The sequence below is a fragment of the Anolis sagrei genome, chromosome Y (genome assembly GCF_037176765.1).
Source record: "Anolis sagrei isolate rAnoSag1 chromosome Y, rAnoSag1.mat, whole genome shotgun sequence".
NCBI classification, from domain to species: Eukaryota; Metazoa; Chordata; class Lepidosauria; order Squamata; family Dactyloidae; genus Anolis; species Anolis sagrei.
Window position 1 is genome coordinate 80,910,286 of NC_090035.1, and position 144,179 is coordinate 81,054,464.

General features: G+C 43.6%; 2 protein-coding genes across 3 annotated transcripts in view; one reads left to right on the forward strand and one right to left on the reverse strand.

Moving 5' to 3' along the window:
- Nucleotides 1-7,359: 7,359 nt before the first annotated feature.
- Nucleotides 7,360-108,435, reverse strand: LOC132780761 (MAP/microtubule affinity-regulating kinase 4). 2 transcript variants are annotated; one of them, XM_067461307.1, is made up of 18 exons: nt 107,761-108,435; nt 72,285-72,584; nt 69,891-69,944; nt 66,532-66,580; nt 63,093-63,158; nt 61,326-61,396; nt 60,970-61,026; nt 53,418-53,654; nt 45,727-45,846; nt 40,855-40,954; nt 38,366-38,475; nt 33,567-33,738; nt 33,264-33,481; nt 29,370-29,473; nt 24,381-24,656; nt 21,312-21,391; nt 16,125-16,169; nt 13,031-13,193 (listed from the first exon to the last, which is right to left on the reverse strand). In XM_067461307.1, the coding sequence occupies exons 1-18, from the start codon at nt 107,809-107,811 to the stop codon at nt 13,129-13,131; spliced, it is 2,175 nt and encodes a 724-aa protein (XP_067317408.1). In that variant the 5' UTR covers nt 107,812-108,435; the 3' UTR covers nt 13,031-13,128. The 2 variants fall into 2 exon arrangements, with proteins under 2 accessions (XP_067317407.1, XP_067317408.1); XM_067461306.1 differs by lacking the exon at nt 21,312-21,391 and having other exon boundaries at nt 7,360-13,193.
- Nucleotides 108,436-132,553: 24,118 nt separating this feature from the next.
- The window catches only part of LOC132780742 (tumor necrosis factor alpha-induced protein 2), a 57,507-nt gene continuing 45,881 nt past the window's right edge, over nt 132,554-144,179 (forward strand). Inside the window, exon 1 of the mRNA XM_067462207.1 lies at nt 132,554-132,675. The gene's annotated coding sequence lies outside the window, so the exon portion shown is untranslated. The remainder of the gene's footprint in view (nt 132,676-144,179) is intronic.

A 144,179-nucleotide genomic window follows, 5' to 3' on the forward strand; every position in this document is an offset into this window, starting at 1 on the left:
TCACGTCGCTCCATCTCCATTTCTAAGCTGAAGTGCTAGTGTTGTCCTTAGACACCTCCAAGGTCATGTGGCCGGCATGACTGCATGGAGTGCCCTTACCTTCCCAGGTATCTATTGATCTACTCTCCTTTGCATGTTTTCGAACTGCTAGGTTGGCAGAAGCCGGGGCTGACAGTGGAAGCTCACTCCGCTCCCCGGATTCGAACCTGCAACCTTTCGGTCAGCGAGTTCAGCAGCTCACAGAAGGTCATTTAATTGTGTGCCTTCATTTCATGGGTCTTAGGAAGCTTTGTCCAAAATGAGATTCTGCTCCTTCCTTCTTTCTGAGGCTGAGAGAGTGTGACTCACCCAATGCGTTTCCATGTCCGAGCGGGGATTCGAACCTGGGTCTCCAACATTCAAACCACAACATCAAGAATGTAAATACAACACTAATACACAAAATGTTATAATGGGATGCTGGATAGATACCTCATTTAGAAACTGAAAGGGTAGCATCTTCCTCTCCAAATTCTTAATACTGACCTTGGGGTGTGTGTGTGTGTGTGTGTGTGTGTGTGTGTGTGTGTGTTTGTGTATGTGTGTTGGTGAGTGTGATATTTAGCTTTCCTGGCTAGTGACTCAAAATTATCACTTTTTCCAGAACCCTAATAATAATAATAATAATAATAATACCAACAACAACAATAACAACAACAACAACAATAGGTATTACTATATAATAATAATAATAATAATATATAACAATAAATGATGATATAATAATTATAATTATAATAGATAATAATATTATATATAATAAATGATATAAGAATAATAGATATTACTATATAATAAATAATAATAAATAATAAGTAATAATATATATAATAATAATAAATGATGATATAATAATAATTATAATATATAATAATATTATATATAATAAATGATATAATAAATTATAATAATATTATATATAATAAATGATGATATAATTATAATTATAATATATAATATTATATATATAATAAATGATACAAGAAATTATAATAATAATATTATATATAATAAATGATGATATTATAATTATAATATATAACATATATAATTAATGATTATATAATTATAATTATAAAATATGATAATATAATATATATAATAAATGATATAATAACAATAGATATTACAATATAATAATATATAGTAATATAATATATATAATAATAAATAAGTGTCCGTAAGGAGAGAAAAAGCGTGACATAAATACAAATTATTATTATTATTATTATTATTAATGCCCCTGGAGCATGTGCAGAGTGCAGGGTGAAGGACCTTCAAGAAGTGATTCCAGATCCAGTCTCAAGTCTCTGAATGGAAAGAAAAAGTGGGACATAAACACACACAATAATAATAATAATAATAATAATAATAATAATAATAAAATAGTTATTATTCACGTCCCTGGAGCATGTGCAGAGCACAGGGAGAAGGACCTTCAAGAAGTGATTCCAGATCCATTCTTGAGCCTCCAAATTGATAGAAAAAGTGGGACATAAATACAAATTATTATTATTATTATTATTATTATTATTATTATTATTATTATTATTATTCACGCCCCTGGAGCATGTGCGGAGCGCAAGGAGAAGGACTTCAAAAAGTGGTTCCAGATAGAATCATAGAATCCTAGAGTTGGAAGAGACCTCCTGGGCAATCATCCAGTCCAACCCCATTCTGCCAAGAAGCAGGAATATTGCATTCAAAGTACTCCCGACAGATAGCCATCCAGCCTCTGTTTCAAAGCCTCCAAAGAAGGAGCCTCCACCACACTCCGAGGCAGAGAGTTCCACTGCTGAACAGCTCTCCTTTCTCAAGTGTCCGTAAGGAGAGAAAAAGCAGGATATAAATAAACATAATAATAAACATAATAATAAACATAATAATAATAATAATAATAATAATAATAATAATATCCCATCCCTGGAGCATGTGCAGAGTGCAAGGAGAAGAACCTTCAAAAAGTGGTTCCAGATAGAATCATAGATTTGGAAGAGACCTCATGGGCCACCCAGTCCAACCCCATTCTGCCAAGAAGCAGGAAAATCTCATTCCAAGCACCCCCGACAGATGGCCATCCAGCTTCTGTTTCAAAGCCTCCACCACACTCCAGGGCAGAGAGTTCCACTGCTGAACAGCTCTTAGTCATAGAATCCTAGAATCCTAGAGTTGGAAGAGACCAGTTCAACCCCATTCTGCCAAGAAGCAGGAAAATTGCATTCAAAGCACCCCCAACAGATGGCCACCCAGCCTCTGCTTCAAAGCCTCCAAAGAAGGAGCCTCCACCACACTACGGGGCAGAGAGTTCCACTGCTGAACAGCTCTCAGTCATAGAATCCTAGAATCTTAGAGTTGGAAGAGACCTGGTGGGCCATCATCCAGTCCAACCCCATTCTGCCAAGAAGCAGGAAAATTGCATTCAAAGCACCCCCGACAGATGGCCATCCAGCTTCTGTTTCAAAACCTCCACCACACCCCAGGGCAGAGTGTTCCACTGCTGAACGGCTCTCAGTCATAGAATCCTAGAATCTGAGAGTTGGAAGAGACTGGGTGGGCCATCATCCAATTCAACCCCATTCTGCCAAGAAGCAGGAAAATCCCATTCCAAGCACCCCTGACAGATGTCCATCCAGCCTCTGTTTCAAAGCCTCCAAAGAAGGAGCCTCCACCACACTCCGGGGCAGAAAGTTCCACTGCTGAACAGCTCTCAGTCATAGAATCCTAGAGTTGGAAGAGACCAGTTCAACCCCATTCTGCCAAGAAGCAGGAAAATCCCATTCAAAGCACCCCCGACAGATGGCCACCCAGCTTCTGTTTCAAAGCCTCCACCACACTCCAGGGCAGAGAGTTCCACTGCTGAACAGCTCTTAGTCATAGAATCCTAGAATCCTAGAGTTGGAAGAGACCAGTTCAACCCCATTCTGCCAAGAAGCAGGAAAATTGCATTCAAAGCACCCCCAACAGATGGCCACCCAGCCTCTGCTTCAAAGCCTCCAAAGAAGGAGCCTCCACCACACTCCGGGGCAGAGAGTTCCACTGCTGAACAGCTCTCAGTCATAGAATCCTAGAATCTTAGAGTTGGAAGAGACCTGGTGGGCCATCATCCAGTCCAACCCCATTCTGCCAAGAAGCAGGAAAATTGCATTCAAAGCACCCCCGACAGATGGCCATCCAGCTTCTGTTTCAAAACCTCCACCACACCCCAGGGCAGAGTGTTCCACTGCTGAACGGCTCTCAGTCATAGAATCCTAGAATCTGAGAGTTGGAAGAGACTGGGTGGGCCATCATCCAATTCAACCCCATTCTGCCAAGAAGCAGGAAAATCCCATTCCAAGCACCCCTGACAGATGTCCATCCAGCCTCTGTTTCAAAGCCTCCAAAGAAGGAGCCTCCACCACACTCCGGGGCAGAAAGTTCCACTGCTGAACAGCTCTCAGTCATAGAATCCTAGAGTTGGAAGAGACCAGTTCAACCCCATTCTGCCAAGAAGCAGGAAAATCCCATTCAAAGCACCCCCGACAGATGGCCACCCAGCTTCTGTTTCAAAGCCTCCACCACACTCCAGGGCAGAGAGTTCCACTGCTGAACAGCTCTTAGTCATAGAATCCTAGAATCCTAGAGTTGGAAGAGACCAGTTCAACCCCATTCTGCCAAGAAGCAGGAAAATTGCATTCAAAGCACCCCCAACAGATGGCCACCCAGCCTCTGCTTCAAAGCCTCCAAAGAAGGAGCCTCCACCACACTCCGGGGCAGAGAGTTCCACTGCTGAACAGCTCTCAGTCATAGAATCCTAGAATCTTAGAGTTGGAAGAGACCTGGTGGGCCATCATCCAGTCCAACCCCATTCTGCCAAGAAGCAGGAAAATTGCATTCAAAGCACCCCCGACAGATGGCCATCCAGCTTCTGTTTCAAAACCTCCACCACACCCCAGGGCAGAGTGTTCCACTGCTGAACGGCTCTCAGTCATAGAATCCTAGAATCTGAGAGTTGGAAGAGACTGGGTGGGCCATCATCCAATTCAACCCCATTCTGCCAAGAAGCAGGAAAATCCCATTCCAAGCACCCCTGACAGATGTCCATCCAGCCTCTGTTTCAAAGCCTCCAAAGAAGGAGCCTCCACCACACTCCGGGGCAGAAAGTTCCACTGCTGAACAGCTCTCAGTCATAGAATCCTAGAGTTGGAAGAGACCAGTTCAACCCCATTCTGCCAAGAAGCAGGAAAATCCCATTCAAAGCACCCCCGACAGATGGCCACCCAGCTTCTGTTTCAAAGCCTCCACCACACTCCAGGGCAGAGAGTTCCACTGCTGAACAGCTCTTAGTCATAGAATCCTAGAATCCTAGAGTTGGAAGAGACCAGTTCAACCCCATTCTGCCAAGAAGCAGGAAAATTGCATTCAAAGCACCCCCAACAGATGGCCACCCAGCCTCTGCTTCAAAGCCTCCAAAGAAGGAGCCTCCACCACACTCCGGGGCAGAGAGTTCCACTGCTGAACAGCTCTCAGTCATAGAATCCTAGAATCTTAGAGTTGGAAGAGACCTGGTGGGCCATCATCCAGTCCAACCCCATTCTGCCAAGAAGCAGGAAAATTGCATTCAAAGCACCCCCGACAGATGGCCATCCAGCTTCTGTTTCAAAACCTCCACCACACCCCAGGGCAGAGTGTTCCACTGCTGAACGGCTCTCAGTCATAGAATCCTAGAATCTGAGAGTTGGAAGAGACTGGGTGGGCCATCATCCAATTCAACCCCATTCTGCCAAGAAGCAGGAAAATCCCATTCCAAGCACCCCTGACAGATGTCCATCCAGCCTCTGTTTCAAAGCCTCCAAAGAAGGAGCCTCCACCACACTCCGGGGCAGAAAGTTCCACTGCTGAACAGCTCTCAGTCATAGAATCCTAGAGTTGGAAGAGACCAGTTCAACCCCATTCTGCCAAGAAGCAGGAAAATCCCATTCAAAGCACCCCCGACAGATGGCCACCCAGCCTCTGTTTCAAAGCCTCCAACACACTTCAGGGCAGAGAGTTCCACTGCTGAACACTTCTTCTTTCTCAGATGTCCGTAAGGAGAGAAAAAGCAGGATATACTTAAACAGAATAGTAGTAATAATCACAATAATGGCATGTCCCTGGAGCATGTGCAGAGAGCACCAGGAGAAGGACGAGGCAAGAGACCCAGGAGGAGGCTTTCTACGTTTATTAAGGGTTTCGGTACAGACCGTTTGCTCCGGGGCCGGAATAACTTACAATCGTCCCAAGGCTACTGGGCTGGCTCAGGAATATCTCTACCCAAGGATACAGGGGGGTAAAGGGGACTCGTATTTACAGGGGAGGGGTCTGTACAGGTGGGGAGGGGGCAAGGTGGTGGGGAGAGGGGGGGGAGGCGGGAGAGACCAGTGTATAGAATAGGGGAAGGGAAACCAGGGGGGAACCCACTTATATTTGTCCCCGCGAAAGAGCTGCCAAACACCCGCGTCCCCCGCAATGAAGAGGACCCCCATGCGCCCCCCAAACAAGGACCGAGACCCCTCCCCTCCTGCCCTCTCACTCACTCCACTGACCAGCCCATCGTCCAGACCTATCCTCAGCCCCCCAGTGCTTCCAAAGGGTCAAGCGGCCCAGTCCGTTGCGTCCATTCGCGTCTGGCTCCGGCGGAGAGATGTCCAGTTGCTTTGGGGCGAATGGTCTGAGCGAGCCCTTGACCCGGCCCTTGCGAAGGCCAGCCTCCGCCAGAGAGCGAGCGGTCAGTCACAGCACCGGTGGTTTCGTTGGGGATGATTGTTCTTCCCTTTTGTTAAAAAAAGAAAAGTCCAGCAATATAGGGGGTCTCGAAGTGACCACAACGAGGGGAGCTGCCCAGAATCGGCGTTGACTTGTGCAGCTTTGGCTTTGACCATTATGGACACCAGATGACCACCAGAATGACACCACCCATCTATCATCATCCCAATAAGCCAACCCATTCCCATGCCAAGTTATCTCTCTTTCTTGCAATGCAAAGCTGTCCGGAGTCAACATTGAGTGCCTTATGCCTTGACCATTATGGATGCCAGATGACCACTGGAACTACATTGCCCATCTTTCATCCCAATGACCCATCCCATTTTCCATGCCAATATCTCTTTCTTGCAATGCAAAGCTGCCTGGAATCACTGTCAACATCGAGTGGCTTTCGCCTTGACCATTATGGACGCTGGATGACCACTGGAACTATATCGCCCATATACAGGGTTAGTCAAAATGCATAGGCCAAACATACATACAATTGTATGTATGTTTGGCCTATGCATTTTGACTAACCCTGTATATCATCCCAATGACCCATCCCATTCCCATACCAAGTATCTCTTTCTTGCAATGCAAAGCTGCCTGGATTCACCGTCAACATCGAGTGGCTTTTGACTTGACCATTATGGACACCAGATGACCACTGGAACTTCATGGCCCATATATATCATCTGAATGACCCATCCCATTTTCCATGCCAAGTATTTCTTTCTTGCAATGCAAAGCTGCCTGGAGTCACTGTCAACATTGAGTGGCTTTCACCTTGACCATTATGGATGCCGGATGACCACTGGAACTACATTGCCCATATATCATCCCAATGACCCATCCAATTTCCATGCTAAGTTGTCCAGAACCCATTCCATCCATTTCAATGCCAAATATCTCTTTCTTGTCTAGGATTGCAATGGAAAGCTGACCAGAGTGACCATAATGCCAAGGGGTGCTTTAGCCCTGACCGCTACGGACATCAGATGACCACCACAACCATAGAAATAGGATATCAATGCCAAAGTCTGTCCCATTTCCATCTCTTTCCTGCCTTGAGTTTGCAATAGAAAGCTGCCCAGAGTGACCACAACATCAAGCCTCCCATCTTGACTGCTACGGACACCAGATGACCACTGCTATCACAAAGCAGGGCCAGCAGGCCAATATGAATCAATTCAATCTCCGTGCCAATTAATCTCCTTCTTATTCGCAATTGCAAGGGAATAGAAGTCAAAAAGAGAATCCATAATATTATATTTTGAGCCTCCCATCTTGACCACTACGGCTACTAGATGACCACTAGGAACACAGAAGTAGAATAACAGCCCAATGACCCATTCTGTTTCCATGCCAGGGATCTCTTTCTTGCTGGAATTGCAATGGATATTTTCCAGAGCTGACTTTAGCCTCCCATCTTGACCACTATGGCCAGTAGATGACCACTGGGAACACAAAAGTAGGATAATGACCCATTCTGTTTCCATGCCAGGGATCTCTTTCTTGCTGGAACCGCAATGGACATTTGCCAAAGCCAACTTTATCCTCCCATCTTGACCACTACAGCCACCAGATGACCACTGGGAACACAGAAGTAGGATAGCAGTCCAACGACTCATTCTGTCTCCATGCCAAGGACGTCTTTCTTGCTGGAACTGCAATGGACATTTGCCAGAGCTGACTTTATCCTCCCATCTTGACCACTATGGCTACTAGATGACCACTGGATAGCAACCCAATGACCCATTTTGTGTTCATGCCAAGGATCTCTTTCTCACTGGAACTGCAATGGACATTTGCCAGAGCTGGCTTTATCCTCCCATCTTGACCACTACGGCCACCAGATGACCACTAGTAACACACAAGTAGGATAACAGCCCAATGACTCATTCTATTTCCATGCCAAGGAACTCTTTCTCGCTGGAACTGCAATGGACATTTGCCACCAGAGCTGACTTTAGCCTCCCAGCTTGACCACTAGTTGACTTGTAACCCAATGACCCTTTTTGTTTTCATGCCAAGGATCTCTTTCTCTCTGGAACTGCAATGGACATTTGCCAAAGCTGACTTTAGCCTCCCATCTTGACCACTACAGCCACCAGATGATCACTGGGAACACAGAATTAGGATAGCAGCCCAATGACCCATTCTGTTTCCATGCTAAGGATCTCTTTCTTGCTGGAACTGCAATGGACATTTGCCAGAGCTGACTTTATCCTCCCATCTTGACCACTATAGCCACCAGATGACCACGAGAAACACAGAAGTACAATAGCAGCCCAATGACTCATTCTATTTTCATGCCAAGGATCTCTTTCTTGCTGGAACTGCAATTGACACTTTCCAGAGTCAACTTTAGCCTCCCATCTTGACCACTACGGCTACTAGATGACCACTGGGAACACAAGTATGAGGATAGCAGCCCTGTTTCCATTGCCAGATATCTCTTTCCGACCTCCAAACTTCTCCATACTTTCCCCATGAACCAAAGAACTTCCCTTTGGAATAATGTTGCTTCCGACTTGGAAATTCCCCATTCACCAATTACAAAAAGTGCAAGGTGACCTCATCCCAGAGCAGTGTCTTGATGCATCAGACCCTGAAATGCAGGAACCATCCAGGAATTGCAGATCTTGTCCCTCCTTCCTAGGATATTTTCCACCCAGAAGAATCCTCATGGTGTTCCCCCTCTTTTGCACCTCAAAATCCACATCAAACACCCCCAAATCCCCTCAGAAGTGCATGGTGACCCCTTCCCTAGAGCAGCTCTGTGATGCATCAGTCCTGAAATATTGGAACCATACAGGGATCTTGTCTGCAGCCTGTTATCCCTCCTTCTTTTGGATATTTCTCCCCTGAAGGAGTCCTTATGGCATTCCTACCTTTTGCACCCCAAAATCCACATCAAACACCCCCAAATCCCCCTAAGTGCAAGGTGACCCCAATCCCAGAGCAGCTCCTTGATGCATCAGATTCTGGAATGCTGGAACCATCCAGGGATTGCAGATCTCGTCCCTCCTTCTTTAGGATATTTTCCACCCAGAAGAGTCCACATGGTGTTCCCCCTCTTTTGCACCTCAAAATCCACATCAAACACCCCCAAATCCCCTCAGAAGTGCATGGTGACCCCTTCCCTAGAGCAGCTCTGTGATGCATCAGTCCTGAAATATTGGAACCATACAGGCATCTTGTCTGCAGCCTGTTATCCCTCCTTTTGGATATTTCTCCCCTGAAAGAGTCCTTATGGTATTCCCACCTTTTGCACCCCAAAATCCACATCAAACAGCCCCCAAATCCCCCTAAGTGCAAGGTGACCCCAACCTCAGTGCAGCTCCTTGATGCATCAGATTCTGGAATGCTGGAACCATCCAGGGATTGCAGATCTTGTCCCTCCTTTCTTAGGATATTTTCCACCCAGAAGAGTCCTCATGGTGTTCCCCCTCTTTTGCACCACAAAATCCGCATCAAATGCCCCCCAAAATTGCACGGTTTACCCTTCCTAGAGCTGCTACTTGATGCATAAGACCCTGAAACATTAGAACCATACAGGGACCTTGTCTGCTGCCTGCTATCCCTAATTCCTTGGGAAATATTTTTTGCCTGGTGCTAATAGTATCCCCACTAAATGCTCCCAAATCCCCCAATTGCAAGGTTCAACTTCTTCAATGCATCACAATATTGGCTCAGACCCATCCCTGAAACTTTGGGGTTGAGGATCTCGTCTGCAACCTGTTCTTATCCTTCCTTCCTTCCTTCCTTCCTTCCTTGGGATTTTTTTTGCTCAGAAGAGTCCTAATGGCATCCCCCTTATTTTGCACTCTGGAATCCAGATCAAATGCCGCCCCCTCCCCCAAATCCCCTAATTGCAAGGTTTAACTTCCTCAGTACACCACAGTACTAGATCAGACACATTCTTGAAGCTATGGGGTTGAGGATCTTGTCTGCAGCCTATTATCTCTCTTTTGCACCCCCAAAATACCCCAAGTGCAAGGCAACCCCATCCCCAGAGCAACTCCTCGATGCATCACTTCCTGAAACATTGGTGTCTGCAACCTGTTATCCCTCCTTCCTTGGGTTATTAGGACTCTTTTTGCCCAGAAGAGTCCTAATAGCATCCCCACCAAATGCCTCAAAATCCCCCAATTGCAAGGTTCAACTGCCTCAATGCACCACAATACTGGATCAGACCCATCCCTGAAGCTATGGGGTTGAGGATCTCATCTGCAGCCTGTTCTTATCCCCCACTCTTTCCACTCTTTGATGCACCAGACACTGAAACATTGGAACTGTCCGGGGATCTTATCTGCAACCTGTTCTTATCCCTCCTTCCTTAGGATACTTTTCATCCAGAAGTCCTATATGGCATCCCCACCTTTTGCAACCCCAAAATCTGCATCAAATGGTTCTAAATCTCCCCACAAGTGCAAGGCAATTCTTATTCCCTCCTTGATGCATCAGACTCTGAAACCTTGGAACCATCTAGGGATCTTGCCTGCAGCCTGTTATCCCTCCTTCCTTCAGGTATTTTTTGCCCAGAAGAGTCCTAACGGCATCCCCACCTTTTGCACCCCCAAATCCACCTCAAACGCCCCCAAATCCCCCTACAAGTGCAAGGCAACCCCTCTCCAGAGCAGCTCCTCAATGCATCCCTAAAGCTATGGGGTTGAGGATCTCGTCTGCAGCCTTGTATACCTCCTTACTTTGGATACTTTTGGTCCTAACAGCATCACCACCTTTTGCACCCCAAAATCCACATCAAACACCCCCAAATCCCCCCATAAGTGCAAGGCAACCACATCCCCAGAGCAGCTCCTTGATGCATCAAACCCTGAAATGCTGGAAGCATACAGGGATTGCGGATCTTGTACCTCCTTCCTTAGGCCATTTTCCATCCATGGTGTTCCCCCTCTTTTGCACCACAAAATCCGCATCAAATGCCCCCCAAAATTGCAAGGTTTAACCTCTCTAGAGTTGCTACTTGATGCATCACACCCTGAAACATTGGAACCATACAGGGATCTTGTCTACAGCCTGCTATCCTTCCTTCCTTGGGATATTTTTTGCCTGGAAGAGTCCTAATGGCATCCCCACCAAATGCCCCCAAATGCCCCAATTGCAAGGTTCAACTTCTTCAATGCATCACAATATTGGCTCAGACCCATCCCTGAAACTTTGGGGTTGAGGATCTTGTCTGCAGCCTGTTCTTATCCTTCCTTCCTTGGGATATTTTCCCCCTGGAAGAGTCCAAATAGCATTTTCCCACTTTTACACCCCAAAATCCGCATCAAATGCCCCCAAATCCCCCAATTGCAAGGCTCAGCCTCCTCAATGCACCACTGGATCAGACCCATTCCTGAAGCTTTGGGGTTGAGGATCCTGTCTACAGCCTATTATTTCTCTTTTGCACCCCCAAATCCTCCAATTGCAAGGCTCAGCCTCCTCAATGCACCACAGTACTGGATCAGACCCATTCCTGAAGCTTTGGGGTTGAGGATCCTGTCTACAGCCTATTATTTCTCTTTTGCACCCCCAAATCCTCCAATTGCAAGGTTCAGCCTTCTCAATGCACCACAGTAATGGATCAGACCCATTCCTGAAGCTTTGGGGTTGAGACTCTTGTCTGTAGCCTATTATCTCTCTTTTGCACCCCCAAATCCCCCAAGTGCAAGGCAACCTCATCCCCAGAGCAGCTCCTCGATGCATCCATCCCTAAAACGTTGGTGTCTGCAGCCTGTTATCCCTCCTTCCTTGGAATATTTTTCACCCAAAGGAGTGCTAACGGCACTCCACCTTTTGCACCCCAAAATCTGTATCCAACACCCCCGAATCCCCCCACAAGTGCAAGGTGACCCCATCCCCAGAGCAGCTCCTCAATGCATCTGTCCCTGAAACGTTGGTGTCTGCAGCCTGTTATCCCTCCTTCCCTGGGATATTTTTCACCCAAAGGAGTGCTAATTGCACTCCACCTTTTGCACCCCAAAATCTGTATCCAATGCCCAAGAATCCCCCCACAAGTGCAAGGCGACCCCATCCCCAGAGCAGCTCCTCAATGCAACCATCCCTGAAATGTTTGGTATCTGCAGCCTGCTATCCCTCTTTCCTTTGGATACTTTTCATCCAGAAGAGTCCTAATGGCATTCCCACCTTTTGCACCCCAAAATCTGTATCCAACACCCCCGAATCCCCCCACAAGTGCAAGGCAACCCTGTCCCAGAGCAGCTCCTCGATGCATCCATCCCTGAAATGTTGGTGTCTGCAGCCTGCTATCCCTCCTTCCTTTGGATATTTCTCACCCAGAAGAGTCCTAATGGCATTCCCATCTTTTGCACCCCCAAATCAGCATCAAATGCCCCCAAAATCCCCCCAAAGCAGCTCCTCAATGCACCCCAGTACTGGATCAGACCCATCCCTGAAACTTTGGAGGTTGAGGATCTTGCCTGCAGCCTGTTATCCCTCCTTCCTTCGGATACTTTTCCCCCCAGAAGAGTCCTAATGGCATCCCCACCTTTTGCACCCCAGAATCCACACCAAACGCCCCCGAATCCCCCCACAAGTGCAAGGCAACCTCTCCCCCAGAGCAGCTCCTCGATGCAGCGTAATGCAGGATCAGACCCATCCCTGAAACTATGGGGTTGAGGATTTTGTCTGCAGCCTGTGATCGTCCAGAAGAGTCCTAACGGCATCCCCACCTTTTGCACCCCAGAATCCACACCAAACGCCCCCGAATCCCCCCACAAGTGCAAGGCAACCCTTCCCCCAGAGCAGCTCCTTGATGCAATGCAATGCAGGATCAGACCCATCCCTGAAACTATGGGGTTGAGGATTTTGTCTCCAGCCTGTGATCGTCCAGAAGAGTCCTAATGGCATCGCCACCTTTTGCACCCCAAATCTGCACCCGACGCCCCCACAATTGCAAGGCAGCCTCGTCCCCAGAGCGGCTCCTCTGTGCACCGGAAATGTTGGGAGCGTGGAGGGCTGCACCGGGTGTGTTTCTAGGGCGGGGGTCTCCCAAGAGGGTCCCCTGGGCTGGCCGCCCGCCCGGCTAGAGCTGCAGCTGGTCGGAGATCTTTCCCACCAGGCTGCGGAAGGCGAGGGAGGTGCCGGCCTGTCTCCGGAAGAGCACCCCGTGGAGGCCGCCCAGGCGCTGGAGCCGGCAGACCTCCACCTCGAAGGCGCAGAAAAGCTCGCTGGGGGCCTTCTCGAAGGAGCAGGAGAGGACAAAGGGCTCCGTCTGGCGGCAGAAGCAGTGGGCAGAGTCCGTGGCCTGGCGGAGGGCGGCCAGCAGAGCCTCGGCCGAGCGGGGGCTGGTCAGCTTCACATTCCAGGTAAATCGGAGCAGCCGGGGTTCTGCTTCCTTTTGATGCCAAGGTAGATTGCCACTGCAAGGGGAGAAAAAGAAAACCCAACTCACATACATATATATGTCATCTCTAGGAATTTTCTAGGTCCTCCAAGGCAACTCTGTGGTGTGCTTCCGCCGGAAGTGACCATCAAGATGCACTGTGAAATTCCTAGAGAGGATACCTAGGAACTATCAGAGCCCAGACACTACCTGGATACAGTTTCAGCTACCTGCATCCCAATTCTTTTTAGAAGTCCCCTCTAGGAATTTTCTAGGTCCTCCAAGGCAACTCTGTGGTGTGCTTCCACTGGAAGTGACCATCAAGACACACTGGGAAATTCCTAGAGGGGATACCTAGGAGTGATCAGACCCCAGACACTACCTGGATACAGTTTCAGCTACCTGCATCCCAATTTTTAAAGTCCCCTCTAGGAATTTTCTAGGTCCTCCAAGGCAACTCTGTGGTGTGCGTCCACCAGAAATGACCATCAAGACGCACTGGGAAATTCCTAGAGAGGATACCTAGGAACCATCAAACCCCAGACACTACCTAGATACAGTTTCAGCTACCTGCATCCCAATTTTTAGCGTCCCATCTAGGAATTTTCTAGGTCCTCCAGGACAACTCTATGGTGTGTTTCCACCGGAAGTGGCCATCAAGATGCACTGGGTAATTCCTAGAGAGGATACCTAGGAACTATCAGACCCCAGGCACCACCTGGATACTGTATTCCAATTTGTTAAAAGTCCCCTCTAGGAATTTTCTAGGTCCTCCAGGACAACTCTGTGGTGTGCTTTCAAGATGCACTGTGAAATTCCTAGAGAGGATACCTAGGAACTATCAGACCCCAGACACTACCTGGATACAGTTTCAGCTACCTGCATCCTAATTCTTTTTAGAAGTCCCCTCTAGGAATTTTCTAGGTCCTCCAAGGTAACTCTGTGGTGTGCTTCCACCGGAAGTGACCATCACGTTGCACTGGGAAATTCCTAGAGAGATACCTAGGAACGATCAGACCCCAGACACCACCTGGATACTGTATTCCAATTTGTTAAAAGTGCCCTCTAGGAATTTTCTAGGTCCTCCAGGACAACTCTGTGGTGTGCTTCCACCAGAAATGACCATCAAGTTGCACTGGGAAGTTCCTAAAGAGGATACCTAGGAACTAGGCTTGGGCGGTTTCATTCGTTAATTTCGTAATTCGTTATTAATTCGTATTTAAATTAGCTTACGATCCAGTATTGAGCCATGCAGGAATAGTGTGAGGAGTAAATTAGATTCGAAACAATTTTTCCAATTATTTCGTAATTATTTCGTAATTATTTTCGCATGTCTGGTGCAAGTTTTATAGTTGTTGTTTGTTTTATCACACCAACAGTCAACAACAAAGGGAGAGGGAAGCTTCAGAAGTTCCCCCTGTCCCATTTGGAGGGTTTTTTAGCATATTGCGCAATCGCGCCCGCCATTAATGAATCGATTCATAATTTTATGAAATCTCTTATATTTCGAAATTTTTAAAAGGAAAATTTCGGAATTATTAAAAAAAACGAAACGCAAGGGCCCCCTAAAAACAAAACGAGTTTAGAACCAAATTTTTCCGTGGTTACCCAAGCCTAATATTTATACATGGCTATCATATCTCCTCTCAGCCTTCTCTTCTTCAGGCTAAACATGCCCAGCTCCTTAAGCCGCTCCTCATAGGGCTTGTTCTCCAGAACCCTTGATCATTTTAGTCACCCTCCTCTGGACACATTCCAGCTTGTCAATATCTTTCTTCAATTGTGGTGCCCAGAATTGGACACAATATTCCAGGTAAAGTGGTCTAACCAAAGCAGAATAGAGCATGGGGAGCATGACTTCCCTAGATCTAGACACTATGCTCCTCTTGATGCAGGCCAAAATCCCATTGGCTTTTTTTGCCGCCACATTACATTCCTGGCTCATGTTTAACTTGTTGTCCACGAGGACTCCAAGATCTTTTTCACACGTACTGCTCTCGAGCCAGGCGTTCCCCATTCTATGCCAACTCACGTCTCAGCCAGGTAGGCGTCCACCATACCTTACCATCCAGTGGCAATCGGGGAATCCTTTGACAGGATCCCCGCCCAACACAGAACACTACATCTAGATAGCACTCCCATAAAGACAAAGTTTGTGCAGTTTCATAAACTTCCCCCATATATCCAAAAATATATATGTCATCTCTAGGAATTTTCTAGATCCTCCAAGGCAACTCTATGGTGTGCTTCCACCAGAAGTGACCATCAAGAAGCACTGGGAAGTTCCTAGAGAGGATACCTAGGAACTCTATGGTGTGCTTCCACCAGAAGTGACCATCAAGACGCACTGGGAAATTCCTAGAGAGGATACCTAGGAACTATCAGACCCCAGACACTACCTGGATACTGCATCGCAATTTGTTAAAAGTCCCCTCTAGGATTTTTTTAGGTCCTCCAAGGCAACTATATGGTGTGCTTCCACCGGAAGTGAACATCAAATTTTTCTAGGTCCTCCAAGGTAACTCTGTGGTGTGCTTCCACCGGAAGTGACCATCAAGATGCACTAGGAAATTCCTAGAGAGGATACCTAGGAACTATCAGACCCCAGACACCACCTGGATATTGCATCCCAATTTTTTTTTTAAAGTCCCCTCTAGGAATTTTCTAGGTCCTCCAGGACAACTCTGTGGTGTGCTTCCACCGGAAGTGACCATCAAGACGCACTGGGAAATTCCTAGAGAGGATACCTAGGAACTATCAGACCCCAGACACCACCTGGATATTGCATCCCAATTTTTTTTTAAAGTCCCCTCTAGGAATTTTCTAGGTCCTCCAAGGCAACTCTATGGTGTGACCATCAATTGGCAGTGGGATCCCCGCCCAATTGCGCAATGCTACCTAGATATTATTCCGCCTCCCCGCATCCGACACAATGCACCCTGGCCGAAGACCGGGTCCAGAAACGTACCTTGTGAGCGTAGGTCCCCTGATTCTCTCAGGTTCGTCTGCGACCCTAAACAGAAGGAAAGAGAAAAGCAACGGTCAAGTCCAAGCAATGGCTAAGAGGTCAAGGTAGCGGGCAAAGGGGAAAGGCCAGCGTCCGGCCACCCAAGGAACCTCACCGGACCCCGTTGGACATTGACATTGGTGGGTGAAACTTGTGCAGGTGCCATTAATATATATTATCCCCAACGGGAAGCTCTATAGGAAGTATGGGCAAACTTTTGAGGCCACCCTCCAGGTGTTTTGGACTCCAACTCCCACAATTCCATGCTTGAAATGGCAAGGAATTTGGGTTTCGTAAAACACAGGCAGAGAGTGCCTCTGAGAATGTGCAGAGTGCCTTTCTACAAATGAAACATAATTAATACTAACAAAAACAACAACAGTGCCTGAGATGACAAGGATTATGTTTTGTCCCCAATCTATACATTAAGCCTGGCTCTTATGGGTCTTCTACACTTATGCGTGGAAAGTCGCCATAGGGCTTAAAAACTCAGGCGGAGTGTGCCTCTGAGCATGTGCAGAGTGCCTTTCTGCAAATAATAATAATAATAATAACAACAATAATAATAATAATAAACAAATAACAACAACAACAACTGTGGCTGAGATGGCAAGGAGTGGGCATGATAAAACTCAGGTGGAGAGTGTCTGTGAGCATAATAATAAACATAAACATAATAATAATCATGCTTGAGCATGTGCAGAGAGCCTTTCTACAAATAATAATAATAATAACAAACATAAACATAAACATAAACATAAACATAATAATAATAATAATAATAATAATAATAACTGTGCCTGTTCTGGTTATGATGGGTTTTGTACACTTATGGGCTGGGGTGGCCATAGGGCATAAAATTCAGATTTCCTCTGAGCATGTGCAAAGTGCCTCTCTGCAAATAAATACAACAACAACAATAATAATAATAACTGTGCCTGAGATGGCAAGGAATGGGTTTCACTCCCAACCTATACTGGTTCTAATGGGTTTTGTTCACGTATGGGCTGGGAAGTGGCCATAGGGCTTAAAACTCAGAGTGCCTCTGAGCATGGGCAGAGTGCCTTTCTGCAAATGAATATTATAACAACAACAACAACAACAACAACAACAATGCTTGAGATGGCAAGGAGTGGGTATCATAAAACTCAGGTGGAGAGTGTCTGTGAGCATAATAATAAACATAATAATAATAATAATAATAATAATAATAATAATAATAACTATGCCTGAGATGGCAAGGAATGGGTTTCGCCCCCAACCTATACTGGTTCTGATGGGTTTTGTGCACTTATGGCCATAGGGCTTGAAACTCAGAGTGCCTCTGAGCATGGGCAGAGTGCCTTCCTGCAAATAAATATAACAACAACAACAACAACAACAACAACAACAACAAATGTGTCTGAGATGGCAAGGAGTGGGTATCATAAAACTCAGGTGGAGAGTGTCTGTGAGCATAATCCTGAACATAAAAAAATAAACATGAACATGAACATGAACATGAACGTAAACATAAACATAATAATAATAATAATAATAATAATAATAATAATAACCGTGCCTGAGATGGCAAGGAATGGTTTTCACTCCCAACCTATACTGGTTCTGATGGGTTTTGTACACTTATGGGCTGGGAAGTGGCCATAGGGCTTAAAACTCAGAGCATGTGCAGAGTGCCTTTCTGCAAATAACAACAACAACAACAATAACAACAACAACAACTGTGCCTGAGATGGCAAGGAGTGGGTATCATAAAACTCAGGTGGAGAGTGTCTGTGAGCATAATGATAAACAAACATAAACATAACAACAACAACAACAACAACAACAACAACAACAACCGTGCCTGAGATGGCAAGGAATGGGTTTCACCCCCAACCTATACTGGTTCTGATGTGTTTTGTACGCTTATGGGCTGGGAAGTGGTCCTAGGGCTTAAAACTCAGAGTGCCTCTGAGCATGTACAAAGTGCCTTTCTGCAAATAAATATAACAACAACAACAGTAAATGTGTCTGAGATGGCAAGGAGTGGGCATCATAAAACTCAGGTGGAGAGTGTCTGTGAGCATGTGCAGAGTGCCTTTCTGCAAATCAACATAATAATAATAATAATAATAATAATAATAATAATAATAATTGTAATAATAATAATAATAATAATAATAATAATAATACCCGTGTCTGAGATGGCAAGGAATGGGTTTCACCCCCAACCTATACTGGTTCTGATGTGTTTTGTACACTTATGGGCTGGAAAGTGGCCATAGGGCTTAAAACTCAGAGTGCCTCTGAGCATCTGCAGAGTGCCTTTCTGCAAATAAATACAACAACAACAACAACAGCAAATGTGTCTGAGATGGCAAGGAGTGGATATCATAAAACTCAGGTGGAGAATGTCTGTGAGCATAATAATAAACATAAACATAATAATAACTGTGCCTGAGCATGTGCAGAGTGCCTTTCTGCAAATAAATACAACAACAACAACAACAGCAAATGTGTCCGAGATGGCAAGGAGTGGATATCATAAAACTCAGGTGGAGAATGTCTGTGAGCATAATAATAAACATAAACATAATAATAACTGTGCCTGAGCATCTGCAGAGTGCCTTTCTGCAAATAAATACAACAACAACAACAACAGCAAATGTGTCTGAGATGGCAAGGAGTGGGTATCAAAAAACTCAGGTGGAGAGTGTCTGTGAGCATAATCCTAAACATAAAAAATAAACATGAACATGAACATGTACATGAACATAAACATAAACATCATAATAATAATAATAATAATAATAATAATAATAATAATAACCGTGCCTGAGATGGCAAGGAATGGTTTTCACTCCCAACCTATACTGGTTCTAATGGGTTTTGTACACTTATGGGCTAGGAATGGGCCATAGGGCTTAAAACTCAGAGTGCCTCTGAGCATGTGCAGAGTGCCTTTCTGCAAATAAATACAACAACAACAACAACAGCAAATGTGTCCGAGATGGCAAGGAGTGGGTATCATAAAACTCAGGTGGAGAATGTCTGTGAGCATAATAATAAACATAAACATAATAATAACTGTGCCTGAGCATCTGCAGAGTGCCTTTCTGCAAATAAATACAACAACAACAACAACAGCAAATGTGTCTGAGATGGCAAGGAGTGGGTATCAAAAAACTCAGGTGGAGAGTGTCTGTGAGCATAATCCTAAACATAAACATAATAATAACTGTGCCTGAGCATCTGCAGAGTGCCTTTCTGCAAATAAATATAACAACAACAACAACAACAACTGTGCCTGAGATGGCAAGGAGTGGGTATCAAAAAACTCAGGTGGAGAGTGTCTGTGAGCATAATAATAAACATAAACATAATAATAACTGTGCCTGAGCATCTGCAGAGTGCCTTTCTGCAAATAAATATAACAACAACAACAACAACAACTGTGCCTGAGATGGCAAGGAGTGGGTATCAAAAAACTCAGGTGGAGAGTGTCTGTGAGCATAATCCTAAACATAAAAAATAAACATGAACATGAACATGTACATGAACATAAACATAAACATCATAATAATAATAATAATAATAATAATAATAATAATAATAATAACCGTGCCTGAGATGGCAAGGAATGGTTTTCACTCCCAACCTATACTGGTTCTAATGGGTTTTGTACACTTATGGGCTAGGAATGGGCCATAGGGCTTAAAACTCAGAGTGCCTCTGAGCATGTGCAGAGTGCCTTTCTGCAAATAAATACAACAACAACAACAACAGCAAATGTGTCCGAGATGGCAAGGAGTGGGTATCATAAAACTCAGGTGGAGAATGTCTGTGAGCATAATAATAAACATAAACATAATAATAACTGTGCCTGAGCATCTGCAGAGTGCCTTTCTGCAAATAAATATAACAACAACAACAACAACAACTGTGCCTGAGATGGCAAGGAGTGGGTATCAAAAAACTCAGGTGGAGAGTGTCTGTGAGCATAATCCTAAACATAAAAAATAAACATGAACATGAACATGAACATGAACGTAAACATAAACATAAACATAAACATAAACATAAACATAATAATAATAATAATAATAATAATAATAATAACAGTGCCTAAGATGGCAAGGAGTGGGTTTCACTCCCAACCTATACTGGTTCTAATGGGTTTTGTACACTTATGGGCTAGGAATGGGCCATAGGGCTTAAAACTCAGAGTGCCTCTGAGCATGTGCAGAGTGCCTTTCTGCAAATAAATACAACAACAACAACAACAGCAAATGTGTCCGAGATGGCAAGGAGTGGGTATCATAAAACTCAGGTGGAGAATGTCTGTGAGCATAATAATAAACATAAACATAATAATAACTGTGCCTGAGCATCTGCAGAGTGCCTTTCTGCAAATAAATATAACAACAACAACAACAACAACTGTGCCTGAGATGGCAAGGAGTGGGTATCAAAAAACTCAGGTGGAGAGTGTCTGTGAGCATAATCCTAAACATAAAAAATAAACATGAACATGAACATGAACATGAACGTAAACATAAACATAAACATAAACATAAACATAAACATAAACATAATAATAATAATAATAATAATAATAATAATAACAGTGCCTAAGATGGCAAGGAGTGGGTTTCACTCCCAACCTATACTGGTTCTAATGGGTTTTGTACACGTATGGGCTGGGAAGTGGCCATAGGGCTTAAAACTCAGAGTGCCTCTGAGCATGTGCAGAGTGCCTTTCTGCAAATGAAACATAATACTACTACTATTACTACTAATAACGATAACAACAACCATGTCTGAGATGGCAAGGAATGAGTTTTGCCCAACGTATATGCTAAGCCTGGCTCTTGTGGGTCTTGTGCACTTATGGCTGGGAAGAGTAGCCTTAGGGCATGAAACTTGGGGGACAAGAGTGCTTCTGAGCATGTTCAGAGTGCCCAAGATGTGCTTCCAAGGTGATGTGGCTCCTTGATAGGCTCCCCTCCCTGGGGGTGGGGGGTGGGTAAGGGGTCCCCCTCTTTTTCTAGCCAAGGAGGGCGGAAAGGGGAGAAAGACAAGGGCGGGGAGAGGAAGGGCGCAGCCGGAAGGGGAAGGCAGCCGCCGGGTGAGCAAAACAAGGGAAGGAAAAGCAGCCAGACTTACTGATTTTAGATCCTTGAGGCATGGAAGCGCCCGAGACGCACCTGTTAGAATTCTGCCGCTTAGAGGGGTCAAGAGTGACCCTGAAAACAGAGAAAAGCCAGAGTGAAACAGGCGCGGGGAGGAGGAGGAGGTGGAGGAGGAAGGAAGGAAGGAAGCCGAGGGGGTTAGTGCGCAAGGAAGCCGAGAGGGGCAAAGGGGACCCCAAGGTGACCACAAGGAGACCCCCCAGGAGACGGCGGAGGGCCCCCTTCCCCTTTTGCCAAATGGAAATAAGGCCCCCAAATCACCCCAATAAAGACAACGTTCACTTTTGGGGTGTGCTTTTTAGGTCTGCCGCTGCAATGCATGGATGAAAGGAATTGGGGTACCCAAATTGGTAATGCATGGTTCAGACAATGCTCACTTTTGGGGTGCACTTTTTAAGTCACCTGCTGCAATGCATGGATGAAAGGAATTGGGGTGCCCAAATTGGTAACGCAAGGTTCAGACAATGCTCACTTTTGGGGTGCAACTTTAGACACATAAGACCCTCATATCAGTACAGCAAGACAAGGCACACTTTTGGGGTGCACTCAAGGGATACGGCACCCTCATATCAGTAGAAAAAGAGCAATGCCCCAATAAATGCAATGCTCACTTTTGGGGTGCGCTTTTTAGGTCACCTGCTGCAATGCATGATTGAAAGGAATTGGGGTGCCCAAATTGGTAACGCAAGGTTCAGACAATGCTCACTTTTGGGGTGCAATCTAGACACATGAGACCCTTATATCAGTACAAGACAAGTCACACTTTTGGGGCGCACTCTAGGGATATGGCACCCTCATATCAGTAGAGCAAGAGCAATGCCCCAATAAATGCAACGCTCACTTTTTGGGGTGTGGTTTTTAGGTCACCTGCTGCAATACATGGACAAAAGGAATTGGGGTGCCCAAATCGGTAACGCAAGGGTAGTACCCCAGTTCAGACAATGCTCACTTTTGGGGTGCAATCTAGGGATATGGGACCCTCATATCAGTAGAGCAAGAGCAATGCCCCAATAAATGCAATGCTCACTTTTGGGGTGCACTATTTAGGTCACCTGCTGCAATGCATGGACGAAAAGAATTGGGGTGCCCAATTCAGTAATGCAAGGGTAGTATCCCAGTTCAGACAATGCTCACTTTTGGGGTGCCATCTAGACACACGAGACCCTCATATCAGTATAACAAGACAAGTCACACTTTTGGGGTGCACTCAAGGGATATAGGACCCTCATATCAGTAGAAAAAGAGCAATGCCCCAATAAATGCAATGCTCACTTTCGGGGTGCACTTTTTAGGTCAGCCACTGCAACGGATGGACGAAAGGAATTGGGGTGCCCAAATCAACGAAGCGAAAGGCAATGCCCCTGTAAAGACTATGCTCTCTTTTAGGGCGCAATCTAGGGATGTCGGACCCCCATATCAGTAAAGTAAGAGCAGTGCCCCAATAAAGACATAGCTCACTTTTGGGGTGCACTTTTGAGGTCAAACACTGCAACGGATGAACGAAAGGAATTGGGAGGAAAGTGCCCAACCGATATGGGGTGCCCATATACGTAAACCAAGGGTAATGCTCACTTTTGGGGTGCAATCAAAAGATGTGGGATCACCATATCAGCAAAGCAAGAGCAATCCCCCAATAGAGGCAATGCTCACTTTTGGGGTGCTTTTTCAAGTTCAAACTCTGTAACGGATGGACCAAAGGAACTGGGGTGCCCAGACTGGTAACGCAAGAATAATGCCCCAGTTCAGGCAATGCTCGCTTTTGGGGTGCAATCTAGATACATGGGATCCCCATATCAGTAAAGCAAGAGTGATGTCCTAGTTCAGACAAAGTTCGCTTTTGGGGTGCAATGTAAGGACATGGTATCCCCCATATCAGGAAAGCAAGAGCGATGCCCCAATAAATACGTGGCTCGCTTTTGGGGTGCAATGTACAGACATGGGATCCCCATATCAGTAAAGCATGAGCAATGCCCCAATAAATATAAAGTAAGAGTAATGCCTCAATAAAGACAAGGCTCACTTTTGGGGTGCTCATTTTGAGGTCCAACTCTGCAACTGATGGTTGAAAGGAATTCGAGTACCCAGCTTGGTAACAAGGCTCACTTTTGGGGTGCTTTTTCAAGTTCAGACTATGCAACGGATGGACCGAAGGAACTGGGGTGCCCAGATTGGTAACGCAAGGATAATGTCCCAGTTCAGGCAATGCTCACTTTTGGGGTGCAATGTAAGGACATGGGATCCCCATATCAGTAAAGCAAGAGTGATGCCGTAGTTAAGACAAGGCTCGCTTTTGGGGTGCAATGTACGGACATGGGATCCCCATATCAGTAAAGCAAGAGCAATGCCCCAATAAAGACAAGGTTCACTTTTGGGGTGCTCTTTTGAGGTCCAACTCTGCAACAGATAGTTGTAAGAAATTCAGGCACCCAACTTGGTAACAAGGCTCACTTTTGGGGTGCTTTTTCAAGGTCGAACTCTGCAACGGATGGACCAAAGGAACTGGGGTGCCCTGATTGGTAATGCAAGGATAATGGCCCAGTTCAGGCAATGCTCACTTTTAGGGTGCAATCTAGATACATGGGATCTCCATATCAGTAAAGCAAGAGCAATGCCTCAATAAATACAAGGCTCACTTTTGGGGTGCTCTTTTGAGGTCCAACTCTGCAATGGATGGTCAAAAGAAATTTGGGCACCCAACTCGCTAACAAGGCTCACTTTTGGGGTGCACTTTTAAGGTCAACCGTTGCAATGGATGGATGAAAGGGACTGGGGTGCCCAAATCAATTAATCAAGGGTAATGCCGCCCCAATAAAGGCAATGCTCACTTTTGGGGTGAACTTTCAAGGTCAACTGTTGCAACGGATGGATAAAAGGAACTGGGGAAAATTCCCTACAGGTAAGTTTGCAATATTGATTCGTATGCATGAATCTAATCAATTTGATAATTTTGCACACCCCTAGTCAACGCACATGGAGATCTTGCGTGCGCATAGATGATACCCATGCGCGCCCATTGGCGCCCTCCTCCCTGGGGCTCGCTCACCTTCGTGTGAGTTTGGAGGTGAGCTTGCTGAAGAGGTTGGAGGTGGCGCGGCTGCGGCTCTGGGGCAGGGGGCTGGCCTCGTGGGAGAGCGTGGGCGAGGTGGGCGGCCCGTTCTGCACGCCGGTCCCACGCCGGTCCCGCACTTGCCCCCCGTGGAAGGTGCTGCGGATGTTGGTGCCGCGAGAGAGGCGGGTGCGCTCCGAGGAGGAGGAGGAGGAGCTGGCCGCAATGCTGTGGCTGGAGGGCGAGGCCGGGGGCACGCGGCTGGACACAGAGCTGCCAGGCAGAAGGAAGGGGAGAAAGAGCAGAGAGACAGGTCACACACCTTAGACCCGGAAGGGACCCCCAAAGGACATCCAGTCCAACCCCCTTGGGCCAGGCACGAAGGCGGCCTCCAATGATCTATCTATTAGATGTATCCTAGAATCAGAAGGAAACCCCAAAGGCCATCCAGTCCAACCCCCTTCAGTGAGGACAGGAAGGCACCATCCAATCACTCCTGACAGATGGCCATTCAGCCATAAATAGACGGCTATAGAAAGGTCACACACCTTAGACTCGGACGGGACCCCCAAAGGACATCCAGTCCAAGCCCTTGGGCCAGGCAGGAAGGTGGCCCCCAATAATCTATCTATTAGATATATCCTAGAATCAGAAGGAACCCCCAAAGGGCATCCAGTCCAACCCCCTTCAGCGAGGACAGGAAGGCACCATCCAATCACTCCTGACAGATGGCCATTCAGCCATAAATAGACGGCTATAGAAAGGTCACACACCTTAGACTCGGACGGGGCCCCCAAAGGACATCCAATCCAACCCCCTTGGGCCAGGCAGGAAGGCAGCCTCTAATAATCTATCAATCTATCTATTAGATGTATCCTAGAGTCAGAAGGAATCCCCAAAGGGCATCCAGTCCAACCCCCTTCAGTGAGGACAGGAAGGCACCATCCAATCACTCCTGACAGATGGCCATCCAGCCATAAATAGACAGCTATAGAAAGGTCACACACCTTAGACTCGGACGGGACCCCCAAAGGACATCCAGTCCAACCCCCTTGGGCCAGGCAGGAAGGCACCATCCAATAATCTATTAGATGTATCCTAGAATCAGAAGGAACCCCCAAAGGCCATCCAGTTCAACCCCCTTCAGCCAGCAGAGGAAGGCACCACACAATCGCTCCTGACAGATGGCCATCCAGACATAAATAGACCTTATATATGTTTGAGAGAGAGAGATGTTCTATAGATCGATAGATTAGATATATCACAGAATCCCATAATTGAAAGGCCATCCAGTCCAACCCCCTTCATCCAAGAGAGTAAGGCACCACCCAATCGCTCCTGACAGATGGCCATCCAGACATAAATAGACCTTATATATGTTTGAGAGAGAGAGATGTTCTATAGATCGATAGATTAGATATATCACAGAATCCCATAATTGAAAGGCCATCCAGTCCAACCCCCTTCATCCAAGAGAGTAAGGCACCACCCAATCGCTCCTGACAGATGGCCATCCAGACATAAATAGACCTTACATGTGTTTGAGAGAGAGAGATGTTCTATAGATCGATAGATTAGATATATCACAGAATCCCATAATTGAAAGGCCATCCAGTCCAACCCCCTTCATCCAAGAGAGTAAGGCACCACCCAATCGCTCCTGACAGATGGCCATCCAGACATAAATAGACCTTACATGTGTTTGAGAGAGAGAGATGTTCTATAGATCGATAGATTAGATATATCACAGAATCCCATAATTGAAAGGCCATCCAGTCCAACCCCCTTCATCCAAGAGAGTAAGGCACCACCCAATCGCTCCTGACAGATGGCCATCCAGACATAAATAGACCTTACATGTGTTTGAGAGAGGGAGAGATGTTCTAGTCCAGCCCCCTTTGGCCAGGTAGGAATGCATCATCCAATTGCTCCAGCCATAGATAAATGACCATAGATATGATTGAAAGAGAGAGAGATGATTTAGCTATAATATCAATCAATCAATCAATCAATCATAGAATCCTAGTCGGAAGGGACCCCCAAAGACCATCTAGTCCAGCCTCCTTTGTCCAGACAGGAATGCAGCATCCAATTTCCCCAGCCATAAATAGATGGCCATCAATATGATTGAAAAAGAGAGAGATGATCTATCTATAATATCAATCAATCAATCAATCAAACATAGAATCCTAGTCGGAAGGGACCCCCAAAGACCATCTAGTCTAGTCCCTGTTGGTCAGATAGGAAGGCAGCATCCAATCGCTCCAGCCATAGATAGATGGCCATAGATATGATTGAAAGAGAGAGAGAGATTATCTATCTTTAACATCAATCAATCAATCACAGAATCCCAGTCGGAAGGGACCCCCAAAGACCATCTAGTCCAGCCCCATTTGGCCAGGCAGGAAAACAACATCCAATTTCTCCAGCCATAGATATGATTGAAAGAGAGAGAGAGATGATTTATCTATAATATCAATCAATCAATCAATCAATCATAGAATCCTAGTCTTAAGGGACCCCCAAAGACCATCTAGTCCAGCCCCATTTGGCCAGGCAGGAAGACAACATCCAATTTCTCCAGCCATAGATATGATTGAAAGAGAGAGAGAGATGATCTATCTATAATCAATCAATCAATCAATCATAGAATCCTAGTTTTAAGGGATCCCCAAAGGACATCTAGTCCAGCCCCTTTTGGCCAGGTAGGAAGACAACATCCAATTGCTTCAGCCAGAGAGAGAAGATCTATAATATCTATCTATTTATTTATCTATCTATCTATTAGATATATTGGCTATATCATAGAATCCTAGCGTAGGAAGGGACCCCCAAAGGCCATCTAGACTCACATCATGTAACAATATTTCCTGTTCCTGGTTTGAAAGTATTATTTCCTATTTAATTCTACAGTCCGTACTTTGATGGTAGAACCAATTAGGGAATGACATTGACGACCCAGGAACAAAAGTCGTGTTGCATAGAGTGTTTTGGGGGGGGGGGGGGGTAGGTTCTGCCTGTGTTTGTGTCCCTAGGCCTGTCCTTGATTCTCTTCTGGGGAGTCACATGGACGGCCAGGATGCCGGCTCCTCCCTGGGGCCAAGGCCAGCCAGTGGAAAGCGGGCAGGCGGCCAAAGCGGAGGCCGGAACACATGCCGCTCCGGGAAATCGAACGAAGGCAGGCCGTCCGTCTCCTAGAGAGGGCGCCGCTCCAGGAAACACACAAGACTGGCTGTCCCCAAGTTACAAACAATCCTGTAGGGGTGTACTTAAGTTGAATCTATATATCAGTTGGAACAGGGACATTTTAAAAGTCTAACTCCAGCCAAAACATAGGATATCGTAGGAAGAGGGTGGACACCCCTGTGGCGTTTGGTTTGCAGGTCATATATAGAATCATAGAATCAAAGAGTTGGAAGAGAACTTATGGGCCATCCAGTCCAACCCCATTCTGCCAAGAAGCAGGAATATTGCATTCAAATCACCCCTGACAGATGGCCATCCAGCCTCTGTTTCAAAGCTTCCAAAGAAGGAGCCTCCACCACACTCCGGGGCAGAGAGTTCCACTGATGAACAGCTCTCACAGTCAGGAAGTTCTTCCTCAGGTTCAGATGGAATCTCCTCTCTTGTAGTTTGAAGCCATTGTTCCCTTGCGTCCTAGTCTCCAGGGAAGCAGAAAACAAGCTTGCTCCCTCCTCCTCCCTGTGGCTTCCTCTCACATATTTATACATGGCTATTATGTCTCCTCTCAGCCTTCTCTTCTTCAGGCTAAACATGCCCAGCTCCTTAAGCCGCTCCTCATAGGGCTTGTCCTCCAGACCCCTGATCTGCTCCCTCCTCCCTGTGGTTTCCTCTCACATATTGATACATGGCTATTATATCCCCTTCTCAGCCTTCTCTTCTTCAGGCTAAACATGCCCAGCTCCTTAAGCCGCTCCTCATAGGGCTTGTCCTCCAGACCCCTGATCTGCTCCCTCCTCCCTGTGGTTTCCTCTCACATATTGATACATGGCTATCATATCTCCTCTCAGCCTTCTCTTCTTCAGGCTAAACATGCCCAGCTCCTTAAGCCGCTCCTCATAGGGCTTGTTCTCCAGACCCCTCATCTGCTCCCTCCTCCCTGTGGCTTCCTCTCACATATTGATACATGGCTATCATATCTCCTCTCAGCCTTCTCTTCTTCAGGCTAAACATGCCCAGCTCCTTAAGCCGCTCCTCATAGGGCTTGTTCTCCAGACCTTTTATCATTTTAGTCTCTCTCCTCTGGACACATTCCAGCTTGTCAATATCTCTCTTGAATTGTGGTGCCCAGAATTGGACACAATATTCCAGATGTGAATATATATGTATGTGTGTGAGAGAGATTGAAATAGTATCTATCTCATATATATGTGTGTGTGTGAGAGAGAGAGAGAGAGATAGTATTTTGTTATTGTTTATTCGTTCCGTCACATCCGACTATTTGTGACATCATGGACCAAAGGTCATCCTGTCCAGCCCCCTTCGTCCTGCCTGGCAGGATGGCACCATGTGATCCCTCCCAACAGAGGCCCATCCAGCCATAGATATTATTACAGGCAGTCCCCAAGTTATGAACAAGAGAGCTTCTGTAGGTCTGTTCTTAAGTTGAATTTGTATGTAAGTTGGAACAGGGTCATTTTAAAGCGAAATGTCCAGCCTATTCTCTATTTCTCTCTCTCTCTAGCTTCGGATACCATAGCGAAGGGTTAAGACCCTTCCCTATGCTATCCGTGCCCGTTCGGAAGATTTCGCTTCCCTTTCTGTCCCTGTGAGAACTGGATTTTGGAAAATGCAGCTGGTGTTGGACGGAGACCCTCTTTCCCCCCTGATAATAACCCTTCCAGGAGTGGATTTCCTTTCCAAAGGGAAGGTTCCTCTCCCTTCCTCTTGTCTCAGCCCCGTTCTTAACTGTGAGACGTTTGTAAGTCGGATGTTTGCAACCCGGGGATGGCCGCTTGCTGGTACCTGTTCTCCTTGCCGTTCTGGAGCAAGGAGTGGCGTTCCCCGCCTGGCCGGTCCGTGCAGACGTAGGTGTTCCTCCGGGTCATCATGCTAGAGGGAATGTTATTCTGCAAGGAGAGAGAAAGGACAAGGCATGGAATCAAGGTCCCGTGCAAACATTTTACCAGCCTGCCTTGCTTTGACCCAGGTATGTGCAAACTAGGGTTTTCCAGGTGTTTTGGACTCCAACTCCCACCATTCCTAACAGCCTCAGACCCCTTCCTTTTGCCCCTCAGCCGCTTAAGCTGCATAAGGCACAAGACTATGGATGGGCAATGGCTACATACAGAGGGCTATAGTCTATGGCCACACACATCACACAACGGCTGCACAAAACAGAAAGCTACAGATGGGCTATGACTGCATGAACCACAGGGCTACGTATTGGCAATGGCTGCATACACTGGAGGGCTATGGCTGCATAAACCAGAAAACTACAGATGGGCTATGGCTGCATAAGCCAGAGGGCTATGGCTTCATAAACCAGAAAGCTACAGATGGGCTATGGCTGCATAAACCAGAGAGCTTCAGATGGGCTATGACTGCACGAACCACGGAGCTATGGATGGGCAATGGCTGCATACACTGGAGGGCAATGGCTGCATAAACCAGAAAGCTACAGATGGGCTATGACTGCATGAATCACAGGGCTATGGATGGGCAATGGCTGCATACACTGGAGGGATGTGAATAGCAATGGCCATATAAACTGCTGGCTAGGGATGGGCAATGGCTGCATACATTGGAGGGCTATGGCTGCTTAAACCAGAGAGCTACAGATGGGCTATGGCTGAACAAATCACAGGACTCTTATTGGACAATGGCTGCACAAACTGGGGGGCTATGGCTGCATAAACCAGAGATCTTCAGATGGGCCATGACTGCATGAGCCACAGGGCTATGGATGGGCAATGGCTGCATACACTAGAGGGCTATGGCTGCATAAACCAGAAAGCTACAGATGGGCTATGACCGCACGAAACACAATGCTATGGATGGGCAATGGCTGCATATACTTGAGGGCTATGGCTGCATAAACCAGAGAGCTACAGATGGGCTATGACCGCACGAAACACAATGCTATGGATGGGCAATGGCTGCATACACTTGAGGGCTATGGCTACATAAACCAGAGAGCTACAAATGGGCTATAACTGCACGGACCACAGGGCTATGGATGGACAATGGCTGCATACACTAGAAGGCTGTGGATAGCAATGGCTATATAAACTGCTGGCTATGGATGGGCAATGGCTGCATACACTGGAGGGCTATGGCTGCACAAAACAGAAAGCTACAGATGGGCTATGACTGCATGAACCACAGGGCTATGGATGGGCAATGGCTGCATACACTGGATGGCTATGGCTGCATAAACCAGAGAGCTTCAGATGGGCTATGACTGCACAAACCACGGGACTATGGATGGGAAATGGCTGCATACACTGGAGGGCTATGGCTGCATAAACCAGAAAGCTACAGATGGGCTATGGCTGCATAAGCCAGAGCACTATGGATGGGCAATGGCTGCATACACTGGACGGGTGTGAATAGCAATGGCCATATAAACTGCTGGTTAGGGATGGGCAATGGCTGCATACATTGGAGGGCTATGGCTGCATAAACCAGACAGCTTCAAATGGGCTATGACTGCCTGAACCACAGGGCTATGGATAGGCAATGGCTGCATACACTGGAGGGCTATGGCTGCATAAACCAGAAAGCTACAGATGGGTTATGGCTGCATAAGCCAGAGGACTATGGATGGGCAATGGCTGCATAAATCAGAGAGCTTCAGATGGGCTATGACTGCACGAACCACGGGGCTATGGATGGGCAATGGCTGCATAAACCAGAAAGCTACAGATGGGCTATAGCTGCATAAGCTACAGGGCTATGGCTGCATCAAACAGAGAGCTACAGATGGGCTATGACTGCATGAACCATGGGGCTATGGATGGGCAATGGCTGCATGCACTGGTGGGCTATGGCCGCATAAACCAGAGGACTATGGATGGGCAATGGCTGCATACATTGGAGGGCTGTGAATAGCAATGGCTGTATAAAATGCTGGCTATGGATGGGCAATGGCTGAATACATTGGAGGGCTATGGCTGCATAAACCAGAGAGCTACAGATGGGCTATGGCTGCATAAGCCAGAGGGCTATGGCTGCATAAACCAGAGAGCTACAGGTGGGCTGTGACTGCATGAATCACAGGGCTCTTGCTGGACAATGGCTGCACAAACTGGAGGGTATAGATGGGCAATGGCTGCTTAAACCAGAGAGCTACCGATGGGCAGTGACTGCACAAAACACAGGTCTATGGATGGGCAATGGCTGCATAAACTGGGGGGCTGAAGATAGCCAAGGCTGCATAAACTGCTGGCTATAGATAGGCAATGGCTGCATACGTTGGAGGGCTATGGCTGCATAAACCAGAGAGCTACAGATGGGCTACGACTGCATGAACCACAGGGCTATGGATGGGCAATGGCTGCACAAACTGGGGGGCTATGGCTGCATAAACCAGAGAGCTACAGATGGGCAGTGACTGCATGAATCACAGGGCTCTTGCTGGACAAAGGCTGCATACTCTGGAGGGCTGTGGCTGTATAAATCAGAAAGCTACGGGTGGGCTATGGCTGCACAGACCACAGGGCTATGGATGGGCAATGGCTGCACAAACTGGGGGGCTGTGGCTGCATAAACCAGAGAGCTACAGATGGGCTACGACTGCATAAACCACAGGACTATGGATGGGCAATGGATGCCTACACTTGAGGGCTGTGGCTGCATAAACCAGAGAGCTACAGATGGGCTACGACTGCATGAACCACAGGACTATGGATGGGCAATGGATGCATACACTTGAGGGCTGTGGCTGCATAAACCAGAGAGCTACAGATGGGCTATGGCTGCACAGACCACAGGGCTATGGATGGGCAATGGCTGCATACACTGGAGGGCTACGGCTGCATAAACCTGAGAGCTACAGATGGGCTACGACTGCATGAACCACAGGACTATGGATGGGCAATGGATGCCTACACTTGAGGGCTGTGGCTGCATAAACCAGAGAGCTACAGATGGGCTACGACTGCATAAACCACAGGACTATGGATGGGCAATGGATGCCTACACTTGAGGGCTGTGGCTGCATAAACCAGAAAACTACAGATGGGCTATGGCTGCATAAGCTACAGGGCTATGGCTGCATAAACCAGAGGGCTAAAGATGGGTTAAGACTACACGAACCACAGGGCTATGGATGGGCAATGGCTGCATACACTGGAGGGCTATGGCTGCATAAACCAGAGAGCTACAGATGGGCTATGGCTGCATAAGTCAGAAAGCTACATATGGGCTATGGCTGCATAAGCCAGAGAGCTATGGCTGCATAAACCAGAGAGCTACAGATGGGCTACGACTGCATAAACCACAGGACTATGGATGGGCAATGGATGCCTACACTTGAGGGCTGTGGCTGCATAAACCAGAGAGCTACAGATGGGCTATGACTGCACAAAGCACAGGGCTATGGATGGGCAATGGCTGCATACACTGGAGGGCTATGGCTGCATAAACCAGAAAACTAGATGGGCTTTGACCGCACGAAGCACAGGGCTATGGATGGGCAGTGGCTGCATACGCTGGACGGCTATGGCTGCATAAACTAGAAAGCTACAGATGGGCTATGACTGCACGAACCACGGGACTATGGATGGGCAATGGCTGCATAAACCAGAAAGCTACAGATGGGCTATGACCGCACAAAAACAAGGCTATGGATGGGCAATGGCTGCACACACTGGAGGGCTATGGCTGCATAAACCAACAAGATCTGCTCCTGCTCACCGTGTTGACGGCACTGTCCTTGCGCCGGTCAGGGATCTCTGACTTGTTGGGGTTGTTGGCGCTGCTGACCATGGGGCTGGAGGGGGGGATGCCGCGGCCACTGCCCACCACACTGCAGCTGGCCTTGCGCGAGGGCATGCGCGGCTCCTCCTTCAGCTCGCCATCCCCGGTGCTGGTGGGGCTGCGCTTCGGGTGCATGGGCACCGGGGAGGGTCCGCCTGGAAACGAGAGGCAGAGAATGGGGGTGCGTCCCTACGCCACAAATAGGGGGGTGGGTTCAAACATGGGGGGCAAGGGGCTTACAGAAGTCGCTGTGCCGCCGCTGCCGATGGTAAGTGGAGGACCCCCTTTGGCTCTTGGAGTGCGAGGAGGAGGAAGAGGAGGACTTGGTGGTCCCGTTGGAGGCCTCACTGGGCGCCCGCACCCGCGCCAAGGATAGGCTGCTGCCCGTGCGGGACTCGCCCCCTTCCACCTGCTGCCAGGGACGGGAAGGACATTAGAGACAGTATACAGAAATATAGTCTCGTATGGGTACCCACAAGGGCATCTAGACGGTCCCCACATCTGGGTGGGGGGTCTATATATGGATGACTCCCATATATAGACCCCCAACTGGTGCCTACCTTTCAAATAGACATATATAGGGCATCTAGATGGTCCCCACACCTGGATGGGGGGGGGGTCTATATATGGAGGACTCCCATATGTAGACCCCCACCTGGTGCCCACCTTTCAAATAGACATATGTAGTCTCATATGGGAACCCACAACGGCATCTAGATGGTCCCCACATCTGGGTGGAGGGTCTTTATATGGATGACTCCTATATGTAGACCCCCACCTGGTGCCCACCCTTTCAAATAGACATATATAGTCTCGTATGGAAACCCACAATGGCATCTAGACAATCCCCATATCTGGGTGGGGGGTCTATATATGGATGACTCCCATAGGTAGACCCCCACCTAGTGCCCACCTTTCATATATACATATGGGTACGCACAAGGGCATCTAGACAATCCCCACATCTGGGTAGGGGGTCTATATATGGATGACTCCCATATGTAGGTGCCCACCCTTTTAAATAGACATATATAGTCTCGTATGGGAACCCACAACGGCATGTAGACAATCCCCATATCTGGGTGGGGGGTCTATATATGGATGACTCCCATATGTAGACCCCCACCTAGTGCCTACGTTTCAAATAGACATATATAGTCTCGTATGGGTACCCACAAGGGCATCTAGATGGTCCCCACATCTGGGTGGAGGGTCTTTATATGGATGACTCCCATATGTAGACCCCCATCTAGTGCCCACCGTTTCAAATATAGTCTCATATGGGTACCCAGAAGGGCATCTAGACGGTCCCCACATCTGGGTGGGGGGTCTATATATGGATGACTCCCATATGTAGACCCCCACCTGGTGTCCAACCTTTCAAATAGACATTATAGTCTCATATGGGAACCCACAAGGGCATCTAGACGGTCCCCACATCTGGGTGGGGGGTCTATATATGGAGGACTCCCATATGTAGACCCCCACCTAGTGCCCACCGTTTCAAATATAGTCTCGTAAGGGTACCCAGAAGGGCATCTAGACAATCCCCATATCTGGGTGGGGGGTCTATATATGGATGACTCCCACATGTAGACCCCCACCTGGTGCCCACCCTTTCAAATAGACATATATCGTCTCGTATGGGAACCCACAACGGCATGTAGACAATCCCCATATCAGGGTGGGGGGTCTATATATGGATGACTCCCATATGTAGACCCCCACCTAGTGCCCACTCTTTCAAATATAGTCTCATATGGTTACCCAGAAGGGCATCTAGACGGTCCCCACATCTGGGTGGGGGGTCTATATATGGAGGACTCCCATACGTAGACCCCCACCTGGTGCCCACCCTTTCAAATAGGCATATATTTGGTATATGGTCTCGTATGGGTACCCACAAAGGCATCTAGACGGTCCCCACATCTGGGTAGGGGGGGTCTATATATGGATGACTCCCATATGTAGGTGCCCACCCTTTCAAATAGACATATATAGTCTCGTATGGGGACCAACAAGGGCATCTAGACAGTCCCCACATCTGGGTGGAGGGGTCTATATACAGATGACTCCCATATGTAGACCCCCACCTGGTGCCCATCCTTTCAAATAGATGTATATAGTCTCGTATGGATACCCACAAGGGCATCTAGACAGTCCCCACATCTGGGTGGGGGGTCTATATATGGATGACTCCCATATGTAGACCCCCCACCTCGTGCCCACCCCTTCATATATACATATATATATAGTCTCATATGGGTTCCCACAAGGGCATCTAGACAGTCCCCACATCTGAGTGGGGGGTCTATATATGGATGACTCCCATATATAGACCCCCACCTGGTGCCCAACCTTACAAATAGACATATATAGTCTCATATGGGGACCCACAAAGGCATCTAGACGGTCCCCATATCTGGGTGGGGGGTCTATATATGGATGACTCCCATATATAGACCCCCAACTGGTGCCTACCTTTCAAATAGACATATATAGGGCATCTAGATGGTCCCCACACCTGGATGGGGGGGGGGTCTATATATGGAGGACTCCCATATGTAGACCCCCACCTGGTGCCCACCTTTCAAATAGACATATGTAGTCTCATATGGGAACCCACAACGGCATCTAGATGGTCCCCACATCTGGGTGGAGGGTCTTTATATGGATGACTCCTATATGTAGACCCCCACCTGGTGCCCACCCTTTCAAATAGACATATATAGTCTCGTATGGAAACCCACAATGGCATCTAGACAATCCCCATATCTGGGTGGGGGGTCTATATATGGATGACTCCCATAGGTAGACCCCCACCTAGTGCCCACCTTTCATATATACATATGGGTACGCACAAGGGCATCTAGACAATCCCCACATCTGGGTAGGGGGTCTATATATGGATGACTCCCATATGTAGGTGCCCACCCTTTTAAATAGACATATATAGTCTCGTATGGGAACCCACAACGGCATGTAGACAATCCCCATATCTGGGTGGGGGGTCTATATATGGATGACTCCCATATGTAGACCCCCACCTAGTGCCTACGTTTCAAATAGACATATATAGTCTCGTATGGGTACCCACAAGGGCATCTAGATGGTCCCCACATCTGGGTGGAGGGTCTTTATATGGATGACTCCCATATGTAGACCCCCATCTAGTGCCCACCGTTTCAAATATAGTCTCATATGGGTACCCAGAAGGGCATCTAGACGGTCCCCACATCTGGGTGGGGGGTCTATATATGGATGACTCCCATATGTAGACCCCCACCTGGTGTCCAACCTTTCAAATAGACATTATAGTCTCATATGGGAACCCACAAGGGCATCTAGACGGTCCCCACATCTGGGTGGGGGGTCTATATATGGAGGACTCCCATATGTAGACCCCCACCTAGTGCCCACCGTTTCAAATATAGTCTCGTAAGGGTACCCAGAAGGGCATCTAGACAATCCCCATATCTGGGTGGGGGGTCTATATATGGATGACTCCCACATGTAGACCCCCACCTGGTGCCCACCCTTTCAAATAGACATATATCGTCTCGTATGGGAACCCACAACGGCATGTAGACAATCCCCATATCAGGGTGGGGGGTCTATATATGGATGACTCCCATATGTAGACCCCCACCTAGTGCCCACTCTTTCAAATATAGTCTCATATGGTTACCCAGAAGGGCATCTAGACGGTCCCCACATCTGGGTGGGGGGTCTATATATGGAGGACTCCCATACGTAGACCCCCACCTGGTGCCCACCCTTTCAAATAGGCATATATTTGGTATATGGTCTCGTATGGGTACCCACAAAGGCATCTAGACGGTCCCCACATCTGGGTAGGGGGGGTCTATATATGGATGACTCCCATATGTAGGTGCCCACCCTTTCAAATAGACATATATAGTCTCGTATGGGGACCAACAAGGGCATCTAGACAGTCCCCACATCTGGGTGGAGGGGTCTATATACAGATGACTCCCATATGTAGACCCCCACCTGGTGCCCATCCTTTCAAATAGATGTATATAGTCTCGTATGGATACCCACAAGGGCATCTAGACAGTCCCCACATCTGGGTGGGGGGTCTATATATGGATGACTCCCATATGTAGACCCCCCACCTCGTGCCCACCCCTTCATATATACATATATATATAGTCTCATATGGGTTCCCACAAGGGCATCTAGACAGTCCCCACATCTGAGTGGGGGGTCTATATATGGATGACTCCCATATATAGACCCCCACCTGGTGCCCAACCTTACAAATAGACATATATAGTCTCATATGGGGACCCACAAAGGCATCTAGACGGTCCCCATATCTGGGTGGGGGGTCTATATATGGATAACTTCCATATGTAGGTGCCCACCCTTTCAAATAGACATTTATAGTCTCATATGGAAACCCACAATGGCATCTAGACAATCCCCATATCTGGGTGGGGGGATGACTCCCATATGTAGGTGCCCACCCTTTCAAATAGACATATATAGTCTCATATGGGTACCTACAAGGGCATCTAGACGGTCCCCACATCTGGGTGGGGGGTCTATATACGGATGACTCCCATATATAGGTGCCCACCCTTTCCAATAGACATATACAGTCTCGTATGGGAACCCACAACAGCATCTAGACAATCCCCACATCTGGTTGGGGGGTCTATATATCGATGACTCCCATATATAGACCCCTACCTGGTGCCCAACCTTACAAATAGACATATATAGTCTCGTATGGGGATCTACAAGGGCATCTAGACGGTCCCCACATCTGGGTGGGGGGTCTATATACGGATGACTTCCATATGTAGGTGCCCACCTTTCAAATAGACATATATAGTCTCATATGGGTACCTACAAGGGCATCTAGACGGTCCCCACATCTGGGTGGGGGGTCTATATACGGATGACTCCCATATGTAGGTGCCCACCCTTTCCAATAGACATATATAGTCTCGTATGGACACCCACAAGGGCATCCAGACGGTCCCCACCTTTTCCTTGGGCCTCCTTACCTCGGTTTTCCTGCCCAGCAGGAGGTATGTGGCTGTGACTTCGTTGTATTTTTGGTTGGTCAAGGCCTCCTTGATCTCTTCCCTTGTGTAGCCCATGCCCACCATCACCTCTGCAGAAAGAAAGACCCCCCCCAAGACCATTATTCCCGATGTCCGCACTCCGCCTTTGCAAGATTCAATTATGATTACATTAAATTAATATTAAAATAAACTGTTACTATTAAATTACTTAATCCAGGATGGGACCCAAGGCAACTCACAATGTAAGTCAAAAGAAAATGCCAAAGCTGTTGACATAAACAGTCCAACCCCATTCTGCAAAGAAGCAGGAATATTGCATTCAAATCACCCCTGACAGATGGCCATCCAGCCTCTGTTTAAAACCTTCCAAAGAAGGAGCCTCCACCACACTCCCTCCAGGGCAGAGAGTTCCACTGCTGAACGGCTCTCACAGTCAGGAAGTTCTTCCTAATGTTCAGATGGAATCTCCTCTCTTGTAGTTTGAAGCCATTGTTCCATTGCGTCCTAGTCTCCAAGGAAGCAGAAAGGAAGCTTGCTCCCTCCTCCCTGTGGCTTCCTCTCACATATTTATACATGGCTATCATGTCTCCTCTCAGCCTTCTCTTCTTCAGGTTAAACACGCCCAGCTCTTTAAGCCGCTCCTCATAGGGCTTGTTCTTCAGACCCTTGATCCTTTGAGTCACCCTCCTCTGGACACATTCCAGCTTGTCAATATATTCCAGCTTGTCAACATATAGGCCAATATTAAATGGAATTAAAATAATGGCTCATATAAAAAGCAAAAAAAGGCTATTAATTAAATAAGTGGCCACATAGAATCACAAAAGGGTCGAATGGAAAAGGGACCCCTAAAGGCCATCTAGCCCAACCCCATTCTGCCAGACAGGAAACTACAATAGATAGATCAATATTAAATTGAGTGGAAATAATAGATCACATAAAAGGTAAAAGTCCATTAAATAAGCAGCCACACACAAAAATAAAAGGGTCCAATTCGAAAGGGACCCCCAAGGGTCATCTAGTCCAACCCAATTCTGTCAGGCAGGAAACTACAATCTATATAAATAAAAATGTAATGTTCATTTGTGGGATTAACTCAAAAACCACTGGACGAATTGACACCAAATTTGGACACAAGACATCTAACAACCCAATGTATGTCCTTCACTCAAAAAAATTTTATTTTGTCATTTGGGAGTTGTAGTTGCTGGGATTTATAGGTCACCTACAACCAAAGAGCATTCTGAACTCCACCAACGATGGAATTGAACTAAACTTGGCACACAGAACTCCCATGACCAACAGAAAATACTGGAAGGGTTTGGTGGGCATTGACCTTGAGTTTGGGAGTTGTAGTTCACCGACATCCAGAAAGCACTGTGGACTCAAACAATGATCGATCTGGACCAAACTTGGCACAAGCACTCAATACGCCCAAATGTGAACAGTGGTGGAGTTTGAGGAAAAAAGATTCTTGACATTTGGGAGTTGTAGTTGCTGGGATTTATAGTTCACCTACAATCACAGACCATTCTGAACCCCACCAACGATAGAATTGGGCCAAACCTCCCACACAGAACCCCCATGTGGGCCACAGCAACGCGTGGCAAGGGACTGCTAGTATATAAATATTAAAATGAGTGAAAATAATGGCTCATATAAAAGGACATAAAAGGCTATTGAGTAAGCAGCCGCATAGGGTCACAAAAAGGGTCAAGTGGGAAAGGGACCCCTAAAGGTCATCTAGTCCAACTCCATTCTGTCGAGCAGGAAAATACAAAGCTGGTGAACATATAGGTCAACAATAAATGGAGTGAAATAATGTCTCATATAAAATGCAAAAAGGCAATTAAATAAACAGCCACATAGAGAATAGAATGGTAGAGTTGGAAGGGGACCCCAAGGGTCATCTAGTCCAACCCCATTCTGCCAGGCAGGAAAATATAAAGCTGCTCAACATATAGATCAATAATAAATGGAGTTAAAATAATGGCTCATATAAAAGGCAAAAAGGCTATTAAATAAGTAGCCACATAGAATCACAGAAGGGTCAAGTGGGAAAGGGACCCCTAAAGGTCATCTGGCCCAACCCCATTGTGCCAGATAGGAAACGACAATATCTAGATCAATATTAAATTGAGTGAAAATAATGGTTCATATAAAAGGACATAAAAGGCTATTAAATAAGCAGCCACATAGAATCACAAAAGGGTCGGGTTGGAAAGGGACCCCTAAAGGGCATCTAGTCCAACCCCATTCTGCCAGACAGGAAAGTTTAATATATAGGTCATCTAGTCCAACCCCATTCTGCCTGGCAGGAAAATACAACTGTGGCAACCATCCAGCATTGCTTTGAAATAGTTCAGACATAAGAAAAATGATAGCAATACATCATGGTTGGTTCGTACTCCTGGATAAAGGGGAAAGTAACTAGTTACAAGTAACTACACCACACTTGGTTCTCTTACCGATCCGTTTGGCATCTGCAAAGTCCTCTTCGGGCTCCTTGTAGGGCTTCAGTTCATCCCCTTCGTAGCCAATGTTGATCCATTTGTCCTTCATGATTTGCTGCAGGGAATGGGGAAAAAACGAGGTCCATAAAATGGGAATGTCGCTCAAGCCCTTCGGATATGCTCAGAGGCACTCTTGGGATGAAAACGCGGACTCCCTTGAGCATTGTTTAGGAAGGGAGAACAACGACAATGATGGTGCAGCTGCAAGCCACCCTCTTCCCCTTGCAACATATAATTATCCTTGAGTCGATTAGGCTAATTACAGCCATAGATTGGGGAGGAGGGCAAGGCGGTGGGAAGAGCCCCGTCCCACCAAGACAGCCGCTAATTAAAGCCTGACACTTTCTGCAAAGGGGAAAATAACAAAAACAACACATACACACACACATGCAGGATAGATATAGCATAGACTCCTAAAGCTGGAAGAAACTCCCTGCTGGGCAAAAAGGCACCATTTAATCACTCCCAGCAGATGACCATCCAGCCATAGGCTACAGCAGTAGGAACCTAGTGCCTATCATGCATGTGTGTGCATGTGTTTATGTGTATATATATGGGTGTGTGTGTGTGCATATATGATCTCTCTCAATTATATCTATGGCTATCTATTGATATCCAGACGGTCATCTGTCAGGAGGGATCTGTGGTGTCTTTCTGCCCAGCAGAAAGTATCTTCCGACTCTATGATTCTATATCTTTCACGTATGTGCATATATGTGTGTATGTGTATGTGTGTATATATTTGAATACATGTGTGTGTATATATATGTGTGTGTGCATATGTGTGTGCATATCTGTGTGCATATGTGTATGTGTGTGTAGGTGTGTATGTAGGTGTGTGTGTGTGTATATATATTTTCTGGAAATGGAAAAATAACAATGGGATTCTAGGCTGCAGCAGTAGGAACTTAGTGCCTATCATACATGTGTGTGTGTGTGTGTGTGTGTATATATATACACACACACATATATATCTACACACATAGCCTATCTCTCTCAATTATATCTATGGCTATCTATTGATGACCAGATGGTCATCTGTCAGGAGGGATCGGTGGTGTCTTTCTGCCCAGCAGAAAGTATCTTCCGATTCTATGATTCTATATCGATCATGTATGTGTGTATATCTATGTATATGTGTATATATATGAATGCATGCATGTGTGTATCACACACACACAAATATATGTGTGTGTATATTTATGTGTGTGTATGTATGTGTGTATATATATATATATATATATATATATATATATATATATATACTAGCTGTGCCCTGCCACGCGTTGCTGTGGCCTATAGTAAAACTTATCAAAGTTGAGGTAGATATCTGGACTGTTATGAAAGAGAGCTCCCTACCTATTCATTCCCCCTTTTCCTCCTCCTTTCTCTCCTTTCTTCCTTCTCTCCCTCTTTCTTTCTTTCCTTCTTTCACTACTTGGTTTCATCCTTCTCTCTTTCCTTCATTCCCTCCCCCTTTCTTCCTTTGCCTTTCTTCCCTCCCTGTGTGCTTCCTTCTTTCACTTTTTATTTCCTTTTATTTTACCACCATCATAACAATAATGCAATGCATTGCCTATGGGAACTGACACCTCTCCCATTCCCCCTAAAAGGGTCTCAGAGGAACAATAGCATAATAATAATAATAATAATAATAATAATAATAATAATAATAGAAATAACAACCTTTACCCGCCACGTGTTGCTGTGGCCAATCTTCCCTCTTTCTCTCCTTCTTTCCCTCCTTCCTTCCTTCCTTCCCTCCCATCTTTCCTTCTCCTCTTCTTTCTCTATCTCTTTCCTTCCTTCCCCCTTTTCCTTTCTTTTCTGCTGTCTCTCTTTCCTTTCCTTCCATCTTTCCTTTTCTTCTTCCTTCTTCCTCTAACTTTCCTTCCTTCCCCCTTTTTCTTTACCTCCCTTTCTCTTTCTTCCTTCTTTCCTTCCTTCCTGTCTTTCCTAGATTTTGACAGGGCGGGAAGCGGCGGGGTGGGGTTTGGAGGGGGCGTGAAGTAAAAGGAGGTAAGATTGGGGTGGGGGAGTGATGGAGCATGGGGTTGCGTGTGTGTGTGCAGCGGCGGGGGGAGTGATGGAGCGTGGGGTTGCGTGTGTGTGTGCAGCAGCGGGGGGAGTGATGGAGCGTGGGGTTGCGTGTGTGTGTGCGGCGGCGGGGGGGAGTGATGGAGCGTGGGGTTATGTATGTGTGTGCGGCGGCGAGGGGAGTGGGGTTGCATGTGTGCGTGCGGCGGCGGGGGGAGTGGGGTTGCGTGTGTGCGTGCGGCAGCAGGGAGAGTGATGGAGCGTGGGGTTGCGTGTGTGTGCGGCGGCGGGGGGGAGTGATGGAGCGTGGGGTTGTGTATGTGTGTGCGGCGGCGGGGGGAGTGGGGTTGCATGTGTGTGTGCGGCGGCGAGGGGAGAGATGGAGTGTGGGGTTGTGTGTGTGTGTGCGGCAGGGGTGTGTGTGTGTGTGCGGGAAGCGGCGCGGTGGGGCTTGGAGTGGGCATGGTTTCCGCAGAGGGAACGTTGGCCGGAAGGGCATGTGCGTGCGCCAGGGAACTTGCGGCTGGGCGCCAATGCGCATGCTCAGTTGTTTTGCCGTTTTGTGAGTGTGTTGTTGTGTTGTTTTTCATTTTGAGTAGATATTTTGTACCTTGTGGGTTGTGTTATGGGCATGGGAATTTTGGTTAAGTTTCGTTGGGGGATTTTTGAGTTTTGTTGTTTTGCCGTTTTGTGAGTGTGTTGTTGTGTTGTTTTTCATTTTGAGTAGATATGTTTGTACCTTGTGGGTTGTGTTATGGGCACGGGGATTTTAGTTAAGTTTCGTTGGGGGATTTTCGAGTTTTGTTGTTTTGCCGTTTTGAGTGTGTTGTTGTGTTGTTTTTCATTTTGAGTAGATATGTTTGTACCTTGTGGGTTGTGTTATGGGCATGGGAATTTTGGTTAAGTTTCGTTGGGGGATTTTTGAGTTTTGTTGTTTTGTTGTTTTGTGAGTGTGTTGTTGTGTTGTTTTTCATTTTGAGTAGATATGTTTGTACCTTGTGGGTTGTGTTATGGGCATGGGAATTTTGGTTAAGTTTCGTTGGGGGATTTTTGAGTTTTGTTGTTTTGCCGTTTTGTGAGTGTGTTGTTGTGTTGTTTTTCATTTTGAGTAGATATGTTTGTACCTTGTGGGTTGTGTTATGGGCATGGGAATTTTGGTTAAGTTTCGTTGGGGGGTTTTTGAGTTTTGTTTCCTCGTTGGATGCCCCTAACAAATTTATATATATAGATATATATGTATGTATGTATATGTGTGTGTATATGTATATGTATGTGTCACACAACCTCTCTCAATTTTTTTAAACTTTTGGTCGTGTCAGGAGAAACTTGAGAAACTGCAAGTCGCTTCTGGTGAGAGAATTGGCCGTCTGCAAGGATATTGCCCAGGGGACATTGCCCAGATGTTCTGATGTTTTATCATCCTTGTGTGTGGGAGGCTTCTCTCATGTCCCCGCATGGGGAGCTGGAGCTGATAGAGGGTGCTCATTCGCGCTCTCCCCAGATTCGAACCTGTGACCTGTTGGTGTGTGTGTGTGTGTATGTATATGTGTGTGTGTGTGTGTGTATGTATGTATGTGTGTATATATGTATATATGTGTGTGTGTATATATATATATATGCATTTGTCTCTCACAATAGATTTGTGGCTTTCTATCTGTGGCTTTCTATCTATGGCTGGATGGTTGTCTATTGGGAGTGATTGGATGGTGTCTTTCTGCCTGGCAGAAGGGGATTGGAATATAGGCCATTAGGCTGCATGTATGTATGTGTATGTATATATGTATATGTGTGTGTGTGTGTGTGTGTGTGTGTATGCCTTTGTCGTTCTCAATTACATCTGTGGTTTTCTATCTATGGCTGGATGGTTGTCTATCGGGAGTGATTGGATGGTGTCTTTCTGCCCAGCAGAAGGGGATTGGAATATAGGCCATTAGGCTGCATGTATGTATGTGTATGTATATATGTATATGTGTGTGTGTGTGTGTATGCCTTTGTCATTCTCAATTACATCTGTGGTTTTCTATCTATGGCTGGATGGTTGTCTATCGGGAGTGATTGGATGGTGTCTTTCTGCCCAGCAGAAGGGGATTGGAATATAGGCCATTAGGCTGCATGTATGTATGTGTATGTATATATGTATATGTGTGTGTGTGTGTGTGTGTATGCCTTTGTCGTTCTCAATTACATCTGTGGTTTTCTATCTATGGCTGGATGGTTGTCTATCGGGAGTGATTGGATGGTGTCTTTCTGCCCAGCAGAAGGGGATTGGAATATAGGCCATTAGGCTGCATGTATGTATGTGTATGTATATATGTATATGTGTGTGTGTGTGTGTATGCCTTTGTCATTCTCAATTACATCTGTGGTTTTCTATGTATGGCTGGATGGTTGTCTATCGGGAGTGATTGGATGGTGTCTTTCTGCCTGGCAGAAGGGGGTTGGAATATAGGGCTATTAGGCTGCATATATATATATGTATATGTATATGTACATGTATATGTATATATACACACACATACACTCACACACACACCTTTGTCTCTCTCAATTATATCTGGCTTTCTACCTATGGCTGGATGGTTGTCTATTGGGAGTGATTGGATGGTGTCTTTCTGCCTGGTAGAAGGGGATTGGAATACAGGGCCATTAGGCTACGTTCCAACTGCAGGATTCTAAGGAAGGGGGTTGGATTGGATGGCCTTTGGGGGTCCCTTCCGATTTTGTGAGGAAAGGAAAGGAGGAATGTAAGAGCAGCATTTCATTTTTCATGTTTCCGCCCAGGGATCTCACCTCCAAGGTGCAGCGCTTGGCCGGGTTGAGCACCAAGAAGCGCCGGAGGATGTTTTCGCAGTCGGTGGACATGTAGAAGGGGACACGGTACTTGCCCCGCAGCACACGCTCCCGCAGCTCCTAGAAGAGAGCAAGAAGAAGGGGACGTGGTTGTCATCATGCCAATCCCCCGACTCCACAATGCAAGGCCCTTCCCCATTCCCTACGAGGCAGCCCATCATCCCCACTTCCCACTCATGGGTCTTATTTATCTTCTATTTCTTTAATAAGTAGAGGCCAAATGGGCATCTGTTGAGAGGGTTTGGATGGTGCTCTTCCAGCAGTCACTGCCATTCCCTCTCCAATGCCAGAAATACAGCTTAGAAAAGGTTGACCATTTCGGCTCCCTTGGCAGCCACCTCTCCACAAAAGTCAACATTGACACTGAAATGCATCACCGCCTGAGCTCTGCAAGTGCAGCATTCTTCCAATGAAGCAGAGTGTTTGAGGATCAGGACATTCGTAGGGAGACCAAGGGGCTTTATAAAGCTATTGGCCTTCCAACCCTCCTATACGCTTGCGAGACGTGGACTGTCTACAGATGTCAACATTGACACTGAAATACAACACTGCCTGAGCTCTGTGAGTGCAGCATCCTTTCAATAAAGCAGAGAGTGTTTGAGGTCCGGGACATCCGTAGGGAGACCAAGGGACTTGTTTATAAAGCCATTGTCCTCCCAACCCTGTTATATGCTTGCGAGATGTGGACTGTCTACAGATGTCAACATTGACGCTGAAATACAACACCGCCTGAGGTCTGTGAGTGCAGCATCCTTTCAATAAAGCAGAGAGTGTTTGAGGTCCGGGACATCCGTAGGGAGACCAAGGGACTTGTTTATAAAGCCATTGTCCTCCCAACCCTGCTATATGCTTGCGAGATGTGGACTGTCTACAGATGTCAACATTGACCCTGAAATACAACACCGCCTGAGGTCTGTGAGTGCAGCATCCTTTCAATAAAGCAGAGAGTGTTTGAGGTCCGGGACATCCGTAGGGAGACCAAGGGACTTGTTTATAAAGCCATTGTCCTCCCAACCCTGCTATATGCTTGCGAGATGTGGACTGTCTACAGATGTCAACATTGACCCTGAAATACAACACCGCCTGAGGTCTGTGAGTGCAGCATCCTTTCAATAAAGCAGAGAGTGTTTGAGGTCCGGGACATCCGTAGGGAGACCAAGGGACTTGTTTATAAAGCCATTGTCCTCCCAACCCTGTTATATGCTTGCGAGATGTGGACTGTCTACAGATGTCAACATTGACGCTGAAATACAACACCGCCTGAGGTCTGTGAGTGCAGCATCCTTTCAATAAAGCAGAGAGTGTTTGAGGTCCGGGACATCCGTAGGGAGACCAAGGGACTTGTTTATAAAGCCATTGTCCTCCCAACCCTGCTATATGCTTGCGAGATGTGGACTGTCTACAGATGTCAACATTGAAACTGAAATACAACACCGCCTAAACTCTGCGTGTGCAGCATTCTTCCAATGAAGCAGAGAGTGTTTGAGAATCGGGACATCCGTAGGGAGACCAAGGGACTTGTTTATGACGCTATTGTCCTCCCAACCCTGCTATACGCTTGCGAGACGTGGACTGTCTACAGATGTCAACATTGACACTGAAATACAACACTGCCAGAGCTCTGCAAGTGCAACATTCTTCCAAATGAAGCAGAGAGTGTTTTGAAGACCAGGACATCCATAAGGTGACCAAGGGGCTTCTTTATAAAGCTATTGTCCTCCCAACCCTGCTATACGCTTGCGAGACGTGGACTGTCCACAGATGTCAACATTGACACTGAAATACAACACCACCTGAGCTCTGCGAGTGCAGCATTTTTTCTGCTATATAAAGACCTCTAGAGAAGGAGACTCCATTGGGCTCCCAGACAGTCTATATTCCACTATAATTGGAAGGGACCTCCATAGGCCATCCAGTCCGCCCCCTTTGGCCATACAAGCCTTCCTGACAGATGTCCATCCAGCCTCTACTTATAGACATCCAGTGAATGAGACTCCATTGTACTCCCAGTTTGTATTCTGCCTGCTTCTTGACAGGGGGTTGGACAGGATGGCCCATGAGGTCTCTTCCAACTCATTGATTCTATGATTCTATGACCAGAAGTGGTGGACTGGATGGCCTTTGGGGATCCCTTCCAAGTCTGTATTTCTATGATCCCATGGCAGTGAAAGTAGGATGGTGACTTCTTATATGGCCAAGAAGGTTGGACTGGATGGCCTTTGGGGGTCCCTTTCCATCTCTAGTGGAATATAGACTGGGAGTTCATGTAGTCTCCTTCACTACAGGTCTTTCAGTAGAGGCTGGATGGCCATCCGTCAAGAAGGCTTGTATGGCCAAAGGGGGTGGACTGGATGGCCTTTGAGGGATCCTTCCACTTCTAGTGGAATGTAGACTGAAGTCAATGGAGTCTCCTTCACAGGAGGTCTTCAAATAGAGGCTAAATGGTCATCTATCGGGAAGGGGGGGGAACTTGCATGGCAAAAGGGGATGGATTAGATGGCCTTTCGGGTCCTGATTCGAGTGGAATGTAGACTGGGATTCCAATGGAGTCTCGTTCACTGGAGACCTTTAAATAGAGGCTGGATAGTCATTTGTCGGGAGGGCTTGCATGACCAAATGGGTGGCCTGGATGGCCTTTGGGGGTCCTTCCAAGTCTGTATTTCTATGATCCCATGGCAGTGAAAGTAGGATGGTGACTTCTTATATGGCCAAGGAGGTTGGACTGGATGGCCTTTGGGGGTCCCTTCCACCTCTAGTGGAATGTGGATTGGGAGTCCATGGAGTCTCTTTCACAGGAGGTCTTTAAAAAGAGGCTACATGGCTATCTGTCAGGAGGGTTTGGATGGACAAATGGGTTGGACTGGATGGCCTTTGGGGGTCCCTTCCACCTCTAGTGGAATGTGGATTGGGAGTCCATGGAGTCTCCTTCACAGGAGGTCTTTAAAAAGAGGCTACATGGCTAGTCAGGAGGGTTTGGATGAACAAATGGGTTGGACTGGATGGCCTTTGGGGGTCCCTTCCACCTCTAGTGGAATGTGGATTGGGAGTCCATGGAGTCTCCTTCACAGGAGGTCTTTAAAAAGAGGCTACATGGCTATCTGTCAGGAGGGTTTGGATGAACAAATGGGTTGGACTGGATGGCCTTTGGGGGTCCCTTCCACCTCTAGTGGAATGTGGATTGGGAGTCCATGGAGTCTCTTTCACAGGAGGTCTTTAAAAAGAGGCTGAATGGCTATCTGTCAGGAGGGTTTGGATGGACAAATGGGTTGGACTAGATGGCCTTTGGGGGTCCCTTCCACCTCTAGTGGAATGTGGATTGGGAGTCCATGGAGTCTCTTTCACAGGAGGTCTTTAAAAAGAGGCTACATGGCTAGTCAGGAGGGTTTGGATGAACAAATGGGTTGGACTGGATGGCCTTTGGGGGTCCCTTCCACCTCTAGTGGAATGTGGATTGGGAGTCCATGGAGTCTCTTTCACAGGAGGTCTTTAAAAAGAGGCTACATGGCTAGTCAGGAGGGTTTGGATGGACAAATGGGTTGGACTAGATGGCCTTTGGGGGTCCCTTCCACCTCTAGTGGAATGTGGATTGGGAGTCCATGGAGTCTCTTTCACAGGAGGTCTTTAAAAAGAGGCTACATGGCTAGTCAGGAGGGTTTGGATGAACAAATGGGTTGGACTGGATGGCCTTTGGGGGTCCCTTCCACCTCTAGTGGAATGTGGATTGGGAGTCCATGGAGTCTCTTTCACAGGAGGTCTTTAAAAAGAGGCTACATGGCTAGTCAGGAGGGTTTGGATGGACAAATGGGTTGGACTAGATGGCCTTTGGGGGTCCCTTCCACCTCTAGTGGAATGTGGATTGGGAGTCCATGGAGTCTCTTTCACAGGAGGTCTTTAAAAAGAGGCTACATGGCTATCTGTCAGGAGGGTTTGGATGAACAAATGGGTTGGACTGGATGGCCTTTGGGGGTCCCTTCCACCTCTAGTGGAATGTGGATTGGGAGTCCATGGAGTCTCCTTCACAGGAGGTCTTTAAAAAAAGGCTAAATGGCTATCTGTAGGGAGAGTTTGGATGGACAAATGGGTTGGACTAGATGGCCTTTGGGGGTCCCTTCCACCTCTAGTGGAATGTGGATTGGGAGTCCATGGAGTCTCTTTCACAGGAGGTCTTTAAAAAGAGGCTACATGGCTAGTCAGGAGGGTTTGGATGAACAAATGGGTTGGACTAGATGGCCTTTGGGGGTCCCTTCCACCTCTAGTGGAATGTGGATTGGGAGTCCACGGAGTCTCTTTCACAGGAGGTCTTTAAAAAGAGGCTGAATGGCTATCTGTCAGGAGGGTTTGGATGGACAAATGGGTTGGACTAGATGGCCTTTGGGGGTCCCTTCCACCTCTAGTGGAATGTGGATTGGGAGTCCATGGAGTCTCTTTCACAGGAGGTCTTTAAAAAGAGGCTACATGGCTAGTCAGGAGGGTTTGGATGGACAAATGGGTTGGACTAGATGGCCTTTGGGGGTCCCTTCCACCTCTAGTGGAATGTGGATTGGGAGTCCATGGAGTCTCTTTCACAGGAGGTCTTTAAAAAGAGGCTACATGGCTAGTCAGGAGGGTTTGGATGAACAAATGGGTTGGACTGGATGGCCTTTGGGGGTCCCTTCCACCTCTAGTGGAATGTGGATTGGGAGTCCATGGAGTCTCCTTCACAGGAGGTCTTTAAAAAGAGGCTACATGGCTAGTCAGGAGGGTTTGGATGGACAAATGGGTTGGACTAGATGGCCTTTGGGGGTCCCTTCCACCTCTAGTGGAATGTGGATTGGGAGTCCACGGAGTCTCTTTCACAGGAGGTCTTTAAAAAGAGGCTGAATGGCTATCTGTCAGGAGGGTTTGGATGGACAAATGGGTTGGACTAGATGGCCTTTGGGGGTCCCTTCCACCTCTAGTGGAATGTGGATTGGGAGTCCATGGAGTCTCTTTCACAGGAGGTCTTTAAAAAGAGGCTACATGGCTATCTGTCAGGAGGGTTTGGATGGACAAATGGGTTGGACTAGATGGCCTTTGGGGGTCCCCTCCACCTCTAGTGGAATGTGGATTGGGAGTCCATGGAGTCTCTTTCACAGGAGGTCTTTAAAAAGAGGCTACATGGCTAGTCAGGAGGGTTTGGATGGACAAATGGGTTGGACTAGATGGCCTTTGGGGGTCCCTTCCACCTCTAGTGGAATGTGGATTGGGAGTCCATGGAGTCTCTTTCACAGGAGGTCTTTAAAAAGAGGCTACATGGCTATCTGTCAGGAGGGTTTGGATGAACAAATGGGTTGGACTGGATGGCCTTTGGGGGTCCCTTCCACCTCTAGTGGAATGTGGATTGGGAGTCCATGGAGTCTCCTTCACAGGAGGTCTTTAAAAAAAGGCTAAATGGCTATCTGTAGGGAGAGTTTGGATGGACAAATGGGTTGGACTAGATGGCCTTTGGGGGTCCCTTCCACCTCTAGTGGAATGTGGATTGGGAGTCCATGGAGTCTCTTTCACAGGAGGTCTTTAAAAAGAGGCTACATGGCTAGTCAGGAGGGTTTGGATGAACAAATGGGTTGGACTAGATGGCCTTTGGGGGTCCCTTCCACCTCTAGTGGAATGTGGATTGGGAGTCCATGGAGTCTCTTTCACAGGAGGTCTTTAAAAAGAGGCTGAATGGCTATCTGTCAGGAGGGTTTGGATGGACAAATGGGTTGGACTAGATGGCCTTTGGGGGTCCCTTCCACCTCTAGTGGAATGTGGATTGGGAGTCCATGGAGTCTCTTTCACAGGAGGTCTTTAAAAAGAGGCTACATGGCTAGTCAGGAGGGTTTGGATGAACAAATGGGTTGGACTAGATGGCCTTTGGGGGTCCCTTCCACCTCTAGTGGAATGTGGATTGGGAGTCCACGGAGTCTCTTTCACAGGAGGTCTTTAAAAAGAGGCTGAATGGCTATCTGTCAGGAGGGTTTGGATGGACAAATGGGTTGGACTAGATGGCCTTTGGGGGTCCCTTCCACCTCTAGTGGAATGTGGATTGGGAGTCCACGGAGTCTCTTTCACAGGAGGTCTTTAAAAAGAGGCTACATGGCTATCTGTCAGGAGGGTTTGGATGGACAAATGGGTTGGACTAGATGGCCTTTGGGGGTCCCTTCCACCTCTAGTGGAATGTGGATTGGGAGTCCATGGAGTCTCTTTCACAGGAGGTCTTTAAAAAGAGGCTACATGGCTAGTCAGGAGGGTTTGGATGAACAAATGGGTTGGACTAGATGGCCTTTGGGGGTCCCTTCCACCTCTAGTGGAATGTGGATTGGGAGTCCACGGAGTCTCTTTCACAGGAGGTCTTTAAAAAGAGGCTAAATGGCTATCTGTCAGGAGGGTTTGGATGGACAAATGGGTTGGACTAGATGGCCTTTGGGGGTCCCTTCCACCTCTAGTGGAATGTGGATTGGGAGTCCACGGAGTCTCTTTCACAGGAGGTCTTTAAAAAGAGGCTAAATGGCTATCTGTCAGGAGGGTTTGGATGAACAAATGGGTTGGACTGGATGGCCTTTGGGGGTCCCTTCCACCTCTAGTGGAATGTGGATTGGGAGTCCACGGAGTCTCTTTCACAGGAGGTCTTTAAAAAGAGGCTACATGGCTATCTGTAGGGAGAGTTTGGATGGACAAATGGGTTGGACTAGATGGCCTTTGGGGGTCCCTTCCACCTCTAGTGGAATGTGGATTGGGAGTCCATGGAGTCTCTTTCACAGGAGGTCTTTAAAAAGAGGCTGAATGGCTATCTGTCAGGAGGGTTTGGATGGACAAATGGGTTGGACTAGATGGCCTTTGGGGGTCCCTTCCACCTCTAGTGGAATGTGGATTGGGAGTCCATGGAGTCTCTTTCACAGGAGGTCTTTAAAAAGAGGCTACATGGCTAGTCAGGAGGGTTTGGATGAACAAATGGGTTGGACTAGATGGCCTTTGGGGGTCCCTTCCACCTCTAGTGGAATGTGGATTGGGAGTCCATGGAGTCTCTTTCACAGGAGGTCTTTAAAAAGAGGCTACATGGCTAGTCAGGAGGGTTTGGATGAACAAATGGGTTGGACTAGATGGCCTTTGGGGGTCCCTTCCACCTCTAGTGGAATGTGGATTGGGAGTCCATGGAGTCTCCTTCACAGGAGGTCTTTAAAAAGAGGCTACATGGCTATCTGTCAGGAGGGTTTGGATGAACAAATGGGTTGGACTAGATGGCCTTTGGGGGTCCCTTCCACCTCTAGTGGAATGTGGATTGGGAGTCCATGGAGTCTCTTTCACAGGAGGTCTTTAAAAAGAGGCTACATGGCTAGTCAGGAGGGTTTGGATGAACAAATGGGTTGGACTAGATGGCCTTTGGGGGTCCCTTCCACCTCTAGTGGAATGTGGATTGGGAGTCCATGGAGTCTCCTTCACAGGAGGTCTTTAAAAAGAGGCTACATGGCTATCTGTCAGGAGGGTTTGGATGAACAAATGGGTTGGACTAGATGGCCTTTGGGGGTCCCTTCCAAGCCTGTATTTCTCTGATCCCATGGCAGTGAAAGTGGGGTTGAACCGCCTTCCTTTGGCAGTGCAAATGCACCGCTGGTCATCCTGCTCTCCGGCCTCACCTTGAGGTTCTGCCCGTCGAAGGGCAGTGAGCCGCTGACCAGGGTATAGAGGATGACCCCCAGGCTCCAGATGTCCACTTCCGGCCCGTCGTACTTCTTGCCCTGGAAGAGCTCCGGGGCGGCGTAAGGAGGACTTCCGCAGAAGGTGTCCAGCTTGGAGCCCAGCGTGAACTCGTTGCTGAAACCAAAGTCCGCGATCTTGATGTTGGCGTCGGCGTCCAGCAAGAGGTTCTCGGCCTGGACGGAGACAATCGACAATACAATATAAACACAAACTGGGAAAGAACGTTCTGTTCCTGGTTGGAAACTATTCCTATGACGGCTACATTTAGATTGTGAAGCCTGAGAACGTGGACAGGATCCTTGGAGAGGTGAGAGCTACCACATCTGATCCAGATCCTGGCTGATCCAACAGGCCAGAGAGGAACTGGGTGAAGGTGGTGGTGGTCAATGCCTCCTTGGAACAAGGCAAAGTGCCAAGGAGGCAGTTGTGAGACCTGTTAACCAGTGTCCAATCTCCCCTTTCTGGAGTGTGTGGTGGCTTTCCCAACTCCAGGGATTTCTGGATGATGCAGATGATCTAGATCAGTGGTTCTCAACCTTCTCTATGCATCGGCCCCTTAATACAGTTCCTCAGGTTGTGGTGACCCTCAACCATAACATTGTTTTCATTGCTACTTCTAAACTGTCATTTGATACTATTATGGACCATAATGTAAATATCTGATATGCAGGATGTATTTTCATTCACTGGACCACATTTGGCACAAATACCCAATGTACCCAAATTGGGGTTGGGGGGATTGATTTTGTTATTTAGTTGTAGTTGCTGGGATTTATAGTTCACCTACAATCAAAGAGCATTCTGAACTCCACCAACGATAGAACTGAACCAAACTTGGCACACAGAACACCCATGACCAACAGAAAATAATGGAAGGGTTTGGTGGGCATTGACCTTGAGTTTGGGAGTCGTAGTTCACCTACACCCAGAGAGCACTGTGGACTCAAGCAATGATGGATCTGGGACAAACGTGGCATGAATACTCAGTATGTCCAAATGTGAACACTGGTGGAGTTTGGGGGAAATAAACCTTTGGGAGTTGTAGTTGCTGGGATGTATAGTTCACCTACAACCAAAGAGCATTCTGAACTCCACCACGGGTGGAATTGGACCAATCTTGGCACACATGACCAACAGAAAATACTGGAAGGATTTGGTGGGCATTGACCTTGAGTTTGGAAGTTGTAGTTCACCTACATCCAGAAAGCATTGTGGACTCAGGCAATGTTGTATCTGGACCAATCTTGGCATGAATACACAATATGCCCAAATGTGAACACTGGTGGAGTTTGGGGAAAATAAACCTTTGGGAGTTGTAGTTGCTGGGATGTATAGTTCACCTACAATCAAAGAGTATTCTGAACCCCACCAAGGGTGGAATTGGACCAATCTTGGCACACATGACCAACAGAAAATACTGGAAGGATTTGGTGGGCATTGACCTTGAGTTTGGAAGTTGTAGTTCACCTACATCCAGAAAGCATTGTGGACTCAGGCAATGTTGTATCTGGACCAATCTTGGCATGAATACACAATATGCCCAAATGTGAACACTGGTGGAGTTTGGGGAAAATAAACCTTTGGGAGTTGTAGTTGCTGGGATGTATAGTTCACCTACAATCAAAGAGCATTCTGAACTCCACCAATGGTAGGATTGATTCAAATTTCCCACGCAGAACCCCCATGACCAAGAGAAAATACTGTGCTTTCTGATGGTTTTTGGGGACCCCTGACACCCCTTGGGACCCCCCCTTAGGGGTCTCAACCCCCACGTTGAGAAATGCTAATCTAAATCCATATCAATCTGGTTTCAGGCCTGGCTATGGAACAGAGACAGCTTTGGTCACCTTGGTGGATGATCTCCGCAGAGAGCTAGGCCGGGGGAGTGTGTCCTTGTTGCTTCTCCTGGATCTCTTAGCGGCTTTCAATATCATTGACCATGGTCTCCTTCTGGGTTGTACCCAGAAAGTGGTGCTGGGGGACCCCTGTTTGAACCCCCACCCATCGACCTATGGGGTTCCTCAGGGTTCCATTCTGTCCCCCATGCTGTTCAAGATATATATGAAACTGCTGGGAAACGCCATCCGGAGATTTGGAGTGTCGTCTGCATATATGTATCATATATGCAGACGACACCCGGCTCTACTACTCCTTCCCACCTAAAGCCAAGGAAGCTGTCCTGATTCTAAACCAGTGCCTGTGTCATCAGTAAGAGACTGGACGAGGGGAAACAAGATGAAACTAAATCCTTTATGTTTTTATGGGATTTGTTTTTTTGTCTAATGTTCTGTACTATCTATTTCAATTGTTTAGTTTATTATTGTATTTTACAGCATTGAATGCATTCCTTTTATGTGGTGAGCCGCCCTGGCTCCATATAAACGATGCAAAGGTTTTGATGTTTTGCAGCGATACAAAAACTATACTGTTTTGCAACAATGCAAAGGTTTTAATGTTTTGCAGTAATACAAAAAGTATAATGTTTTGCAACAATGCAAAGGTTTTAATGTTTTGCAGTAATACAAAAAGTATAATGTTTTGCAACAATGCAAAGGTTTTAATGTTTTGAAGTGATACAAAAAGTATAATGTATTGTCGAAGGCTTTCATGGCCGGAATCACTGGGTTGTTGTGGGTTTTTTTCGGGCTTGTTTTGCAACAATGCAAAGGTTTAATGTTTTGAAGTGATACAAAAAGTATAATGTTTTGCAACAATGCAAAGATTTTAATGTTTTGCAGCAATACAAAAAGTATGTTCTGCAACAATGCAAAGGTTTTAATGTTTTGCAGCGATACAGAAAATATGTTTTGCAACAATGCAAAGGTTTAATGTTTTGCAGCGACACAAAAAGTATGTTCTGAAACAATGCAAAGGTTTTAATATTTTGCAGCAATGAAAAGGTTTTAATGCTTTGCGGCGATACAAAAAGTATAATGTTTTGCAACAATGCAAAGATTGTAATGTTTTGCAGTGATACAAAAAGTATAATTTTTGCAACAATGCAAAGATTGTAATGTTTTGCAGTGATACAAAAAGTATAATTTTTGCAACAATGCAAAGATTGTAATGTTATGCAGTGATACAAAAAGTATAATTTTTGCAACAATGCAAAGATTGTAATGTTTTGCAGTGATGCAAAGGTTTTAATGTTTTGTAGCGATACAAAAAGTAGGTTTTGCAATAATGCAAAGGTTTTAATGCTTTGCAGTGATGCAAAGGATTTAATGTTTTGCAGCGATGCAAACGTTTTAATGCTTTGCAGCGATGCAAAGGTCTTAATGTTTTGTAACAATGTTTTGCAGCGATGCAAAGATTTTAATATTTTGCAAAATGACACCTAACCTGTCTGTGGTCAATGCGTCCTAGTGACTGAGATGGCTGCATGTTGGGTTTGCAAATAAATAGACCCTTCTTCTCTTTCTCCTTTGGCTCATCTTAACTGCCAGTCCCCAAAAGGGACTTTTCTCGGGACAGTCGTGATTCCATATAAGCATGCAATGATCCTGTTTTGCAAATTGACACCCAACCCATGCCCAACAGGGATTGCTGTGTGTTGAGTTTGCAAAGCTGGGATGCCATGTTCCTAATTAAGAAAGGAAAACCTGTTGAGAGAGGATACTTCTGATGATCCACACAGAGCAGCAAGAGAAGAAACTACACAAGAATCAAGTCTTTTATATGTGTTTAAAAGGAAAAATGTCCAAACCTCATTTATACAGTAAGAGTCGTATAAAACTTATGTATACTATGTAACAAAATTTGAAAAAAAAATGTTCTGTTCCTGGTTTGAAAGTCTCATTTCCTGTTTAATTGTCCGTCCCTTACTCTGAAAGTAGTCGTTCCGCTCCAGAAATTTTGTTTTCGTGCCACAAACTCTGTTGAATGGGCTGAGACTCGATGAGCGATTCTTTGAAACACTATTGCAAAATGTGCTGCACAACATCTCGCTCGTAAAAACAAAGTTTGGGCACTTTTAATCAACTTTCCCCATGTTTTTATGGTAGAATCAATTAGGAAATGACATTTGTAACCCAGGAATAAAAACAGTTTTGCATAGTGTATAATAATGATGATGATGATGATGATGATCATGATGATCATGATAAATCATGATTATCTCCCTTTCGTTTCGGTTCGAGACGGGATACAAACGGCAGGAGAAGCCTTCCCACAAAAGGAAGTGTTAAGGGATAGGAAAGGGGGCAATGACTGGAAAAAGAGGACAACAACTCCCAGAATCCCCTGCCAGCAAACATCATGGGAATTGTGGTCCAAAATAGTCACGTTTCCAACTCAATGCAAGATGTATATGGGTAGAAAGGATGGCAACTTGCATTGCCACCATGCTAATAAAAGTGATGGGAGTTGTAGTCCGCAATAGTCACATTTCCAACTTGATGCAAGAGGCATATATGGGCAGAAAGGATGGCATCTTGCATAACCACCATGCTAGTTCAAAACCACCATGTAGGTCAAAATAGTCATGTTTCCAACTCAATGCAAGATGTATATGGGTAGAAAGCATGGCAACTTGCATAACCACCATGCTAAAAAAGCAATGGGAGTTGTAGTCCAAAATAGTCAAATTTCCAACTCAATGCAAGATGTATATGGGTAGAAACTAGAAAGGATGGCAAGTTGCATTGCCACCATGCCAATAAAAGCGATGGGAATTGTAGTCCAAAATACTCACATTTCCAACTCAATGCAAGATAGATATGGGTAGAAAGGATGGCAAGTTGCATTGCCACCATGCTAATAAAAGCAATGGGAGTTGTAGTCCAAAATAGTCACGTTTCCAACTCAATGCAGCATGCATATGGGTAGAAAGGATGGCAAGTTGCATAACCACCATGCTAATAAAAGCAATGGGAGTTGTAGTCCAAAATAGTCACATTTCCAACTCAATGCAGGATGTATATGGATGGAAAGGATGGCAACTTGCATTGCCACCATGCTAATAAAGGTGATGGGAGTTGTAGTCCAAAATAGTCACATTTCCAACTCAATGCAAGATGTATACAGTAGAAAGGATGGCAAGTTGCATAACCACCATGCTAATAAAAGCGATGGGAGTTGTAGTCCAAAATAGTCACATTTCCAACTCAATGCAAGATGTATACGGGTAGAAAGGATGGCAAGTTGTATAGCCACCATGCTAATAAAAGCAATGGAAGTTGTAGTCCAAAATAGTCACATTTCCAACTCAATGCAAGATGTATATGGGTAGAAAGGATGGCAAGTTGCATAGCCACCATACTAATAAAAGCGATGGGATTTGTAGTCCAAAATAGTCACATTTCCAACTCAATGCAAAATGTTTATGGGTAGAAAGGATGGCAAGTTGTATTGCCACCATGCCAATAAAAGCGATGGGAGTTGTAGTCCAAAATAGTCACATTTCCAACTCAATGCAAGATGTATATGGGTAGAAAAGATGGCAAGTTGCATTGACACCATGCTAATAAAAGCGATGGGAGTTGTAGTCCAAAATAGTCACTTTTCCAACAAAATGCAAGATGTATACGGGTAGAAAGGATGGCAAGTTGCATTGCCACCATGCTAATAAAAGCGATGGGAGTTGTAGTCCAAAATAGTCACTTTTCCAACAAAATGCAAGATGAATATGGGTAGAAAGGATGGCAAGTTGCATTGCCACCATGCTAATAAAAGCAATGGGAGTTGTAGTCCAAAATAGTCACATTTCCAATTCCTGTAAAGGACAGGTCTTGCTAAGAATAATGGAGTATTTTATTATTATTATTATTAATAATATGCTTATTTGAACCCCACTTTTTCTCTCCACAAAGGAGACTCAAATGTGAAATAGAAGCATTCTGCAATTTTCAAAATTATATAATTATAATAATGATTTATTTGGGGTAGGGAAAACTAGGGGTGTCATCGACATTATAGGATTAATGACTCACTTGCACTGCCATGGCTCAATACTATGGGATTTGTAGTTTGGTGAGGCACCAGCACCCACTGGCAGAGAAGGCTGCAGGCCCTTGTCAAACTACAACTCCCAATGATTCCACAATTTGCAATTGCAAACCGTGCCAACAAAGAGAAAAAATAGGACAAGTGCAAAGAAGCCAGAATGGATGACCAAAGAACTTCTAACTGTGCTAAGACACAAAAGAGACATGCACAAGAAGTGGAAAAAGGGAGAAATCACCAAAGAAGAATTCAAACAAATAGCCAACACCTGTAGGGAAAAGGTCCGCAAGGCCAAAGCACAAAACGAGCTCAAGTTTGCCAGGGACATTAAAAACAATAAAAAGGGCTTCTTTTCTTATGTCAGTAGAAAAAAGAAAAACAAGGAGGCGATAAGGCCTCTTCGAGGAGAAGATGGGGCAATGCTGTCAGGGGATGATAAGGAAAAGGCAAAACTACTTAATGCCTTCTTTGCCTTGGTCTTCTCACAAAAAGAAAGTCCCTGGATGGCCCATGAGGTGTCTTCTGTTGGGGTTCAGCCTGCGTGTGAACCTGAACCTGATTCTCTGATTATATTTCCTGATGCAACTGAACAGGCTACTGAACATGAATTTGTCCCTGATGGTTTGGAAACTGTTGAAACTGTTGATTCTGAGGTCAGTGGCTTGGAAAGTGAAACTACGCATCCTGATGGGAATGTTTCTGAATCAAGCGGTGATAGTTCTCCAGAGGAGCTAGCACCTGCCTTTTTTAAATGAGGATAGAAAAGGACAGATTTGGAAAAACAGGAGTGAATCGCAGAGTCTGCGAAGGTCAAGCAGATTAACCTTGAAGCACAGGCTTCAAAGCCTGGAGGCGTGTCCCGAAACAGTTTCTTTAGTTTTAAGTTTCTCTCCCTGGGCTCTCTCATTAGATCAAGCATCGTTTAGACTGAGGCATTACCTTGGCAGATTTCCTGGTTTCCATGGCCTGCATTCCCAGAGGCTTCTAGTTTCCAAGTACGGTTAGTGAGATGCTAACAGGTTCCAGGTTTTTCTAGTGTTGCTTTTGGAATTTTGATCTAGTTCATAGACATTCCTGACTGCTGAATTTTACTGTGGCTTTTTGGACTTTGTATTTTCCTCTATTTTGTAACCATTTTTTATCAATAAAAAAGGATTGTTTTTTCCTACAGTCAAGTGTGGTGGATTAATATCTTATGGTCTTGTTTCCTGGTCTGGGTTGCAACATCTCCCAACTCTTTGATTCTATGATTCTAAGTCTTCTTTCCTGCTTAATTGTGCAGTCCTTACTCTGAAAGTAGTTGTGCTTCATTTTTGTAGCACAAACTATGTTAAATTTGTTGAGACTCCAGGAGATATTTATTGGAAAACTATTGCAAAATGTGCTGTACGATGTTCCTCCCGTAAAAAACCAAAGTTTTGGCAGTTTGATAAAGTTTTCCCATGTCTTTAGAAGAAGACCAATTAGAAAATGGCATGGATAATCCGGGAACATAAGTGTTATCATAAGGAAACGAGGAAAGCCACCCAATGGGTGCGTTATTACCTTGAGATCCCTATGGACGATGTTCTTTTGGTGACAATAGTGCACAGCGGAGACAATCTAGAAAGGGAAAAGCATGGAATTAATGCACATGTGCAGAGCTCCCCATGCGCAGCTCCTTCCTGCCGAGAAGTGACGTCTTTCCCACCCTTTTAAAGAGAACGACGATCAATATTTCGGCCCTGAAGCCGGAATGGAGGGATCGATAGCCAGCCATGTGAGCAGCCCGCACGGTCTCCATGACAAAGCCTAGTCAACTCGTATGGCTCCTTTGCAAAGCCCAGACTCCATTGCAATGAGTTTGGAGTCTGGGAAGAGAACAAAACCCCAAATGCAGTATATATCCCATGCTTCCCTACCTGTCTGAACTTGGCCCGGGCTTCTTTCTCCTTCATCCGGCCGTGAGAGACTAAGTAATCGAAGACTTCGCCTGCAAAATAAAAGGGGAAAGGGATGTATTTGGTAAGGGTTTTGCAGCCCAAGGAAAAGGGTTCAATGCATTTCCATCCCAATGAATATCCTGGATGGACATTAAATCCAAATCCCATATATTATAAATCCCATAATAATGATGATGACGACAACCATCATCATCATCTAATGATAATGATGATGACGACGACAACCATCATCATCATCATAGAATCATAGAATCAAAGAGTTGGAAGAGACCTCGTGGGCCATCCAGTCCAACCCCATTCTGCCAAGAAGCAGGAATATTGCATTCAAATCACCCCTGACAGATGGCCATCCAGCCTCTGCTTAAAAGCTTCCAAAGAAGGAGCCTCCACCACACTCCGGGGCAGAGAGTTCCACTGCTGAACGGCTCTCACAGTCAGGAAGTTCTTCCTAATGTTCAGATGGAATCTCCTCTCTTGTAGTTTGAAGCCATTGTTCCATTGCGTCCTAGTCTCCAAGGAAGCAGAAAACAAGCTTGCTCCCTCCTCCTCCCTGTGGCTTCCTCTCACATATTTATACATGGCTATCATGTCTCCTCTCAGCCTTCTCTTCTTCAGGCTAAACATGCCCAGTTCCCCAAGCCGCTCCTCATAGGGCTTGTTCTCCAGACCCTTGATCATTTTAGTGGCCCTCTTCTGGACACATTCCAGCTTGTCAATATCTCTCTTGAATTGTGGTGCCCAGAATTGGACACAATATTCCAGGTAAAGTGGTCTAACCAAAGCAGAATAGAGGGGTAGCATGACTTCCTTAGATCTAGACACTATGCTCCTCTTGATGCAGGCCAAAATCCCATTGGCTTTTTTTGCCGCCACATCACATTCCTGGCTCATGTTTAACTTGTTGACCACGAGGACTCCAAGATCTTTTTCACACGTACTGCTCTCGAGCCAGGCATTGTCCCCCATTCTGTATCTTTGCATTTCATTTTTTCTGCCAAAGTGGAGTATCTTGCATTTGTCATTGTTGAACTTCATTTTGTTAGTTTTGGCCCATCTCTCTAATCTGTCAAGATCGTTTTGAATTCTGCTCCTGTCCTCTGGACTATTGGCTATCCCTCCCAATTTGGTGTCATCTGCAAACTTGATGATCCTGCCTTCTAGCCCTTCATCTAAGTCATTAATAAAGATGTTGAACAGGACCGGGCCCAGGACGGAACCCTGCTTTGGGCACTCCACTTGTCACTTCTTTCCAAGATGAAGAGGAAGCATTAGTGAGCACTCTCTGTGTTCGTCCACTTAACCAATTACAGATCCACCTCACCGTAGTTTTGCCTAGCCCACATTGGACTAGTTTTCTTATCTAATGATAATGATGATGACGACAACCATCATCATCATCATCATCATCATCCTCTAATGATAATAATGATGATGTTGATGACGACGACAACCATCATCATCATCATCATCACCATCATCATATAATTATAATAATAACGATGATGACGACAACAACAACAGCAACATTTATGACCCGCCTCTCCTTATGGCTCGATCTTGGGGAGGCACTACAACTCCCGGGACTTGTTGTACTATAATTTCCAAGGAGTGGAAGCGATGGGAGACATAGCACCATCCCAAGAGGAATGTGAGGAGCTGGGCATCGCTATATGGCACCAAATGATGGCAAATGGCAGTATAGGATGGGGGTCCCACGGCACTTACCAGCGCTGGCGTATTCCATCACTAAGTAGAGGGTCTTTTCCGTCTCTATGACTTCGAAAAGTTTCACTGAAAGGGAAAGATGTTGTTGAGATGATATATTCAAACCCTGGACAACACGAGAAGCACAATCGACATCAACTTGCCCAGATGGCATGGATTGCACCGTTGGCAAAAAGCTTACACCGCATTAAGTGACTTTTCTTGGTCCTTTAGGGTAATGGATATCTTTGGTATGACAACTCCCATCATCCACTACCCTACAGCCGCATGCATTAGACCAGAGCAAATTATATCACAACAACAATAACCAGAATTGGTGCAAGTATACCCTTTATTCCTAAATCTGGTGTCTTTCAGGTGTATGGAATACAAATCCCATCATCCACTAAACTAATTCTGCATTCACTGTACGACAGTATGGAATACAAACTCCATTATCCACCAACCTAATACTACATCCACTGGATGACAGTATGGAATACAACTCCCACCATCCACCAACCTAATTCTGCATTCATTAGATGACAGTATAGAATAAAAATCCCATCATCCACCAACTTAATTCTGCATTCACTGGACGACAGTATAGAATACAAATCCCATCATCCACCAACTTAATTCTGCATTAACTGGATGACAGTATAGAATACAAATCCCATTATCCACCAACTTAATTCTTCATCCACTGGGTGACAGTATGGAATACAAATCCCATCATCCACCAACTTAATTCTACATTCACTGGACAAAAGTATAGAATACAAATCCCATCATCCACCAACTTAATTCTGCATTAACTGGATGACAGTATAGAATACAAATCCCATTATCCACCAACTTAATTCTTCATCCACTGGGTGACAGTATGGAATACAAATCCCATCATCCACCAACTTAATTCTACATTCACTGGACAAAAGTATAGAATACAAATCCCATCATCCACCAACTTAATTCTGCATCCATTGGATGACAGTATGAAATACAAATCCCATCATCCACCAACCTAATTATAAACTGATTGGACTACAGTAAATTATATAACAACGGCAATAACCAGAACTGGTGAATATATACTCTTTATTCCTAAATCTGGTGCCTTTCAGGTGTATGGAATACAAATCCCACCATCCACCAACCAAATTCTGCATTCATTGGGCCACAGTATGGAATACAACCCCCATCATCCACCAACCTAATTCTAAACGGATTGGACTACAGTAAGTTATATCATAATGACAATACCCAGAATTGGTGCAAATATACTTTTTATTCCTAAATCTGGTGCCTTTCAGGAGTATGGAATACAAATCCCATCATCCACTAACCTACATTTACTGGATGAGATATGGAATACAGCTCCCATCATCCACCAACCTAATACTACATCCACTGGACAACCATATGGAATACAGCTCCCATCATCCACCAACCTAATTCTGCATTCATTGGGCTACAATATGGAACACAACTCCCACCATCCACCAACCTAATTCTGCATTCATTAGATGACAGTATAGAATAAAAATCCCATCATCCACCAACTTAATTCTGCATTCACTGGACGACAGTATAGAATACAAATCCCATCATCCACCAACTTAATTCTGCATTAACTGGATGACAGTATAGAATACAAATCCCATTATCCACCAACTTAATTCTTCATCCACTGGGTGACAGTATGGAATACAAATCCCATCATCCACCAACTTAATTCTACATTCACTGGACAAAAGTATAGAATACAAATCCCATCATCCACCAACTTAATTCTGCATTAACTGGATGACAGTATAGAATACAAATCCCATTATCCACCAACTTAATTCTTCATCCACTGGGTGACAGTATGGAATACAAATCCCATCATCCACCAACTTAATTCTACATTCACTGGACAAAAGTATAGAATACAAATCCCATCATCCACCAACTTAATTCTGCATCCATTGGATGACAGTATGAAATACAAATCCCATCATCCACCAACCTAATTATAAACTGATTGGACTACAGTAAATTATATAACAACGGCAATAACCAGAACTGGTGAATATATACTCTTTATTCCTAAATCTGGTGCCTTTCAGGTGTATGGAATACAAATCCCACCATCCACCAACCAAATTCTGCATTCATTGGGCCACAGTATGGAATACAACCCCCATCATCCACCAACCTAATTCTAAACGGATTGGACTACAGTAAGTTATATCATAATGACAATACCCAGAATTGGTGCAAATATACTTTTTATTCCTAAATCTGGTGCCTTTCAGGAGTATGGAATACAAATCCCATCATCCACTAACCTACATTTACTGGATGAGATATGGAATACAGCTCCCATCATCCACCAACCTAATACTACATCCACTGGACAACCATATGGAATACAGCTCCCATCATCCACCAACCTAATTCTGCATTCATTGGGCTACAATATGGAACACAACTCCCATCATCCACCAACCTAATTCTGCATTCACTGGACCACAGTATGGAATACAACTCCCATCATCCACCAACCTAATTCTGCATTCATTGGGCCACAGTATGGAATAGAACTCCCATCATCCACCAACCTAATTCTGCATTCATTGGGCCACAATATGGAACACAACTCCCATCATCCACCAACCTAATACTACATCCACTGGAACAATATGGAATATAACTCCCACCATCCACCAACTTAATTCTGCATTCACTGGATGACAGCATAGAATACAAATCCCATCATCCACCAACCTAATACTACATCCACTGGACCACAGTATGGAATACAACTCCCATCATCCACCAACCTAATTCTGCATTCATTGGGCCACAATATGGAACACAACTCCCATCATCCACCAACCTAATTCTGCATTCACTGGACCACAGTATGGAATACAACTCCCATCATCCACCAACCTAATTCTTCATTCATTGGGCCACAGTATGGAATACAACTCCCATTATCCACCAACCTAATACTACATCCACTGGAACAATATGGAATATAACTCCCATCATCCACCAACCTAATTCTGCATTCACTGGACGACAGTATGGAATACAAATCCTATCACCCACCAACCTAATACTATATCCACTGGATGACAGTATGGAATATAACTCCCACCATCCACCAACTGAATTCTGCATTCATTGGGTCACAGTAAATTATATCACGATGACAATAACCAGAATTTCTCATTAGTGTAAATATACCTTTCTTTCGCAAATCTGGTCCCTTTCCAGGTGCATGGACTACAACTCCCATCATCCACCAGCCCAAAGCTGCGTTCGTCAGAACACAGAATACTATACTACAATTGATTTGTGAGTTTTGGGTGTTCTCTGGAGTGTCTCGTTGGTGCAATTACAGCTTTTGTCACTCTTCGAGATGATTTGCACAACAACTCCCATCATCCACGAGCCAACTTACCAATATTGGGGTGGTTGAGGCCCTTCATGATCCTGACTTCGCGGAAAAGCTGCAAAGAAAGCAAGATGTAAGCCTACGATCAGCCACGGAAGGGGAGATGGGGCAGCCAAACAAACGAGCCATCCTTCGTTAATTTTCCACCCCCTTAAGTTCGTTTGCTGGTAATTAGCAAAAATGCCATGGCAACCAACAAAGAGTCTGGGAATTGCTAATTAAGGACCGGCATAGCTTTCCTAGTTAAATTAGCCTCACGCAACATATATAGGCAGATACACAGAGGCTGTTTAACATTCCAGCTTTTTCATGAGGGTATTCTGGCCACCAGGGGGAGCTGTCACTTCACCGTCCATTTGTGACGCTGGTGAAGTACTTCCTCATTCTTTGCATGCTTGCTGGAGATTTTTATGGCATCGTAAATTAGTTAAATTAGCCTCACGCAACATATATAGGGAGAGAACACAGAGGCTATTTAACATTCCAGCTTTTTCATCAGGGTATTCTGGCCACCGGGGGAGCTGTCGCTTCACGGTCAATTTGTGACGCTGATGAAGTACTTCCTCATTCTTTGCATGCTTGCTGGAGATTTTTATGGCGTCGTAAATTAGTTAAATTAGCCTCATGCAACATATATAGGGAGATACACAGAGGCTATTTAACATTCCAGCTTTTTCATGAGGGTATTCTGGCCACCAGGGGAGCTGTCACTTCACTGTCCATTTGTGACGCTGATGAAGTACTTCCTCATTCTTTGCATGCTTGCTGGAGATTTTTATGGCGTCATAAATTAGTTAAACTAACCTCACGCAACATATATAGGCAGATACACAGAGGCTATTTAACATTCCAGCTTTTTCATGAGGGTATTCTGGCCACCAGGGGAGCTGTTGCTTCACTGTCCATTTGTGACGCTGATGAAGTACTTCCTCATTCTTTGTATGCTTGCTGGAGATTTTTATGGCGTCGTAAATTAGTTAAATTAGCCCTTTGCAACATATATAGGCAGATACACAGAGGCTATTTAACATTCCAGCTTTTTCATGAGGGTATTCTGGCCACCAGGGGAGCTGTCGCCTCACTGTCCATTTGTGACGCTGATGAAGTACTTCCTCATTCTTTGCATGCTTGCTGGAGATTTTTATGGCGTCGTAAATTAGTTAAATTAACCTCACGCAACACATAGAGACAGACACACAGAGGCTATTTAACATTCCAGCTTTTTCATGAGGGTATTCTGGCCACCAGGGGAGCTGTCACTTGACCGTGAATTTGTGACGCTGATGAAGTACTTCCTCATTCTTTGCATGCTTGTTGGAGATTTTTATGGCATCGTAAATTAGTTAAATTAGCCTCACGCAACATATATAGGCAGACACACAGAGGCTATTTAGCATTCCAGCTTTTTCATGAGGGTATTCTGGCCACCAGGGGAGCTGTCACTTGACCGTGAATTTGTGACGCTGATGAAGTACTTCCTCATTCTTTGCATGCTTCCTGGAGATTTTTATGGCATCGTAAATTAGTTAAATTAGCCTCACGCAACATATATAGGTAGATACACAGAGGCTATTTAGCATTCCAGGTTCACGAGGGTATTCTGGCCACCGGGGGAGCTGTCGCTTGACCGTGAATTTGTGACGCTGATGAAGTACTTCCTCATTCTTTGCATGCTTGCTGGAGATTTTTATGGCGTCGTAAATTAGTTAAATTAGCCCTTCGCAACATATATAGGCAGATACACAGAGGCTATTTAACATTCCAGCTTTTTCATAAGGGTATTCTGGCCACCAGGGGGAGCTGTCACTTCACCGTTGATTTGTGACACTGATTAAGTACTTCCTCATTCTTTGCATGCTTGCTGGAGATTTTTATGGCGTCGTAAATTAGTTAAATTAGCCTCACGCAACACATATAGGCAGATACACAGAGGCTATTTAGCATTCCAGCTTTTTCATGAGGATATTCTGGCCACCAGGGGAGCTGTCGCTTCACCGTCCATTTGTGACACTGATGAAGTACTTCCTCATTCTTTGCATGCTTCCTGGAGATTTTTATGGCATCGTAAATTAGTTAAATTAGCCTCACGCAACATATATAGACGGACACACAGAGGCTATTTAGCATTCCAGGTTCACGAGGGTATTCTGGCCACCGGGGGAGCTGTCGCTTCACCGTCCATTTGTGATGCTGATGAAGCACTTCCTGATTCTTTGCATGCTTGCTGGAGATTTTTATGGCATCGTAAATTAGTTAAATTAGCCTCACACAACATATATAGGCAGACACACAGAGGCTATTTAACATTCCAGCTTTTTCATAAGGGTATTCTGGCCACCAGGGGGAGCTGTCACTTCACCGTTGATTTGTGACACTGATTAAGTACTTCCTCATTCTTTGCATGCTTGCTGGAGATTTTTATGGCGTCGTAAATTAGTTAAATTAGCCTCACGCAACACATATAGGCAGATACACAGAGGCTATTTAGCATTCCAGCTTTTTCATGAGGATATTCTGGCCACCAGGGGAGCTGTCGCTTCACCGTCCATTTGTGACACTGATGAAGTACTTCCTCATTCTTTGCATGCTTCCTGGAGATTTTTATGGCATCGTAAATTAGTTAAATTAGCCTCACGCAACATATATAGACGGACACACAGAGGCTATTTAGCATTCCAGGTTCACGAGGGTATTCTGGCCACCGGGGGAGCTGTCGCTTCACCGTCCATTTGTGATGCTGATGAAGCACTTCCTGATTCTTTGCATGCTTGCTGGAGATTTTTATGGCATCGTAAATTAGTTAAATTAGCCTCACACAACATATATAGGCAGACACACAGAGGCTATTTAACATTCCAGCTTTTTCATGAGGATATTCTGGCCACCAGGGAGCTGTCGCTTCACCGTCCATTTGTGACGCTAATGAAGTACTTCCTCATTCTTTGCATGCTTGCTGGAGATTTTTATGGCGTCGTAAATTAGTTAAATTACCCTCACGCAACATATATAGGCAGATACACAGAGGCTATTTAGCATTCCAGGTTCACGAGGGTATTCTGGTCACCAGGGGAGCTGTCACTTCACCGTCCATTTGTGACGCTGATGAAGTACTTCCTCATTCTTTGCATGCTTGCTGGAGATTTTTATGGCATCGTAAATTAGTTACATTAGGCACCCTAAATTTCCTAATTGACAGATGCAACTGTCTTTCAGGCTGCAAAGGTCAACAGCAAGCTACACAAATTGGTCGGAAGCTCACTCCAACCAGGCTAGCTTCAAACTCATGACCCTTTGGTCAGTAGTGATCTTAATGCAGCTGACTCCCAGCCAGCTGCGCCACAGTCCCAGTTTCACCAGTTTCTCACCTTTTGGAGGCTTGTTGGGTTCAGCTGGGTTTTGTCGATTATTTTGATCGCCACCTAGAGAAAGTAAACAATTCCGGAAAATATAAATATATATATATATATTTTAAAAAGTTATGAACTATACATCTTAGTGTGCGTAATACTAATAATAATAATAATAATAATAATAATAATAATAGCATCAATGTCCTAAACTTACTCCTGTATCTACTCCTGTATTACCATCAGGGAGGGTGCCTCCAGGCAACAACAGCCAGGTGACCTCTATGCAGAGATACCCTCACTGATTGACTTTGCAGCTCCATGGCTATTCTATGCTACTCAAGCTTGCTCGTTGCAACATTCATACTCGCTTCCAACAGAGAAGAGTTCCTCCCCCTTCCTAGGGCATTATTCCACAGGGATATATACTCTCCACTTGATTCACTCTCTCTATGCAGAGATACCCTCACTGATTGACTTTGCAGCTCCATGGCTATTCTATGCTACTCAAGCTTGCTCGTTGCAACATTCATACTCGCTTCCAACAGAGAAGAGTTCTTCCCCCTTCCTGGGGCATTATTCCACAGGGATATATACACTCCACTTCCTTCACTGCAAACAGAACCTCTGAAGATTCGATTAGCCACAAATGCAGGCCAAACGTCAGGAGAGAATGCTTTTGGGAAATGGCCAGACACTCCAAAAATGCACAACTTAATAATAATCAAGCTTGCTAACTGGAACATTCACACTTGCTTCAAACAGAAATGGGTTCCTTCTCCCACCCTGGACATTATTCCTCCGGTATATAAACACTCCTCTTGCTTCACTATTTGTATGCAGATACCCCCACTGATTGACTTTGCAGCTTCATGGTTACTCATCCTATTCATGCTCGCTAAATGCAACATCCACACTTGCTTTACACAGACAAGGTTGCTTTTTCCCACTCTGGATGTTATTCCACAGGTGTATATAAACACTCCACTTGCTTCGCTACTTGTATACAGATACCCTCACTGGTTGACTTTGCGGCTTCAGGGCTACTTCATGGCTAATCAATGTTAATCATCAAGCTTGCTAATTGCAATCCTCACACTTGCTTCAAATAGACAAGGGTTCTTGCTCCTACCCTGGACATGATTCCACAAGGATATATACACTCCACATGCTTCACTCCTTCTATGTAAATACCCTCACTGGTTGACTTTGCAGCTTCATGGCTACTTCATGGCTACTCAATGCTAATCAGGCTAGCTAACTACAACATTCACACTTGCTTCAAACAGACAAGGGATATATACACTCCACATGATTCACTCCTATGCAAATACTCTCACTGATTGACTTGGCAGCTTCATGGCTACTCATACTATTCATGCTTGCTAATTGCAACATCCACACTTCATTTACACAGACAAGGTTTCTTTCTCCCACTCTGGATGTTATTCCACAGGGATATATATACACGCAACATGCTTCACTCCTTCTATGAAAATACCCTCACTGGTTGACTTTGCAGCTTCATGGCTACTTCATGGCTACTCAATATTAATCACACTAGGTAACTGCAACATTCACACTTGCTTCAAACAGACAAGGGATATATACATGTCATATGCTTCACTCCTTCTATGCAGATACCCTCACTGATTGACTTGGCAGCTTTGTGGCTACTCATACTATTCATGCTTGATGATTGCAACATCCACACTTGCTTTACACAGACAAGGTTGCTTTTTCCCACTCTGGATGTTATTCCACAGGTGTATATAAACACTCCACTTGCTTCACTACTTGTATACAGATACCCTCACTGGTTGACTTTGCGGCTTCATGGCTACTTCATGGCTAATCAATGTTAATCAAGCTTGCTAATTGCAACCCTCACACTTGCTTCAAACAGACAAGGGATATATATACACTCAACATGCTTCACTCCTTCTATGCAAATACCCTCACTGGTTGACTTGGCAGCTTCGTGGTTACTCATAATATTCATGCTTGCTAACTGCAACATTCACACCTGCTTCAAACAGACAAGGTTTCTTCCTCCCACCCTGGACATTATTCCACAGAGATATATACACTCTACATGCTTCACTCCTTCTATTCAAATACTCTTACTGATTGACTTTGCAGCTGCAAGGCTACTCAATTATGTCATATATATATATATTATATATATATATATATATATATGACATAATTGAGTAGCCTTGCAGCTGCAAATATATATATTCCACTTGCCTCACTCCCAACAGATGCTCTGAAGATGCCATGAGCCACAGATGCAGGCAAAATGTCAGGAGAGAATGCTACTGGGATATAGTCAGACAGCCCAGAACACTCACAGCAACCCAATAATAATGAAGTGTCCCCCTGCCCACCGCTTTGGTCCCCCGTGCTGACCTCTCTGCCGGTGAGGATGTGCCTGGCCAGCTTGACTTTGGCGAAGTTGCCCTTCCCGATGGTCTTGAGCAGGCGGTAGTTCCCGATGTGCGGCTGCTCGTCGGCACAGGAGGCGATGGAGTTGCGGCAGCGGGCGCCCAGCGAGCGGCTGGACCAGGACGAGGAGGAGCCCTTCTCCGAGCGGCTGCCGGACAGCGCCGGGCCCGAGGAGGGCGGCTGCGGGGACAGCGGCGGTGGCGGAGGAGGGGTGGTCGGGAGCGGAGCCGTGTCCAGCGTCACCACCGGACAGCGCGGGTGCGCCTGTGCGGGGGAAAAGCAAGACCAGTTAGAAGGAAGACCAGTTAGAAGGAAGCATGAGCAAGACCAAAACAGTTCTGGTGGAGTTTGTGGGAAATAGACCTTGACCTTTGGGAGTTGTAGTTGCTGGGATTTATAGTTCACCTACAATCAAAGAGCATTCTGAACCCCACCAATGATGGACTTGAACCAAACTTGGCACACAGAACTCCCAATGACCAACAGAAAATACTGGAAGGGTTTGGTGGGCATTGACCTTAAGTTTGGGAGTTGTAGTTCACCTACATCCAGAGAGCAGTGTGGACTCAAACAGTGATGGATCTGGACTCAACTTGGTATGAATACTCAAATATGTCCAAATGTGAACACTGGTGGAGTTTGAGGAAATAGACCTTGACCTTTGGGAATTATAGTTGCTGGGATTTATAGTTCTCCTACAATCAAAGAGCATTCTGAACCCCACCAATGATGGAATTGAACCAAACTTGGCACACAGAACTCCCATGACCAACAGAAAACACTAGAAGGGTTTGGTGGGCATTGAACTTGAGTTTTGGAGTTGTAGTTCACCTACATCCAGAAAGCACTGTGAACTCAAAACAATGATGAATCTGGACCAAACTTGGCATGAATACTCAATATGCCCAAATGTAAACACTGATAGAGTATGCAGAAATAGACCTTGACCTTTAGGAGTTGTAGTTGCTGGGATTTATAGTTCATCTACAATCAAAGAGCACTCTGAACTCCACCAGCGATGGAATTGAACCAAACTTGGCACACAGAACTCCCCTGACCAACAGAAAATACTGGAAGGGTTTGGTGGGCATTGACCTTGAGTTTGGGTGTTGTAGTTCACCAAATCCAGAGAGCACTGTGGACTCAAAACAATGATGGATCTGGACCAAACTTGTGATTGACTATTTCATTGTGCAGCCCTTACTTGGAAAAGAGTTAAATGATTTTGTCATTTGGGAGTTGTGGTTGCTGGGATTTATAGTTCTCCTACAATCAAAGAACATTCTGAACCCCACCAATTATGGAATTGAACCAAACTTGGCACACAGAACTCCCATGACCAACAGAAAACACTAGAAGGGTTTGGTGGGCATTGAACTTGAGTTTTGGAGTTGTAGTTCACCTACATCCAGAGAGCACTGTGGACTCAAACAATGATGGATCTGGGACAAACTTGGCATGAATATTCAATATGCCCAAATATTTATTTATTTATTTGCTATATTTATATACCGCCGTTTCTCAGCCTAGCCGGCGACTCAACGCGGTTTACAACATAATATAACAATCAACAGTATACAGTATACAGTAAATATGAACACTGGTGCAGTTTGAGGAAAATAGACCTTGACCTTTGGGAGTTGTAGTTGCTGGGATTTATAGTTCTCCCACAATCAAAGAACATTCTGAACCCCACCAATGATGGAATTGAACCAAACTTGGCACACAGAACTCCCATGTCCAACAGAAAACACTAGAAGGGTTTGGTGGGCATTGAACTTGAGTTTTGGAGTTGTAGTTCATCTACATCCAGAGAGCACTGTGGACTCAAAACAATGATGGATCTGGACCAAGCTTGTGACTGACTATTTCATTGTGCGGCCTTTACTTGGAAAAGACTTAAATGATTTTGTCCTTTGGGAGTTGTGGTTGCTGGGATTTATAGTTCACCTACAATCAAAGAGCATTCTGAACCCCACCAATGATGGAATTGAACCAAACTTGACACACAGAACTCCCATGACCAACAGAAAATATTGGAAGGGTTTGGTGGGCATTGACGTTGAGTTTGGGAGTTGTAGTTCACCTACATCCAGAGAGTAGTGTTGACTCAAACAATGATGGATCTGGACCAAACTTGACATGAATATTCAATATTCCTGGATCCCATAACCTTGAGCCAAGTGATGTCTGAACTGCACTGATTCTGAGATGTAGATGCACCCTAAGATGTAGATGCACCCTAAGAGTAAAAGGGAGGAGAAAGAGTAGGTTGGGCATGAAAACCAACCTGAAAGTCCACTTGATTCTATGATAGGTTGGGCCTCCCTGATGCAAATCCCTTGGAATTTGGGGAATCCTTGCATCTGCAGAACGGGATAGCTTAGCGACAGGACCCATACGTCACAACAGGAAATGTACCTATTTCAAATGCAACTTAATACATATGTACACTGAAATGTGTCACTATCATGTGGACAATAGGGGAGGATTAGGGGATTTCAGGTGTTTTTCAGTCCATCTGCCCAATCCATCAAATAATCTATAAGTAGAAAAAATGGGACCAAAGTCAGAAACAATAAAAAGTATTATTATTATTATTATTATTATTATTATTATTATTATTTAGTAGTAGTATTTATTTATTTATTTTATTTCATCTACTTATACCCCGCCCTTCTCACCCCGGGGGGGACTCAGGGCGGCTTACAAAGGAGGCACAATTAGATGCCCAAATCACACAACAAACAATACAAAATATAACAGTTCAACAATTAAAATGAAACATCAATACCTATTAAAATCATAAAAACTATCTCATGTCAGAGTCCATATATCAGAGTCCGTATATCCATTCCATTCCATTGTCCTTGTCTATCGATAGGTCCTTTAATCAGTTGTCAGCATGGCCAAAAGCTTGGTCCCACATCCAGGTCTTTAGTTTTTTCCTAAACGCTAGAAGGGAAGTCGTCGATCTGATCTCCCCGGGGAGTGAGTTCCACAGGTGGGGGGCCACCACTGAGAAGGCCCTGCTCCTCGTCCCCGCCAGTCTCACTTGTGCCACTGGCGGGGTCGAGAGCAGGGCCTCCCCAGAAGATCTTAAACTTCGAGGTGGGATGTAGAGGGAGATCCGTTCGGACAAATACACTGGGCCGAATACACTAGTAGTAGTAGTAGTAGTGTGCCTTGGTTGTTGTAGTAATAATAATAATAATAATAATAATAATATACCATGGTAGTTCTAGTAGTAGTAATATTACTAATACTAATAATAATAATATGATAGTAGTAGTAATATGCCATGGTAGTAGTAGTAGTAATTTAATACTATTAGTAGTATGCCATAGTTGTAATAGTAATGATGATGGCAACAATTACTATTGTTATTTAATAGTAGTAATAGTATTAGTAGTATGCCATTGTAGTAGTAGTAGTAGTAATTTAATACTGGTAGTACTATGCCATGGTGGTAGTAGTAATTTAATACTATTAGTAGTATTCCATTGTAATAATAATAATAATAATAATAATTTAATACTGGTAGTAGTATGCCATTGTAGTAGTAGTAATTAACACTATTAGTAGTATGCCATGGTTGTAATAGTAATGATGACAACAATTACTACTACTATTATTTAATAGTAGTAATAGTATTAGTAGTATGCCATTGTAGTAGTAGTAATAATAATAATAATTTAATACTGGTAGTAGTATGCCATGGTTGTAATAGTAATGATGATGATAACAATTGCTATTACTATTTAATAGTAGTAATAGTATTAGTAGTATGCCATTGTAGTAGTAGGAGTAATAATAATAATAATTTAATACTGGTAGTAGTATGCCATTGCTGTAATAGTAATGATGATGACAACAATTACTATTATTATTTAATAGTAGTAATAGTATTAGTAGTATGCCACTGTAGTAGTAGTAGTAATAATAATAATTTAATACTATTAGCAGTATGCCATGGTTGTAATAGTAATGATGATGATAACAATTGCTATTACTATTTAATAGTAATAATAGTATTAGTAGTATGCCACTGCAGTAGTAGTAGTAGTAGTAATAATAATAATAATAATAATTTAACACTGGTAGTAGTATACCATGGCTGTAATAGTAATGATGACAACAATTACTATTATTTAATAGTAGTAATAGTATTAGTAGTATGCCATTGAAGTAGTAGTAGTAATAATAATAATTTAATACTGGTAGTAGTATGTAATGGTTGTAATAGTAATGGTGATGATAACAATTACTATTACTATTTAATAGTAGTATTAGTATTAGTAGTATGCCATTGAAGTAGTAGAAGTAATAATAATAATTTAATACTGGTAGTAGTATGCCATTGCTGTAATCGTAATGATGATGATAACAATTGCTATTAGTATTTAATAGTAGTAATAGTATTAGTAGTATGCCATTGTAGTAGTAGTAGTAGTAATAATAATAATAATAATAATTTAATACTACTAGTAGTATGTCATTGTAGTAGTAGTAGTAATAATAATAATAATAATGTAATACTAGTAGTAGTATGCCATGGTTGTAATAGTAATGATGATGATGATAACAATTACTATTACTATGTAATAGTAGTAATAGCATTAGTAGTATGCCATTGTAATAATAATAAGAATGCCATGGTTGTAATAGTAATGATATTATACTATTATTATTTAATAGTAGTAATAGTAATAGTAGTATGCCATTGTAGTAGTAATAATAATTTAATACTACTAGTAGTATGTCATGGTTATAATAATAATGATAATGATAACAATTACTATTACTATTTAATACTATTTAATAGTAGTAATAGTATTAGTAGTATGCCACTGTAGTAGTAGTAGTAGTAATAGTAGTAGTAGTAGTAGTAATAATAATAATAATAATAATAATAATAATAATAATTTAGTACTAGTAGTAGTATGTCATGGTTGTAATAGTAATGATGATGATAACAATTACTATTACTATTAAATTTTATATTATTATTATTATTATTATTATTATTATTATTATTATTATTATTAAAGCCCTGGCTGCTCCTGTTCCAACTCAGAAATGCGCAATGCTTCCCTGGGCATTGGAGAGGCTTTTGTCACTCAATCTCTGCCACAAAAGGACCTTTTTCTGCCCCATTTCTTTGCTTTGCCAAAGCCGGGAGGGGCATTTTTCTGCCTCAGAAGCCGCTTTCTCCTTGCGCAGCGAAGATTTGCAAAGGCAAAAGAATGGCCAGAGGGAACATGCATTGTGCATTGCCATTCAAGCACCGTTTTTTGGGAATATATATGTTTCGTTCCTGGGTTATCAATGTCATTTCCTTATTGGTTCTATCATCAAAACATAGGGAAAGTTGATGAAACTTGCAAAACTTTGCCTTTGCAAGAGGAACGCCGCGCAGCATATTTTGCAATTGTTTTGCCATTGAGTCTCAACCCATTCAACCTCGTTTGTGCCACGAAAACAAAGTTTCTGGAGCAGAACAACTCCTTTCAAAGCGAGGACCGCACAATTGAGCAGGAAATAACACTTTCAAACAATGTGATGTGGCGGCAAAAAAAGCCAATGGGATTTTGGCCTGCATCAATAGGAGCATAGTGTCTAGATCTAGGGAAGTCATGCTACCCCTCTATTCTGCTTTGGTTAGACCACACCTGGAATATTGTGTCCAATTCTGGGCACCACAATTCAAGAGAGATATTGACTCTAAGCTGGAATGTGTCCAGAGGAGGGCGACTAAAATGATCCAGGGTCTGGAGAACAAGCCCTATGAGGAGCGGCTTAGGGAACTGGGCATGTTTAGCCTGAAGAAGAGAAGGCTGAGAGGAGATATGATAGCCATGTATAAATATGTGAGAGGAAGCCACAGGGAGGAGGGAGCAAGCTTGTTTTCTGCTTCCCTGGAGACGAGGACGCAAGAGAGCAATGGCTTCAAACTACAAGAGGGGAGATTCCATCTGAACATTAGGAAGAACTTCCTGACTGTGAGAGCCGTTCAGCAGTGGAACTCTCTGCCCCAGAGGGAGTGTGGTGGAGGCTCCTTCTTTGGAAGCTTTTAAGCAGAGGCTGGGTGGCCATCTGTCAGGGGTGATTTGAATGCAATATTCCTGCTTCTTGGGAGAATGGGGTTGGACTGGATGGCCAGGAGGTCTCTTCCAACTCTTTGATTCTATGATTCTATGATTAAACCAGGAACGGAACATTTTTCAAATTCTGAAACATAGTATAATACATATAAGTTTCATATGATCTTTGCTGTATAAATGGAGTTTGGACATTCTCCCCTTTGCATTTCTCATATATATATTTTTCTTTCCTGAATTAGAAACCCATTTTAGTGGTAACGATGGCAACTCAATCCACAAATTCTGCAAATTATTTAAGTTATTGCAGGACCTATAGTCAAACTGCACCAGCATGCCACTGGCCATCTGTTGGGAAGGCTTTGACTGTGCCTTCCTGCCTGGCTGATGGAGGTTGGACTGAATGGCCTTTGGGGGTCCCTTCCAACTCTAGGATTCTCTATCTATCTATCTGTGTATTTCTAGGGGTTGGACTGGATGACCTTTGGGGGTACCTTCCAACTCTATTCAATTCTATCTCTATCTATATATGAATTTTGATGGAGGTTAGACTAGATGACCTTTGGGGGTCCCTTCCAACTCTAGGATTCTACATCTATTTATATAGGAATGTTGATGGAGGTTAGACTAGATGACCTTTGGAGGTCCCTTCCAACTCTAGGATTCTCTATCTATCTATCTGTGTATTTCTGGGGGTTGGATTAGATGACCTTTGAGGTCCCTTCCAACTCTAGGATTCTACATCTATCTATATATGAATTCTGATGGAGGTTGGACTAGATGAGCTTTGGGGGTCCCTTCCAACTCTAGGATTCTATATCTATCTATATATGAATTTTGTTGGAGGTAAGACTAGATGACCTTTGGGGTCCCTTCCAACTCTAGGATTCTCTATCTATCTATCTATTTATCTATCTGTGTATTTCTAGGGGTTGGACTGGATTACCTTTGAGGTTCCCTTCCAACCCTGGGATTCTATATCTATCTATATATGTATTATTGAGGGTTGACCTCTAGGGTCCCTTTCAAATCTAGAATTATCTATCTATCTATCTATCTATCTATCTATCTATCAGTATTTTTCAGGGGTTGGACTGGATGCCCTTTAGGGGTCCCTTCCAATTCCAGGATTATCTATCTCTCTATATATTTATTTCTGGGGTTGGACAGGATGCCCTCTGGGGGTCCCTTCCAATTCCAGGATTATCTATCTATCTATCTATCTATCTATCTATCTATCTATCTATCTGTATTGTGTAAGGCTTTCATGGCTGGAATCACTGGGTTGTTGTAGGTTTTTCGGGCTATATGGTCATGGTCTAGAGGCATTCTCTCCTGACGTTTCACCTGCATCTACGGCATCCTCAAAGGAAGTGAGGTCTCTTGGGTTTGGACTGGATGCCCTTTGGGGGGTCCCTTCCAACTCTAGGATTCTGTATCTATCTATCTATCTATCTATCTATCGATTGATCGATCTATTGATCTATCTATCAGTATTTTTCAAGGATTGGATTAGATGCCCTTTAGGGATCCCTTCCAATTCCAGGAATCTTTCTCTCTATATATATATGTATTTTTGGGGTTGGACTGGATGCCCTTTGGGGGTCCTTTCCAACTCTAGGAGTCTATATGGATCTCTATTTATGTATCTGTCTATCTAATCTATGTATTTCTATCTATATCTATATCCATCCATCCATCCATCTATTTCTTGGGGGTTGGACTGGATGACCTTTGGGGATCCCTTCCAATGCTCAGATCCTCTATCTATATCTATCTATTATTTCCCAGTGTTTGAACAGGACAGCTTTTGGGGGTCTCTTCCAATTCTAGGATTATCTAGCCAGCCATCCATCCGTCCATTTCTTGGGGGTTGGATTGGATGACCTTTGGGGATCCCTTCCAACTAGGATTATCTATCTATCCTATCTATCTATCTATCTATCTATCTATATCTAAGGGGATCCCTTCCAACTCTATATGGATATCTATCTATCTATCTATCTATCTATCTATCATCTATCTTATCTATGCATTTCTTGGGGGTTGGGCTAGATGCCCTTTGGGGGTCCCTTCCAACTCTAGGAGTCTATATGGATCTATATCTATCTATCTATCTATCTATTTATTGGGGATATGGATATCTATCTATCGATTGATCTAATCTATGTATTTCTTGGGGGTTGGACTGGATGGCCTCTGGGGATCCCTTCCAACTGGATATCTATCTATCTGGATATCTATCTATCTATCTATCTATCTATCTTTCTATCTGGATATCTGTCTGTCTGTCTGTCTGTCTATCTATCTGGATATCTATCTTTCTTTCTATCTATCTATCTATCATCTATCTTACCTATGCATTTCTTGGGGGTTGGACTGGATGCCCTTTGGGGATCCCTTCTAACTCTATATGGATATCTATCTATCTATCTATCTATCTATCTATCTATTCAATCTATGTATTGATTGGGGATATGGATATCTATCTATCGATTGATCTAATCTATGTATTTCTTGGGGGTTGGACTGGATGACCTCTGGGGGGCCCCTTCCAACTCTTGGATTGTCTAACTGTCTTTGGCCTTAAGAGAGTGGACAGGAGGGAGGTTCAAAGGGTGAAGGTTGCTCCGGCCAGACCTTCCCTTACTTGTTTCCAAAGAGAAGAGTGCCCAAAGGGCCTCCAAGGGACTCATTGTTTGCTGGACATTGGGCTCAATCGGAGGAGACGGTCAGCAGGAGGAATGTCCGATAAGATGGCAACTTTTCTGCAGAAGCCGCCCTCGCTGTGCCTTTGGAAATCAGATTCGCCCTGACCCTGGGTTTGGTCCTTTGGGGGACTATCGCTTTCAGCTGCAACCACAATCTCTCACATGCTGAACTGGACGAGCTGTTTACGTTCTGGAACAGAGCTGCATCCGAATGATAAGCAAAGGAGGGACTTCTCCCAACCGTAAGAGCAGAATAGATTGCTCTCCTCTTTTTTTGGGAGGTCTTTGAACAGATGGGCATCTTTCGGGAGTGCTTTAGCTGTGCACTCCTGCCTGGCAGGACAGAGGTCAGTCTAGATGACCTTTGGGGGTCCCCTTCCAACTCTAGTGGAATTTGGACTCCGTTATTTACCTGTTCAGGGGTTTGTTTATTTACTTTAATTTACTTTATTCTCCTTTATTTATTTTATTTACTTTCATGTATTTTATTTACTTACTATACATATTTATAAACCTTTATTTAGTTACTTGCACTACTTTTATTTACTTGCTCTCTATATGGATACATATATTATGCATATATATGCATGCATATATATAGAGGGAGATCAATTGATCGGCAGATCTATTGAAACTTTATAATGCCAATCAATTAATCTCTCTCTCTCTATAGATATATGCATACATATATTAATCTCTCTCCTTATATGTATGCATACATATATCAATCAGTCTGTGTGTATATATATATATATATATATATATATATATGCGCTTACATATATTAATTAATCTCTCTCTATATATATATATGCATACATATATTAATCCATTTCTCTCTATATTTATGTATACATATATTAACCAGTCTCTCTCTCTCTCTCTATATATATATATATCCATACATATATTAATCAATCTCTCTATATATATACACATGCATACATATATAAAGAGAGGGAGAGATCAATTGATTGGCAGATCTATTGAAACTTTAGAATGCCAATCAACTAATCTTTCTCTCCCTATAGATATATGCATACATATATTAATCTCTCTCCTTATATGTATGCATACATATATCAATCAGTGTGTGTGTGTGTGTGTGTGTATGCGCATACATATATTAATCAATCTCTCTATATATGCACATATACATATATATAGAGAGAGAGATCACTTGATCTGCAGATCAATTGAAACTTTATTAGGCCAATCAATTAACCTTTCTCTCTATATGCATACATATATTAATCACTCTCGATATATATGCATACATATATTAATCAGTCTCTGTATATATGCACAAACATACACACACACATATATATAGAGAGAGAGAGATCACTTGATTGGCAGATCTACTGAAGCTTTATTACGCCCATCAATTAATCTTTCTCTCTATATGCATACATATATTAATCAATCTCTCTATACATGCACACATACAGAGAGAGAGAGAGAGATCAATTGGTAGGATGATCTATTGAAACTTTATAATGCCAATCAATTAATCCCTCTATATGAATACATATATTAATCAATCTCTCTATACATGCAGACATACATATATATCGAGAGAGAGATCACTTGATCAGCAGATCTATTGAAACATTATTACACCCATCAATTAGTCTCTCTCTATAGATATATACATATATTAATCTCTCTATATATCTATATATCTATATATATGCATAGATATATTAATCAACCTTATATACATTTATGCATACATAGACTAATCAATCTCTCTATATACACACACATACATACATAGAGAGAGAGAGAGAGAGATCTATTGATTGGCAGGTCTATTGAAACTTTATAACGCCAATCAACTAATCTCTCTCTATAGATGTATACATATAATTGATCTCTCTCTATATATCTATATCTATCTATATATACATAGATATATTAATCAACCTTATAAACATTTATGCATACATATACTAATCAATATCTCTATATATGCACACATACATAGAGAGAGATCAACTGATTGGCAGGTCTATCGAAACTTTATAATGCACAGAGCAAGCCTGATATAAAATGCATACATATATTGATTGATTGATTGATTGATTGGCAGATCTACTGAAACATCAAATCAACCTTATATACATTTATGCATACATATACTAATCAATCTCTCTATATACGCACACATACATACATAGAGAGAGAAAGATCAACCAATTGGCAGGTCTATTGAAACTTTACAATGCACAGAACAAGCCTGATATAAAATGCATACATATATAGATTAATTGATTGGCAGATCTATTAATTGATCTATTAATTGATTGGCAGATTGATTAATTGATTGGCAGAATCATCATCATTAGACAGTGGAGCAAGTCCTGAGACATCTCACTCCTTTCTCCATGGTTATTACTATTGTTATGATTGGAGAGTGGAGAAAGTCATGCCATACAAATGTGCAGCACACCAGCGGCGCATATACATACATATATAGATTAATTGATTGGCAGATCTATTGAAACATCATCATTAGACAGTGGAGCAAGTCCTGAGACATCTCACTCCTTCCTCCAGGATTATTACTACTGTTATGATTGGAGAGTGGAGAAAGTCATGCCATACAAATGTGCAGCACACCAGTGGCGCATATGCATACATATATAGATTAATTGATTGGCAGATCTATTGAAACATCCTCATTAGACAGTGGAGCAAGTCCTGAGACATCTCACTCCTTTCTCCAGGATTATTACTACTGTTATGATTGGAGAGTGGAGAAAGTCATGCCATACAAATGTGCAGCACACCAGCGGCGCATCACCAGCCCTGCTTGCTCTCCAGGGCATTATTGATGGGCTTTGGAGAGACGGAGAGAGCGCATAAAAGGAAGGGAGGGGAGGCTGTGCATGGCGCAATGCCCTTCCTCCCTTGCATCCCCCCCATCATGCGCCAGTCTGACAGCCGGCGCACTCCCACAATGCACCGAGGGAGGCATTCCTCAACCGCCTCCCCTGGAAACATAAAAGGCAAAGGCCAGGCCTGGATCCCCAACCAGCGCATTGCAATGCAAAGACGGCGCATGGAAATCCACCAAGGCCAGGCTTTTGTTTCCCTTCCAGGGTTAAGAGCCATACAATCCTATGGCTGGAAGGGACCCCCAAAGGCCATCCAGTCCAACCCTCTTCCAGGCAAGAAGGCACTATCCGAACACTCCCGACAGATGGCCATCCAGCCTTGTCTTAGGAGTTGGAATTGGTCATCCTAGGCATCTTAGGAGTTGTAGTATCGCAAGGCGAAAAACGATGCGATACTACAACTCCTAGGATGCCTAGGATGATCAATTCCAACCCCTAAGACAAGGCTGGATGGCCATCTGTCGGGAGGGTTCAGATGGTGCCTTCTTGCCTGGAAGAGGGTTGGACTACAAGGTGCCTCCACAAACTACAACTCCCAGGATTTCCACAGCACTAAGCCATGGCAGTTCAAACAATGGTGCCATACTATAGCAACAACAACAACATTTTATTTAGGTTGCTGTGAGTTTTCCAGGCTGTCTGGCCCTGTTCCAGCAGCATTCTCTCCTGACGTTTCTCCTGCATCTGTTTCTAATGGCATCTGCAGACCAGAATCAATACAGTAAATAAAGAATGCCACTCAGAAACAGTGGAAGTCCAGGCAGCAAACAGTGAAGTGCCCATTAAGACCTTCCAAACAGAGGATGCCTCCAGGCAACAACAGCCAGGCTACCTCTATGCAGATACCCTCACTGGTTGACTCTGCAACGTCATGCAGACAAGGGTTCTTTCTCCCACCTTGGACATTATTCCACAGGGTATAGACAAGGGACAGTTGACACCTCTCAAACAGAGGGTGCCTCCAGGCTGCAAGAGCCAGGCTACCTCTATGCAGATACCCTCACTGATTGACTTTGCAACATCATGCAGACAAGGGTTCTTTCTCCCACCCTGGACATTATTCCACAGGGTATAGTTGAGGGACAGTCAACACCTCTCAAACAGAGGGTGCCTCCAGGCTGCAAGAGCCAGGCTACCTCTATGCAGATACTCTCACTGATTGACTTTGTAACATCATGCAGACATGGGTTCTTTCTCCCACCTTGGACATTATTCCACAGGGTATAGTCGAGGGACAAACAGAGGGTGCCTCCAGGCTGCAAGAGCTAGCTTACCTCTATGTAGATACCCTCGCTGATTGACTTTGCAGCTTCATGGCTACTCAATGCTAATTCAAGCTTGCTAATTAAACCATTCATACTTGCTTGAAACAGACAAGTTCTTTCCCCACCCTGGACATTATTCCGCAGGTATATAAACACTCCACTTGCTACCTTTATGCAGATACCCTCACTGATTGACTTTGCAAATCCATGGCTACTGGAAGCTTGCTAAATGCAACATCTACACTTGCTTGAAAGAGACAAGGGATTCTTTCTCCCACCCAGGACATTCCATAGCGTTTGATCAAGGGCCAGTAAACATCTCCCAAACAGAGGGTGCCTCCAGGCTGCGACAGCCAGGCTACGTCTATGCAGATACCCTCACTGATTGACTTTGCAACTCCATGGCTACTCAAGCTCGCTAAATGCAACATCCACACTTGCTTGAAACAGACAAGGGTTCTTTCTCCACCTTGGACATTATTCTGCAGGTATATAAACATTCCACTTGCTACCTGTATGCAGATGCCCTCACTGATTTACTTTGCAACTCCATGGCCACTCAAGCTTGCTAAATGCAACATCTACACTTGCTGGAAACAGACAAGGGTTCTTTCTCCCACCCTGGACATTATTCCACAGTGTATAAACATGTGGCAGGTAACATCTCTCAAACAGAGGGTGCCTCCAGGCTGCAACAGCCAGACTACCTCTATGCAGATACCCTCACTGATTGATTTTGCAACTTCATAGCTATTAAATGCTAATTCAAGCTTGCTAATTAAACCATTCACACTTGTTTTAAACAGACAAGGGTTCTTTCTCCACCCTGGACATTATTCAGCTGGTATATAAACACTCCACTTGCTACTTGTTTGCAGATACCCTCACTGATTGACTTTGCAACTCCATGGCTACTCAAGCTCGCTAAATGCAACATCCACACTTGCTTGAAACAGACAAGGGTTCTTTCTCCACCTTGGACATTATTCTGCAGGTATATAAACATTCCACTTGCTACCTGTATGCAGATGCCCTCACTGATTTACTTTGCAACTCATGGCTACTCAAGCTTGCTAAATGCAACATCTACACTTGCTGGAAACAGAGAAGGGTTCTTTCTCCACCCTGGACATTATTCCACACATATATAAACACTCCACTTGCTACCTGTATGCAGATACCCTCACTGATTGACTTTGCAACTTCATAGCTATTAAATGCTAATTCAAGCTTGCTAATTAAACCATTCACACTTGTTTTAAACAGACAAGGGTTCTTTCTCCACCCTGGACATTATTCAGCAGGTATATAAACACTCCACTTGTTACCTGTATGAAGACACCCTCACTGATTGACTTTGCAACTCCATGGCTACTCAAGCTAGCTAAATGCAACATCCACACGTGCTTCATACAGACATGGGTTTTTTCTCCCACCCTGGAATTTATTCAGCTGGTATATAAACACTCCACTTTCTACCTGTATGCAGATACCCTTACTGATTGACTTTGCATACCCATACAGATCCTTTTTGCCCCCTTTGATGGAAACCTGGATTTCCTTTTTTTCAGCCCCCAAAAGTGATAAAAATATCCGCTGCAAAGTGGAAATGGAAATGCATCAAGAAAAGCCAACGCTTCCCCAAAAAACACGCCGGAATTAGGGAGGAAAATGGATTTGCAAGCCAATTCTAGGCACATGTGGCATTTCACTCCACACTTCACGAACATCACCTTTATTATTTTCCATTTCCTAATGCAAAATAAAAAAAGTGGGGGGGCAACCCTGTTATTAAGTTTTGCAATTGGGAAAAGGTTTGACCCGGAGGATGAATGAATGAATGGAAGCAGTTGGAACATCCTGGTTCGACTCCCACATTCCTGGCTGACTCCGAATAGCAGTTTGCGATGTTCCGACCCGCTTTGGAGACAGAAATAATCCCCGCTCTCTATTTCGGGATTTTGCCAAGACAACCCTTTTCCTCCTAAATGCAAAGGAAAAATCTTTTGAACGAAAGGTTTCCTAGGGTCCCTTCTAAGGGCGAACGGCGTATTCCAGGGAGGATGCATCCCCAAATGACACAAAGCCGTGAACCCGATTGAAACGAAGGACATCCTGCACAAAAATGCCATCGGGTAGCATTGGAGGACATAGAACAGGCATGGGCAAACTTGGGTCCTCTGGGTGTTTTGGACTCCAACTCCCACCATTCCTAAAAGCCTCCTTTTCCTTTCCTTTTTGCATTGGAGAACCTAGAACAGGCCATAGGGTCGCATTGGAGGACCTAGTACAGGCACGGGCAAACTTGGGTCCTCTGGGTGTTTTGTACTCCAACTCCCTCCATTCCTAACAGCCTCAGGCCCCTTCCTTTTACTTTCCTTTTTGCATTGTGGAACCTAGAACAGGCCATAGGGTCACATTGGAGGACCTAGAACAGGCATGGGCCCTCTGGGTGTTTTGGACTCCAACTCCCACCATTCCTAACAGCCTCAGGCCCCTTCTTTTTCTTTTTGCATTGGAGGACCTAGAACAGGCCATAGGGTTGCCTTGGGGGACCTAGAACGGGCACGGGCAAACTTAGGTCCTCTGGGTGTTTTGGACTCCAACTCCCAACATTCCTAACAGCCTCAGGTCCCTTCTTTTTCCTCGTCGCATCAGAGGACCTAGAACAGGCCATAGGGTCGCATTGGGGGACCTAGAACAGGCATGGGCAAACTTAGGTCCTCTGGGTGTTTTGGATTCCAACTCCCACCATTCCTAACAGCCTCAGGCCCCTTCCTTTTCCTTTCCTTTTCGCATTGGAGGACCTAGAACAGGCCATAAGGTCACATTGGAGGACCTAGAACAGGATTGGGCAAACTTGGGTCCTCTGGGTGTTTTGGACTCCAACTCCCACCATTCCTAACAGCCTCAGGTCCCTTCCTTTTCCTTTCCTTTTTGCATGTGAGGACCTAGAACAGGCCATAGGGTCGCATTGGGGGACCTACAACAGGCATGGGCAAACTTAGGTCCTCCAGGTGTTTTGGATTCCAACTCCCACCATTCCTAACAGCCTCAGGCCCCTTCTTTAAGCGGCTGAGGGGGGAAAGGAAGGGGGCTGAGGCTGTTAAGAATGGTGGGAGTTGGAGTCCAAAACACACAGAAGGACCCAAGTTTGCCTATGTCTGATCTAGAACATGCATACTTTCCCAGACATAGAGAAACCCATCCATGGAAAACTGGAAAACCCTATTGAAATGAAGGCTCTCTGACACAAGAGTGTTGGAGGAGCTAGGAAATGGGTTGCTGTGTGTGTTCCAGGCTGCCTGTCCAATATGTTCTAGTAGCATTCTCTCCTGACATTTCGCCTGCATCTGAGAATAGCATTGAGTAGCTAGGAAGTTTGCAAAGTCAATCAGTGAGGGTATCTACATAGTGGTAGCCTGGCTGTTGTTGCCTGGAGGTTAGGAATTATGGGAGTTGAAGTCCAAAACCCCTGGAGGGCCAAAGTTGGCCCGTGTCTGCTATAGAGTCATGCTGGATGACGTAGACATGATGTCGCAACTGGCCGCTTTCCACCCCAAAAAAGCATCGGCTCCCATTTCAAGGGAAACCGGTCAAGCGGGCCAGTCACTCGGTAAGAAGACGCGGGAGGGACGCCACACGCCCAAACAAGGCCTCTTTGTGCTCCAGGGAGGTGTTGCGCACACAGGTGTGCGGATCGGTTACCTTCCGTAGAATGAAAGCAGCTTGGAGACCTGGGAGATGCAGTTCTACAAGGTCTCATAGCCCTCCATGCAACAGAGTTCTGGGAGTTGTAGTTCCACAAGGTCTTAAGATCCCTTGAATTGCCCTTGCTCCATGGGGTGGAAGTCTCTCAAAGTGGCATGGCTACGTGCTATGGAGTCTTGGGAGTTATAGTTCTCCATGTGACAGGAGCCCTGGGAGATGAAGTTCTACAAGGTCTCATAGCCCTCCATGCAACAGTTTTGGGAGTTGTAGTTCCATAAGGTCTTAAGATCCCTTGAACTGCCCTTGCTCCATGGGGTGGAAGTCTCTCAAAGTGGCATGGCTACGTGCTATGGAGTCTTGGGAGTTATAGTTCTCCATGTGACAGGAGCCCTGGGAGATGCAGTTCTACAAGGTCTCATAGCCCTCCATGCAACAGTTCTGGGAGTTGTAGTTCCACAAGGTCTTAAGATCCCTTGAACTGCCCTTGCTCCATGGGATGGAGGTCTCTCAAAGTGGCATGGCTACGTGCTATGGAGTCTTGGGAGTTATAGTTCTCCATGTGACAGGAGCCCTGGGAGATGAAGTTCTATAAGGTCTTGAGATCCCTTGAACAGCCCTTACACCATGTGACGGAGTCCAGGGAGTTGTAGTTCCACAAAGTCTTAAGATCCCTTGAACTGCCCTTGCTCCATGGGATGGGGTCCTGGAAGTTGTAGTTCTACAGCATCTTGAGGTCTCTCAAAGTGGAATGGCTACGTGCTATGGAGTTTTGGGAGTTATAGTTCTCCGTGTGACAGGAGTCCTAGGAGATGCAGTTCTACAAGGTCTCATAGCCCTCCATGCAACAGTTTTGGGAGTTGTAGTTCCATAAGGTCTTAAGATCCCTTGAACTGCCCTTGCTCAATGGGATGGGGACCTGGGAGTTGTAGTTATACAGGGTCTTGAGGTCTCTTGAAGTGGCATGGCTCCATTCTATGGAGTCTTGGGAGTTGTAGTTCTCCATGTAACAGGAGTCCTGGGAGATGTAGTTCCATAAGGTCTTGCGGTCTCTTGAAGTGGCATGGTTCCATTCTACGGAGACTTGAGATTTGTAGTTCTCCATGTGGCAGGAGTCCAAGGAGATGTAGTTCTATAAGGTCTTGAGATCCCTTGAACTTCCATGGCTCTGTGCTATGGAGTCTTGGGAGTTATAGTTCTCCATATGACATGAGTCCTGGGAGATGTAGTTCTATAAGGTCTTGATTTCCCTTGAAATGCCCTGGCTCCGTGTCATTGAGTCCTGGGAGTCGTAGTTCTATAAGGTCTTGAAATCCCTTGAAATGTCCTTGCTCCATGGGATGGAGTCCTGGGAGTTGTAGATCTTTTAGGTCTCTAAACCCTCTGAACTGCCCAGGCTCCATGTGATGGAAGTTGAAGTTCTAATAAGGACTTGAGATCACTTGAAATGTCCTTGCTCCATATGATTAAGACCTGGGAGTTGTAGTTCTATGATATCTCCAAGCCCTCTGAAATTCCCAGTCTCCATGTGATAGGAAATGTAGTTCTATAAGGTCTTGAGATCCCTCGAAGTGCCATGGCTCCGTGCTAGGGAGTCTTGGGAGATGTAGTTCTCCACGTGATGGGAGACCCGGGTTGTCGTTTTTCCAAGGTGTTGAAACCCTTTGAACTGCAATGGCTCTATATGACAGAAGTCCTGGGACTTGTAGTTCTAAAAAGTATTGAGAACTGACAGTGCTCATTCTATGCTCAGAGGCACCCTCTCAACACAACTTTGCGCCTGGCATTGAGGCCTCACTTCCATGGGAACCAATGCTGTGGTTGGAAACACAAAACCACTCCCAAAGAAGACGTGTCATTCCGTGACAACAGTTGACAACAGCCCCAGAAACAACAACAACAACAACAACAATGGGTTGGGCCCCTGATCTGGAAATGGGCAACGCCAACAGCCGGAGCGTGGGTTTATGCTGGTTAGACTGGAAACAACAAGTCTCACCTGCTGGGGTGAATGCCATGCTGAAAGCATAGGATGCTAGAGTTGGAAAGGACCTCAAACGTCATCCAGAACATCCCCTTCTTCCATAAAGGAAGACACCATTCGATCCCTCCCAACAGATGGACATCTAGCCACTGTTTGAACATTTCCATAGGATGCTAGAGTTGGAAGAGACCCCCAAAGGCCATCCAGAACACTCCCTTCTGCCATAAAGGAAGACACCATTCGATCCCTCCCAACAGATGGACATCTAGCCACTGTTTGAACATTTCCATAGGATGCTAGAGTTGGAAGAGAATCCCAAAGGCCATACAGAACATCCCCTTCTTCCATAAAGGAAGACACCATTTGATCCCTTCCAACAGATGGCCATCCTGCCTCTGCTTGAAGATTTCCATAGGATGCCAGAGTTGGAAGAGACCCCCAAAGGCCATCCAGACCATTCCCTTCTTCCATAAAGGAAGACACCATTTGATCCCTCCCAACAGATGGACATCTAGCCACTGTTTGAACATTTCCATAGGATGCTAGAGTTGGAAGAGAACCTCAAAGGCCATCCAGACCATCCCCTTCTGACATAAAGAAAGACACCACTTGATCCCTCCCAACAGATGGCCATCCAGCCTCTGTTTGAACATTTCCATAGGATGCTAGAGTTGGAAGGGACCCCAAAGACCATCCAGACCATCCCCTTCTGCCATAAAGGAAGACACTATTTGAGTGGTTATTTAATATTGTCATATAGATCCTACAGTATGACACACTTTGACTGCCCTATTATTATTATTATTACTACTACTACTACTACTATTATTACTATTACTATTATTATTAGCATGAAATGGAATATATCCATTTCAAAGCAAAAACGGCTTATGAGTGGTTATTTAATATTGTTATATAGATCCTACAGACACACTTTGACTGCCCTATTATTATTATTATTATTATTATTATTATTATTATTTATACTCACAGAGTTGGAAGGGAATCCCAAAGGTCATCCAGTCCAACCCCTTTCTGCCATAAAGGAAGACACCATCTGATCCCTCCCAACAGATGGCCATCCAGCCTCTGCTTGAAGATTTCCATAGAATGCTAGAGTTGGAAGAGACCTCCAAAGGCCATCTAGTCCAACCCCCTTTGGCCGGGCAGGAAGACAGAATGACTACTATATTCGTATTCATTATTATCGATGATCAATTATTATCTATTATTATTATTATTTATATTCAGAGTTGGAAGGGAATCCCAAAGGTCATCCAGACCATTCCCTTCTGCCATAAAGGAAGACACCATCTGATCCATCCCAACAGATGGCCATCCAGCCTCTGCTTGAAGATTTCCATAGAATGCTAGAGTTGGAAGAGACCCCTAAAGACCATCCAGTTCAACACCCTTCGGCCAGGCAGGAAGATAGAATTACTACCATATTGATATTAATTATTATCAATTATCAATTATTATCAATTATTATTATTATTATTATTATTATTATTATTATTATTATTATTCACAGAGTTGGAAGGGAATCCCAAAAGTCATCCAGACCATTCCCTTCTGACATGAAAGAAGACACCATTTGATCCCTCCCAACAGATAGCCATCCAACCTCTGCTTGAAGATTTCCATAGGATGGTAGAGTTAGAAGAGACCCCAAAAGGCCATCTAGTCCAACCCCCTTTGAACTAATTATTATCTATTATTATTATTATTATTATTATTATTATTATTATTACCTATATAAATAAAAAGTGTAATGTTCGTTTGTGGGATTAACAGAACTCAAAAACCACTGGACGAATTGACACCAAATTTGGACACAAGACACTTAACAACCCAATGGATGTCCTTCACTAAAAAAAAGGATTTTGTCATTTGGGAGTTGTAGTTGCTGGGATTTATAGTTCACCTACAATCAAAGAGCATTCTGAACCCCACCAATGATGGAATTGAACCAAACTTGACACACAGTTCTCCCATGAGCAACAGAAAACACTGGAAGGGTTTTGGAGTTGTAGTTCACCTACATCCAGAGATCACTGTGGACTCAAACAATGATGGATCTGGATCAAACTCTACACGAAAACTCAATATGCTCAAATGTGAATACTGGTGGAGTTTGGGGAAAATAGAATCTTGACATTTGGGAGTTGTAGTTGCTGGGATTTATAGTTCACCTACAATTAGAGAGCATTCTGAACCCCACCAATGATGGAAATGAACCAGACTTGGCACACAGTTCACCCATGACCGACATAAAATACTGGAAAGGTTTGGTGGGCAGTGTCCTTTGGTTTTGGAGTTGTAGTTCACCTACATCCAGAGATCACTGTGGACTCAAACAATGATAGATCTGGACCAAATTCTACATGAATACTCAATATGCCCAAATGTAAACACTGGTGGAGTTTGGGGAAAATAGAATCTTGACATTTGGGAGTTGTAGTTCCTGGGATTTATAGTTCACCTACAATTAGAGAGCATTCCGAACCCCGCCCGCAATAGAATTGGGGCAAGCCTCCCACACAGAACCCCCACGTGGGCCACAGCAACGCATGGCAGGGGACGGTTAGTTATTTATATTCAGAGAGTTGGAAAGGAATCCCAAAGGTCATCCAGTCCAACCCCCTTCTGCCATTAAGACACCATCCGATCCCTCCCAACAGATGATCATCCAGTCTCTGCTTCAAAACATCTAGAGAAGGGGATTTAGAAAACTAGGCCTGACCAAAGCGGAATAGAATGGGACTATGCCTTTCCTCTTTCTAAACACTAGATTCCTGCTGATGCAATCTAGAAAAGCTTAAATGCACTCTCATGAGGACTAGCACCTCAATGTATTTGTTTAACAGTAATCCCCTTGAACCAGAACCGACATTTGTATCCACAAAGAATGTCTTCCTAAACAAATAGAAAGCATGTAACTGTTGCTGAAGATACAGTATTTCGCTTCCAGTTTGCCACATTCTACAATGCCTGATTCTGAGCTTGGAAAGGTTGGCTTTATTGGACTACATCTCCCAGAATCCCCCAGCCTGCCTTGGGGGGCTGTTGCCACCAATAGCCATGTGATGGACACTTCACCATCTCGCAAAACAGAGGCTAATTGTAATATGGACACAGTTGGTTTGGGAAATATTTCTTGTGCCCATTGGGAAACTGAGCAATAATAGCCCAAAAGACTCCTAGAAAAAGAAATAATAATAATAATAATAATCATCATCATCATCATGGGTTGAGTCTCCCTTATTAGAAATGCTGAGACCAGAAGAATTTTAGATTTTGGAGTACTGGGCCCATTAGGAAACTGAGCAATAATAGCCAAATACACCCCTAGAAAAAGAAATTAAAGTAATGGTAATGACAACAACAATAATAATGGGTTGAGTCTCCCTTGTTAGAAATGCTGGGACCAAACATCCCTATAATAATGATGATGATGATGATAGAATCATAGAATCAAAGAGTTGGAAGAGACCTCATGGGCCATCCAGTCCAACCCCATTCTGCCAAGAAGCAGGAATATTGCATTCAAAGCACCCCTGACAGATGGCCATCCAGCCTCTGCTTAAAAGCTTCCAAAGAAGGAGCCTCCACCACACTCCGGGGCAGAGTTCCACTGCTGAACGGCTCTCACAGTCAGGAAGTTCTTCCTAATGTTCAGATGGAATCTCCTCTCTTGTAGTTTGAAGCCATTGTTCCCTTGCGTCCTAGTCTCCAAGGAAGCAGAAAACAAGCTTGCTCCCTCCTCCTCCCTGTGGCTTCCTCTCACATATTTATACATGGCTGTCATATCTCCTCTCAGCCTTCTCTTCTTCAGGCTAAACATGCCCAGTTCCCTAAGCCGCTCCTCATAGGGCTTGTTGATGATGATGATGATGATGGGTTGAATCTCCCTTATTAGAAATGCTAAGACCGGAAGCATTTTGCATTTTGGAGCATTGTGCCCATTTGGACACTGAGTAATAATAACCCAAAACACCCCTAGAAAAAGTAATAATAATAACAGTAATAATAATGATAATAATGATTATGATGATACTAGTAATACTGGGTTGAGTCTCCCTTGTTAGAAATGCTGAGACCAGAAGCATTTTGGTGCATTGTGCCCATTTGGATACTGAGCATTCATACCCCAAAACAACACCTAGCAAAAGAAATAATAATAAATGATGATGATGATGATAATCATAGGTTGTATCTCTCTTATTAGAAATGCTAAGACCAAAAGCATTTTGGATTTTGGAGTATTGTGCCCATTTGGACACTGAGCAATAATAGCCCCAAACATCCCTATAATAATAATAATAATAATAATAATAATAATAATAATAATAATAATAATAATAATAATGATAATACTTTTGGTGCATTGTGCCCATTTGGATACTGAGCATACATACCCCAAAACAAGATCTAGCAAAAGAAATAATAATGAATGATAATATGATGATGATGACTATAATAATAATCAATAATAATAATACTGGGTTGAGGCTCCCTTATTAGAAATGCTGAAACCAGAAGCATTTTGGAGTATTGTGCCCATTTGGACACAGAGCATTCATACCCCAAAACAATACCTAGCAAAAGTAATAATAATAAATGATGATGATAATAATAATAATAGGTTGTATCTCCCTTATTAGAAATACTAAGACCAAAAGCATTTTGGATTTTGGAGTATTGTGCCCATTTGGACACTGAGCAATAATAGCCCCAAACATCCCTATAATAATAATAATAATAATAATAATAATAATAATAATAATAATACTGGGTTGAGGTTCCCTTATTAGAAATGTGAGACCGGAAGCATTTTGGAGCATTGTGCCCATTTGGACACTGAGTAATAATAACACAAAACACCCATAGAAAAAGAAATTAAAGTAATGATAATGACAACAACAACAAGTCTCCCTGATAAGAAATACTGAGGCCAGAAGCATTTTGGTGTATTGTGCCCATTTGGAAACCAAGCACTTATTCCCCAAAACACCCCTAGAATAATAATAATAATAATAATAATAATAATAATAATAGTAGTAGTAGTAGTAGTACTGGGTTGAGTCTCCCTGATTAGAAATACTGAGACCAGAAGCATTTTTGTGTATTGTGCCCATTTGGACACTGAGCACTCATTCCCCAAAACAACCCAATAATAATAATAATAATAATAATAATAATAATAATAATAATAATCCTCATGATGATAATAATACTGGATTGAGTCTCCTTGGTTAGAAATACTGAAACCAGAAGCATTTTGGAGCATTGTGCCCATTTGGACACTGAGTAATAATAACCAAAAACACCCCTAGAAAAAGTAATAATAATAATCATCATCATCATCATCATCATCATTGTAATAATAATACTGGGTTGAGTCTCCCTTACGAGAAATGCTGAGACAAGAAGCATTTTGGATTTTGGAGTAGTGTGCCCATTGGGAAACTGAGCATTCATGCCCCAAAACACCCCTTAAAAAGTAATAATAATGACGATAATAACTATAATAACAATAATAATGACAATCATATTTGTAATAATAATACTGGGTTGAGTCTCCCTTACTAGAAATCCTGAGACCAGAAGCATTTTGAAGTATTGTGCCCATTTGGAAACTGAGCATTCATACTCCAAAACACCCCTATAATAATAATAATAATAATAATAATAATAATAATAATAATAATAGATAATCATAATGATAATCATCATCACCACCATCATATATATTAGGCTGAGTCTCCCTTATTAGAAATGCTGAGACCAGGAGCATTTGGGATGTTTTGAGCATTTGGGTGCACATCATGAGCTATCATGCTGTCAAGACCTAAACACTAAATCCATTGATTTCCCATAGACACACAGGCCATTCTATAATACCATATTTTCAATCATTTTGTGCCTGGAACGAATCATGAGATAGGATGGAGGGATGCGATCCAAGTCCAAACACTGAATCAAGACTGATGCTTCATAGACACACAGCTAGGCCATTGAGATCTGATCCTGTTGTGGTTGTGCACCTTGGCAAAGGTGTCCCTCGCTCAGATCATTGTGGAGCCTGTCGCCTTCTGGATGAAGGGGAACCCAATTAATAATCCACTAATACTAATCATGGAACCCCATCAATATGGAAGGCGAGCTGCAGCCTGGCTCCATCCATCGTGCACACAAGACTTCCCCCTTAAACCCTCCTTTGGAGCACATTATTGCCCTCCGATCCTGGATGGTGGCAACACCAAAGGCCTTGGGCGTTGCAAAAAGGCAACAACAGACCCTTTTGGGGAGGGGGTCAGTCTCTGTGCCCTCGTTTTCACCTGGCTGACCCTAAATTGGCCCCTTTCCCCTCGGGATGCGCCAAAAGCAATACCAAGAGGGGAAAGGCATGCCTCTTTGCCTTGCTGCACAGCCTTGGCATCCTGCCCACCTCCCTATGGCTCCACCCAGAAGGAAATTGGGGGGTGGGGGAGAGAGAGAGAGAGATACAATGGGGAGAGGGCACCCATCCATTCACCCATCTCCAACCATTCTCTTTTCCTTTTGCTCCAATATTGCTCGATTCCGGTTCTAAACGGGGCATTTTGGGGACTGGCACCGTGCCACCGGTAGCCATGCGTCGAGCCTTTCTCATGTAACCAAAGGGTTTGGAGGGACACGGAATAGGATTGTGATATTTATACCCCTCTTTCTTATCTTTTATGATTATTATTACCATATTTATATCCCTCTTTCCTATCTTGGATGAGGTACAAAGGGAAAGGGAAGCAAGGCAACGGTAGCATCCAAATTGTGTTTTCTCTCCAGTTTGTGCCAAACATTGGCATTTTCAGCCGCATCCAAAGGCCGCTTTTTAAGGGTCACTTTTGGGGGAAGAGAGAAAGGATGCAAGTGGCCTTTCCTTCCTTGTATCAACGTCCCTCCTTCCCAAAAGGAATATAATATAATATTATAATAGAACAGAATAGAGAAAGAGAAAAGCTAGAAATTGGTGGCACTTAAATGAGGACCCCTTCCAATCTGTGCCAGCCATTGGCATGTCATCTGCATCCAAAGGCCTCTTTTGAGGGTCACTTTTGGGGGAAGAGAGAAAGGATGCAAGTGGCCTTTCCTTCCTTATATCAGCGTCCCTCCTTTCCAAAAGGAATATAATATAATATTATAATAGAACAGAATAGAGAAAGAGAAAAGCTAGGGGTTTGGTGGCATTTAAATGAGGTCCCCTTCCAATTTGTGCCAGCCATTGGCATGTCATCTGTTTCCAAAGGCCTCTTTTTGGGGTCACTTTCAGGAGAAGAGAGAAAGGATGCAAATGGCCTTTCCTTCCTTATATCAGCGTCCCTCCTTTCCAAAAGGAATATAATATGATATGACATCATAATATTATATTATAATATAATATGTTTGTGCAAGCCATTGGCATGTCATCTCCATCCAAAGGCATCTCTTTAGGGTTGCTTTCAGGGGAAGAGAGAAAGGATGCAAGTGGCCTTTCCTTCCTTATATCACTGTCCCTCCTTTCCAAAAGGAATATTATATGATAGGATATTATATTATAATATTATATTAAAATAGTATAATATTATTATATTATATTACTATATTATAATAATATATGTTTGTGCAAGCCATTGACATGTCATCCGCATCCAAAGTCCTCTTTTTAGGGTCACTTTTGGGGGAAGAGAGAAAGGATGCAAGTGGCTCTTTCTTCCTTATATCAGTGTCCCTCCTTTCCAAAAGGAATATAATATATTATGATATTATTATATGATATTAGTATATTATATTATTATTATATTATAATATAATGTGTTTGTGCAAGCCATGGGCATGTCATATGCATCCAACGACCTCCTTTTAGGATCACTTTTGGGGGAAGAGAGAAAGGGTGCAAGTGGCCCTTCCTTCCTTATATCAATGTCCCTCCTTTCCAAAAAGGATATAATATAATATAATATCATATAATATAATATAATATAATATAATATAATATAATATAATATAATATAATAATGTCTGTGCCAGCCATTGGCATTTCATCCGCATCCAAAAGCCTCTTTTAGGGTCACTTTCAAGGGAAGACAGAAAGGATGCAAGTGGCCCTTCCTTCCTTATATTAATCTCTCTCATTTCCAAAAGGAATATAATAATAATAATAACAATGTCTTCATGCCATCCATTGGCATTTCAGTTGCATCCAAAGGCCTCTTTTAGGGTCACTTTTGGGAAAAGAGAAAAAGGATGCAAGTGGCCCTTCCTTCCTTATATCAGTATCCCTCCTTTCCAAAAGGAATATTATATTATATTATAATAGTACAGAACAGAGAAAGAGAAAAGCTAAGAGTTTGGTGGCATTTAAATGAGGTCCCCTTCCAATCTGTGCCAGCCATTGGCACGTCATCTCCATCCAAAGGCATCTCTTTAGGGTCACTTTTGGGGGAAGAGAGAAAGGATGCAAGTGGCTCTTTCTTCCTTATATCAACGTCCCTCCTTCCCAAAAGGAATATAGTATTATATTATAATAGTACAGAATTGAGAAAGAGAAAAGCTAAGCGTTTGGTGGCATTTAAATGAGGTCCCCTTCCACTTGGTGCCAACCATTGGCATGTCATCCACATCCAAAGGCCTCTTTTTATGGTCACTTTTGGGGGAAGAGAGAAAGGATGCAAGTGGCCCCTCCTTCCCAAAAGGAATATAATATTAGAATAGAATAGAGAAAGAGAAAAGCTAGGAGTTTGGTGGCATTTAAATGAGGTCCCCTTCCAATTTGTGCCAGCCATTGGCATGTCATCCGCATCCAAAGGCCTCCTTTTAGGGTCACTTTTGGGGGAAGAGAGCAAGGATGCAAGTGGCCCTTCCTTTCTTATATCAATGTCCTCCCTTTCCAAAAGGAATATAATAATAGAATAGAATAGAATAAAGAGAAAAGCTAGAAATGAGATTTAAATGAGGTGCCCTTCCAACTTGTGCCAGCCATTGGGATGTCATCCGTGTCCAAAGGCCTCTTTTATGGGTCACTTTTGAGGGAAGAGAGAAAGGATGCAAGTGGCCCTGTCTTCCTTATATCAACGTCCCTCTTTCCCAAAAGGAATATAATATAATATGATAACATAATAGGACAGAGAAAGAGAAAAGCTAAGGGTTTGGTGGGATTTAAAGGAGGTCCCCTTCCACTTGGTGCCGGCCATTGGCATCTCAGTTGCATCCAAAGGCCTCTTTTTAGGGTCACTTTTGGGGGAAGAGAGAAAGGATGCAAGTGGTCCTTCCTTCCTTATATCAGTGTCCCTCCTTTCCAATAGGAATATAATATGATATTATTATAATATGATATAATATGATAATATTATATTATAATATGATAATATTATAATAATATAATGTGTTTGTGCAAGCCATTGGCATTACATCCTCATCCAAAGGTTTCCTTTAGGGTCACTTTCGAGGGAAGAGAGAAAGGATGCAAGTGGCCCTTCCTTCCTTATATCAATGTCCCTCCTTTCCAAAAGGAATATAATATAATAATATTTTATAATAATAATAATATAATGTCTTCATGCCATCCATTGGCATTTCAGTTGCATTCAAAGGCCTCCTTTTAGGGTCACTTTTGGGGGAAGAGAAAAGGGATTCAAGTGGCCCTTCCTTCCTTATATCAATGTCCCTCTTTTCCAAAAGGAATAGAATATAATATAATAAATTAATAAATATAATATAATAATAATATAATCATATCTTTGTGTCAGCCATTGGCATTTCAGCTGCATCCAGAGGCCTCTTTTTAGAGTCACTTTCAAAGGAAGAGAGAAAGGATGCAAGTGGCCTTTCCTTCCATATATCAATGTCTCTCCTTTCCCAAAGGAATATAATATAATATAATATAATATAATATAATATAATATAATATAAATGTCTTCATGTCAGTCATTGGCATGTCAGCTGCATCCAAAGGCCTTTTTTAAGGGTCAGTTTCGAGAGATAAGAAAGGATGCAAGTGGCCCTGCCTTCCTTCTATCAATGTCCCTCCTTTCCAAAAGGAATATAATAATAATAATAATAATAATAATAATAATAATAATAATATGTCTTCATGCCATCCATTGGCATTTCAGTTGCATTCAAAGGCCTCCTTTTAGGGTCACTTTTGGGGGAAGAGAAAAGGGATGCAAGTGGTCCTTCCTTCCTTATATCAATGTCTCTCCTTTCCAAAAGGAATATACTATACTATATTATACTATACTATACTATAATATAATATAATAATGTCTTTGTGCCAGCCATTGGCATTTCCTCCGCATCCATAATATAATAGGGTCATGTTTGGAGGAAGACAGAAAGAATGCAAGTGGCCCTTCCTTCCTTACATCAATGCCTCTCTTTTCCAAAAGGAATATAATATAATATAATAATATATAATAATAATATAAATGTCTTCATGTCAGCCATTGGCATTTCAGTTGCATCCAAAGGCCTCGTTTTAGGGTCACTTTTGGGGGAAGGATGCAAGTGGCCCTTCCTTCCTTATATCAATATCCCTCCTTTAAAAAAAAAAATATAATATGATATAATAGGTAAAGGTTTTCTCTGGACATTAAGCCCAGTCTCCATTTCTAAGCGGAAGAGCCAGTGTTGTCTGTAGACACCTCCAAGGTCATGTGGTCACTGACATGACCACATGGAGTCGTGTTACCTTCCCACCGGAGCGGTACCTATTGCTCTACTCACATTTGCATGTTTTTGAACTGCTAGGTTGGCAGAAGCTGGGGCTGACAGCGGAAGCTCACGCTGCTCCCCGGATTCAAACCTGCAGCCTTTTGGTCAGCAGCTCAGCGGTTTAACCCACTGTGCCACCGAGGGCTCCCAATATAATATAATATAATATAATATAATATAATATAATATAATATAATCTCCCAATATAATATAATATATTATATTAATATATAATAATAATAATCTCACGCTGCTCCCTGGATTCGAACCTGCAGCCTTTTGGTCAGCAGCTCAGCGGTTTAACCCACTGTGCCACCGAGGGCTCCCAATATAATATAATATAATATAATATAATCTCCCAATATAATATAATATATTATATTAATATATAATAATAATAATCTCACGCTGCTCCCTGGATTCGAACCTGCAGCCTTTTGGTCAGCAGCTCAGCGGTTTAACCCACTGTGCCACCGAGGACTCCCAATGTAATATAATATAATCTCCCAATATAATATAATATAATCTCCCAATAGAATATAATATAACATCCCAATATAATATAATATAATCTCCCAATATAATATATTAATATATAATAATAATAATAATAATATAATTATATATATATATATGTCAGCCATTAGCATTTCAGCTGCACCCAAAGCCTTCTTTTTAGGGTCACTTTCGAGGTAAGACAGAAAGGATGCAAAGGGAGGGCCCTTCCTTCCTTGCTTGCTTCCTTATATCAATGTCTCTCCTTTCCAAACGAAATATAATATAATAACGTACTGTCTTCGTGACAGCTATTGGCATTTCAGCCGCAACCCAAGGCCTCTTTTGAGGGTCACTTTCGCGGGAAGAGAGGAAGGATGCAAGGGAGGGCCCTTCCTTCCCTGCATCAATGGCTCTCCTTTCCAAAAGGAATATGTATAATGCAATATAGGGAAATGCAAGGGGTTTGGTGGCATTTAAAGGATGTCCCCCTCCAGCTCACGCCGGCCATTTCAGCCGCATCGAAGGCTGAAATAAATAGGGGAGAGAGAAAGGATGCAAGAGGCCCCTTCTCTAGACCAATGGGGATCCTTTCCTTTTCCAAACGGGTGTATGTATATATGTATATGTATATGAAAATGTGTATGTATGTATGTGTGTGTGTGTGTGTATATGTGTGTGTGTATGTGTGTATGTGTATGTATGTATGTATGTATGTGTGTGTGTATGTGTGTGTGTGTGTATATATATATATTACTGTTTGGAGATGGAGGCAGAGGAAAGAAAGGCACCGGAGGCATTGAAATCATGCCCCCCCCCCCCATTTCTAGTTCATGCCAGTCATCATCATCATCATCATTATTATGACTGTTTGGGGATGGAAGCAAGGAAAAGCAAGGCATCGGTGGCATTTAAATGACGTCCCCTTGAGTTCAGGCCAGCCATTATTATTATTATTATTATTCGATACACTACAAGATTAGTACACAGCAAACAAGATCCCTTTGCTGGCTTTTGTATATAATATTATATTGTATATTATTATTATTATTATTATTATCATGGCTGTTTGGGGATGGAGGGAGAGAAAAGCAAGGCATTGGTGGAAATATTTGAAATAAATAAAATTTAAATGATGCCCTTTCCATTAGTTCATGCCAGCCATTATTATTATTATTATTATTATTATTATTATTATTATTATTATTAGATACACAACAAGATTAGTACAAGATCCCTTTGCTGGCTTTTGTATATAATATAATATTGTATATTATTATTATTATTATTATTATTATTATTATTATTATTATTATTATTAGATACACAACAAGATTAGTACACAGCAAACAAGATCCCTATGCTGGCTTTTGTATATAATATTATATTGTATTGTATTTATTATCGTTTTACTGGTACAAAAGCACAGTATTTCACAGCAAACGAGATCTATATGCTGGATTTCGTATATTATTATTATTATTATTATTATGGCTGTTTGGGAGTAGAGGGAGAAAAAATCAATGCATTGGTTGCATTTAAATGATGCCCTTTCCATTAGTTCATGCCAGCCATTATTATTATTATTATTATTATTATTATTATTATTATTATTATTAGATACACAACAAGATTAGTACACAGCAAGCAAGATCCCTCTGCTGGCTTAGGTATATAATACTATATTGTATATTATTATTATTATTATTATTATTATTATTATTATTATTAGATACACAACAAGATTAGTACACAGCAAGCAAGATCCCTATGCTGGCTTAGGTATATAATACTATATTGTATATTATTATTATTATTATTATTATTATTATTATTAGATACACAACAAGATTAGTACACAGCAAGCAAGATCCCTCTGCTGGCTTAGGTATATAATACTATATTGTATATTATTATTATTATTATTATTATTATTATTATTATTAGATACACAACAAGATTAGTACACAGCAAGCAAGATCCCTCTGCTGGCTTAGGTATATAATACTATATTGTATATTATTATTATTATTATTATTATTATTATTATTATTAGATACACAACAAGATTAGTACACAGCAAGCAAGATCCCTCTGCTGGCTTAGGTATATAATACTATATTGTATATTATTATTATTATTATTATTATTATTATTATTAGATACACAACAAGATTAGTACACAGCAAGCAAGATCCCTATGCTGGCTTAGGTATATAATACTATATTGTATATTGTATATTGTATATTATTATTATTATTATTATTATTATTATTATTACTGTTTGGGGGTGGAGGCAGTGAAAAACAAGGCATTGGGGTGATTTAAACGATGCCTCTTTTAGTTCATGCCAGCCATTATTATTGTTGTTGTTGTTGTCAGACACAATAAGATTACTAAACAGAAAACATGATCACTCTGTTGGCTTTTGTATATAATATTAATATTATAGTATATAATAATAAATTATTATTATTATTATTATGGCTGTTTGGGGGTAGAGGGAGAGGAAATCAATGCATTAGTTGCATTTAAATGATGCCCCTTCCATTAGTTCATGTTAGCCATCATCATCGTTGTTGTTGTTGTTGTTGTTATTATTATTATTATTAGATACACAACAAGATTAGTACACAGCAAACAAGCTCACTATCCTGGCTTGTGTATATAATAGTAATATTATATATACACGATATACACACATACATACATATATATATACACACACAATGTATGTATGTGTGTGTGCATATTTATATATATATATATATATATAGTTATATGTTATATGTTAGATTAGTACACGGCAAACAAGATCATTATGCTGGCTTTTGTATATACACACACACACACATACAGCATATATATATTACTCTTATATAATAGTAATATTATATATAATGTATATTGTGTATATATAATATTACTATTATATACACAAGCCAGCATAGTGATCTTGTTTGTGTGTACTAATCTTGTTGTGTATCTAATAATAATAATAATAATAATGGCTGGCATGGGGGGAATGATTTAAATGCCAGAGATACTTTCCTCTTGCCTCCATCCCCAAACAGCCATAATAATAATAATAATAATAATAATAATAATAATATATAACATCTAATATATAATAATATAAAATATTATATATATATATATATATATATATATATAAATATTGTATTTGTGTATAGTGATATTATATATACACACACACACATATTGTGTGTGTGTGTGTGTGTATATATATTGGTAATATGTTATATATTATTATTCTGGTTGTTTGAGGATGGAGGCAGAGAAGAGGAAGGTATCTGTGGCATTTAAATCATTCCCCCCTCCATTCATTCATTCATGCCATTATAATTATTATTATTATGGTGTTTATTTATCCCCTGCTCTATCTCTCCACAAGGAGACTCAAAGTGGTTTAGGGACATGAAAAGCCTTTGGATCCCATTCCAAACATGGCAACAACATGAAGCGCCATTGGCATTCCAGCCGCATCCCAAGGCCTCTCTTTAGGGTCAGATCCAGGGAATCCATGAATGGGGAAGGGCAGGAAGGAGGCCCCTTTCCCTCTCATATTCCCAAACAGGAAGATAATATTGGAGAAGGAGGAGGGGAATGAGTGGCCAAAGGGACTGGGGTCTTCTTTCCCCAGTTCAGACCAGTCCCTGGCATGTCTTTTAGGGTTTGTTGTGGGGAGGGAAGAATGCCCCATTTCGCCCTCATATTCCCAAACAGGAATATAATATTGGAGAAGGAGGAGGAGAATGAGTTTCCAAAGGGACTGGGAACCCTCCAAATGGAGTCTTCTTTCCCCAGTTCAGACCAGTCCCTGGCATGTCTTTTGGGGTTTGTTGTGGGGAGGGAAGAATGCCCCATTTACCTCATATTCCCAAACAGGAATATAATTTTGGAGGAATATAAATCTGGAGGAAGAGAATGGGTAGCCAAAGGGATTGGGCAGCTTCCAAATGGAGTCTTCTTTCCCCAGTTCAGACCAGTCCCTGGCATGTCTTTTAGGGTCTGTTGTGGGGAGGGGAGGGGGAGAGAAAGGTCAGAGAGAGAGAGAGAGAGAGAGAGAGAGAGAGAGAGAGAGAGAATGGGGAGAATGCCCCCTTTCCCTCATATTCCAAAACAGGAAGATAATTTTGGAGAAGGAGGAGGAGAATGGGTGTCCAAAGAGATTGGGCAGCCTCCAAATGGAGCCTTCTTTCCCCAGTTCAGACCAGTCCCTGGCATGTCTTTTGGGGTCTGTTGTGGGGAGGGAAGAATGCCCCCTTTCCCTCTCATATTCCCAAACAGGAACATAATATTGGAGAAGGAGGAGAATGAGTTTCCAAAGGCATTGGGCAGCCTCCAAATGGAGTCTACTCTCCCCAGTTCAGACCAGTCCCTGGCATGTCTTTTGGGGTCTGTTGTGGGGAGGGGAGGGGAGGGGAGGGGGAGAAAAAGGCCAGAGAGAGAGAGAATGGGGAGAATGCCCCCTTTCCCTCATATTCCCAAACAGGAAGATAATTTTGGAGGAGGAGAATGAGTGGCCAAAGGGATTGGGCAGCTTCCAAATGGAGCCTTCTTTCCCCAGTTCAGACCAGTCCCTGACATGTCTTTTGGGGCCTGTTGTGGGGAGGGGAGGGGGAGAGAAAGATCAGAGAGAGAGAGAGAGAGAGAGAGAATGGGGAGAATGCCCCCTTCCCCTCATATTCCCAAACAGGAATATAATTTTGGAGGAAGAGAATGGGTTTCCAAAGGGATTGGGCAGTCTCCAAATGGAGACTTCTTTCCCCAGTTCAGACCAGTCCCTGGCATGTCTTTTGGGGTCTGTTGTGGGGAGGGGGGGGGAGAGAAAGGTCAGAGAGAGAGAGAGAATGGGGAGAGTGTCCCCTTTCCCTCATATTCCCAAACAAGAATATAATTTTGGAGGAATATAACAGGAATATAATTTTGGAGGAGGAGAATGGGTGGCCAAAGAGATTGGGCAGCCTCCAAATGGAGCCTTCTTTCCCCAGTTCAGACCAGTCCCTGGCATGCCTTTTGGGGTCTGTTGTGGGGAGGGGAGAATGCCCCCTTTCCCTCATATTCCCAAACAGGAATATAATTTTGGAGGAAGAGAATGGGTGGCCAAAGGGATTGGGGGCCTCCAAATGGAGTCTTCTTTCCCCAGTTCAGACCAGTCCCTGGCATGTCTTTTAGGGTCTGTTGTGGTGGTTGGGGGGGGGGGGGGAGACAAAGGTCAGAGAGAGAGAGAGAGAGAGAGAGAGGCCCCTGTCCCTCCCCCCCCCCCCCCTTTGACAAAGCTACTCCATCCTCCTTCCTCCAAGTGGGGATGGAGAGAGAGAGAGAGAGAGAAAGCAGCTCCATCATTACGCATCTTTGGGGTGGGGCTTTGGGGGGGCTGGCGGTGGAGATGGGGCCTCAATCCGGCCCCAAAGGGAAGCCCAGAGGGGGGGCTTCCTTGCCCCCCCTCCCTGGAAGCAAACCAACAAGTAAACAATCACCAAAAAGGGATGGAAAGAGAGAAAGACTCACGGTGTCGGCATTGCGCTCATTGCCGGCGGCCAACGCGGTTCGCAAAGACATCTTCTCCTTCTTCCTCCTCCTCCTCCTCCTCCTCGTTTCCTTCCTCTTCTCCTTCCTTTTCCTCTTCCGAAAAGGGTCCCAAGGGGAGGGGGAGATGTGGGGGTCGTAATTTCCGGGGAAAAGGGATCTTTTCCTCGCCTTCCCCCTTGGCTAGTGGCTCTCCTTCCTCCTCTTCTGCGTCCTTTTCCTCTCTCCGAACATCAGGCTCTCCTCTCCTCTTTTGGGGGGCAAAACAAGGGGGGAAGGGGCCAAGGGAAGGCGGGGGGCACCCTCGGAGAGAAGGGAGCCCGTCCCCACTCGAGGGGACCCCAATAGTCCCCCCAAAAGGGCGGAAAGGCCGCTTCCCCGCTGTCGCTGGCTGCGCTTCCCGTGCGCCCTGGACGGATTGGACTGGGTTGGGGGGCACCTTTTGTGCCAAGCCGCCCTGCCCCCCGCTTCCGAACCGGGGGTTCACACAAGGCCGAGGATCCGGACCAGGAAGCGATGCCCAAGCGGGGGGTCCATGGTAGAGCCCCCCCGGAGGCCCGGTCTCGGAACGGGAGAGGCTTCTTTCAGGTGCCCCCCCCCTCCCCTCCTCTCTGGCCCGGCCTCTCCAAAGGCTGGACGCGGCGAAGGAGGGAGGGAGGGAGGGAGGGAGGAGGGCGGGGCCCCGAGCAGGGAGGGAGGGAGGGAGGGGAAAGAGAGGGGGAGGGGGAGCCAAACTGAACCCCCCCCCTCCGCCCGGCTCTTAAAGGCGCCGCTTCTCCTCCTGCGTAAAAAGAGCCTCAGAAGGAAGGAAGGGAGGAAGGAAGGGAAGGAGACCTTTGCTGGGAAGGGGGGGGGGATGCAAGAGGGCCCCTGAGCATGAGCAGAGGGCGGCCTTAAGAAAAAGGTGGCTTTGGCTCAGGCGCCGGAGGCCATAAACTGGTCTTTCTTCTCTTCTTTCTTTTTTCCTTCCTTGGTTTTCCTCCCTCCTTTCTTTTTTCTTTCCTTCCTTTTTTCTTTCATTCCTTCTTTTTTCTTCTCACATTCCTTCTTTTTCCTCTTTCTTTCTTCCTTCCTTCCTTCTTTCTTTCTTTCTTTCCTTCTTTCTTCCTTCCCTCTTTCTTTCCACATTCCTTCTTTTTCCTCTTTCTTTCTTTCCTTCTTTCTTTCTCCTTTTCTTTCCTACTATCCTTCCTTCTTTCTTCCTTCCCTCTTTCTTTCCACATTCCTTCTTTTCCCCCTTTATTTCTTTCCTTCCTTCCTCCTTTCTTTCTTTCTTTCCTACTATCCTTCCTTCTTTCTTCCTTCCCTCTTTCTTTCCACATTCCTTCTTTTCCCCCTTTATTTCTTTCCTTCCTTCCTTCTTTCTCTCTTTCTTTCCTACTATCCTTCCTTCTTTCTTCCTTCCCTCTTTCTTTCCACATTCATTCTTTTTCCTCTTTCTTTCCTTCCTTCCTCCTTTCTTTCTCTCTTTCTTTCCTACTATTCTTCCTTCCCTCTTTCTATCCACATTCCTTCTTTTTCCTCTTTCTTTCTTTCTTTCCTTCTTTCTTTCTCCCTTTCTTTCCTACTATCCTTCCTTCTTTCTTCCTTCCCTCTTTCTTTCCACATTCCTTCTTTTTCCTTTTTCTTTCTTTCCTTCCTTCCTCCTTTCTTTCTCTCTTTCTTTCCTACTATTCTTCCTTCCCTCTTTCTTCCCACATTCCTTCTTTTTCCTCTTTCTTACTTTCCTTCTTTCTTTCTCCCTTTCTTTCCTACTATCCTTCTTTCTTCCTTCCCTCTTTCTTTCCACATTCCTTCTTTTTCCCCTTTATTTCTTTCCTTCCTTCCTCCTTTCTTTCTCCCTTTCTTTCCTACTATCCTTCCTTCTTTCTTTCTTCCTTCCCTCTTTCTTTCCACATTCCTTCTTTTTCCTCTTTCTTTCTTTCCTTCTTTCTTTCTCCCTTTCTTTCCTACTATCCTTCCTTCCCTCTTTCTCTTCTCCCCCTTTTCTTTCTTTCTTCTTTTCTTTCCTTCCTTTTCCTTCCTTTTTTAGTTCATTCCTTCGTTTTTCTTCTCACTTTCTTCCCACATTTACTTCTTTCTTTCTTACCTTCCTTCTTTCTTTTTTCTTCCGTTCCTTCCTCCTTTCTCTCTTTCTTACCATCCTTCCTTCTTTCTTTCCTCCCTCCCTTCTTTTTTTTTTCTTTCCTTCCCTTCCTTTTTTATTTCATTCCTTCTCTTTTTCCTTCCTTCTTTCTATCCAGCCTTGGGAGAAAGCAGTGAGGCAATGAAGTGGGATTTCTTTCCTTCCTTATTTCTTCCTTCCTTCCTTCTTTTTTTCTTTCTTTGCTTCCTTCTTTCCTTCCTTCTTTCTTTCTTTCCTTCTTTCTTTTCTTCCTGCCTGCCTTCCTTCCTTCCTTCCTTCTTTTTTTTCTTTCCTTCCATCCTTCCTTCTTTCCTTATTTCTTTTCTTCCTTCCTACTTTCCTTCCTTCTTTCTTTCCCTCCATCCTTCATTCCTTCTTTCCTTATTTCTTTTCTTCCTCCCTGCTTTCTTCCTTTCCTTCCATCCTTCCTTCTTTTCTTATTTCCTTCCTGCTTTCTTTCTTTCCTTCCATTTTTCCTTCCATCCTTCCTTCTTTCCATCTTTCTTTTCTTCCTTTCTGCCTTCTTTCTCTCCAGCCCTGGCCGGGGAAAGCATTAGAAGACTGCCCCTGAGCTTGTGCAGAGTGCATCTTTGGGAGAAAGCAGCTCTAGTCCAGTAGTGGGCTTTCACCATTCTCCTTTCTTCCTTTCCTTTCTCCCTTCTTTCTCTCCTTCCTTCCTTTCCAGCCCTGAGATAGCATTAGAAACATTCCCCTGAGCATACGCAGAGTGCATTTTTGGAAGAAAACAACTGCTCCAGAAGTAGGATTTTATCATTCTCTTTTTCTTCCTTCCTTCCTCATCCTTTCTTTCTTTCTTTCTCTCCTTCCTTTCTTTCCAGCCCTGAGATAGCATTAGAAATGTTCCCCTGAGCATAAGCAGAGTGCATCTTTGGGAGAAAACAACTCTGCTCCAGAAGTGGGATTTCATCATTCTCTTTTCTTTCTTCCTTCCTTTTTTCTTTCTTTCCTTCCATCCTTCCTTCTTTCCTTATTTTCATTCTTCCTTTCTTCTTTCTTTCTTTTCTTCCATCCTTCTTTCCTAATTTTCTTCCTTCTTTCCTTCCATCCCTCCTTCTTTCCTTATTTTCTTCCATCCTTCCTTCTTTCCTTATTTTCTTCCTTCCTTCTTTCCTTGTTTTCTTCCTTCCTTCCTTCCTTCCTGCCTGCCTTCCTTTTTTCTTTCTTTCTTTACTTCCATCCTTCCTTCTTTCCTTATTTTCTTCCTTTCTGCCTGCCTGCCTCTTTTCTTTCTTTCTTTCTTTCTTTCTTTCTTTCTTTCCTTCCATCCTTCCTTCTTTCCTTCCATCTTCCTTCCTTTCCTTCTTTCTTTTCTTCCTGCCTGCCTTCTTTCTCTCCAGCCCTGACCTGGGAAAGCATTAGAAGACTGTCCCTGAACTTGTGAAGAGTGCATCTTTGGGAGAAAGCAGCTCTGCCCCAGTAGTGGGCTTTCACCATTCTCATTCTTCCCTTCCTTCCTTCCTTCCTTCCTTCCTTCCTTCCTTCCTCATCCTTCCTCATCCTTCCTTTCTTTCTTTCCTTTCTTCCTTCTTTCTCTCCTTCCTTGCTTTCCAGCTCTGAGATAGCATTAGGAACATTCCCCTGAGCATAAGCAGAGTGCACCTTTGGGAGAAAACAATTCTGCTCTAGAACTGGGATTTCATCATTCTCTTTTCTTCCTTCCTTCCTTCCTTCCTTCCTTCCTTCTTTCCTTATTTCTTTCTTTCCTTTTTCCTTTCCTTCTTTCCTTCCATCCTTCCTTCTTTCCTTATTTTCGTCCTTCCTTCCTTCTTTCTTTCCTTCCATCCTTCTTTCTTTCTTTCTTTCTTTCCTTTTTCTTTCTTTCTTTCCTTTCTTTTTTCTTTCTTTCTTTCCTTCCACCCTTCCTTCTTTCCTTATTTTCTTCCTTCCTTCTTTCCTTCCTTCTTTCCTTCTTTCTTTCTTTCTTTCTTTCCTTCCTTCCTTTCTTCTTTCTTTCTTTCTTTCTTTCCTTCCATCCTTCCTTATTTTCTTCCTTCTTTCTTTCTTTCTTTCTTTCTTTCCTTCCTTCCTCATCCTTCCTTTCTTCCTTTCCTTTCTTCCTTCTTTCTCTCCTTCCTTCCTTTCCAGCCCTGAGAGAGCATTAGAAACATTCCCCTGAGCATAAGCAGAGTGCATCTTTGGGAGATGTCCTTTCCTCCTTCCTATCTTTCCAGCCCTGGAGTGGGATTGCCCCTGAGCATGGGCAGAGAGCATTCCTTGGGAGAAAGCCACTCTTCCCCAGACTTGGAGGAGATGTTAGATTGCTCTTTCTCCATTTCCTTTCTCTCTTTCCTTCCAGCCCAAGCATGGGAAGAGTGCCCCTGAGCATGGGCAGACGATCTATTTGATGAAAGCGTGCTCTTGTTTTAATATCCTTTCCCATTTCTTTCCATTAGAAGATTGCCCCTGAGCATGGGCAGAGAGCAGGGTTGCCCTGGAATGCCTTCTGAAGGCTTGCCAGTGGCCTTTTAAATATATATGTACACACACACATAGGCCTATCCTTCCTGTTATGGGGCTAGTCCTCAAGGTTGTCATGCAGATCTATGCAGCTGTAATTAAGGAGAGCATTCCAAGATGTGATGTGATGAAATCCTGCCCTGATTGATTCATCTCCACCCAACAGCAGTAAACGCCGGGTGTGTTTACATTGCAAAATAGATGCAGTTTGACACCTCTTTCACTGCTATCATATGGGACTTGTAGTCTGGTTAGGAAGAGAAGGCTGAGGACTATATGTTGTCAAACTATATGTTATTATTGAATTTTATTTTATTTTAATTTTATTATTGGCTACGAATTAACAGGCATTGGTGGAATTTCAAAAACACGGCCCATTGTGACCAGGAGCATATATTTTATTATTTGTTATTATTTGTTTCTATTTATTATTATTATTTAATCTATATAAATAAAAATGCAATGTTCGTTTGTGGGATTAACAGAACACAAAAACCACTGGACGAATTGACACCAAATTTGGGCACAAGACACCTAACAACCCAATGTATGTCCTTCACTCAAATAAAATTGATTTTGTCATTTGGGAGTTGTAGTTGATGGGATTTATAGTTCACCTACAATCAAAGAGCATTCTGAACCCCACCAACTATGGAATTGTGCAATGTCAAAAGTCTATTTCCCCCCAACTCCACCAGTGTTCACATTTGGGCATATTGAGTATTCATGTAGAGTTTGGTCCAGATCCATCATTGTTTGAGTCCACAGTGCTCTCTGGATGTAGGTGAACTACAACTCCAAAACCAAAGGACACTGCCCACCAAACCCTTCCAGTATTTTCTGTTGGTCATGCGAGAACTGTGTGCCAAGTTTGGTTCCATTCCATCATTGGTGGGGTTCAGAATGCTCTGTGAATGTAGGTGAACTATAAATCCCAGTAACTACAACTCCCAAATGACAAAATGTTATTTTTGTTTGTTATTATTATTTTCTTATTTTAAATAATATAATAATTATAAAATAATATAATAATAATTTTCTTATTATTTTATTTTTATTTCTTAGTATTATTTGTATTTTATTATGACTACTATATAATTATTTACCATCATCACCAATTGCATTTGTTATTTTTTGTTTGTTGTTATTTTTTTCTTATTATTTTATTATTTTAAATAATATAATAATATAATAATTATTATAAAATAATATAATAATAATAATTTTATTTTTTTATTATTATTTCTTTTTATTATTTGCATTTTATTATGACTACTATATAATTATTTACCATCATCACCAATTGCATTTGTTATTTTTTGTTTGTTATTATTTTTTCTTATTATTTTATTATTTTAAATAATATAATAATATTATAAAATAATATAATAATAATAATAATTTTATTTTTTATTTTTATTTCTTATTATTATTTGTATTTTATTATGACTACTATATAATTGTTTATCATCATCACCAATTGCATTTGTTATTATTTGTTTGTTAAATAATACAATAATAATTATAAAATAATATAATAATAATTATTATTTTATTATTATTTTATTTTTATTTCTTATTATTATTTGTATTTTATTATGACTACTATATAATTGTTTACCATCATCACCAATTGCATTTGTTATTATTTGTTTGCTGTTATTTTTTCTTATAATTTTGTTATTATTTCATTATTTTAAATAATAAAATATAATAATAATAATATAATATAATAATAAATTTATTATTATTTTATTTTTATTATTTCTTATTATTTTTTTATTTTTACAAATGGATTCCATACATAGTTATTTTAAATAATATAATAATAAAATAAAATAATTATAATTATAAAATAATATAATAATTATATAATTATTATTATTATTTCTTATTATTATTTAATTTTTTCAAATGGATTCCAATACATAGCAACGGGCCATGGCAGTTCAAGTGGGCTCAAAACCGCATTAATTCCGCAATGCAGACTGGCAAAAGGGCATAGCAGTAAACTGGATTGTTACTGCAAGACGCTTTCTGATGCGTCGTCAGCCAAAGCTGGATGGCCATCTGTCGGGAGGGCTTTGATTGTGTCTTCTGTGAGAAATGCAAAGGTGATGAGGCGAAACGTGCGCTGTCTTGCTCAAAGCAATGCAATGATTTGGAAATATTTCCGAGACGAGCCCTTAGGGGAGAAACAGGGCCTAATCGCCTCCCACGCTCCAACCTGCCCGGAATCCAACGTGCACCTTTGGAACAGAAGTCCCTTCGACCCAGATTCCTGTAATTACGTCACAGTGCTCTGCATATGCTCTATGGACACATCTACATTGCAAAGAGAATGCGGTTTGACACCCCTTTGAAAGCCACGGCTCAATGCTATGGGAAGGTGAATTTTCCCCAAAGACCTCCAGTATTTCTTTGCTGGTCATTGGGCTCTGTGTGCCAAGTTTGGTCCGATTCCATCATTGGTGGAGTTCAGTATGCTCATGGTTTGCAGGTGAACTATAAATCCCAGTACCCACAACTCCAGAATGTCCAGGCCAATTCCGCCCGAAACCCACCAGTATTCAAATGTGGGCATATAGGGTATGCAGGCCAAGTTTGGTCCACATCCATCATTGGTGGAGTTGTGTGCTCATGGTTTGCAGGTGAACTATAAATCCCAATACACACAACTCCAAAATGTCCAGGCTAATTTCCCCCAAAACCCACCAGTATTCAAATGTGGGCATATAGGGTATGCAGGCCAAGTTTGGTCAACATCCATCATTGGTGGAGTTCAGTGTGCTCATGGTTTGTAGATGAACTATAAATCCCAATACACATAACTCCAAAATGTCCAAGCCAATTTCCCCCAAAACCCACCAGTATTCAAATATGGGCATATAAGGTATGCAGGCCAAGTTTGGTCCACATCCATCATTGGTGGAGTTCAGTGTGCTCATGGTTTGCAGGTGAACTACAAATCCCAGTACCCACAACTCCAAAATGTCCAGGCCAATTTTCCCCAAAACCCACCAGTAGTCAAATGTGGGCATATAGGATATGCAGGCCAAGTTTGGTCCACATCCATCATTGGTGGAATTCAGTGTGCTCATGGTTTGCAGGTAAACTGTAAATCCCAATACACACAACTCCAAAATGTCCAGGCCAATTTTCCCCAAAACCCACCAGTATTCAAATATGGGCATATAAGGTATGCAGGCCAAATTTGGTCCACATCCATCAATGTTTGGGTTCATAGTGCGCTCTGGATGTAGGTGAACTACAACTCCCACAAATCAAGGTGAATCCCCCCCACCCCCAATAAAAAAGGCCTTCAGTATTTTTTGCTGGTCATTGGGCTCTGTGTGCCAAGTTTGGTCCAATTCCATCATTGGTGGAGTTCAGAGTGCTCTTTGATTGTAGGTGAACTATACATCCCAGCAACTACAACTCCCAAATAGTGGTGGTCACTCCTTGGGTTAGTAGGTGTCTTGTGTCCAAATTTGGTGTCAATTCGTCCAGTGGTTTTTGAGTTCTGTTAATCCCACAAACGAACATGACATTTTTATTTATATAGATTGTTGTTATTATTATTGTTGTGGCACAATGGATTAAATCCTTGTGCCGGCTGAACTGCTGACCTGAAGGTTGGTGGTTCGAATTTGCAAGACGGGGTGAGCTCCCGTATGTCGGCTCCAGCTTCCCTGGAGAGAATCCTCCCACAGTATAGTAAAACATCTGGGCGTCCCCTGGACAATGTCCTTGCAGATGGCCAGTTCTCTCACACCAGAAGCGACTTGCAGATTCTCAAGTCGCATCTGACACCATTAAAATATATTTGTTGTTGTTGTTATTATTATTATTATTATTATTATTATTATTGTGGTAAAGTGGGTTAAATCCTTGTGCCAGCTGAACTGCTGACCTGAAGGTTGGCGGTTCGAATTCGCAAGACAGGGTGAGCTCCCGTATGTCAGCTCCAGCTTCCCTGGAGAGAAGCCTCCCACAGTATGGTGAAAAACATCTAGGCATCCTCTGGGCAACCTCCTTGTAAACCGGCCAATTGACGGTTCAAATTTGCAAGATGGGGTGAGCTCCCATATGTCAGCTCCAGCTTCCCGGGAGAGAAGCCTTCCACAGTATAGTGAAAAACATCCAGGCATCCTCTGGGCAACCTCTTTGCAGACGGCCAATTGACGGTTCAAATTTGTAAGATGGGGTGAGCTCCCATATGTCAGCTCCAGCTTCCCTGGAGGGAAGCCTCCCACAGTATGGTGAAAAACATCCAGGCACCCTCTGGGCCACCTCCTTGCAGACGGCCAACTGACAATTCAAATTTGCAAGATGGGGTGAGCTCCCGTATGTCAGCTCCAGCTTCCCTGGAGAGAAGCCTCCCACAGTATGGTAAAACATCTGGGCAACGTCCTTGCAGACGGCCAATTCATAGTTCAAATTTGCAAGACGGGGTGAGCTCCCATATGTCAGCTCCAGCTTCCCTGGAGGGAAGCCTCCCACAGTATGGTGAAAAACATCCAGGCTTCCTCTGGGCGACAGCTTTGCAGAGGGCCAATTATCTCACACCAGAAGCGACTTGCAGATTCTCAAGTTGCTTCATATATATATATATATATATTGTTGTTATTAGGTTAAATCCTTGTGCTGGCTGAACTGCTGACTTGCAGGTTGATGGTTCAAATTTGCAAGATGGGGTGAGCTCCCATATGTCAGCTCCAGCTTCCCTGGAGAGAAGTCTTCTGACACACAAATATATATGTTGTTGTTGGTATTGTTGTTATTATTATTATTATTGTGGTGAAGTGGGTTAAATCCTTGTGCCAGCTGAACTGCTGACCTGAAGATTGGCGGTTCAAATTTGCAAGACGGGGTGAGCTCCCTTATGTCAGCTCCAGCTTCCCTGGAGAGAAGCCTTCTGACACACAAATATATATGTTGTTGTTGGTATTGTTGTTATTATTATTATTATTATTGTGGTGCAGTGGGTTAAATCCTTGTGCCAGCTGAACTGCTGACCTGAAGATTGGCGGTTCAAATTTGCAAGACGGGGTGAGCTCCCTTATGTCAGCTCCAGCTTCCCTGGAGAGAAGTCTTCTGACACACAAATATATATGTTGTTGTTGGTGTTGTTATTATTATTATTATTATTATTATTATTATTATTATTGTGGTGCAGTGGGTTAAATCCTTGTGCCGGCTGAACTGCTGACCTGAAGATTGGCGGTTCAAATTTGCAAGACGGGGTGAGCTCCCTTATGTCATCTACAGCTTCCCTGGAGAGAGGCCTCCCACAGTATGGTAAAACATCTGGGCGTCCCCTAGGCAATATCCTTGCAGACGGCCAATTCTCTCACACCAGAAGCGACTTGCAGATTCTGACACAATTTTCAAAAAATATTGTTGTTATTATTATTATTATTCAACTTTATTTATTTGTTGTTGTTGTTGTTGATAACAATACGAATAATCTTAATGTTTATTCTCCATTTAGGAATGACATTTGCAAAAGCAACTGCCCGGCAATTGCAAAGTGGTGCAGTGCCAATGGCTTGGCAAGACTCCTGGGACTGAAGCCATGCACTCCATGCGCCTCCTCTCCATGTGGCTTTGCATCTCTGCATTGCAATGCTGCTTCCCAGTTGCACACAATGCTTGCTGCAGGGCTGGAGTGCGCCAAGAGGGCAAAAGCAGCATCAGCAGCATGAGGGCACTCCTGGGTTGGGGACAACCAATGGGAATGCGCCGCAGGGTGGGGAGCCCGCCTCCGATTGGCTGCGCAGGAGCATGGAGACAAGGCTGGCCTGTCCATCATGCGCCAATCCCTGCATGCCCACATCCTTGCCAATGAAAAAGAAGGGAAGGCGGGTTCTCAACAGCATCCATGCGCCCTCCCCATTGGTTGGCACTGCAGCCAATCTCTTGTCGCCCAGCAGTCAAGGGTTAACCCTTCCATGCCAATGTCTGCAAGGCAGGGACACATTGCACATTGCAGATATTATTATTATTATTATTATTATTATTATTATTATTATTCATTTTTATCTCAGGAAGGCAGGCAGGGGCGCATTGCACATTGCACATTATTATTATGGCCCCTTTTTAACTCAGGCAGGCATAATAGTGTATTATTGTTATTGTTATTATTATTCCACAGGCACATTGCACATTGCATTATTATTATTATTATTATTCCACAGGCACATTGCATTACTATTATTATTCCACTTTTAGATCAGGCAGGCACATTGCACATTGCATTATTATTATTAGTATTATTAGTATTATTCCACAGGCACATTGCACATTGCATTATTAATATTAGTATTCCACTTTTAGCTCAGTCAGGCACATTGCACATTGCATTATTATTATTAGTATTATTAGTATTATTCCACAGGCACATTGCACATTGCATTATTAATATTAGTATTAGTTTTATTAGTTTTATTCCACTTTTAGTTTGGGCAGGCACATTGCACATTGCATTATTATTATTATTCCACATTATTATTATTATTACTATTATTCCACTTTTAGCTCATGCAGGCACACTGCACATTGCATTATTATTATTATTATCATCATCATCATCATTCCACTTTTAGCTCAGGGAGGCTTGGGCACATTGTATATTGTTATTATTATTATTATTATTCCACATTTCACTCAGGCAGGAACATTGCACATTGCATTATTATTATTATTATTATTCCACTTTTAACTCTTGCACATTGCATTATTATTATTATTATTATTATTATTATTCCAGGCACATTGCGTTATTATTATTATTATTATTATTACTATTATTCTACTTTTCACTTAGGAAAGCACATTGCACATTGCATTCTTATTATTATTATTATTATTATTATTCCACTTTTAGCTCAGGCACATTGCACATTGCATTATTATTATTATTATTATTATTATTATTATTCCAGGCACATTGCATTATTATTATTATTATTATTATTATTCCACTTTTAGCTTGGGCAGGCACATTGCACATTGCATCATCATTATTATTATTATTATTATTCCAGGCACATTGCATTATTATTATTATTATTATTATTATTATTATTATTATTCCACTTTTAGCTCAGGCACATTGCACATTGCATCATCATCATCATTATTATTATTATTATTATTCCACAGGCACATTGCACTTTGCATTATTATTATTATTATTATTATTATTCCACTTTTAGCTCAGGCACATTGCACATTGCATTATTATTATTATTATTATTATTCCACTTTTAGCTCAGGCACATTGCACATTGCATTATTATTATTATTATTATTATTATTATTATTATTATTATTCCAGGCACATTGCATTATTATTATTATTATTATTATTATTATTCCACTTTTAGCTTGGGCAGGCACATTGCACATTGCATCATCATTATTATTATTATTATTATTATTATTATTATTCCACAGGCACATTGCACTTTGCATTATTATTATTATTATTTCACAGGCACATTTCACATTGCATTGTTGTTGTTGTTATTATTATTATTCTTATTATTATTCCACTTTTAGCTCAGGCAGGCACATTGCACATTGCATTATTATTATTATTATTATTATTATTATTATTATTACACTTTTCACTCAAGTAGGCAAACAGGGGCACATTGCATATTATTATTGTTGCTGTTGTATTATTATTATTATTATTATTATTTCTCACTTTTAGTTCAGGCACATTGCATTATTATTATTATTATTATTGCCCTGTTTTTAGCTCAGGCATGCAGACAGGACACATTGCATATTGCTATTATTATTATTATTATTATTATTATTATTATCATTCACTTTTAGCTCAGGCAAATTGTACATTGTATTATTATTATTATTATTATTATTATTGTCCTGCTTTTAGCTCAGGCAGGCAAACAGGAGCACATTGTGTATTGTTGTTATTGTTATTGAAAATTTCCTCCCAAATTGCACCATTCTCTGCAGAGCACAGAGTTGGAAGGGGCACCCAAAGGCCATCCAGTCCAACCCCATTCCGCCTCCAGAAAGGAAGAGCACCATCAAAGCCCTCTCGACAGATGGCCATCCACCCTAGATTTTAAAAGCCTCCCAGGATGGAGCTTCCAATGGACATAGAAGAAAAACAACTTTGGAAAAATGTGCGAGTCTCAGATGCCACCTGCTGTTCGCCTGGAAATACTCCACCAATTTGTAGGAAAGTTGAGTTGAAGAGAAATAATTGAAGAGTGCTAATTGATTGCAGGTAAACTACACATCCCAGTATGTTTATGTTTATCGTTGGTGGAGTTCAGAGTGCTACTTGATTGCAGGCAAACTGTACATCCCAGTATGTTTATGTTTATCACTGGAGAAGTTCAGAGTGCTGATTGCAGGTAAACTATACATCCCAGTATGTTTATGATTATCATTGGTGGAGTTCAGAGTGCTAATTGATTGCAGGTAAACTATACATCCCAGTATGTTTATGTTTATCATTGGTGGAGTTTAGAGTGCTAATTGATTGCAGGTAAACTATACATCCCAGTATGTTTATGTTTATCATTGGCGGAGTTCAGACTGTTAAGTGATTGCAGGTAAACTATACATCCCGGTATGTTTATGTTTATCATTGGCGGAGTTCACACTGCTAACTGATTGCAGATAAACTGTACATCTCAGTATGTTTATGTTTATCATTGGTGGAGTTCAGAGTGCTAATTGATTGCAGGTAAACTATACATCCCGGTATGTTTATGTCTATCATTGGTGGAGTTCAGAGTGCTAATTGATTGGAGGTAAACTATACATCCCAGTATGTTTATGTTTATAATTGGTGGAGTTCAGAGTGCTAACTGACTGCAGGAAAACTATACATCCCAGTATGTTTATCATTGGTGGAGTTCAGAGTGCTAATTGATTGCAGGCAAACTATACATCCCAGTATGTTTATGTTTATCATTGGTGGAGTTCAGCGTGCTAATTGATTCCTGGTAAACTATACATCCCAGTATGTTTATGTTTATCATTGGTGGAGTTCAGAGTGCTAATTGATTGCAGGTAAACTATACATCCCAGTATGTTTATGTTTATCATTGGTGGAGTTCGGAGTAACAATTGGTTGCAGGTAAACTATACATCCCAGTATGTTTATGTTTATCGTTGGTGGAGTTCAGAGTGCTAATTGATTACAGGTAAACTATACATCCCAGTATGTTTATGTTCATCATTGGTGGAGTTCAGCATGCTAATTGATTGCAGGTAAGCTATACATCCCAGTATGTCTATGTTTATCATTGGTGGAGTTCAGGTAAACTATACATCAGGCATGCAGACTCTGAACTCAATGGTGGAGTTCAGAGTGCTAACTGATTGCAGGAAAACTATACATTCCAGTATGTTTATCATTGGTGGAGTTCAGAGTGCTAATTGATTGCAGGTAAACTATATATCCCAGTATGTTTATATCACATGTTGCATCCAAACCATACAATTAATGCAGTTTGGCCCCACTTGAACCTCCTGCCATGGCTCAATGCTGTGGACTCCAAGGAGTTGTAGTTTTCCAAGGCCGAAGTGCCAAAGAATGCAAACTACAACTCCCAAGATCCCATAGCATTCATTCTGCAATGTAGATGCATTCTCAGCTCCTTTAATCTTGCTTTGTCTCCCCGACATTGTAGGTCAGACGTTCGGCCGGATGAAACCTCCCGCCAGACGGCCAGACATTAATTCCTCGTTCTTTCCCCCCCAATTAGTCAATGGAATTAAAAGGGGGTCACGTTTCCGGTCTGTTAATCCCGAAAAGATGAAACAAAGCAGGTGCGTGCGTGACCCCCGAGGAAGCGATTAAGACCAATGCTCACAAATTAATCCTGGAGCTCATTATTTGCTCCCAAACCATTCAGAGACATAACTGCCCTCTGCATGTGCTCAGAGGCACTCTTTGCACTCTTCAGGTGGAGGCTTTTTTTCCATTCAGGTGGGAATCCCAGGAGTTGTAGTTTCACCAAGGGTGCATCTGCACTGCAGAATAAGTGAAGCTTAATTGCTGTGGAGTCTTGGGAATTGTAGTTTTACTAAGAGTTACACCCATGACACTTTGCAATCATGGAATCCTGGGAGTTGTAGTTTTACTAAGGGGGCATCTACGCTGCAGAATTAATGGAGCTTAATTGCCGTAGAGTCCTGAGAGTTGTAGTTTTACTAAGAGTGCACCCACACTGCAGAATGAATGCAGCCTCACTATCACTACTGGGAGTTGTAGTTTTACTAAGGGTGCATCTACACTGCAGAATTAATGCAGCTTCATTGTCATGGAATCCTAGGAGTTGTAGTTTTAATAAGGGTGCATCTACACTGCAGAATTAATGCAGATTTGTTGTCATGCAATCCTGGGAGGTGTAGTTTTACTAAAGGTGCATCTACACGTCAGAATGAATACAGCTTCGTTATCACGGAATCCTGGAAGTTGTAGTTTTACTAAGGGTGCATCCACATTGCAGAATGAATGCATCTTAAAGACAATGGAATCCTAGGAGTTGTAGTTTTACTAAGGGTGCACCTCCGCTGCAGAATGAATGCAGCTTCATTATCATTGAATCCTGGGAGTTGTAGTTTTAATAAGGGTGCATCTACGCTGCAGAATGAATGCAGCTTCATTGTCATGGAATCTCATGGAATCCTGGGAGTTGTAGTTTTAATAAGAGGGCATCTACGCTGCAGAATGAATGAAGCTTAATTGCTATGGAGTCCTGGGAGTTGTTGTTTTAATAAGGGTGCATCCATGCTGCAGAATGAATGCATTTTAAATACAATGGAATCCTGAGAGTTGTAGTTTTACTAAGGGTGCACCCACGCTGCAGAATGAATGCATCTTAAAGACAATGGAATCCTGGGAGTTGTAGAATGAATACAGCTTACGGTAACTACTACCATCAAATTCTGGGAGTTGTAGTTTTATTAAGGGTGCACCTCCACTGCAGAATGAATGCAGCTTGGCATCACTTTCAGTGCCAAGGCTCTATGCTATGAGATCCTGGGATTTGTAGTTTGGTTCGGGCACCAGTCCCTCTTTGGCCTTGGAAAACTACAACTCCCGGGATCCCATAGTACTGTGAGACATGGTAGCTAAACTGCATTCATTTCTTTGACTTAACACAAATAATAAGCCAGCTGCCCAAACTAGACGTCCCTTTGAAGGGGCCTCCCGTTGCCGTTCCTCTTAGCGGCCTTTTGTCCGGAGCTGGCCAGTGTCCCACTGGACAAATGACCAGGACTCCTAACAAAACTCCCCTTGGACAAAGCAGCAATTCGGAGTCGATAATGAAGCCCCAAAAGAGAAGACACTGGGCCAACTGTCTAGTTTCTCCGTCACCAAGACAAAAGCCCATTGGGAACATTTCCCTGGGCGCATCTGCACTGCCGAATTAATGCTGGTTGATTCCACTTCAACTCATCCTGGGATACTTGTATTAAAGTCCTGTCTGGGCGCTTCTTCTACGTTGTCGGAGAAATGCACATCGGCGCCACTTCAACCGCCTCTTTGCTCAATGCTACAGACTCTTGGGAGTTGTAGTTTGCACTCTCTTTTTGTCTTTGCAGAAAAAGACCTTGTAAAACTATAGTGCAAGAAGGGGAAACGTCACAATGTTGCAAAAGACAGGTATTGTAAAGTATAACACATTGATGACCAACCACATTTGCACAGAGTATATCAGTCAAACAACAACAACAACAACAACAACAACAACCAACCTCTAATAAATGCTTCCCTTGCAATGGCTTGCAATGGCTTCATCTCACTTTTGCAGCTGTTTTCAACATGCAAAAAATATTTAAGTTGTTGCAAAAATAGGGTCATGTTGACTTGATGGCCAGTCCAGCGGAGTTGATGACGGAGGAGCATTGCTTCAGTGCTGGTGGTCTTTGCTTCTTCCAGCACGCTGACGTTTATCCGCTTGTCTTCCCAAGAATTTGCAGGATTTTCCAGAGGCAGCGCTGATGGAATCGTTCCAGGAGTTGCCTGTGACGTCTGTAGACAGTCCACGTTTCGCAGGCATAGAGCAGGGTTGGGAGGACAATAGCTTTATCAACAAGCACCTTGGTATCCCTATGGATGTCCCGGTCCTCAAACACTCTCTGCTTTATTCGGAATAATGCTGCGCCCGCAGAGCTCAGGCAGTGTTGTATTTCAGTGTCAATGTTGACATCTGTAGACAGTCCATGTTTCGCAGGCATAAATCAAGGTTGGAAGGACAATGGCTTTATCAACATGCCCATTGGTCTCCCTACGGATGTCCCAATCCTTAAACACTCTCTGCTTCATGCGGAAAAATGCTGCACTCGCAGAGCTCAGGCGGTGTTGTATTTCAGTGTCAATGTTGACGTCTGTAGACAGTCCACGTTTCGCAAGCGTACAGCAGGGTTGGGAGGACAATAGCTTTATAAACAAGCCCCTTGGTAACACTACGGATGTCCCAGAGTCAGCACTGATGGAATTGTTCCAGGAGCTGAATGTGACGTCTGTAGACAGTCCATGTTTCACAGGCATATAGCAGGTTTGGGAGGACAATAGCTTTATAAACAAGCCCCTTGGCCTCCTTATGGATATCCTCAAACACTCTCTGCTTCATTCAGAAGAATGTTGCACTCACAGAGCTCAGGTGGTGTAGTATTTCAGTCTCAATGTTGACATCTGTAGACAGTCCACATCTTGCAGGCGTATAGCAGGGTTGGGAGGACAATAGCTTTATAAACAAGCCCCTTGGTCTCCCTACGGATGTCCAAATCCTTAAACACTCTCTGCTTCATTTGGAAGAATGCTGCACTCGCAGAGCTCAGGCGGTGTTGTATTTCAGTGTCAATGTTGACGTCTGTAGACAGTCCACGTTTCGCAAGCGTACAGCAGGGTTGGGAGGACAATAGCTTTATAAACAAGCCCCTTGGTATCCCTATGGATGTCCCAGAGTCAGCGCTGATGGAATCGTTCCAGGAGTTGAATGTGACGTCTGTAGACAGTCCATGTTTCACAGGCATATAGCAGGTTTGGGAGGACAATAGCTTTATAAACAAGCCCCTTGGTCTCCTTATGGATGTCCTCAAACACTCTCTGCTTCATTCGGAAGGATGCTGCACTCACAGAGCTCAGGTGGTGTAGTTTTTCAGTCTCAATGTTGACATCTGTAGACAGTCCACATCTTGCAGGCGTATAGCAGGGTTGGGAGGACAATAGCTTTATAAACAAGCCCCTTGGTCTCCCTATGGATGTCCTGGTCCTCAAACACTCTCTGCTTCGTTTGGAAAAATGCTGCACTCGCAGAGCTCAGGCGGTTTTGTATTTCGGTGTCGATGTTGACTTTGGTGGAGAGGTGGCTGCCAAGGGAGCGGAAAGGGTCCACATATTCTAATGTTACACCATTAAGCTGTATCTCTGGCATTGGAGAAGGGTTGGCTGGTGACAGCTGGAAGAGCACTTTGGTTTTCTCGATGTTCAATGACAGGCCGAGCTTCTTGTATGCTTCTGCGAAGGTGTTGAGAGTGGCTTGTAGGTCTTCTGAATGCGCACAGATGATGTTGTCATCAGCATACTGGAGTTCTATAACAGATGTCATTGTAACCTTGGTTTTGGCTTCCAGTCTGCTGAGGTTACATAGCTTGTCATGATTTCCACTCCGGTGGGAAGCTTCCCATCAACAAGGTGAAGTCTCATAGCGATGAAGATGGAGAATAGAGTTGGGGCAATAACACATCTTCCCTGTTTGACAACCGATTCCACCTTAAATGGGTCACTTTGGGAGCCATTGCTGTCCAAGACTATTGCCATCATCATGTCATCATGGAGGAACCTCAGGATGTTCACAAATTTGTTTGGGCACTTGATTTTTTTGGAGGATGGTCCAGAGAGCGCTGCAATTGATGACCACAAGGTGGCAGGAGACATCTAGGGATTTAGAGCCATTGGGCCTGTCGGATTTGGGATGGGTTTGAGATGGTTCCATATACATTAATGCTACAAATAATGAGTTTCTCGGACTGCAAGTCCCATTATGTTCATTTCCTGGACTGCAGTTTATACTGCCAGCCCTGGGAATGATAGGAGATGGAGTCCAAGCAGGGTACTGTCCTACAAACCCAGCCCTCCTAACCATTTATAGTCTTTTTTATAGTTCTTACCAGTGCTGCAGAGGTTTAAACCGCTGAGCTGCTGAACCCGCTGATCGAAAAGTCAGCGGTTCGGATCCAGGGAGCGAGGGGAGCTCCCGGTGTTAGCCCCAGCTTTATTTATTTTATTTATTTATCGCGTCAGGAGCGAACCAAACAGTCGCATTGCATTAAAAAACAAACAAAACACAAAGTTTGCAAGCTTGGTAGTTGATTAAATGTCCTTTGACCAGTAGCTGGCCACTTGGAGTGCCTCTGGTGTTACTAGAAGAAGGTCCTCCATGGTGCATGTAGCCCCAGCTTCGGCCAACCTAGCAGTTCGAAAACATGCGAATGTGAGTAGATCAATAGATACTGCTTCTGCGGCGCTCCATGCAGGCATGCCGGCCACATGACCTTGGAGGTGTCTATGGAAAACACCGGCTCTTTGGCTTAGAAATAGATATGAGTTTATTAGAATGTTATTTTATGACTGCGTTTTGTTTTTTTTAATGTAATTTTGCTGATGTTGTTGTTATTTGTTGTTTATGATAGATGGGTGCCCAACATCCTGCGGCTCCTCCATGATGACATGATGGCAACACTCTTGGACAACAATGGCTCCCAAAGTGACCCATTTAAGGTGGAATCGGGTGTCAAACAGGAATGATGTGTTATTGCCCCAACTCTATTCTCCATCTTCATTGCTATGATACTTCACCTTGTTGATGGGAAGCTTCCCACCAGAGTGGAAATCATCTCTCGGACAGATGGCAAGCTGCTTAATCTCAGCAGACTGAAAGCCAAAACCAAGGTCACAACAACATCTGTTACAGAACTCCAGTATGCTGATGACAATGTCGTCTGTGCGCATTCAGAAGAAGATCTACAAGCCACTCTCAAGACCTTCGCAGAAGCATATGAGAAGCTCGGCCTGTCATTGAACATTGAGAAAACCAAAGTGCTCTTCCAGCAGACACCAGCCAACCCCTCTCCAATGCCAGAAATACAACTTAATGGTGTAACATTAGAAAATGTGGACCATTTCCGCTCCCTTGGCAGCCACCTCTCCACAAACGTCAACATTGACACCGAAATACAACACCGCCTAAGCTCTGCAAGTGCAACATTTCTTGAGCATCTGGACAACGTGGCCGGTCCAGCGGAGTTGATGGCGGAGGAGCATTGCTTCAATTTTATTTATTTATTTAGAACTTTTATATACCGGTCTTCTCACCTCCGGAGAGGGACTCAAGCCGGTTTACAACAAGATTCATAAACAGTAGTTTAAAAACATCACACCACATAACGTTCTAATACATAAAAATACATTAAAAGCAGTCATGTACTTACATAAGGCCAAGTCGTCAAAGAGAAAACAAAAGTCATTATTCATTACCATTTGTCCGTGTGGTCAAAAGTTATTGACTAACTCATCAAATGCTAAATTCCAGAGCCAGGTCTTCACCAATTTTCTAAAAGTCAGGAGAGAAGGGGCAGTTCTAATCTCCAGTGGGAGAGAGTTCCAGAGCCGGGGGGCCACCACCGAGAAGGCCCTGTCCCTCGCCCCCACCGGACACACTTGCGAGGATGGTGGGACCGAGAGAAGATCTTAACAACCTTGATGGTTCATAGGGGAGAATCCGTTCGGACAGGTAAACTGGGCCGGAGTCTTTTAGGGATTTATAGGTCAGGACCAGCACTTTGAATTGTGCTCGGAAGCTGATTGGCAGCCAATGGAGCTGGCGCAACAGAGGAGTAGTATGCTCCCTGTGCCCTGCTCCTGTTAGTAATCTGGCTGCCACTCGTTGGACTAGTTGAAGCTTCCAGGCAGTCTTCAGAGGCAACCCCACATACAGAGCATTGCAGTAGTCTATACTGCAGTAGTCAATGCTGGTGGTCTTTGCTTCTTCCAGCATGCTAACATTTTCCCACCCAATTTCTTCCCAAGAGATTTGCAGGATTTTCCAGAGGTAGTGTTGATGGAATTGTTCCAGGAGTTGCATGTGATGTCTGTAGACTGTCCACATTTTGCAGGCGTACAGCAGGGTTGGGAGGACCATAGCTTTATAGACAAGCACCTTAGTATCCCTATTGACGTCCCGGTCCTCAAACACTCTCTGCTTCATTCGGAAAAATGCTGCACTCGCAGAGCTCAGGCGGTGTTGTATTTCAGTGTCGATGTTGACTTTGGTGGAGAGGTGGCTGCCAAGGGAGCGGAAATGGTCAACGTTTTCTGTTACACCATTAAGTTGTATTTCTGGTATTGGAGATTACACTATGTATCAAAATTCGTTCCCGGTTTGAAAGTGTTATTTCCCGTTTTAACTGTGCAGTCCTTACTTTGAAAGTAGTTGTTACAGTCCAGAAACTTTGTTTCTGTGGTTCCCACAATGCTGCTGGAACATGGCTATACAGCCCGAAAAACCCGCAGCAACCCTTTGCTAAATTGGTTGTGATTCTGTGAGGTATTAATTAAAAATGATTGCAAATATTGCTGCAGGATGATGTCCCTCCTGCAAGAACAACGTTTGTGCAGTTTAGTAAAGTTTTCCCATCTTTTCATGATAGAACCAATGAGGTAATGACATTGATAACCCAGGAACAACAATCATGTTACATAGTGTTATATGAAAGGAATATATTAGAATCATAGAATCCTAGAATCCAAGAGTTGGAAGAGACCTCCTGGGCCATCCAGTCCAACCCCATTCTGCCAAGAAGCAGGAATATTGCATTCAAATCACCCCTGACAGATGGCCATCTAGCCTCTGTTTAAAATCTTCCAAAGAAGGAGCCTCCACCACACTCTGGGGCAGAGAGTTCCACTGCTGAACAGCTCTCACAGTCAGGAAGTTCTTCCTCATGTTCAGATGGAATCTCCTCTCTTGTAGTTTGAAGCCATTGTTCCCTTGCGTCCTAGTCTCCAGGGAAGCAGAAAACGAGCTTACTTCCCCCTTCTCCCTGTGGCTTCCTCTCACGTATTTATACATGGCTATCATATCTCCTCTCAGCCTTCTCTTCTTCAGGCTAAACATGCCCAGCTCCTTAAGCCGCTCCTCATAGGGCTTGTTCTCCAGACCCCTGATCTGCCCCCTTCTCCCTGTGGCTTCCTCTCACGTATTTATACATGGCTATCATGTCTCCTCTCAGCCTTCTCTTCTTCAGGCTAAACATGCCCAGCTCCTTAAGCCGCTCCTCATAGGGCTTGTTCTCCAGACCCTTGATCATTTTAGTCGCCCTCCTCTGGACACATTCCAGCTTAGAGTCAATATCTCTCTTGAATTGTGGTGCCCAGAATTGGACACAATATTCCAGTTGAGGTCTAACCAAGGCAGAATAGAGCATGGGGAGCAGGACTTCCTTAGATCTAGACACTACGCTCCTCTTGATGCAGGCCAAAATCCCATTGGCTTTTTTTGCTGCCACATCACATTCCTGGCTCATGTTTAACTTGTTGTCCACGAGGACTCCAAGATCTTTTTCACAGGTAACAATGCAAGCATTTTAATATTTTGCAAAGATGCAAATGTTTAATGTTTTGCAATGATGCAAAGTTTTAATGTTTTGCAAAGTGTTTGCAAGAATGCAAAGATTTAATGTTTTGCAATTATGCAAAGGTTTTAATGTTTTGCAAAGTTTTTGTGACAATGCAAAAGTTTAATGTGGTCAATTCTTTGTCCTTTGGCTCATCCTAATGTATAGTCCCCAAAAGGGTCCTTTCTTGACTCAGTCTTGGATCCATATAAACATGCAACGATGCAAGCATTTTAATATTTTGCAAAGATGCAAATGTTTAATGTTTTGCAATGATGCAAAGGTTTTAATGCTTTGCAAAATGTTTCCCACAATGCAAAGGTTTAATGTTTTGCAAAATGTTTGCGACAATGCAAAGGTTTAATGTGGTCAATTGTTTCTCCTTTGGCACATCCTAATGTATAGTCCCCAAAAGGGACCTTTCTTGGCTGAGTCTCGGCTCCATATAAACATGCAACAATGCAAGCATTTAATGATTTGCAATGATGCAAAGGTTTTAATATTTTCCAAAATGTCTGAAACAATGCAAACATCGAATGTTTTGCAAAATGTTCGCAACTATGCAAACGTTGAATGTGGTCAATGGGTCCCAGTGACACTGGCCCCTTCTACACAGCTGTATAGAATCCAGATTATCTGCTTTGAACTGGATCGTATGGCAGTGTAGACTCAGATAATCCAAAGACGATAATGTGGTTTGTGTGCCTCGATATGTTGGATTGTATGGCAGTGTAGAAGGACACGAAGAGATGGCTGTGTGTTGGGTTTGCAAATAAATAGACCCTCATTTTATTTCTCCTTTGGCTCACCTGAATTGACAGTCCCCAAAAGGGACTTTTCTCAACATGGGAAGGGTCCTTGTTGTTGTCGAAGGCTTTCATGGCTGGAATCACTAGGTTCTTGTGGGTTTTTTCGGGCTAAAGAGCCATGTTCTAGAGGCATTTCTCCTGACGTTTCGCCTGCATCTATGGCAAGCATCAAGGAACATGAAAGGCACTGCAGACTCCTTCAACCAGAGAAGTCAGCCAGAGCAGAGCACCTGATGAACCAGCCTGGACACAGCATATTATTTGAGAACACAGAAATGCTGGACCACTCTCACAACCACCATGTCTGTTTACACAGAGAAGCCATTGAAATCCACAAGAAGCATGTGGACAATTTCAACAGAAAGGAAGAGACCATGAAAATGAACAAAATCTGGCTACCAGTATTAAAAAACTCTAAAATTATAACAGCTAAACAACAGAGAGGAAAAAACCAGGCACAGATTAACACCTCCCAGCAAGAGATTTTCCCAGGCTCAGGCAGGCCTTCAAATGCTAATGAAGGTGATCAGTTGAAACATTCACACCTAGCTCCAGCAGGGAAGAGCTCCTTGCCCCACCCCAGCCATTCCACAGATATATATAAACCCATTGTCCTAATTCCAACAGACCTCACACCTCTGAGGATGCTTGCCATAGATGCAGGCGAAACATCAGGAGAAATGCCTCTAGAACAGGCATGGGGAACCTTCGGCTCTCCAGGTGTGGTGGACTTCAACTCCCACAATTCCTTGAGGCCAAGGTAAGCCTTTGGGGTGAATGCCGAGCCTCAAGGAATTGTGGGAGTTGAAGTCCACCACACCTGGAGAGCCGAAGGTTCCTGACCCCTGCTCTAGAACATGGCCCTATAGCCCGAAAAAACCCACAAGAACCTTCTGTAACAGATATTTTGTTTTTCCTTTGGCTCATCCTAATGGATAGTCCCCAAAAGGGACCTTTCTCAGCTCAGTTTTGGCTCCAGATAAACTTGCAATGATTGAAAGATTTAATATTTTGCAATTATATAAAGGTTTTAATGTTTTCCAAAATGTTTGCAATGATGCAAAGGTTGAATGTGGTCAATGGGTCCCAGTGACATAGGCCCCTTCTACACAGCTGTATAGAATCCAGATTATCTGCTTTGAACTGGATCATGTGGCAGTGTGGACTCAGATAATCCAGTTCAAAGCTGATAATGTGAATTTATTTATTTTAACTGTTTTGTATTGTTTGTTTGTTATTGCTTTATTATTGATGTATTATGGGCTCAGCCTCATGTGAGCCGCACCGAGTCCCTTGGGGAGATGGTAGCAGGGTATAAATAAAGTTTTATTTTTATTTATTATTATTATTATTATTGTGTGCCTCAATATTTTCAATTGTATAGCAGTGTAGGAGGATGCTGAGAGATGGCTGTGTGTTGGGTTTGCAAACACACATTTCTCCTTTGGCTCATCTGAATTGACAGTCCCCAAAAGGGACTCTTCTCCACTCAGTTGTGGTTCCCTATAAGTGTGCAGTGATCCAGTTTTGCAAAAGCCATGGCCAGCGGGTCTCCGCAACTGGGATTGCTGTGTGTTGGGTTTGCAAAACTGGAATGCCAAGCCCCCTCCTCCTCCTCCTCCTTGTTTGAATGGGAAGGGCTTCCTCTCTTTGAGGCCATTTCCCCCTCTTGCTTCATTGCACCTCCCATCTGCCCTGTGCATCCCAAGCAGAGCAGAGCAGAGCCACATCCTGCAAGCGGAGCATGAGCTGAGAGCATCACAGTGCTGTCCTTTCCCCAAAAAAGGAAGGTATCCAAAGGTAGGAACCTCACCAATCCCTTCTTCCTTCCTTCTTTCCTTTCTTTGCATTTTCTCAGCAGAAGGAAAGTAGCTTGGAGGTGCATCAAAGGCAGGGAGGGAAGGGGAGCAAAACAACAACTGAAACTCTATTTTAGCATCAATTTTCAGCAGTATCTTTGCTCTGGAAACTTTTTTTGCAAAAACTTGAGCAAAACACTCAAATGCTTCCAACCAGGCAAGTTTTTGGATTCAGCAAATCTCTTCTTCAAGGCGAGGCAAGGAATTTGGGTCAACTTTGATAGCAACAATGGAAAGTGCCAATCAATGGTGTCATTTAGTCCTATGTCAGTGTTTCTCAACCTTCCTAATGCCGTGACCCGTCATGTTGTGGTGACCCCCAATCATAACATTATTTTTGTTGCTACTTCATTACTATAATTTCGCTATTCTTACAAGTCGTAATGTAGATATCTGATATGCAGGATGTATTTTCATCCACTGGACCAAATTTGGCATTTGAGAGTTGTAGTTGATTTTTGTCATTTGGGAGTTGTAGTTGCTGGGATTTATGGTCTACCTACAATCAAAGAGTATTCTGAACTCCACCAATGATGTAATTGAAACCATTTTAGCACACAGAACTCCCATGACCAACACAAAATACTAGAAGAGTTTGGTGGGCACTGACCTTGAGTTTTAGAGTTGTAGTTCACCTACATCCAGAGAGCAGTGTGGACTCAGACAATGATGGATCTGGACCAAACTTGGCACGAATACTCAATATGCTCAAATGTGAACACTAGTGGAGTTTGGAGAAAATAGACCTTGACATTTGGGAGTTGTAGTTACTGGGATTTATAGTTCACCTACAATCAAAGAGCATTCTGAACCCCACCAACGATAGAATTGGGCCAAATTTCCCACACAGAACCCCCATGAACAACAGAACATACAGTGCTTTCTGATGGTCTTTGGCAACCCCTCTGACACCCCCTGGTGACCCCTCAAGGGGTCCTGACCCCCAGGTTGAGAAATGCTGTTCTATGTACTCTTGGATTCTCTTTTCCATATACACTATATAGTGCACCTACAGCATACAATTAGTGTGGTTTGATGCCACTTTTCAACTACTATTGTATCTTGGGAGTTGTAGTTTTGAGGGGGACTGGCCCGCTTTGGTGGAGAAAGCTAGCAACCTTGGGAAACTACAACTCCTGGGGTTCTGCAAAATTGAGCCATGGCAGTCTGAAGTCATGCCAAACTTGCATTCCTTCGACTTCTTGAAATTATAGTTTTAAGATCAACTTTGGACAAAATTTACCAATAATTCAATTTTTGAGCAGTCTGCCGAAATGCTTCCAATCTTCCAAGGTGTATATTGGGTTGGATCTGCACTGTCCAATAATATAGTTTGGAACCACATTATGTGATCAGTATATGTGTGTGTGTGTGTGTGTGTGTGTGTGTGTGTGTGTATATATATATATATATATATATATATATATATATATACACTAGCCATCCCCTGCCATGCGTTGCTGTGGCCCACATGAGGGTTCTGTGTGGGAGGTTCAGAATGCTCTGTGATTGTAGGTGAACTACAAATCCCAGCAACAACAACTCCCAAATGTCAAGATTCTATTTTCCCCAAACTCCACCAGTGATCACATTTGGGCATATTAAGTATTCGTGTAGAGTTTGGTCCAGATCCATCCTAGCTTGAGTCCACAGTGATCTCTGGATGTAGGTGAACTTCAACTCCCAAACCAAAGGACACTGCCCACCAAACCCTTCCAGTATTTTCTGTTGGTCATGGGAGAACTGTGTGCCAAGTTTGGTTCAATTCCATCGTTGGTGGGGTTCAGAATGCTCTTTGATTGTAGGTGAACTATAAATCCCAGCAACTACAACTCCCAAAGGACAAAATCAATTTTGTTGAGTGAAGGACATACATTGGGTTGTTAGGTGTCTTGTGTCCAAATTTGGTGTCAATTCGTCCAGTGGTTTTTGAGTTCTGTGAATACCACAAATGAACATTACACACACACACACACACACACACACACACACATATATATATATATATATATATATATACATACACACACACATACACACACACACATACATACACACCCATATAATGCTGTTTTAACTGCATTGCATGGATCTTGCACTTATAATGCTGATAGATAGATATATAGACAGATAGATAAGACAAAAGGCTTCCGTTGGAAAATTATTCACTCTATACATTGTATAATCGGATTAATAATCTATATATATAAATTTGTTAGGGGCATCCAATGAGGAAACAAAACTCAAAAACCCCCCAACGAAACTTAACCAAAATTCCCATGCCCATAACACAACCCACAAGGTACAAACATATCTACTCAAAATGAAAAACAACACAACAACACACTCACAAAACGGCAAAACAACAAAACTCAAAAATCCCCCAACGAAACTTAACCAAAATCCCTGTGCCCATAACACAACCCACAAGGTACAAACATATCTACTCAAAATGAAAAACAACACAACAACACACTCACAAAACGGCAAAACAACAAAACTCAAAAATCCCCCAACGAAACTTAACTAAAATCCCCGTGCCCATAACACAACCCACAAGGTACAAACATATCTACTCAAAATGAAAAACAACACAACAACACACTCACAAAACGGCAAAACAACAAAACTCAAAAATCCCCCAACGAAACTTAACCAAAATCCCCGTGCCCATAACACAACCCACAAGGTACAAACATACCTACTCAAAATGAAAAACAACACAACAGCACACTCACAAAACGGCAAAACAACAAAACTCAAAAATCCCCCAACGAAACTTAACCAAAATCCCCGTGCCCATAACACAACCCACAAGGTACAAACATATCTACTCAAAATGAAAAACAACACAGCAACACACTCACAAAATGGCAAAAGAACAAAACTCAAAAAAACCCCAACGAAACTTTACCAAAATTCCCATGCCCATAACACAACCCACAAGGTACAAACATATCTACTCAAAATGAAAAACAACACAACACACTCACAAAACGGCAAAACAACTGAGCATGCGCATTGGCGCCCAGCCGCAAGTTCCATCGCGCGCGCACATGGCCTTCCGGCCAACGTTCCCTCTGCGGAAACCATGCCCACTCCAAGCCCCGTCGCGCCGCTTCCCGCACACACACACCCCCTGCCGCACACACACACGCAACCCCACACTCCATCACTCCCCCCGCCGCCGCACACACACACGCAACCCCACGCTCCATCACTCCCCCCACCGCCGCACACACACGCAACCCCACTCCCCCCACCGCCGCACACACACACGCAACCCCAGGCTCCATCACTCCCCCCGCTGCCGCACACACACACGCAACCCCACGCTCCATCACTCCCCTGCCCCAATCTTACCTCCTTTTACTTCATGCCACCTCCAAACCCCACCCCGCCCCTTCCCGCCCTGTCAAAATCTAGGAAAGACAGGAAGGAAGGAAAGAAGGAAGAAAGAGAAAGGGAGGTAAAGAAAAAGGGGGAAGGAAGGAAAGTTAGAGGAAGAAGAAAAGGAAAGAAAAGGAAAGATGGAAGGAAAGAAAAGAGAGACAGCAGAAGAGAAAGAAAAAGGGGGAAGGAAGGAAAGAGATAGAGAAAGAAGAGGAGAAGGAAAGATGGGAAGGAAGGAAGGAAGGAAGGAAGGAGGGAGGGAGGGAGGGAGGGAAAGAAGGAGAGAAAGAGGGAAGATTGGCCACAGCAATACGTGGCGGGTAAAGGTTGTTATTTCTATTATTATTATTATGATGCTATTATTCCTCTGAGACCCTTTTAGGGGGAATGGGAGAGGTGTCAGGTCCCAGAGGCAATGCATTGCATTATTGTTATTGTTATGATGGTGGTGAAATAAAAGGAAATAAAAAGTGAAAGAAGGAAGCAAACAGGGAGGGAAGAAAGGCAAAGGAAGAAAGGGGGAGGGAATGAAGGAAAGAGAGAAGGATGAAACCAAGTAGTGAAAGAAGGAAAGAAAGAAAGAGGTAGAGAAGGAAGAAAGGAGAGAAAGGGGGAGGAAAAGGGGGAAGGAATAGGTAGGGACCTCTCTTTCATAATAGTCCAGATATCTACCTCAACTTTGATAAGTTTTACTGTAGGCCACAGCAACGCGTGGCAGGGCACAGCTAGTGCTAGATATATGTATGAGAGTGGCTTCAATTGGAAAATAATTCAATTTACATATTCCATAATTATGCTGATTCTGCTGGAATATGCACATTCCAGCAATACAAATATATTCTCTCAATGTATATGTATGTATGTATGTACATATATAGATACATTGTCGAAGGGTTTCATGGCCGGAATCACTGGGTTGTTGTAGGTTTTTTCGGGCTATATAGCCATGTTCTAGAGGCATTCTCTCCTGACGTTTCGCCTGCATCTATGGCAAGCATCCTCAGAGGTAGTGAGGTCTGTTGAAACTAGGATGGGACAAAGGACTCTTGTCTGCTGGAGCTAGGTGTGAATGTTTCAACTGATCGCCTTGATTAGCATTTGGTGGCCTGGCAGTGCCTGGGGCAATCTTTTGTTGAGAGGTGACTAGATGTACACAGATATATAAATAATAATAATAATAATAATAATAATAATAATAATGTATTGTTGAAGGTTTTCATGGCCGGAATCACTGGGTTGTTGTAGGTTCTTTCGGGCTATATAGCCATGTTCTAGAGGCATTTTCTCCTGACATTTCGCCTGCATCTATGGCAAACATCCTCAGAGGTAGTGAGGTCTGTTGGAACTAGGAAAAAGGGTTTATATATCTGTGGAATGACCAGGGTGGGACAAAGGATTCTTGGCTGCTGGAGCTAGGTGTGAATGTTTCAACTGACCACCTTGATTAGCATTTGATTGCCTGGCAGTGCCTGGAGCAATCTTTTGTTGAGAAATGCCTCTAGAACATGGCCATATATAGATATAGAGAGATTCTATATAGGCCAGCTTAACAAGACTTAACATTTCAGATATATGTGTGTGTGTGTATTGTCTGCAATTGAATCCCATTTTAATGTTCACTTTTTGGGATGTTTTGGGCTGCATTGCTTTCTGAATTATAAGTACTATGGGTTTGAATCTCACTGATGGGCAAAGGTGTCATCGTCATCAACATCTGTTTACATTGAGCAGTGTTTCTCAATCTGGGGATTGGGACCCCTAAGGGGATTGCAAGGGGGTGTCAGAGGAGTCCTCAAAGACCATCAGAAAACACAGTATTTTCGGTTGGTCTCAGGGATTTTGTGTGGGAAGTTTGGGCCAATACTATTGTTGGTGGGGTTCAGAATACTCCTTGATTGTTGAACTATAAATCCCAGCAATGGTAACTCCCAAATGTCAAGGTTTATTTTCCCAAAACTCCACCAGTCTTCACATCTGAGCACATTGAGTATCCATGCAAAGTTTGGTCCAGATCCATCATTGTTTGAGTCCACAGTGCTCTCTGGCTGTAGGTGAACTACAAACTCAAGGTCAGTACCCACCAAACCCTTCCAGTATTTTCAGTTGGTCATGGGAGTTCTGTGTGAGAAGTTTGGTCCAATTCCAATGTTGGTGGAGTTTGGAATGCCCTTTGAGTTTAGGTGATATGTAAATCCCAGCAACTACAACTCCCAAATGTCAAGCTCTATTTTTCCAAAACTCCACCAGTCTTCACATCTGAGCACATTGAGTATCAATGTGAGGTTTGGGGCAGATCCATTATTGTTTGAATCCACAGTGCTCTCTGGATGTAGGTGAACTGCAACTCCCAAACTCAAGGTCAATGCCCACCAAGCCCTTCCAGTTTTTTCTGTTGGCCATGGGAGTTCTATGTGCCAAGTTTGGTTCAATTCCATTATGGTGGAGTTCGGAACACCCTTTGATTTTAGGTGAACTGTAAATCCCAGCAACTACAACTTCCAAATGACAAGGTCTTATTTTTCCCCAACCTCCACCAATGTCCACATTTGGACATATTGAAGTATCCATGCGAAGTTTGGTCCAGATCTATCATTGTTTAAGTCTACAGTGCTCTCTGGATGCAGGTGAACTACAACTCTCAAACGCAAGGTCAATGCCCACTAAACCGTTCCAGTATTTTCTGTTGGTCATGGGAGAACTGTGTGCCAAGTTTGGTTCAATTCCATTGTTGGTGGAGTTCAGAATGCCATTTGATTGTAGATGAACTATAAATCACAGCAGCTACAGTTAAAGTGGCACCAGAGTGCATTAATTCTGTAGTATAGATGCACCCAAGCCCCAATATTCCATAGCATTGAGCCATGGCAGTTAAAGTGGTATCAAACTGGGTTAATTCTGTAGTATAGATGCACCTAAGTCCCAGTATTCCATAGCATTGAGCCATGGCAGTTAAAGTGGTATCAAACTGGGTTAATTCTGTAGTACAGATGCACCTAAGTCCCAGTATTCCATAGCATTGAGCCATGGCAGTTAAAGTGGTATCAAACTGGGTTAATTCTGTAGTATAGATGCACCCAACTCCCAATATTCCATAGCATTGAGCCATTGCAGTTGAAGTGGTATCAAACTGGATTAATTATGTAGTTTAGATGTACCTAATGGCCTCTTTTTCCATCAACCCAAGACTGAGTCATAGTCCAAGTTGCAAAGAAATGGCACATTGGGATGGGATGGGGGAAGGAAGCCAATTGCGCGCATAAAAAGCATATGCGCCACCAAAGGTTGGCTCATTTTATCCCACTAATGTACTGATGACGATCCCAAATTCTCAGCCATTCCCGCTTGCAAAACCAGTCACTTCCAAGCAGCTGGTGGTGTCAATAAATCAGGCATTTCTCCCCAGTCCTGTCTCTTGACGCTGTGGGATTTCCATTGCTAATCCCAGATACAGGAAGGGTTCGGAGTCAGCAAAGAGCATTGTGCGTACATTCAAAAACAGTGCAGAATCCAGCTGTATTTGTAACCAATCTGGGTCCTTTCAATCAGATTGTGTTTTCCGTTATGGCAGAAAAATACATCACACAATTTATTGTATTTATGGCTGGATGGCCATCTGTCAGGAGGGCTCATATTGTGTCTTTCCTCATGGCAAAAGGGGGTTGGACTGAATGGCCTTTGGAGGCCCCTTCCAACACCATGATTGTGTTATATACCACAGAATATATCTATCATATTGATGGCTGGATGGCCATCTGTCCGTTATGGCAGAAAAATACATCACACAATTTATCGTATCTATGGCTGGATGGCCATCTCTCAGGAGGGCTCAGATTATGCCTTCCCTTAAGGCAAAAGGGGGTTGGGCTGGATGGCCTTTGGAGGTCCCTTCCAGTGCCATGATTCCATGACAGATACATCACACACTCTATCGTATCTATTGCTGGATGGCCATCTGTCGGGAAGGCTCATATTGTGTCTTTCCTCATGGCAAAAGGGGGTTGGACTTGATGGCCTTTGGAGGTCCCTTTCAGTGCTATGATTGCATGATAGATATATCACAGAATATATCTATCATATCGATGGCTAGATGGCCATCTGTCGGGAGGGCTCAGATTGTGTCTTCCCTTATGGCAAAAGGGGGTTGGACTGGATGGTCTTTGGATATATCAAACTATCACATCTATAGCTAGATGGCCCTCTGTTGGGAGGGCTTTGATTGTATCTACACCTATTGTATCTATGGCTGGATGGCCATCTGTTAGGAGGGCTTTGATGGTGTCTATGTCTATCTATTATATCTATGGCTGGATGGCCATCTGTCATGAGGGCTTTGTTTCTACACCTATTGTATTTATGGTGTCTACCTATATAATATCTATGTCTGTCAGGAGGGCTTTAATGATTATGTCTATCTACCATATCTATGGCTGGATGGCCATCTGTCGGGAGAGCTTTGATGGTGTCTATGTCTCTCTATCATATCTATGGCTGGATGGCCATCTGTCGGGAGGGCTTTGATGGTGTCTATGTCTATCTACCATATCTATGGCTGGATGGCCATCTGTCGGGAGAGCTTTGATGGTGTCTATGTCTCTCTATCATATCTATGGCTGGATGGCCATCTGTCGGGAGAGCTTTGATGGTGTCTATGTCTCTCTATCATATCTATGGCTGGATGGCCATCTGTCGGGAGGGCTTTGATGGTGTCTATGTCTATCTATCATATCTATGGCTGGATGGCCATCTGTCGGGAGGGCTTTGATGGTGTCTATGTCTATCTATCATATCTATGGCTGGATGGCCATCTGTCAGGAGGGCTTTGGTGGTGTCTATGTCTATCTATATAATATCTATGTCTGTCAGGAGGTCTTTAATGATGTTTATGCCTATCATATCTATGGCTGGATGGCCATCTGTCGGGAGGGCTTTGATGGTGTCTATGTCTCTATCATATCTATGTCTGGATGGTCATCTGTTGGGAGGGCTTTGATTGTATCTATACCTATCGTATCTATGGCTGGATGGCCATCTGTCAGAAGGTCTTTAGTGATGTCTATGTCTGTCTATCATATCTATGGCTGGATGGCCATCTGTTGGGAGGGCTTTGATGGTGTCTATGTCTATCTATCATATCTATGGCTGTCAGGAGAGCTTTGATGGCCATCTGTCTGGAGGGCTTTGTTGGTGTCTATTTCTATCTATCATATCTATGGCTGTCAGGAGAGCTTTGATGGCCATCTGTCTGGAGGGCTTTGTTGGTGTCTATGTCTATCTATCATATCTATGGCTGGATGGCCATCTGTTGGGAGGGTTTTGATGGTGACTTCCTTTAGGGCAGAAGGTGATGGACTGGATGGCTCTAGCAGTCTCTTCCAACTCTAGAATGCTATGCATTATGGATTGGGAAGGATCCCTAGAGGTCATCCAGTCTGACCCATTGCAAACACAGGAGCCCACCACTCAAAACCTCCCCGATTGATGGCCATCCAAAGTCTGTTTATAAGCAAATAATTCCAAAGAGTTGCCTTTTCCCATTTTTTGGACTCGGGAAATCCGACGTGCCTTCCTTGTGCGCATGTAGACTGCAGAATTCATGCAGTTTGGGAATGGCCCAATGCTATGCAACCCTGGGAGTTGTAATTTGCACTCTTTGGCAGAGAGAGCCTTGCAAAACTACATCTCCCAGGAGTGCATAGCATTGTGCAATGGCGGTACAGTCTAGGGACGAAACCGCTGCCTTATCCAAACTTGAGCCCTTGCATCTTTCTTGCCTGTAAATTCCAGGAATGGGAGCATGATGTGTTGCAATGCGCTTTCTTCCTGGCTTTTGGGGGATTTATCTCTTTGGGGGAAACCCATGCCTTGGTCCCTTCCTGGAAAAGAGCCGAGTTAAAGATAAACCCGTCACATGGGGACGAAAGGAGGCGGGCCGGAGTCCAGCAGGTAAAGCCTTGGCCTATCTGTCGGCTGCTTCGTGAATGCTTTGTGCGCTGTGTGTATGCACAACCAGTGGTTCTATGCGCAAAGTAAGAGACCCTCCGCTGGCTGCAGAAGAAAAGATGGAGATGGTGCAGGTAAAGGAAGGAGAGACTTTGCATTCAGTTCTTCTTTTTCCCAGGTGCATCTCCACTTCCAGGGATCAATGCTATGGGATAATGGGAGTTGTAGTTTTACAGAGGACGGATGGCCATCTGTCAGGAAGGATCGGATTGTGAGTACCCTTAAGGCAAAAGGGGGTTCATCAAGTCCAACCCCCTTTTGCCTTAAGGGTAGTCACAATCCAATCCTTCCTAACAGATGGCCATCCATCGTCTGTAAAACTATAACAGTCCCTGGCTGAGCCTAGGACTTTTGGATACTGTTACATTAAACCGATTGGTTGAGCTTTGTCCAGGGAGCTGGCTGAGCCTTTTGGATACTGTTACATTTAGTGTGTGTGTGTCAGCTGTAAAATAAGATGCATGATCTTTGGAGGTCCCTTCCAGTGCCATGTTTCCATGATAGATACATCACACAATCTATCGTATCTCTGGCTGGATGGCCATCTGTTGGGAGGGCTTGGATTGTGTCTTTCCTCATGGCAAAAGGGGGTTGGACTGGATGGTCTTTGGAAGTCCCTTCCAGTACCATGTTTCCATGACAGATACATCACACAATCTATTGTATCTATGGCTGGATGGCCATCTGTCGGGAGGGCTCAGATTGTGTCTTTCCTCATGGCAACAGGCGGTTGGACTAGATGGTCTTTGGAGGTCCTTCCAACATTATGATTCCATGATAGATATCTTACAGAATTTAGTCTTAGCCATCTCTCTCTCTATCGTAATTATGACTGAATGGCCATCTGTCTGGAGGGCTCAGATTGTGCCTTCCCTTAAGGCAAAAGGGGGGTTGGACTGGATGGCCTTTGGAGGCACCTTCCAATGCCATGATTGCATGATAGATATATCACATAATATATCATATCATATCTATGGCTGGATGGCCATTTGGTGGGAGGGCTCAGAATGTGTCTTCCCTTCTGGCAGGAAGGGGTTGGACTGGATGGCCTTTGGAGGCCCCTTCCAACGCCACGATTGCATGATAGACATATCACAGAATATGGTGTGCCTATCTATTGTATCTATGTCTAGATGGCCATCTGTCAAGAGGGATTAGATTGTGTCTTCCCTTCTGGCAGGAAGGGGTTGCACTGGATGGCCTTTGGAGGTCCCTTCCAACGCCGTGATTGCATGATAGACATATCACAAAATATAGCGTGTCTGTGTATTGTATCTGTGACTAGATGGCCATCTGTCAGGAGGGATTGGATTGTGTCTTCCCTTCTGGCAGGAAGGGGTTGGACTGGATGACCTTTGGAGGCACCTTCCAATGCTATGATAGACATATCACAGAATATAGTCTGTATGTCTATCTATCTATCTATCGTATCCATGGCTAGATGGCTATCTGTCAGGAGGGATCAAATTGTTCCTTATGACAGGAAGGGGTTGGACTAAATAGCCTTTGGAAGTCCCTTCCAACACCATGATTCCTTGATAGATGTATCACATAATACCTATCTATCAATTGATCGATCTATCTGTCTGTCTGTTAGACTAAATGGCGTTTGGAAGTCTCTTCCAACACCATGATTCCATGGTAGATATATATCACATAATACCTACCTATATATAAATCAATCTATCAATTGATCGATCAATCGATCTATCTGTCTATCATATCTGAGGCTGGATGGCCATTGGGTTATCTATCATATCCATGGCTAGATGGCTATCTGTCAGGAGGGATCAAATTGTTCCTTATGGCAGGGTTGGACTAAATGGCCTTTGGAGGTTCCTTCCAACGCCATGATTCCATGATAGATATATATCACATAATACCTACCTATATATCAATCAATCTATCGACTCATCGATCAATTGATCTATCTGTCTTATCATATCTGAGGCTGGATGGCCATTGGGTGCTTCGTTGAACTAATACTCCCAGGATTGCATCGCAAATGAGCTTTGGTCATTCAAGCAGTGTCCAAAGGGCATTAATCATTCC

Coding starts and splice junctions, on each gene's coding strand:
- LOC132780761 (XM_067461306.1), bottom strand. CDS start 107,811: ATGTCTTTGCGAACCGCGTTGGCCGCCGGCAATGAGCGCAATGCCGAC. Junction 66,581..69,890: donor ACCCAACAAGCCTCCAAAAG/GTGAGAAACTGG, acceptor CTTTCTTTGCAG/CTTTTCCGCGAAGTCAGGAT. Junction 45,847..53,417: donor TCGACGGGCAGAACCTCAAG/GTGAGGCCGGAG, acceptor GCTCTCTTCTAG/GAGCTGCGGGAGCGTGTGCT.